The sequence below is a fragment of the Chrysemys picta genome, chromosome 2 (genome assembly GCF_011386835.1).
Source record: "Chrysemys picta bellii isolate R12L10 chromosome 2, ASM1138683v2, whole genome shotgun sequence".
Classification (NCBI taxonomy): Eukaryota; Metazoa; Chordata; order Testudines; family Emydidae; genus Chrysemys; species Chrysemys picta.
In genome coordinates, this window is record NC_088792.1 from 284,734,985 (window position 1) to 284,878,456 (window position 143,472).

The 143,472-nt window shown below is 50.8% G+C and overlaps 1 protein-coding gene and 1 long non-coding RNA gene across 2 annotated transcripts; one reads left to right on the forward strand and one right to left on the reverse strand.

The window, feature by feature from the left end:
* Positions 1-39,038: 39,038 nt before the first annotated feature.
* On the forward strand, positions 39,039-100,756 carry LOC101950592 (uncharacterized). Its single transcript, XR_508369.4, has 4 exons — positions 39,039-39,413; positions 74,275-74,357; positions 97,490-97,638; positions 98,159-100,756. It is a non-coding gene; the product is annotated as an uncharacterized LOC101950592 (long non-coding RNA).
* ARC (activity regulated cytoskeleton associated protein) lies at positions 49,730-56,303 on the reverse strand. Its single transcript, XM_005291083.4, has 3 exons — positions 52,857-56,303; positions 52,061-52,220; positions 49,730-51,502 (listed from the first exon to the last, which is right to left on the reverse strand). The coding sequence occupies exon 1, from the start codon at positions 55,770-55,772 to the stop codon at positions 54,555-54,557; it is 1,218 nt and encodes a 405-aa protein (XP_005291140.2). The 5' UTR covers positions 55,773-56,303; the 3' UTR covers positions 49,730-51,502; positions 52,061-52,220; positions 52,857-54,554.
* Positions 100,757-143,472: the final 42,716 nt, after the last annotated feature.

Here is a 143,472-nt window from a genome sequence, read left to right on the forward strand (position 1 = left end):
ACTGTGTTACTTAAATAAGTAAAAATATTCAGAATGAAAATGAGGGTAAGAAAGAGCATGCCTTGCATACATCCATCAATGTTTATCTTAAATGAACCAGGAATTGTGTCACCCACCACTGGAATGCAACCAGCTCTGGGGTGGATCACAGCACACAGCAACACTACAAAACACTTTTAGGACATGAAGTGAAGTCATTAAAGGGTCTAAGCAAACTGTACTAGGCCCCAGGAAAGCAATGGGGACAAACGTGATTGCAAACCATTGTCGTGGAAAGCACAGTATTTCTAATAAGCTTGATGCTCTGGTGTAATAAAGTTAGGACGATATTTCATATTACCTGTTAATCTTCCACCCACTTCCAATAGCTCCTTCATTATTTTCTCTGTCTGTAACCACTTTAGTTATTAGACTTATTATGAATAGTCTTTCTGCCTGGAAAGCTGCTCCTCGCTCTCCCGTTTCATAGAGAGAGTTTCTCCTCCAACGTGGTTTCCAGACACTTCGCACTGATAGTCTATAATGGTTTTGGCAGGAGAGAGAGGCTCTTTAATGATGACGCGCATGAATGACATTTCAAAGTTACTTCTCTTTATTAACAAGCAGAGATTTTTCAAATCCTCGTCAGGAGTCTGAAGGAGAATCACTCCCAGTCCTGATGAGTCTTTTTAAATGGCTTGTCCTGTCTATTTCATCCTGCACCACTGTACAGTACTAGGCTCTCTGGATGCCCCTGTGTGTAGGTTAGGGTCTCAGTCTATACAAGATTGTACGAATAGCTCTCCGACCGATGAGTTTCTTCAGGGCGGTTACAAGATGGGGAGGAAACATCTGTTAAGAACTGGTATAATGAGCTCCACAAAGAAAGCTATTCAGACTGTACACACAAGTGCCATTAGTTTACACACTCCAGGAACTATGCCATAGATTCTGGAACATCATCTACTGGCACCTGACTTCGTTTCTATCTATTTACACATAGACAGACATGCAGCGCCCTCCTGACCTGGTTTAGCAGATGGAACATGGGACTGCAAATCAGGAGTCCTTGGCCCTCAGAACTTGCTGACTGCCCAGTGTGTTGCTATGTCTAAAAAGAGCTAACACGATCTGTGGGTGTAAAAACAGGAGACTATCGAGCAAAAGAAGATAGGTGGTAATACCCCTGTATGCAGCACTGGCGAGAGCTCTGGGAATAGCTGTGTCCCATTCTGATGCCCTCACTTTTAAAAGGATAAAGATTAGGAGAGGTTCAAAGAAGAGCTACAAGAAAAGTTTCGGCTGGGAAAATGTACCTTCCAATGAGAGACGTAGCAAGTTCAGTCTGTTGAGTTTAATCAAAGAGAAGGTTAAGGGGCGATCTGATCACAGAGTGCAAGTACCTACATAGGGAAAAGATTTCTGATAGGGAGGGCCCTTTCATCTAGCAGACAAAGGCACGTCAAAATACAAGAACTGGAAGTTGAAGCCAGACAAATTCAGGTTCCCCACTTACGAAAGCATTGACGCACCGGCTTAATTGAAGTCCCATGGACTTCAGAGATAGAGGAGTCAGGGAAAGTGCTTGCAGCCAGTTTTCAGAGCCCTTGCAGTAAGAGCAGTGGTGTTAGCCACTCCCTATGTGGTAGGGTCACTTCTAGATCAGGTGGGGAATTCTCTGCTGAAATATTTTTTTCATTGGAAAACACCAATTTGTCGGAACTGAAATGGTTCGCTGAAAAGGGTCGATTTTGATGAATTTTTCAACTCCTAAAAGTTTTGAAATTGTCAAAATGTTTTGTTTCGACAGTCTCTAAAGGAAAACGTCTGGTTTTCCAGTTCAAAATGACCTTTTGTTTGGAATTTTAAGCTCATGATACTTTTTTACAAAATGGAAATGGTCAAAAATCAATAATCTTGAAATGTTAATTTGGAAAGGAAACGTTTCAATTGACCTGCCCCAATCCCCCTGCCCCAGATTTTTGGCTTGCAAAAGTGTTTGAAATTTTGACTTTTCATCCCAATTCAGGACAGGAACTCTTTTCCAATATCTCAAAAATTGTCGAGGGAAAGTTTTACCTACTCATCTCTATTTATTTCCCTTGTTCCTGATAATGAGAGTCTCTAATGCTCAGATTAAACTGTGTGTAGCTCAGTGCCCTCGCCTCCCCCCCGAACAGTATGCAGCTCTCTGTCTGTGTCATCGGCAGGACATTACTACTGTCTACTTCTCACCTGGTGTCTCTTTAAAGGGACAGTGTGACTCAGCAGTGCGGGTGATGGTAATTTGCTACAGGAGTCCAGGCACTTCGGGAAGAGCTATGGCTTCTCACTGACAGGTTTATTTCCGAGCCTCACGGCTGCTCTGCTGATTCATAGTCTGAACCAGCAAGTGAGGATACAGCTCCATGCCAGGTGCTAAAATGGCAGCCACTGTGTGGGGGTCTGATATAGGCCTTTGCAGACAAGGGCCCCCATCTTCCCTACTGAGGGGCTGCGCAGTATGGTGTGAAGAGAGCTGGCAAGTTCCCACACTGGTGGTGAGGGAAGCACGTCAAACACAGCGACGCGATGCAAAAAGCACAGGAGTACTTGTGGCACCTTAGAGACTAACAAATTTATTTGGGCATAAGCTTTCGTGGGCTGCAGCCTACTTCATCAGATGCATGCAGTGGAAAATACAGTAGGAAGATATATATATACAGAGAACATGAAACAATGGGTGTTGCCATACCAACTGTAACAAGACTAATCAATTAAGGGCGGCTATTATCAGCAGGAGAAAAAAAAATTGTAGTGATAATCAGGATGGCCCATTTCAAACAGTTGACAAGAAAGTGCGAGTAACAGTATGGGGAAAATTAGCATGGGGAAATAGTTTTTACTTTGTGTAATGACCCATCCACTCCTAGGCCTTATTCAAGCCTAATTTAATGGTGTCCATTTTGCCAATTAATTCCAGTTCAGCAGTGTCTCGCTGGAGTCTGGTTTTGAAGATGTTGTTGGAGTATGGCGACTTTTAGGTCTGTAACTAAGTGACCAGGAAGGTTGAAGTGTTCTCCGACTGGTTTTTGAATGCTATAATTCTGTTATAAGTCTGATTTGTGTCCATTTATTCTTTTGCGTGACGGTCGTCAGCTTCAGCTCAGCCGAGCTTTGAGTCCGGTGCAGTTTATCACAGCTTATTACGGAAGCCACCAGCTTGACAGCAATGTTTGACTGAACTCATTTCGGGGACGAAACACAGGGACAGCCGAGGAAATAATGTATCGTTGTCAAGCTGTCTCGCTGCTCCATTCAGGGAAGCCAGGAGGTGGAAATTCCAGCCAGACATACCCCTGAACTCTTTCTGGCAGATGTTTCATTCTCCCCCTCTTACTAGATTGCATCAGAAATGAGCCCAAGACACAAAGTTGGAAGCAGGGCAGGATCCGAGTTTCCCCAAAGCGCAGAACATTCAGCATCGGAAGTGTGGTTTGGCCCATTGTAGAGAGCCAGGGCACATGTGCCTCTCTGGTAGATATGCTTTACCCAAACACAAGCCACTGGACTCAGTGCAGGGGTATCTGGGTGAATTCCACAGCCTGTAACACACAGGAGGTCAGACTAGAGGTTCCCTTTGAACATAGGGCCTTGTTCCTTATCATCAAAGTCCTCCATGGCCTATGCCCAGGATATCTAGGACATCATTTAAAGCAATGGGACAAAGACCATGATCGACCACTACACTCCTCCAGTCCGATGGAACTCTCAGCAATAGGAGCAAAGCTTGTCTGTGCGGGAGCCAGAACGTTCTCCGTGGGGTGGTCCAAGCTTGTGGAATGAACTCCCCCAGGTGCTAAGGACCATCTCAAATCTCCCCACTTTTCGCTCCAAGTGCAAGGCACGTTTTTTTGATCCAGCCTTCTCTAAAACATATAACAACAGGTACGTTTATTAAAAAACATCAAAAACACACACCGACCAAAACAAGACACTCCGCTGCACACTTTTCTCCCTCTGGTGAGAGCACACACAATATGTGACAGATACGTGGAGTCATGTTGCTTTCGGCACTGCTGGAAAGCGCTCAGTTACCAAGGTGATGAGCGTGGTCTGAGAACTTCCACAGCATCGCATTCTGGCCTTAAATTCTATGAATCTATGGTTTCTACAATTTCATGTCCTTACCATTGGTTCAGGACCAAACACTGTCTGTTTCCTCAGGAGGATCAATTAGGGATAATCAAAAATTTTCTGTCAGAAAATTGGGTTTTGGATTCAATGATTTTTGTGTGTGGGGAAAGAGTTTGCTTTCCATGGAAAAATCTGTCCAAAACCAACACAACAATACCACCCGAAAACCAGAACGTTTTGGGGGGTTTTTTTTCCAAAACCCTCACAATGTTCAGTTTTCATCTAACAATTTTTTTTAATCAAAAGCTGAAATTTCTCATGGAAAAAAATAAATTCCAACAAGCTTTGAGCTCAGTTTGAACCTTTCTGCTGACTCTGTTATCACAGGGTTGCCAGTTCGTATTCGTGCCAATATTGCAGAAAACTTGCTTATGGGGATACCCACCGGCCCCAAATCTCCACTTTCACTAGATTTAACCCAATGCAACTTTTATCCACACTTCTGTAGGGCTCAGAAACATGGATGACTTACGCCAAACATACCAAAAGACTAAAAAGTTTTCATATCAGGTGCTTGCGTAAAATTCTTTGAATAAGATGGCAAGACTGGGTGACAAATGTGGAAGTGTTAAATCGTGTTAGTATGTCATTCATGGGAATGTTGATTAGTAAGAAAAGACACAGGTGGCTTGGACGTGTCACGCGAATGCCAGATTACAGGATCTCGAAGAGCGTGCTGTACTTTGAAGGTCTTGAAGGGTCTAGAAAGAGAGGCAGACCGCTGTGAAGACTTCAGGATGCTTGCAAAGATGATTTAGCATCCTTTGGCATCTCTGTGGATGACTGGGAAAGGAGTGCAGAAGGCCGCTCCGGTTGGCGGAGTCAGCTTGTAGAAGGAGCGAGATGTTGTGAGGCGGACTGGATCAAGCTTTGTGATGACTAGTCGCTGACGAGGAAAGAATCTGCTACTCGGATTCTGAGCATTGCTAGTGCATGGGCGTGCCCTACCTGTGAACAGGACTGTCACTCATGCATCGGACTCACTAGCCAACAAAGAACACTTTGGTGCATACACCATGCTCTGTAAAGAACATCACCCACTTTTGTGGTGTTGCTCTCAGTGATGCCAATCCAGAGAAGAATCAGGCCCCAGATTGTTGTGTGTGAATGTGTGTTGTTTGTCTGTGTGTGAATGTGTAGGCCAATTTGTATGACTGTCAGCGCCTGGGCACGTCTGTTTGCACAGGCGCACGTATGAGCGTACATGTCTGTGTTTGGGTGTGCAGGTGGGACTGTGTCTCTACGTGCAGGCTATGCGGGAGCGTGGCATTTGTGTGTGCGATTCGACTGAATTTATGGGCATGTGTGCACCTGCTGTGTGTGAGTGTGCATCCCTGTAGGAGAATGTGTGTGCAAAAGATTCATGTGCAAAATAGTGGGGACCTCTGAATTTGACTTTCTTTCATAAATTCAATGGAATTAGCAACCAGCTCACAGGGGAAAAACAGAGCAGCAAAGTGATTTGGGCTTGACAGATTAGCTCTCGAGTCTTTATGAGATCATTATTCAATGGTGCTGAAGAGAATCTCTTCTCGTTACACGTTTAATTAATTAATCTGCTGAGAAAAGAGGAGTTTAAAAAATGTGAAGTCACCCTGATGCAGTGTGTCTCTCGGCGGCATTTCTGCTGGTTTCTAGTTCACAGCATTTCTATGTGTGAACTAGAAGGCTGCCTTTGTATATTGCAAACGGCTTTATTTTGAGAGTTGCCATTAGGTTTATGGTGGGTTATATTTAAGTTTTTCTTTATGTATGCTGTCCTGTCCTTATGTTTACAGTGACATATCTTAGGCTACCTTTTTACATAAGAGCGGCCATACTGAATCAGACCAAAGGTCCATCATGCCCAGTATCCTATCTTCCAACAGTGGCCAGTGCCAGGTGCTCCAGAGGGAATGAACAGAACAGGGAATCATCAAGTGATCCATCCCCCTGTCGCTCATTCTCAGCTTCTGTCAAACAGAGGCTAGGGACACCATTCCTGCCCATCCTGGCTAATAGCCATTGATGGACCTATCCTCCATGAATTTGTCTAGTTCTTTTTTGAACCCTGTTATAGTCTTGGCCTTCACACCATCCTCTGGCAAGGAGTTCCACAGGTTGACTGTGCGTTGTGTGAAGAAATACTTCCTTTTGTTTGTTTTAAACCTGCTGCTTATTAATTTCATTTGGTGACCCATAGTTCTTGTGTTACGAGAAGGAGTAAATAACACTTCCTTATTTACTTTCTCCTCACCAGTCATGATTTTCATAGAATCATAGAACTGGAAAGGACCTCGAGAGGTCATCTAGTCCAGTTCCCTGCACTCAAGGCAAGACTAAGTATTATCTAGATCATCCCTGACAGGCGTTTGTCCAACCTGCTCTTAAAAATGATAGAGATTCCACAACCTCCCTAGGCAATTTATTCCAGTGCTTAACCATATAAATTTTATAGACCTCTATCATATCCCCCCTTAGTCGTCTCTTTTCCATCTTGAAAAGTCCTAGTCTTATTAATCTCTCCTCATACAGAAGATGTTCCATAGCTCTAATCATTTTTGTTGCTCTTTTCTGAACTGTGACAGGGCGACGACTCACCAGTGTGGCGCCTCCTGCTGGTCATCTAGGGAATTAGCTCTCCCAGTGCAGAGCGCCCTCTGCAGGCCAGTGTCTCGCCTGCTGCAGGCCTCATGTCCCTCCCGGACCCCGGTGCCCCTCTAAGTCAGGGTTCTGCCCCAGCAGCAGTAACCCCTCCATCTCTGGGTCTCCCCACCCAACCTCCTATCCCCACCTTGCCTCAGTGGCTACTTCCAGTCATCATCTAGCCCCCGCTCCCTGGGGCAGACTGCAGTCTATAAACCACTCATCATCAGCAAGGGGGGGTTGGGTCTGCTGCCTTTCCTAACCCTGGGCTGCACCTTTGCAACCCTAGTACCTGCTGGGGCCTTTACCAAGGCCTGCAGCCTGGGGTTTTGCTAGGCTGGAGCTCCCCCGCTCCCTCTGCCCTTTCCCAGCACTGCTGCACCTCAGATATCCTTTGGGCCTTTTAGCAAGGCCTTGCAGCCTGGGATTTCACTAGGCTGGAGCTCCCTAGCTCCCTCTGCCCTTCCCCAGTACTTTTCAGCCTCGGATACCCTGCTCAGCAGCCAGGTCCTTCTCTCTCCAGGGAGAGAGACACCTCCCAGCTCCTGGCCCACTGCCCTGTTATAAGGGCCAGCTGGGCCCTGATTCAGCTGGCCACATTAAGCTGCGTCTGCTTCCTTAATCAGCCTAGCTTTTCCAGTTGAGGCCCTCTCCAGGCCTGCTTTTAACCCCTGTTTACTGGAGTGGGGCAGCTACCGTGTTCTTTTTAAAATACTTTTGCCCTTTGAGATTATAGTTATGACTCCTTATTTGTCTTATGGATGTGACTAGGTGGCTGAACTGAGAGGAGAACCCCATTCGCTAGGCATGGTGCAAACACAAGATCTCTCTATGTTATTTGGTTGTGTTTTAAACTCTAACTAATGGGGTTAACTAACATAAGTTTAAATGCTACTCTAGACACTAATTGTTTGTATCGGGACAACAAATGTTGTTCCTGGTCCTGCTTGAGACTAGGTGCCGACTGACATGGGGACCCCAATGTGCCAGGCGCTGTACATCAGATAGCCAGCGGCAGCTATTACCTCAAAGATTTTACAAACTACACAGAAAAAACAGACAAACAATGTGTAACGCCGACAGACTCCGGTCATCGCCAGCTGGGATCAAACCTGGGACCTCTGGAGCTGAAGGCATGAGCTGCTACTGCATGAGTTAAAAGATGCATCTTTTTTTAACCAAGTCTGTAGCTGGCTCATCAATCGCTACCTGGTCTAGCTGCCACTAGAGGGGGACAGAGTGCCACACCAAGCAGGCCTGGGTTACAGGTGAAAAAAAAAGTATTGTTGTCTCCCTTTAGTGATGAGGAAGGGGTCACTTCTGGCATATCCCCTCAGCCCAGCAACTTCCGGGGGCTTCCCATTATGGAGCCTGTGCCTCTGGGGGTTCTTCTCCCTGGAGCAGGGCTGAACACAGCTCTCCTTCCTGGGGTGGTGCTTTGCTTCTGACAGACTCCCCCAGGCCCAGCAGGGTTCTGTCCTACCAGCCACCTTCCCTGCCCATCGCCCCTCGCTGAGCCTTTCCAGGGCAGGGCTTTCTCAGTCGCCTGACTGCAGCCTGGCCTCCGTGCTCAGCTTGGTTCTACTGATGCTTTCTGGAAATCTGTCCTTAAAAGGGCCCTCGCCTTGGAACAGAGCTGGTTGGTCCGAGGCCCCCACTGTCCATAGAGGGAACAGGCCACCCTGTAACAGTCGCCTTTCCCGTCCTCCTGGGCTGGGTCATCTGGGCTGGATCTACACAGCACACATTCTAATGCTGCATATTTGTAGGCCGGCATCATCATCCGGAGATAAGGAGGGGGAGAAGCAGTCAGCTGCATCTGCCCCCATTCCCCATCCCTAGGCCTCACAGAAGGATGGGGGAGAGGTGGGGCATGGGCCAGAGAGGGAGGGGTCAAGGGAAGATGCACATAGACCCAACCCCACCCCATAGGCGAACCCCTCAGACGCTTACGCAGCACAAGGATGTGTTGTGTCCTTCAGAGTGGAGACTCTCCAGGCTGCATAACCTCCTTTCACTGGGTGGGGGGGGGCTCTCTTTGCAGGGGCGTTACCATAGCAATGCTGACATGGAACCAGATGAGATCAGGAGCCAGCACGTGGGGAACACGGCCCCTTTGTGCCACCAGCAGATCAGAGGTCTGGATCACTAGAATCTTGGCGGAGATGCATATCTGGGCAGAGGGTCGGTGATAAGAGATCCGGTGCTGGTGAGACCCTCAAAGATGAGTGACACAACGTATCTCACATACATAACTTCAAGCCGTGGCAGCTGACAATGATTACGGCGTGTTATACGTCTGCTCTGGCTAGGGACAGCATAGATGATGGTGCAATGCAATCTATTACGCACGAGTGGCCTATCCCATCCATGATATGTGTTTGTACCCCGGTTGTTCCTGAAGGACATCAGGCACATTCCTCTAGGGAAGATTACTGCATAATCCTTTTCTCACTGTCTCACTTAAATGCTCTGTGCCTCAGTTTCCGCATCAGTAAAATGGGGATAATAAAGCCAACATCACTTGAAGGGTAGGTAGGGAAGATGACTTCATTAATGTATATAAAGTGCTTTGAGATCCTCAGGAGAAAGGGGCTACAGTAGTGCAAATTATTTTACCCGACACATGTTCTGAAGGCGCTAACCTGGTCCATGCTGTCCCATGTGCAGGTCTCCAGGCTGCTCCATGTGCTAGAAGCACGGGGTAAATCACTTGCTGTCAGGTTAAGGCTGGAGACCCTTTTTCAGCGCTGCTGTCTCTGCATTCCACACACAACCAGGCCCTCCCTAAAGCTCAAACCTTTCTCAAGCCAGACGGGGGAAAAGGCGGAGGAGGGTCGTAGCTGTGGAGACGGGGAATGTATTTCCTGCCCTAACGGTTAGAACACAACCCATTATGCCCGGCTCAGTGTGGGAATGTGGAGTGGCCACAAACCCATCCACCGTACAGAAGTAAATAAATTGGCACCAGGATCCCCTTCCTGTCTCTAGCCCCCCTCCTCCCCCCCGAAGGCGTGTGAGCATTCGCGGGTGTTTTTGTTACAGCGACGGGGGAGGGGTGGGATCGGAACGCCGTTCCCAGAAAGGAAAGGCCTGGAGGAGTAACAAATCTGAGTTCTGTGTCACGTTAGCACCCCAGCGTTTTACACGGGGCGTCTGGGCTCAGAGAGCTACTCAGGGAAAATTAGTCATAGTGGCAATTTCAGTGCGGCTCCTGCAAAGCCTCCAGGTTTCAAAAGATGGCCCCGGCCGCTAGCAATGGGCACATGAGGCCCTCCTACTCAAGAGCGATGCAAACAGGGAACTGGCAAAGGCCTAGCCAGCTCGATCCTGGACTGAGCCTGGGTGCGAATCGCGGTCTGTATCAGCACAAGAGAAACGATCATAAGCAGGGAAAGGTGCATGGGACGGTTCCAAGCTGGAGGAGACATTCACAGCCCAGCCAAGGCAGGCAATGGGGTACAGACATCCGATGTATCACTTGGAGGATGCCGGCCTCAGAGACGGTGAAGGTTTCTACTGCCGTGTTTGTTTTCGCTTGTGACAAATCTGCAGCCATCTGGGTACTTTGTGGTTGGTGCCAAGTCCCACAGTGCAGGGCCCTGGCTTTTCATTGTGTTTTACACAGAGCCACCCCCTCCATCAGGGCTCAATACATGATATTTATGATGATTAATAAATACAACAGCAGCAATAAAATGAATAGGCAAGTATCCTTATTGTTGTTCCTGGCTCGGCCAGAAAGATAGGCTCAGAGGAATTGCCAGACTGGATCTGACCTGAGGTCCATCTAGATCAGTACATTGTTTCCAGCAGCAGTCACATGCATCAGAGGAAGGTACCCTCCAGTGGGCAGTTATGGGATAACCTGTCTCCAGGGAAAGTTTCCTCCTGACTCTCAGGACTTACCGGGGGGGTTAAGTTGTGAAGCAAGGAGAGTTTCTAGCCCTTCCAAAGCTCTTCTAGAAATCTACTGGCTAGTCTCATTATCTGGATGGGCTAGCCAGAAAACAAAAGTGCCATTTCCCAAACAATTGCAAGGCTTTGTTCCACAGCGGGAGGAAACCAAGACCTTGAAGACATTTTTCATGAAAAACCAGAATAGCCAGTAGCCAGGGCATTCAGCGAGGATGGGGGAGACCCACTTTCAAGTCCCTGCACCAAATCAGGTGGCACAGCAGGGCTTGAAGCTGGGTCTCCCTGTCCCAGGTGAGTGCGTCTCTCTGAACAGAAATTCCATCCTGGACCTGAGAATCCGTCCTGTAGAAAAGAGTGGACTCGCTGGTGCACTGCCTTGTGGTGGCTGGGCATGGCATAGCAGGCTCTCCTCCTCCTCCTCCTCTGGACAGCTGCTATGGCCCTGCAGTGGTCTGTCTCTTCTCACAACTTTGCCCTCCAACCAGGTCACTTATAATCCCCCCCATTTTGGGGGTAACAGTCCTCACCAGCGAAGGATCCCATGACCACATTGTCCTTACCCCCTTCGGCCTCAGGGCTTCATGACCTCTCCATCTTCCCAGGCTCCACAGCCACTCAAGATTCACCCTTATTTCGGGGCACAGATTCCCTCTGAAGTCCTCCAACAAATCCCACATGAAAACACAAACTTCAACCTCCTCAGGCTTGAACTTTCATCCCCCTTAAGCTTTCCCTTTGCTCCGTTCCTCAGGGTGCTACACCGGAGGCACAGATCCTCCCCCTACTCGCCGGAGCTTGCGCTACCCTGGTGGCTGCTACATGTCTCTCCTGTCCTCTTGCCAGACTGCTCCACTCAGGAGAGTGTCCCATGACCAGCTCTTCCCCAGAGTTCCTCCTTGACCCTCTAAGTTTCTCCACTCTCTGCTGCCGGGCCAGGGACTGCAGAGTCCATCCCTCTCTCCCTGCAGCCCTCCCTTGTTCTGGGCTTCCTCTCTTTACAGTAAACACCCAACTCTTCCTCCAGCTGGCATCCCCTTTCACTGGGCCTGGCCTACCTTCCAGGTGCAGCCAGGTGGCCTAATTGATCGCTCCAGCTCCAGTTAACTCTTTCAGAGCCAGTATGGGGTATACACCTCATCACACTGCCCAAGAAAAGTTTTGTGGAAATGATCGTTTCGACAAAAACTTTCATTTTTGATGAATCAGCATTTTCCTGATGGAAAATGGGCGGGGGGGGGGGGGGGGCGCTAAAAAATTCCTCACTGGCTCTATTATCCATAAAACTATCTAATCCCTTGGCTAAGCTCTTGGCTTTGACACTGTCTTGTGGCAATGAGTTCCATGGAATAAGCACACATTATGTGAAAAGTTCTATTACAGAAATATCCCCTCACTGAAGTGCCGTCCAAAACCTGAGTGGGACAAGGCGTGGAACATGCTTTCAGAAGTCTTAAAAGAGCAACACTCTGATTCACAGGTGGGATAGCTCAGTGGTTTGAGCATTGGCCTGCTAAACCCAGGGCTGTGAGTTCAATCCTTGAGGGGACCACTTGGGGATCTGGGGCAAAATCAGTACTTGGTCCTGCTAGTGAAGGCAGGGGGCTAGACTCAATGACCTTTCAAGGTCCCTTCCAGTTCTAGGAGATGGGATATCTCCATTAATTTATTTTATTTTATTTATAGAAACTAGAGAACCCGAACCACCAAAAAAGAAAATTACCCTTCTGATGGTGGCATCTGACACAGATAATGAAAATGAACATGCATCGGTCCACACTGCTTTAGATCATTATCAAGTAGAACCCGTCATCAGCATGGACGCATGTCCCCTGGAATGGTGGTTGAAGCATGAAGGGACATATGAATCTTTAGCGCATCTGGCATGTAAATATCTTGCAATGCCGGCTACAACAATGCCATGAGAACGCCTGTTCTCACTTTCATGTGAACAAGAAGCGGGCAGCATTATCTCCTGCAAATGTAAACAAACTTGTTTGTCCGAGCGATGGGCTGAACAAGAAGTATCATAGAATATCAGGGTTGGAAGGGCCCTCAGGAGGTCATTTAGTCCAACCCCCTGCTCAAAGCAGGACAAGTAGGACTGAGTGGCCTTGTAGGCTCTAAAGTTTTACCTTGTTTTGTTTTTGAATGCAATTTTTGTACATAATTCTACGTTTGTAAGTTCAACTTCCATGATAAGGCGATTGCACTACAGTACTTGTATGAGGTGATTTGAAAAATACTATTTCGTTTGTTTTTTACAGTGCAAATATTTGTAATCAAAAATAAATATAAAGTGAGCCCTGCACACTTTGTATTCTGTGTTATAATTGAAATCACTATACGGTATTTGAAAATGTAGATAACATCCAAAATATTTAAATAAATGGTATTCTAGTATTATTTAACAGTGCGATTAATCACGATTAATTTCTTTGATCATGCGATTCATGGTGATTACTTTTTTTAATCGCTTGACAGCCCTAGTCAAAACAAAATATTATGACGTTTTAAAAAAATAGAAACAGGTTAGTTTCAGCTGAAACGATCTGTCAAATTCCTCCTGATTTTGTGAATAGTTTCAGAGACCCCAAACATGCATTTTTTCGTGAAAAAATTATTTGCCATTTTTTTTTGCCCAGCTCTAATCCAGCACTGGCTACTGTCCCAGAAAGAATACAGAGCTAGATGAACCATTCCTCCATTGCCAGTTAGTGACCCTGACTTAGATGAGTCACCAGTGCCTGTTCTGCTTGTGATTCAGAGTTCTCATACCTAGATCTGTGCAAAACATGTCAGCTGAGCTTACAGAGGGTTATGTGAACATTTTCTCTGAGTTTCCAGTCTGAAAGAAACTCTCAGACCAGGCAGGTTGAGTGTGGCACCACCATAATTGAAAGCTCAGACTATGGCTAATTTTTATAAATCCCTTGGTCTCTTTTTGTGCCAGTGGTGGATTTTTCAGTTCAAAATAAAATTAGCCCATAAGTGTTGAATCATGGAGAGGCAGAGGCACCCTGGATTAGGGGTCAGGCACACAAGGAGCGACTGGGGGAGGCGTTATATTTTCATAAAGCATGTTTCCAGATGTTTTGTACTTGTATGAAAGGCATAATATTGAAATATGGAAAGAGTAAAATTATCAATAATAATGCAAAACAAGAAGAGGTGTTCAATAAATGTTTCTGTTCTATATTTGGGGAAAAACAGATAATGTAGTTTCATCATATAACGGTGATAACACTTCCATTCTCACTAGCATCTCAGGAGATGATAAACAGCAGCTACTAAAGATAGACATTTTTCAGTCAGCAGGTCCAAATAACTTCTATCCAAGAGTTTCAAAAGAGCTGGCTGAGGAGTTTGCTGGATCATTAACGTTGCTATTCAATGAGTCTTGGAACACAGGGGAAGTTCCATAAGACTGGAAGAAAGCTAATATCACGCCAATAGTTAAAAGTGATAAACGGGATGATCCCGGTAATTATAAGTCTGTCAGTCTGACATCAATCCCAGGCAAAATAATGGAGCGTCTGATAAGACAGAACTCAAGTAATAAAGAATTAAAGGAGGATAATATAATTAATGTCAATCAACATGGGTTTATGGAAAATAGATCCTGTCAAATTAATTTATCTTTTTTGATGAGATTACATGTCTGGTTGATAAGGGTAATAGTGTTGGTGTACTATACTTAGACTTCTGTAAGGTGTTTGATTTGGTATTGCATAACACTTTGACAAAAAAACTAGAACAATATAAATTTAACATGGCACACATTAAATGGATTAAAAGCTGCCTCACTCGTAGGTCTCAAAATATAATTGAAAACTGTTAATGATTATTGATTGTGTGTATTTCTAGTGAGGGCCCCTCAAGGATAAGTTCTTGGCCCTATGCTATTTAACATTCTTATCAATGACTTGGAAGACAACATAAAAGCACCACTGATAAAGTTTGCAGATGGCACAAAACTGGGGGAGTGGTAAATAATGAAGAGAACAGGGCACTGATTCAGAGTGATCTGGACTGCTTGGTAAAGTGGGTGTAAACAGACAGTATGTGTTTTAATATGGCTAGATGTAAACGTGCACATCTATGAACAAAGAACTTAGGCCACACTTACTGGATGGGGACTGTATCCTGGAATGGAGAAAAAGATTTGGGGGCCGTGGTGGATAATCAGCTGAACATGAGCTCCCAGTGCAACATTGGGGACAAAAAGGTTAACACGATCCTTGGATGCATAAACAGGGGAATCTCGAATAGGAGGAATGAGGTTATTTTCCCTCTGTATTTGGCACTGGTGCAACTGCTGCTGGAATCCCGTGTCCAGTGCTGGTGCCCACAACTGAAGGAGGTTGATAAATTGCAGAGAGTTCGGAGAAGAGCCACAAGAAAACCTGCCTTATCGTGATAGTCTAACATGAAGGTGAAGACAGACAAATTCAGACGGGAAATCAGGTGTCCATTTTTAACAGTGAGGGTAATTAGCCATTGGACCAGCTTACCAAAGTTTGTTGTGGATTCTCCATCGCTGACAATTTTTAAATCCAGATTGGCTGTTTCTCTAAAAGACCTGCTCTAGGAGTTATTTTGGGGCAGTTTTCTGGCCTGTGTTACACAGGGGGTCAGACCAGATGATCACAATGTTCCCGTCTGGCCTTGGACTCTACGAATAACCTCCTCTCAGGACCAGCTGATGCACGGAGGTAGGTTAGCCCTTGGCAACTCTGCCAGCCCCCGAGCCACCTCTCCTGTGGGCGAGGCAGCACTGTCAGCACTAGGCCAGCAATAACCTCCCAGTCCGGGTCCACAGCCTTGCACTACGTCACTCTAAAAATAGCAGTGTAGACATTGCAGCTCGGGCTGGAGCTCGGTCTCTGGAGCCTTAGGGGGTGGGGTGGATTGACACTCCAACCTCCAGCCCAGGATGCAATATCAAAGCACCGTCTATCAGCTATTTTGAGAGGGCTAGTGCAAGCCCCGCTAGCCCAAGTCTGTGGACTGGGACTGGGAGGCTCCCTCCCAGATGCAGAGTAGACATGCCCTATGGCGCCCATAGCTGCAGTGTCTCCGTGCTTAGCAGTGGTGTAGCCGTCTCCTTCACGGGCACATTGGGAGTGGAAGAGCATCGCCACCGCCTCCCATTCCACCCCTCCCAGCACAGAAATCCCCCATAGTGCAGTGTGTCCAGCTGTTGTATTTGGAGACCGGCCAGTGCCCCTGTGACCTGTCACATGCTCAGCATGGTTGGACCTGGTCGGTCGTTGCACGGGAGAACCTCCTTAGAAGACTCAGATGCTCGTGACTAGGATTCAGTGGGTTCTAGCCAACCGCCACCTCCCCCCTCATAGTGTTAAAGGGGTGTCCTATTGTGGAGCTTGCTGGGCGGGGGAAGGGCTCCCAACACACCACCCCAGAGACAGCCACAGTCTGACTCTTAGCACTTCGTGTAACTGCAGACACCGGCCCCGGCCCTGGCTGTGATTGTTAAATCCCTATGTTTGCCCTCAGCGCGATGAAAATACTGCAACAGGCACCTTTGGCGCACGTCCCTTTCATACGGGATGTAAAATTAAGCCTGGAATGTTACAGCAGGCAACGATCAACAAAATCCAGCTTTATGGCTGAAAAGATCAGAAATGGCCTCGTTTGCGAGTGAGGCGTGTCCTAGCATGACCTATATCCCGGTATAATTACCGGCGTGAGATTGTGTCAAACTCAGGAACAGCTGCTCACCGGCACTGTAGTCCTGCTTTATGGCTTCTGAGCAGTCACTGAGCATATGCGTACTCCGAAGCTGTGCTATGGATAAAAAACACCCCAGCGGAAGTACGTGGGGCTGATTTGCAGTGAAATAACCCTGGGTGGAAACAGCTGAAGTGTAATAACCATTGACTAAGATACCGCTTGACTGTGAGCAGCATCTTTCCTACCAACCGCATCCCAAAGCGCTTTGGAGGGGTAAGTAACGTTGCTGCGGAGTCAAACAAAACAGGTATAAATAAAAAACTAGCAGCGAGAGAAAGTCCCTGGAAGGCACAGGCCAGCCCCAAAATGGCCGCTCAGTTTTGAAAATCCACGGTGAGCGGGGAAAGGGGAGGGGATGCACACGTGGTTCCAGGTGGCAGAGAAGGGTCTTGCGCCGGCCGTGGGGAGGTGGCATCAAGGGACAGAGTGAAGGAAGTGGATGGAGATGCGACGGGGAATGGGTCTCTCCTCCCACGACTCCCAGGCCGACACAGCTGAGCTTGCCCAGGGTTGTGGTCATTGGACGCTGGTCTAGATCAGCAGCAAATCACTTCCTCCCTGACCATGACAGGGGAAAATTTGTGACTCAGAGGGTGACTCTGCATCACAGAGCCTCTTCGGGGAGGCTGACCATTCATCCTTGCTCAGGGGTGTGCCTAACCTCCCAATTTAGCCCACGCTGGGTGATTATGCCCCCCACACTCACATCAGCAGGTTAAATTCCACCCCTTGGCATCATGAGTTCTGCTCGTCAGCACCAGTGAATGGGACGATTTGTTTGGCTTGGTGCTATCTGCAGCCAGGATCTCTGTTTACAGAAACACTGTCCGCTGATCTCCCGTTACAATGGCTGTCAGGCTGGCTGCGTGAACCGTCAGAGACAGCAGGACCGGCCCCGAGCACAAAAGACAGTCGAGGTGTAATGGACTTGTTAAAGGCAGGCTTTAAAACATGTACACACGGTGTATGAACTGGAGGGGAGGCTGTTCCTGCCCCTTCCTTCAAGGCCTCTGCTGTGGTGACCCAGAGAGTGGCAGGAACAGAGGTGTCCTTGAGATTCCAGTCTACCGTACTGGGAGGCGAAATACACAGCTTGCAACCAGCACCAGCTACTCCTCATTATTCTATGTGTTGCAGCAGCACTTAGACACTCCAGCTAAGATCTGGGCCCCGCTGGGCTCGGTGCTGTCCATGGCCCAAAGCGCTGCGTGCTAAACAAAGAAAGGAAATGCTATTCTCTTCATTTTACAGATGGGGAACAGAGGCAGAGAAATTTGCCTGAGCCTATACAGGAAGTGATTGGCACAGCTAGGAACTGAACCAAGCATCCCAGCCCAGTGCCATCGAAACCCACACACCTCCTGGGCGTGGTGTTCTGTCCCATCTAGTGGCACCAAGACCATTTAAAGAGAGAGATACAATGAGTCTGGTTTACAGCCTTAGCTACCAGCCAGTTGGCTTTTAGCTCATTTGGTAGCGGCTCATGCCCTAAGCTCCAAAGGTCCCCGGTTTGGTCCCACCGCCGATGGCCGGGGTCTGTCGGTGTTACACTATCACCATAAACCCATCCTTCTTCTACGCCGAACCTCTTCCATCCAACGATCTCAAAGCGCTTCACAAGCATTGCATAATTACGTCCCACAATACCTGTAGGAAGGGAGGAATAGATCCACTTCGTAGGTGAGATACAGGGAGGTTCTGACTTGCCCCAGGGAATGGGTTGGTCTGGGGGTTAGAGCTCAGGAACGGAATCCAAGAACTCCTGAATTCTAATGCTGGCACCCGTGTAATCCTGGCGAAATCAACCGCAGCTCCTTGGTAGCTCATGCTGCAAAATGAGGATAACAATGGGCAGTAACCTCTCACCCAGGAGTGCCACATGAGGGATAACAGGTTGATGTTTGTACAGCGTGCTGAGATTAGAAAGGCCTGTATACATGCTAAGTATCATTAGCTACTAGACTCTACCATCTCCCCTGGGAGTGCCCTACCGCACTACCGTATTTGGGACTCCCATTCTACTGACAAAGATTAAAAACACATTGAAATTGAATAAAGACAAGTGCCAAGTACTACACTTAAGAAGGCCAAATCAAATGAACAACTACGCGGTGGGCAATAACTGGCAAGGTCAAAGCGCTGCTGAATAGGATCTGGGGGTTTATAGTGGAGCACAAATTGAATAGACGTTAACAAGGTGATGCAGTTGGGAAAAAAGGCTAATCTCATGCTGGGGTACATTAAGAGGAGGGTTGTATGTAAGACACGGGAGGTCATTGTCCTGCTCTCCTTGGCACAGGTGAAGCCTTAGCTGGTGTACTGGGGGGAGGGATAGCTCAGTGGTTTGAGCATTGGCCTGCTAAACCCAGGGTTGTGAGTTCAATTCTTGAGGGGGCCATTTGGGAATCTGGGGCAAAATCAGTACTTGGTTCTGCTAGTGAAGGCAGGGGGCTGGACTCGATGACCTTTCAAGGTCCCTTCCAGTTCTAGGAGATGGGATATCTCCATTAATTAATTAATAATCAGCTTCTGGGTGCTATACTTTAGGGAAGATCTGGATAAACTGAAGAGAGAGTCCAGAGGAGAGCAACAAAATTGATAAACGGTTTAGAAAACCTGAACTATGAGGAAAGGTTAAAAACCTGGACATGTTTAGTCTTGAAAAGAAGACTGAGGGGGGACCTGATAACAAGTCTTCAAATATATTAAGGGCTCTGATTAAGAGGACGGTGATCAATTGTACTCCATGTCCACTTAAGGTAGGACAAGTAATGAGCTTAATCTGCAGCAAGGGAGATTTAGCTCAGATGTTAGGAAAACCTTTCTAACTTGAAGGGTAGTTACACTCTGGACTGGGCGTCCAAGGGAGGTTGTGGAATTCCCGTCACTGGAGGTTGTGAAGAACAAGTTGGACAAACACCTATTGGGATGGTCTAGGTTTCCTTGGTTCTGTCTGAGCACTGGGGGATGGACATGATGACCTCTCGAGGTCCCTTCCAGCCCTGCATTTCTATGATTCTATGAAAGAGAACTGTCTATGCAATAACATGAATCCTCCGCAGTTTCCATGTAGCTCCCAATGGGTCTAATCTCTGTTCCTCAGCTGATAGATCAGTTTCAGATCTGTTGGCCATTGGATCCATGTGAAGGATGCATGGCCAAGTTTGCCAAGGATTCATAGTGTTGGTGTCACAGACATAGCTACCAGGTAACTCGGGAGAATGGAAGGCCAGAAGTGCCAATGAAGCTCTTCTGCTCTGGGTCTAGGTGAGCCACAGTAACTCCATCTTGTGAACATTACCCAGCCTAGAGTGCTGACAGCCTAAAAAGCAGAATATGTAATGGTCACATAGCTGCTGTTTCGTTCATACTAACAAGGTCAAAGATAAGCAGACGAATGGGAATTTTCCTAACTGTAACTGCTTGAGGAGGGAGGGGACGGAGGGGTAGGGGGTAAAATAGACAAAGGCTTGCACAGAAACTGCTTGGAATATAAAAGGAAAAACTTGCTTGTATGTGCTGTGCTTGATTTGAGACATGCTGGTCTCCTAGTGCCTATTGAGAGATCTCGAATAAATTTGCTTTGTTTCTCCACCTCAGTGTCTTCATTGGTGCAAAGCACACCGGGCAACGGACCCTGTTGCCCCCTCAGGCCTTCTCTAGGCCGGCAACAGTTTTGGCACCCAACGTGGGGCTCGAGGCTGAAATTTAGCCTTGCCCGGATCCCTCCTGGCGGCCGACGGATTACGGTGACGACCGACGCCCAGCGCGCACCGGTGACTTCATCGGGGGCCTCGGCGGAGACATGGTTTGCTCGACCCCAGAGGGCACAACGGTGCAACGCACTTGGACAGTGGAGAACCAGCTGCGGGCGACGGTGAGGAACCGGTCCCGTGGATAGGGCGACGGTGCAGAACCAGACCCTTGGATAAGGTAGGAACAGTCCAGTGGGGACTTTACCTGTTTTGACCTGGGGACGCCCAGTGTCTCCCCAGAGTATGGGGCAGGGACAGAGTACAGCCGGCAGGGTACAGTGTACACCCTTAGAATGCATTCTGGTGAACTGGAAAGTTTTTGGATCGGACCAGTTGATTAAAAGTAAATTGAAAAGGTTCTGTACAGTTGATTGGCCTCAGTATCAGCTAGAGTGCCAAGACAGGTGGCCACCGGAAGGATCACTTCATTACAACACGATCCTTCAGTTACTTTTGTTTTGTCAGAGAACAGGTAAATGGAATGAACATCTCTATGCGTATACGTTTATGGTGTTAAGAAATAGGACTGATATTTTGCACAAGTGTCATTTGACTCCGACAGGCTCGGTAGTAACTGCTGCTAAACCTCCGAACCCTCCCACTGTTGTAATGGCAGAATCGGTGTCCCGTCCGGCTCCTCCACCCCCACAGGCTCCAGAGAGTACCCCGTCGGTGGGATTGTATCCGTTGATTACTGAGAATGTGGTAGCCGGTCCAGGAACACAGGAGCGTGCAGCCCAGATTGTGCCAGTGTATTCTCATGTTCCTTTTAACCCAGTACACCTAGCTGCTTTTAAGGCAGAGGCAGGGGAGTTCTCGATGAATCCAAGCAGGTTTATTTCAGTCTTTGAAGGGTGTCTAGCTAGCCATAAGCCTGACTGGGATGATTGCAATATACTTAAGAGAACCTTGTTGTCTGAAGTGGAGCGGAATCAGGTTATAGCTAAGACTAGGAAGGAGGCACAGAAGAGGCATGATGAGAATAGAGAGGCAAACCCTTGCCGGAGGTCGCTGTCCCCCTAGTGGACCCCCGGTGGAATCCGAATGAAGAAAGGGATTTGAGGCTGCTTAACTCCTATAAGGAACTGCTTATGCATGGCCTCCGACACTCAGCTGTCAGACATAACAATTGGGCCAAGCCCTATGAACTAATCCAGGACTCAAACGAAAGTCCAGGGGCTTTCCTGCAGCGTATTTGGGATACCATCAGGCAAACTACTAGTGCAAACCCAGACGATCAGGCAACTGAGGCAATTATAAAAGGTATCTTCACCAGCCGTGCGGCCCCTGATATTAAAAGGAAACTGCAGAAAAAGGAGGATTTAATGGGAATGTCTATGGCTCAGATTTTGGAGACTGCAAATAGGGCTTATACCCTTAGAGAGGGAGAAGGAAAAAGAACAGAACGAGTTAACTGGGAAAATATAGCTAGCAAGCTCAGTCATGCTAGGCATATCCAAGGACATTGTTCACAGCTAAGACTTGGCTGACAACCAAGAGAAAGGGGGGCCTGAATGTGCCCAAGCAACTGTGAGATCTGCAAAATACTGCCAGGCACAATGAGGACAACAGAAGGGTTAAAAGCAGTTTTGCTGGACAGTGTTGGCCCAGGGATTTAAAAATTCCCCCACTCTGTTCGGCCAGGCTCTGGCCAGAGACTTGGAGGAGTGGGACAATGAGGACAAAGCCCTCCTCCTGCAGTACGTAGATGATTTGCTAATTGCTGCTGTGGGTCTAATCCCTTGTCTCAAAGCCACTGTGAGTCTCCTGAACTTTATTGGACTCCGAGGATACAGGGTAGCTCGAAGTAAAGCTGGAATTGCACTCCCTGAAGTTCAGTATCTGGGATTTCACATCAGGCAGGGACAAAGAAGACTCTCAAATGACAGAAAGGAGGCTATCTGCCAAGTTCCTATCCCTAGCAACCATAACCGGCTTAGAGCACTTTTGGGCATGGCAGGTTTTTGCAGAATATGGATCCCAGAGTTTGGACTGTGGGCTAAACCTCTGTATGAATGTGTTAAGGGAGCGGATCATGACCCCTTTCATTGGTCCCCAGAAGCGGACAGGGCATTTAAAATCTTGAAAAGGAAGCTGATGGAAGCCCCAGCCCTGGGTCTGCCAGATCTCTCTAAGCCATTCCAACTGTATGTACATGAAAGGAAAGGGATAGCCCTGGGAGTGCTTACTCAGCTATTAGGTGCCTGGAAACGTCCCGTAGCCTACTTTTCTAAGCAACTGGATCAAGTTGCAAAGGGATGGCCAGCCTGTTTGAGGGCGGTCGCAGCTACTGCTCTAGTGCTTGGGGAAGCTGAAAAACTGACACTGGGAGGAACTGTGCAAGTGTATATTCCCCATATGGTCCAAGCCCTGCTGGATACTAAGGGTGGTCTTTGGCTCACCCAGGCTCGGGTTGCTCGGTACCAGGCAAAACTGTTAGAGAATCCTGAAGTTACCCTGCAGATCTGTCCCTCCCTTAATCCAGCTACACTGCTACCAGAGACAGAAAAGCAGGAACATGACTGTCTGGAAATCATAGATGTCCAATACTCTAGCCGCCCAGATCTAAAAGATCCACCACTCCCAAATGCTGACTTGGAATGGTATACTGATGGCAGTAGTGCTGTTGTGGATGGGCGAAGGAGGGCTGGTTATGCTGTTGTGTCTCTCCATGATACCGTGGAAGCTGACAGTTTACTTGCTGGGACATCTGCCCAACTTGCTGAACTAGTGGCCCTGACTCGTGCACTCGAGCTGGCAAAAGACAAACGGGTTAATATCTTTACTGACTCAAAGTATGCTTTTGGGGTATTGCATGCTCACGCTGGTCTGTGGAAGCAAAGGGGAATGCTAACAGCCCAAGGTTCTCCGGTTAAGCATGGGTCTCAAATTCTCCAGCTGTTAGAAGCGGTACGACTCCCCTCAGCAGTAGCAGTGGTACATTGCAAAGCCCATCAAAGGGAAGATCAAGATGTAACCAAGGGCAATGCCAGAGCAGACAGGGAAGCCAAGCGCGCTGCTACCCTGAGATCACCAACTGAGGAGAATGCCCAAATGCATGCCCTCATCCCATCAGTGGGTGAGCTTGCAGCCCCTCAGTACTCCCATGAGGACAGAAACCTGGCTGACAGGCTCGGTCTCCAGGAAAAGGAGGGATGGCTTTATTCCACAGAGGGAAAAATCCTCCTGTCCAAGGGCCTGATCCAACCAGTGTTGCAGAAACTGCATCAAACCACCCACGCAGGCAGAGAGGCTCTTACCCAGCTTATGAATAAATATTTTCTAACCTCTGGACTTAAACCCCTAGCATCACAGGTACAGGCTGAATGTTTAATCTGCCAAAAGAATAACCTCGACCAGGAGTAGGAGTGCCACCAGCCACCCTGGAACCTACCCCAGGCCCAGGATTGGTGTGGCAAATAGACTTTACTGAGTTTCCCGGGACCCAAGGGTACAGGTACCTCTTCGTCTTGGTGGATCGATTCAGTGGATGGCCTGAGGCCTTCCCATGTCGTAACAACACTGCCAAAACAGTGGCTCTTAAGTTTGTCAAGGAAATCATTCCTCACTTCGGCCTCCCCCAGTGGATGGAATCTGATAACGGAACACACTTCACATCTCAAATTGTTCAAAAGATGTCAAGTGCTCTGCAAATCCCCTGGAAGCTCCACACACCCTGGCGACCACAAGCCAGTGGAGTAGTGGAACGCACAAATCAGACACTCAAGCGACACCTCTCAAAGGTCTGTCAGGAGGCCTCTCTTAGGTGGCCTGATGCTTTGCCCCTTGTGTTACTCCGCATTCGTGCTCTCCCCAAGGGCAGGATAGGGCTTAGTCCCTTCGAGATTATGTTTGGAAGGGCATGGCCTCTGAACGGTACACCGGTTCTGGCAGGGGAGTGGGAGATGGGGTGTGGTTTCTTGTCTCAGTACATGTGCTCTCTGTCTGCTGTTCTTTCTTCTCTTCACAGGTACACCAAAGATTCACAGCCTCTTCTGCTGGATGCCCCGGTCCACTCCTTGCAGCCAGGCGATTCTGTACTCGTGCGGACCTGGAAGGACGAACCTCTCCAAGAGAAGTGGAAGGGACCCCACACCGTCCTGCTTGTTTCCCATACAGCGGCAAAGGTCGAAGGACACAAGAACTGGATTCATCACTCTCGACTGAAAGCAGTGCCCATTCCTAAACAGTGGACTGTCCAGCCTGCAGAGAAGACTGCCAGTGACGATTTGGAACTGAAGCTGTTATTCAAAAGACAGTAAGGGTCACTGGGAATGCCTGGTGATCTCTCTGAACAGCCACAGCACACTCCCCGCGAAAAAACCTTGAGTATTGGTTTCGCATAAGTTCTGAGCTGTATCAGCTTCGACTGCTGGCTTTGCAAAACCGCCAGGCCCTAGATTATGCGTTAGCTTCACGGGGCGGGGTCTGTGCCCTTATTGGAGAAGAATGTTGTACCTATGTCCCAGAGTTTTCACAGGATATTAACAAGCATATCTTGTCAGCCGAACAGGCCTTGAATCAGTGGAAGGCCCAGGAAGGGGAACCCACTATTTTTGATTCCCTTTGGGGTTGGTTACCTAGTCTAGGAGGACTAGGGGGAGGCATTGTTCGCATCTTGCTCACAGATGTTTTGTCCTTTTCCTTTTGCTCGCTTGCTGTAAAGTGCTCATACGTAAGATTTGTACCTCCCATACCCCAGAAGTTCCCTTATACCCTCTCATTGATAATCCTGATTGCTTGGAGCTTAATCGCATTTTGTCTTTAGAGTATGAGAAAACTCTGACAGAGGTTTGTTGAGTGTTCTCAAAGGAGGGATTGTTGGTGTCACTAGACATAGCTACCAGGTAACTCGGGAGAATGGAAGGCCAGAAGTGCCGATGAAGCTCTTCTGCTCTGGGTCTAGGTGAGCCACAATAACTCCATCTTGTGAACATTACCCAGCCTAGAGTGCTGACAGCCTAAAAAGCAGAATATGTAATGGTCACATAGCTGCTGTTTCGTTCATACTAACAAGGTCAAAGATAAGCAGACGAATGGGAATTTTCCTAACTGTAACTGCTTGAGGAGTGAGGGGACGGAGGGGAGGGGGTAAAATAGACAAAGGCTTGCACAGAAAGTGCTTGGAATATAAAAGGAAAAACTTGCTTGTATGTGCTGTGCTTGATTTGAGACATGCTGGTCTCCTAGTGCCTATTGAGAGATCTCGAATAAATTTGTTTTGTTTCTCCACCTCAGTGTCTTCATTGGTGCAAAGCACACCGGGCAACGGACCCTGTTGCCCCCTCAGGCCTTCTCTAGGCCGGCAACCAAAGCCACGTTTTTCTCCAGTGGCCTATATGCTGGCAAGGAAAGAACCCACTTTCTCGAGGGGATACTGGAGAAACATTGCACATTCTAAGTGCCTTTCTGACATCATCGTTACCGAGGGCCCAGTTATGACCTATGGCAATCCCCAAAACAATACAAAGCAACTGGGGCATACTAGTGAATCTAGCCCATAGAAAATGTTCAGTGACCAGATGACTTGATTTGAGCTGGTTAATTTTTGAGACCACAAATTGTTGATGGTATTTTGCATGAGTTAATCCAGCTACCGCCTCGGCCATGACCTCACTGCCTTGATTCAATTAATTAAATCACAGCCTCCTATCTTGACCTGGATGGCGTGCGAGAGAGATCCATCACCCTTCTCTGAGATTGTCCCATCTGTAATTTGGATGTTTCAAGAACAAAGAAAGAACTTTTGCATGGTCCTTAAAGGAATCATACATAGGATTTGCATTTTGCCCAGCAAATCCTAGACCCATCATGATTCAGCCAAGCTCTGTGGCTGAGGCTTAAGTAGAAGGAGAAGTGATTCTTCCCCAAGTGGCTTCATAATGCCCTCCTGTGCCCCCTGTCATTTCTATTCTTCCCCTCCTCTTACTCTTTTCCTTTTCTTCCGTGTGTCTTTACAAGCTACTAGTTAACTCTACGAAGCCCATATCAGCGGCTGAACTGAAGACAACATGGGGCAGTCTCTGTCCACTGTCGGGCTCTATCTGTTGCATATTGACCGCTGAGTTATAATCCACATTCAGCATAATCGCAGCATCTCATTCCGCTAGAATATTAGCGGGTCGGCTAGATGATCAAAGAGCTAGACATTTCCAATTGATACCAGGTATTCAGCAGGGGAATTATGGATGATACCTCTCAAGACCAGCTGATGCAAGGGAACATAGAGGCATATGGGACACTGTGAATGGCAGCTCAGCCCACTTTGTAAGGAAAATCAAGCTTCTCCGTAAAGAGTTCTCCCACCATCCAATGAAGACAGATGATCCTTGTTGGGGATTCAATACTCAGAAGAATCGGAATAACATTCTGCCAGGGACACGCAGATAGGACGCTTTGCTGCCTTCCCAGAACCAAGAGATGAGATGTCATTCTGAGACTGAATAGGCTTTTGAAGTCGGTGAGAAAGGTTCCATTGGTGATGGCTCATATTGGCAATGACGACACTGCGTTGCAGGATCTCTCACAGAGAGCAGATGATTTCTGGGAACTCAGACGCATGCTGAAGAAGAAGAATGTCCATGTGATCTTTTCGGAGATCCTTCCTGGTCCCTGAGCAAAGGAAGATGAAAGATTCTGGAAGTGAACCACTGTCCAAGTCAGTGAGGTAGGTTGTAGGGGTTTGGTTTTGTGGAAGATCGGTCCATCTTCAATGGGGAGAGGGGGCTGTAGAGTCTGGATGGCCTCCACCTCAGGAGAATGGGAACAATTTTCTCAGGGACAAGCTGGCTAAAATAGACAGGAGGACATCAAACTAACAAGGGGGGAGCAAGAAGAGGGAAGATCTGAGGACTCAGCACAAAATTGAGATGTTGAGTGTAGAATTAATCAAATAATCAGAGGACATAATGAGAAGACATTCTTTAATTGCCAGTGCTAGGAGCCTCAGCAACAAAAAAGATAAATTGGAATTGCTCATTTATGAGCATACATTTGATCCTGTGAGCGTTACTGAAATCCAATAGTATTGACTGCATACCAGGAATGTTAAAATCAATGGTTATAACTTATTTAGAAACTCTATGACCCTAACACTTTGCAGGGTTCCTTTGGAATTGTGGTGTATCCTGGAGTCAGCACAGAATTCTTGCAGGGGAAAAGATGAATGTATGTACAGATCGGTGACTTTCCGATGCAGAGATGATAGAAACTCACTTTGAATGGGGGGTGGGTTAATGGGAGAGCGGGGTGGGTGCTCTCGGCCTGGGGAGTGACGGGAGCTGAGACTCAGCAGGGGGGAGTGGGTGAGCCCCGAAATGACTGGGGCTCGGGAGAGAGAACATCTCCCCGGTGTGTGGGGCCCAGGCCAGAGAGTGGAAGGACCTTGCCCCGGGCTGTGGGGTGCGAGTGAGGTGGATCTCAGCTAAGGTGCATGGAGGGAGCTGCAGGGTCTGGGCCTGGGAGATGGGGGAGACGTGCCATGGTCAGTGGAACCCATGCTCTTTACAGGGCCTGCTATGGTGGGACCCCAGGAAAGCAGGAAATGTGAGGATTTGGGCTGGTAGCAACTCAGCCACACGGCCAGAGAAGCACTCAGGGCTTATCAAAGCTCCACTGGTTCAGCTTAACCTGCATTCAGCTTCCCTCAGTGCTAATGAGACACAGCAGCGGCGTCGGAGTGGGGAGTTCTCTGCAGCGCAGCAGCATGAGCTGGGGGACTCAGCCTGGAGCCCCCCGGAGCTCAGGATTTTGCCGACACAAGGCCAGGCCAGCCATGGACCTGCTGGAAGGAGGAGCTCCAGCTGCTCACAGACCTGGCCATGCAGGGGGGTGACACTGGCAGGAAAGCAGAACTGTTACGTAACTTTTCTTCAAGCCTCAGAACCGTCCTAAGGGCCCTGGGCAACTGCTGCTCCCCAAAGCCAAACCAAGCGGTGGCGCGACATGGATTTTTCACTGGAGACCAATCCAAAGGGGAGGGAACAGACCCCGGTGTTACAGCCTGATGCACACTGGCTGCTACTTGCAATCTTGGAGACTGTGCGCTTTCTCCCCGGCTGCCCCTGGCTCTTGGGAGGAGCTCCACATGAACGCCTGCACATCTAACTCACTGGCTTCCTTCAAAATCCTCCTTACAACTCTCCTCTGCCGTGATGGCCACCATAAACTTAACAGCCAGGCTGCTGATGTCCTGAGACCACGGCCTATCATGCTGACTGCTTTCGTCGCACTGTTTCCTTGTCCTCCCCAGTATGTCTGCATCCTTCTGTTGTTGCTCGTCTTATATGTCGATTGGAAGCTCTGTGGGGCAATGTAACGGGGCGGTTACCCCGCTCCAGCCCTGAAGGGGTTAAAACCAGCCCTGGGAAAGGGCTGCTCTGGGGAGACAATAGGGTAGGCTGATTGGGGAAGCAGCCGCATCTGGGGCCACGCCCCAATCAGGCCACAGCTGGCCCTATAAAAGGGCTGTGAGGCAGGTGCTGAGGGAGAGTCTCTCTCTGGAGAGGAGGACTGGGCTACCCGGGAGCTGAGCAGGGTACCTGAGGCTGAGCAGGGCTGGGGAAGGGCAGGGGAGCTGGGGAGCTCCAGCCTGGCAACTCCCAAGGCTGAGGCCTTGGTGAAGGCCCAAAGCAGGTACTGGGGTTGCAGAGGTGCAGCCCGGGGATAGGCAAAGGCAGCAGGTCTAACCCTCCCCTTGTCAGTGATGAGTGGTTTACAGACAGCAGTTTGCCCAGGGAGCGGGGGCTAGATGATGACTGGCAGTAGCCACTGAGGCGAGGTGGGGATAGAGGGTTGGAGGTTCCCCTGGAAGGGGAGACCCAGAGATTGTGAGGGTACTGCAGGGGGCAGAACCCCGAGGGAAGGGGCACCAGAGGGACAGGGGGGCCTGAGGCAAGCGGGACATCGGCCTGCAGAGGGCGCTCCAGAGCTGGAAAGCTAATTCCCAGGATGACCAGCAGGAGGCGCCGCGACGGTGAGTCCTCACATCGCTCCAGGCAGGGACTGTCTTTTTGGTCTGTGTTTGTACAGCACCTAGCGCCCTGGGCTGTGATTGGGGCTCCTATGCACTGTACACAAACAATAAATAATCGCAACTAGTATTAGCTCTCACAGGATTGGAACAGAATCGTTTTAAGTGAAGGAAAATGTAAGGTTCAAGTAGGGGAAAAAATAACCCTGAAAATTGTTACTAATTTTTCTCTGAAATGTGACAGAGTTAGTAAAGCTACAATAATAATTCAGTGCTCCCACAATCAAACCCCAGCCAGCCAATTTCCCTTGCGCCGCATGCACAAGCCGCCAGCTGGGAGAATGTTCTGGGAACTGCTAGGCAACTTATTAGCCCCCTAAGCATCTATTTCCAAACTTCTCTCTCCGGAATGGAACAGAATGTACCATTGCGGTTGGCATTGATCTCATTCGCATATTTACATATTGACTCTCTCTCTGCTTGAAAAACGCCTCATCCTGGAGACTTCCGGGGCCTGATTCTGATCTACCTCACATTAGCTTTACGCCGGTGTAACCCCGTTGAAGTCAATGTCGTTACTCCTGCTTTACACCATTCTAAACGAGATCAGAACTGGCTTCCAAATGTGCATGAATTTCAGGGCTTCTTGGTAAGGGGAATAAAGCCTTTTGGTTCGAGGTGAAGTGCCCTTCAGTTGCGTGCTTGGACAAGGGACTAAACTCAGCCACGGGTAATTTCTCTGCTGGAGCTGGGTTTATGCAGGGACGTATCCAAATGTGTAATCAGCTCCTCGAGAGATCACCAGTGTGTGGGAAGATGGCCTGACCATGGTGAAACTGGGTATAAACAACCCAAACCAACATCATAACGGTCTGGAGGTTGAAGGAGAGGAAAGCTAGACCCCGTTCTGACTTAACTTGGGAATTCACTGACTCCCGTCCATCGCCATAGTATCTGGGCTCCAATTACTCTGCGATGTTCTCAGAGTTCGGGCATCAGCAACTGCATGCTGGAAGAAATGATCTGTTTTGTGAAGGAACAACTCAGTGAAACAAGTCTACCGCTCGGACCGCAGGTTGGGAACTTGCTGCTTTATTCAACTGCACCACAACAGATGGAGGTTGGGGGCAAATAATCTCCCACTAACTAAAACAGGTTGGAAGGAAGGAGGTAGAGCATGGCTCCATGCCAGAATACCCTGGGTAGCCTCATTAACACTGTCATGACCACTTTACTATAATATACAAATAAGCATTCTTCCTTGCTTCCAAATCCCTGTATCCCATACTGAAAATTGTTCCTAGGAAATCAGAGATGTTGGTAGAAAAGCTGAACCACCAACAACAAAACCACCTATGGCAGGTGTGACGTTAAAGGACCCAGATGCATGCTAATGACCGAGAAACCCCCATGTCTCTTGGTCACCAGCGGGGCTTAGAAAACAGCCAAGAGTATTACCATCTGATGGGCCCATTTATGGCTTACGTTCAAAAGAGTTTGGTGGGGCTGAGTCCAGTGAAAAGGCATCACAAAAACTCACCTCAACTGCTAGCCTCAGCAGAGATGCCATAGAGTGGTAGTGCCCAAACATTTTCTGTTGTGACCCCCTTACCCATAATGGAACCTGTCTACGTGCCCCCCACCCCCGAACTGTTGTCGGGAGCTGCGGCTGGGAGCAGGGCCAGGAGCCGGGACTCACAGTTGGGGGCCAGGGCCTGCAGTCAGGGACTCGGGGCCAGGAACTGAGGCCAGGAGCCAAGGCTAGGGCTAGGAGCTGAGGCCAGGAATGGGGCCGGGAGCTGGGGTTGGAGCCAAAGCTTGGAGCGGTGCCGTGGGTGGGGCCGGAGCAGAGCTGGAGGCAGGACCGGAGTGAAGTTGGAAGCAAAGCAGGGCTCCTTCCCTGTCTCCCATGAGGCCACGCCCCACAGTTTGTGGAGCACTGCCATAGACTGAACAGGCCTTGGAGACTCAACGGTCCTCTATCCTTTAGGTTGGTCCAGCCAATTAAGGACTGGGATGGTACTTTTGTGATTAGCGGTACTACCCAGTGGCCCCAAACACGATCTGGATCCCATTTTGCTAGGTGCTGTGCAAACGCAGAGTTAGTCCCTGCCCTGAAGATCAGTCACAATAGACAAGACAGAAAAGGGAAACGGAGGCACAGAGCCGTGAAGTGATTTGCCCAATGCCACCCCACCAGTCAGTGGCAGAGCTGGGAATAAAGGTGCCCAATTCATTTCCCTATCTAGTACCCTTGATCCCACTCAATGCTAGGGAGAGATACATGCGGTTGTCTGTGCCGTGGATAAGTGCTGGCGTTTAGAGCCCAGAGATGCCTATCTAGCACCTTCCCCCACCACTACAATTTTGCAGTGTGTTTTAAGGATGAAGCAACTCAATAGAGAAGCCTGGTCCTATTGCCCACCAATGTCAATAGCCCTTGGATGAAGTCACCTGTGGCGATTGGTGCTGCTTTGGCGCCCCCTACTGGAAGATGCCCTGTCTAGACAGACCCAAAGGTGCTGCCCCTGCAGGGCTCCTTCCGTTGATGTTAAGTTCTCGCGTGTTTCCCAAGTAGGGGAATACCCCTCGGGAAGGGCTGCCTGCAGCCCGCGCTCTTCCCTTCACTCTCTGCCCAGGGACTCACTCAGATCTTCCCAGTCATTAGCTGCATGGAACTGGTGCGGTCTGTTCTTCCTTTGTAGCTTTAGCAAGCTCCGTCTGTCCCGGGGAGGGGAACCAGAGACCTGTCACTGTTTAACAATGGACCGCTGGTTCTGTCAAAAAAAAGGGGGGGGGAGAGGACTGGGGGTGCCACATACAAGCTGGGTAATAGAATATTGACGGATGCCCTGACACAGCCTCATAAGGCCATTAATCACTCCCATTGTCCGCTTTGATTTATTCTTAAGGAGCGCGGCGAGGAGAGACTAGCTGGAGAGGGAATGCGTTCAGTTCTGCACGTGTCAGGCGTGTGGGACGGGAACGGGCAGTGGACCGGGGTGGAAGGAAATATACAAATCAAAGCCCCCCCTGCAACAAAGAACACCTCTGAGACAAAACAGGGGAGGGGCCCCGACCCTGCGATGCTGCTGAGCAAGATTTTACCAGCTTGCTGCCAAACGCTATCTAGGAGAGCGGGGCGGTTTTCAAGGGACAAAGATACTATTTTTAAACCGTCCTGCACGGCTGTAACACTGGGGATTTGCCCAGTTTTCCGCCATGAGGAGAGCGGCCTAGTCCCTAGAGGACAAAGGTAAAGTTCCTCTCTGCACCTGTGTCGTTTGTTACAGGAGGGCTGTAGAAAAGGGAGCGATTACTTCATGTATTGCAGTAGCATGCAGACACCCCAACAGTGATAGGGCCCCCAGGCTGGACACACACACACAGATAAATAAGTAAGGGTGGGGCAGTGACTTGCTCCAGGGCATGAAGCAACTGAGCTAGGAAGAGACCCCAGGTCTGCTGAATCCCAGGCTAGTGCCCTATCCACTGGATCAGAGGTTTTCAAAATGTGGGGGCTCCAGGAGGTCGTTGGGGATGCAAGGACCTGCCGAGGCCAGGAGGAGGCTCTGCGTGGGTGGTCTCGACTGCTAGGACCTCTCCCCCCAATGCTGCAGCAGTCACACATCAGCAGTTCCACTCCTCTGCTGGGGGGGGGCAGGCAGAGGCTGTGTGAGCAAGGCTGACCCCCGGGAATACTGACCCCTCTTCTGGACAAAGCCCCCTCTGGACCCTGTTCGTTCAGCACAGCCCCAGGGCACAGACCCCATCCGCTTCCCACCTCCGGACAGAGCCTGCACAGGGGAAGCAGACAGGGCTGCGCTGAAGGGCCGGCGGCGGGTAAGGGGCTGTGTCCAGCTGTCACTCCTCTCCTGACCCTGGTCCATCAGCGCAGCCCTGTTCACTTGCCCTGTGGTGGGGGGGGGGGGACGAGGGGCAGGGAACTGGGTCCTGGCAGCTGAGACCACCCGACCACAGGGAGTGGAAGACTTTCTCAACTGCCACATGAGGTCCCCTCCTCATCTCTCTAGGTACCAGGCATCCCTCACCCCAGTCCCCAGGGGTACAGGTATCCCTTGCCCACTGCCCCAGATCCCCAGGGTCACAGGGCATACCCTCCCTCCCATTTCCAGCGCCAATGGGTACAGGGCATCTCCTCTCCCCACCTTGGGCACCCCTCCCTCTGTCCCAATGTGTACAGGGCACCCCCTCCCCGAACTCCTGTTTCTTAGAAAGAGGGGTGCACACATGGGACATGAAACTCCAAAGCGGCGACTCCACACAAAAAGTTTGGGCACTTCTGCGTTAGCTCATTCTGCCTCCCTGTAACGCTGCCGTTGTGTATGTCTAGAGATAGCCATCTCCAGAGCTCACCACTGCATGAGGCCAGGGCACGGTGCATTGACCCAAGCTGCTATTCAATGCTAGCCACGCGGGAGAGCCACACGGGAGGTTGTCCCTTCGTGGCTGTAACGGGGGCAAATCCCCAGCGCAGCCAGGGCCTTCCCAGAACGACAGGATGCCAGCTCTGACCCAACCGGAACGGCCCGCTCTGATTGCGATTTGCCTTCCTCTGAGCTGGTGTGAGACAGCTGACAGGGCAGGGGGGCAAAGACCTCCCCCCTCTGCTGGGACCAGCCAGCTTCCTCGTGGTTACTCATCTCTGCACCCAGCACCCCACAAAGGAAATAGCCTGAGCTCCAGCCACGCTTCCTTTCCCCAGCCGCCTCGGCTTCATGCCCCAGGTGCCAGGGTCAGGGAACGCCCCGGTAGCCAGAAATTCTACCCAGTGGCACACAAGAGCTGTAGGGAGATATCACTTCAGGGGGTGTGACAGCTTGTGCTGTGGGCTCGCGTAGGGACACATCACCCAGGCTTATTGCAGGCAGCCATTGGCTACCATGCTTGTACTCCAGCCTTAATCAGGGCCCAGACCGGGCCCAAACTCACTCTGCCGGGTTCAGAAGGAAAACACATTAGCCACAGGAAACAAAGCAAATATCAAAGTCCCACGCCAGGGCTGCCTGTCCCAGGGACTCTGGAGTCCAGGAGTCATTGGATAGATCCTTCAGTCAGTCTCTGGGTATGTCTACACGATTCGAAACCCACGGCTGGCCTGAGCTTGTTGACTTGGGCTTGGGTGGAGGAGCTGTCTAACTGCAATTGTGAACTTCCTGCATCAGGCTGGGGTCCGGGCTCCAGGACCCTGTGAGATAGGAGGGTCCCAGGGCTCGGGCTACAGCCCAAGCCTGAATGGCTACATGCAATTAAAAATCCCCCCAGCTGGAGCCCCACGAGCAAAGTCAGCAGGCCCGGGCCAGCCGCGGGTGTCTAACTGCAGTGTAGACATGTGGCCTGAATATCCCATGGCCTCATGCAGGCTTTTCTTCTAGATCCGTGCTCCAGCCCTAAAAAAGATCTGCTGGGATGCACGCCCGGTACTTTCAGTGAGCGATAGCAGTAGAAGCCCGGGAACTACAGTCACATCATTTCAGCTCACAAAGAGAGCCAGAATGGCCGTTCTGGAGCACTCTGGCCTGACGTGAGCCCTGCTCTGAATAGACCCTAGGCCCAGCCAGGCCTTCGTTCAAGGAGCTAGCCCAAGAGGTCCTCCCCAGTCAGTCACTGCTGAGCTGGGCTTTCCCCTTTGTAACTGCTCCCATAGGCGCCGACTCCGTGGGCGCTCCGGGGCGGGAGCACCCATGGAAAAAAAAGAGTGGGTGCTCAGCACCCACTGGTGGGCCCCACCCATCAGCTCCTCTCCTCCCCTCCAGTTCCTCCTGCCCGCTGTGGAGCAGCTGTCCCAAGACGGGCAGGAGGCGCTGGGGGGAGGCGGAGGAGTGGGGGCAGGAAGAGGCGGAGCAAGGGTGGGGCACTTGGGGGAGAGGGCAGAACGGGGTGGGAAGAGGTGGGGTGGGGGAACAGCAGGGGCAGGAAGAGATGGGGTGGGGGTGGGCACTTGGGGGAGAGGGCAGAACGGGGCGGGAAGAGGTGGGGTGGGGGAACAGCAGGGGCAGGAAGAGATGGGGTGGGGGTGGGACCTTGGGGGAAGGGGTGGAGTGGGGGCAGGATCTGGGGTGGAGCGGGTGTCAGGCTCCTCCAGGCATGACAACTGTTCCAGGTGTAGCAGTTTGAGTCCCCAGGCTCTCATTAACCCCTTCTTTGTCAGTGTGGGGGTCTATCTATCCCACCCCCGGGCCTGAGACGAAGCCTCGAAAGACTCCACTTGCCTTTGATGGGCTTTGGGTCCGGCTTGTAGTGTGGGCCATGATCTGCGAGTCAGTCCCACCTCCAGGTTCTCTCACGCTGTTGCTTGTTCTTAAAGCTGCTGTGGATAGGTTTCCACCATTGCAGGGAAATGTTTAAATCACCCTCCATCCGCCCCCTCCTCCCCCCTCCACAACGGCAGCCCCAAACAACGCCAACCTGTTTTCACTGGAATTCTTTGAAAAAAATCATGAAAGGGTTTGTGTCAAGATCTGGGTCTTTAAAGTTGGTTATTGAAGAGAACCTCATTTGGGGTCTGAATGACCAGCCAACATCCCTGCAAAATGCCATCCTGCCTCTTGCAAACTGTCGGCATAAGGAACATCCAACATCTCTGGCAGGGGCCCAGCGGAGGTCTACGTGAATGGGCTGGCTTGGCGCCAGTCCTCTTTTAGACGCGGGTGTGCACATCACAAAGCCACCGATGGTCAAAGCTGCCAACTTTGCAGGCAGCCTCAGCAGAAAAGCCAAGGACAAGAGGCCTGACCCAGAGCCTTCTGAACTCAGTGGGAGTCTTTCCAATGACATCAGTGGGCTTTGCATCGGAAGCTTAACGTGCCTGGACCTGTTTCCCTTTTCATCCCTGGAGCGTGTCGCTGGAGGTCAGGGTTGAGGCCCATTGGCAGGTCAGTAGATGAAGCTTGCATCCCACTGCCTGTGACATACCCATTCGACAGCTAGACAGAGGACTCTAATCCCATGCTAATCTCAGAGTTACAAACACCAGAGTTAGGAACTGACTGATCAACCACATACCTCATTTGGATCTGGAAGTGTGCAATCAGGCAACAGCAGAGACAAAAAAACCAAAAAACCCACAAATACAATACAGTGCTGTGTTAAATGTAAACTACTACAAAAAGGGAAAGTTTAAAAAAAAAAAGATTTGACAAGCGAAGGAAACTGTTTCTGTGGCTGTTTCATTTAAATTAAGAGGCATTTTTCTTCTGCAGGGTAAAGTTTCAGAGCTGCATTAAGTCAAGGCTGAGTTGTAAACTTTTGAAAGAACAACCAAAGAACCCCAAATTGTTTTGTTCAGCGTTACGAACAACCTCCATTCCCGAGGTGGTTGTCACTCTGCCGTTCTACCCTGGATCAGTGAGACTCAGACTGAGGCGTGAGCCGCCAGTGGCTCGTTAGTGTGTCGCCGACAGCTCTTTGCAGCACACGATATTAAAACAGAGTGTGATTTCATTATTAACCGATCGAAGTTATTAACCAATCAGGATGCTTTTACTATGTTATTAACCAATCGTAGTTGATAAAATATTAATACTTGGTCAGTCATTTTGTTGTAAGAATTATATATATATATATACTAAATATCTCCCCTGTTGTACTGTTTAAATATGAATCTATAGTTCTAGAGTAAATGAAACAATGAATTCCCACAACTCTTTGGGGTAATGCTGATCTTCTAATTTGGCTCCTGAACCACTGAGGTCTGAGTATCACTGCGATAGCTGTATCACATGTTGGTATTAGACCAGTGCTAATAGGAATAGGGAAGCAATCCTTTTCCCGCTCCCCATGTCTCCGTCAGACGGCAAATTGGCTTTTTAGGGGTTAAAGATTCAGCATTCTAGCCTTAAAAATAAACTTGGGCCTGTTTTTGTTGGTTATGGGAAAGATTTTTTTAAAAAAATCTTAGATCTCGGGTTTATTTTCTCTCTCCCTTTCTTATGTGGCCTGAGCACCTAATTCCTGAGAAGTCAAAAGAATAGACATTCTCATCTTGCGATACCAAGGAAGCAGTCTCCCTAGCAACAGAAGCTATGGAGGCACTTGGATCTGATTAACTCCCCATCCCATTCAGGTGCCTTTCACTCCCTGTGGTGCCCTGGTTGAGGAATTAGCTGCCCTACATTTTGCTGTCAGCGCCCTGGGGGTCAGAGTTGCTTTTCAGTGAATCCTCAAGCTCACCTCTACTAGAAACCATCCAGCTGGCATGCAATCTCCTCATTCAAACTCCAGCGAATGAGAAATCTGCTTTGGAGCTGGAGTAAGGGCTCCCGCTGACAGCCCCGGAGATCAACGTCCTTGACTTATGCACAGAACAGGTGCAGCCCGGGCAGCAGCAATGCAAGCTTCCCATAGGCTGCCCCACCGATGGGCCTCCACCCTGACCTTCACCCTCGTAAGACCAGCTCTAGCCAGCGAGCAGTTCGGTTTGCAGGGACAGAACTCAGACCCTCTTGTTCTAATAGCCAAGGCTACTAAGCTGAGCTCCTGGAAAATCTCCTCTAGCTGGTGGCAGTATTGGCCATATGACACACAGTATACCGACCATGATTCCAGATCCAGCAAAGGGCTAGTGTGTATGAGCACTGCTGCCAGCTCAATACAGTAGAGTAGTGGGGTGAGGTAGTTAGTGGATAGCTTGATATCTCAGGACCAGGGCCGACGAGAGGGGGGGAAGCCGGTACAAATTACCGGGGCCTGGCGGTCCGGAAGGGGGCCCGGGGCCCAGCTTCTCCCCCCTCTCGTTGGCCCTGTTTAGCCGGTCTGCCCTTGCTGGGGGGCCTGAAAAAATTCCGGAAGGGAGCCCGGGGGCCCAGCTTCCCCGACTTCCGCCCCCCTCTCGTCGGCCCGCCCTTGCTGGGGGGCCTGAAAAAAAAAAATTCACCGGGGCCCGAACCCACTCTCGGTGGCCCTGCTCAGGACTCTATTTGTGATCAACCTTTGGTAGTGAGAGAAGCTTTGAGACAGGGGAGAAAACATCAGGCATCTTCGTAAAACAAATACAGAGCCTTCAGAAATCCATATCACCCCCCACCCCCACTCAGTACACAGTCTTCTTTGTTTCAATCTGCCCTCCATGTCTGGCAAACCCTCCACGCACTTGTCTTTCCTACCACTTAGGCTTCGTCTATATCCCCGTTCTCTCCCCAACTCCTGTTCCTCATCTGGGACTGTACCCCTCTCTCCCCACTTCCCACACACTCATCGGTGCCGGAGCGAGAGAGCCTTCTCCTCTGCACCTGCAACAACCTCTTGGTATCTTTCAAGCCCGTAGACTCCCCAGCTCCACTTCAAATGTCAGATTCAAATTTTCTTCCTCGTATAGACAGTGCATTTGAATTTCTCCCTCCCTCTGCTTGTTATTTGGCCATATGCTAACTAGCTTCTGTGAGCCAGTCGCCATGAAGGGTGGTGCCCAGAGATGAGTGACTTCTGGCTCAGCACCTCACCTTGGCCCGGAGCCACAGAAGCAACCCGCCCACAGAATAACTTTGCTTCCTCGCCGGACCCCACTGACAAAATCAAAGTTGTAGGGGAAGATTTTCAAAAGTCTCTAGTCATATTGGGTGCCTCCAACCTGAGAGGTCTTTAAAGGGCCTTCACCCCTTTCACGCTGGACACCCCAGAAATGGATACACTCTAAACCACTAGTTTTCTTTGCAAAGGTTGGCCTGGTTGTGTAGCAGTTGCAAATCCCTTTTATTCTTATAATGTCTGTACCACGGGAAAGCCATCAGCTGCATTTCCATCTTGCATCAATCATTAAACCATGTTTAATAACTACCAAAAGGAGGTGGATAAGTGAAACTAAGACTCAGAGCATTGTTTCTTTATTGAGATGTGAGGGGAGGAGGGAGTGTTGCCCAGATCCAAGGAGAATCTAATGCCCTTTTTATAGCAAAGGCAATATTAATATCGTATACGAATGTGAATGTTCAGGATGGGAATCTCTGCAGACAGCAGCCCAACAGGCGCCGTAATAACCTACGTCTCGTTTCCATAGAGACTTGGACCGTTTTCGCCAGCAGCAAAATCATGATTGACACCGAACACCTTCTGAGAGGTAGAACCCCGGTGTCATAGAAACCGGGCTATGAATGTGCAGTAAAGCTTCTCGCCGCAGGGTGTTGTTTTTCTTTCCCTAAGTCAATTGCATGCCAGCGAAAGACGTGCTGGATCGACAGCTCTGGAGACGGAGGGCCCGTCTTTATTCCACCAAACAGGTACAGCGCAGGCAAGCGGCCCGTCCTCGCTGGGATGATGGGAGAGGGGGGCGAGTGGGTGGGGAGACAGAGATGCCTGATTGCTTTTGCTGAACAGAATTGCGTGGGGAAATCCAGATTATGTGCTGACTGCACAGTGCGTGGGTGGTTCTGGAGGGCTCTTCCGTGTAAACAGGCAAAGATGGTCTCCTCATACCACACTGGAGTGGCTGGTTTGCTTTCATTTCCAGTGTAAATTGGATGGTGCGTGGGAAGGGGGCATGGGATTGTTCCATCTCTAGGTTGACAGTTCACCCAGCAAATGAGTCAGACCTGAGAATCCAAACTCCCCCGTGAGAGGGGCTGTGTGGGAGTGGGAGTTGCTGCATTGGATCTGCACGGGCCCGCTCATGATTTAGATCCAAAGTCCTGAGGGAACCATTTCCGGATCCAGATTAGGGTAAGGGGAGGAAGAAGGGGGGAAACAAAATCCATAAGGTGCCTCTTCCTGGTGGTTCTCTCTCCTGGCCCCCACATCAAACCAGCTCTCCCTCCCTCTGCCCATGTTGCTGCCCCTCACCCGCCAGCCCTCCCACCCCACCGGTCACCCTTGACTTCCAGCAGGGGTCTTCATTCTTTTCCCTCTGATGGGGGCAGGAAGGGAAGGAGGAGAAGGGGGGGGGGGAATGCCACATAGTCTCACTGGGCCTTTCAGAGGGTTGATAGGTAAAGGCCACCCCTTCCCCACCCCCAGAACGTTCAGTATTGTCCTCCACTCCCCACAGCAAAGCCTGCTCCAGCCATCGCACTGAGCTACAGGCCTCAGGCGCCCTACTCTGTGGTTCTCATGGGGGGCACCGCCCCGCAGAGGGCTGGTGAGGGAAGGACCCTTCTGATCCCTCCCCCAACAGGCTGGGAGGATGGAGAGGAGGAACAAGGGTCACTGCCCCCAGAAGAAAGGGATGGTGAGGGGAGCAGAGAGGCTTGGCTGTGAAGAAGGTTAAATGTGGGACTGGGTAAGAAGGAAGGTACCTGGGAAGGGTGGGGCTGGGGGGTCAGAGGGAGGAGAGGCAGTTGGCCGGGGTGACATGGACCTGGGTGGGGATGAGAAGGCCTAGGAGGAGGCATACCTGGGTGCTCAGGACAATGGGAAAGATGCTGGGAAGAGCCCAGGCTGCCATGTTGGCACTTCACCCCACCGGGACCCTTTCCCCTGCATGTCCAGCCAGCTCTGGTGGCCGGTGCAGGATGGGGGCCGGGGCACAGGTAACTGCTGCCCATCCCGTGCACAGAGGCGCACTAGCAGGAAGCTGCATCCACACTTAGGAAATTGCAGTTGTGACCGTCCCCCCCCACCCCGCTTTGTGCCCTGGTGCAAGGCAGAGCCATTACCTGGCCTTTAGACAACACTCTCCAGCTCTGTCCAGGCACAAATTCCCTCCTGCTTCCCCTACCGCCCCATATATCTACCTAAGCCCTTGGTTCTTATTGGGTACATCCACACTGTGTTCTAAACCTGGCTTTACAATTGCTGGACCTGGTCTCATGACCTGGGTGACGTGTCCATACTACACTGTGCCGCCCTTCTGACTCGCGTCTGTGGCTTGAGCTGCGTCCACAAATGACAGGCTTGGACCCGAGTCTCAGTGGTACGTGGGCTCTGATCCACCCTGCTAGCAGGGTGACAGTATGCGGGTCCGGAGTGCTTGCTGTCCTGACTCAGTCTGATTTGTGTGTGGACGGAAGGAGGGCCGTGGGCTCAAACCTGAGTCAGAGACTGGACTTAGTCTGCAGTATAGACATGTCCGTTGTCTCCGGCATCCTCTTGTGGCTTCCTGGTCTGCCCCCACCCCATGTAGCTTCCTTTGCCTCCAGCAGCCTCTGGCTTTTACGTTCACTGAGGGGCTGCCCCATTAAGTCACTGGGTTTGGGATCAGGCCGCAAGCTTTCTTTCCTTCCTACTTCTAAAATGACCAGGTAATGAACTGAACTCAACACCACATGCGTTCAAATCCCCGCCCCGGTGACTCATCCCGCCAAGGCAGACTTAGTGAATTAACTCTTAGGCATGGGCATCGTGATGACCAAGCCCTTTAAATTGCACCTTATATCTAAGCTGCAGCTACATGGATACAAAAGATCCCACAGCACATTTCAAAAGAGCATCATTAAGCCCCTTCCAACCTTTCCCACTGATTGCCATGTCCTATTTGGTTGTGACCCTCCACTCCAGAGGTGGCTGCATTTCAGTGGGGCGCCGTGTGTATAGTTTGTGTGGGATATAAAGGTCCTGTGTTACTGGGAATTGACAGGCCACAGTGTGGCTGGTTTGGATCCCCTCAAGAAGCGATAGGAGCAGGCACTGAATAGAGCATAGTCAGTCATGCAAGCAATGGGCTCCTGTGGGTACCACGGTAACTCTCTGTATAGACCTCATTGTGACATTGTGCTCCATAATGTTTTATGGAAATATGCTTATAAATGTGAATATGATGTAACTGGGATATGCTTCATGCAAAAGGTCTCTTGTAAGGTATCATTACAAACCTTATAATCTACTGAATATATTCATCCTATTTGTATGAATGGATCATTGTTGTATCTGAAAGTAGGAATATGAAGTATAACTCTGAGGTCCTATTGTAATTATGCAAAGTGTGGGCCATTAATGGTGGTTTAGAATCTTGATGGCTCCCCTTGACTAGGACAATTGGTTGTAAATGGCTCTGTTTACTTGTAAGCCTTCCTTTGTACCTGTGTACCAGCCAGTGGGTAATGAAGTCTTACAGTGACACGTGACCATGTCACATGATACTGGAATCCATTTTAAACCTGGTGCTTTTCCATTTAGAAGGAGGGGTGGGAACCCAGAGAGACAAAAGATTCCCGCCTTGTGCCAAATATATAAAAGGGGGTGGAAAAGAACAAAGGAGCTTCCAGTCATGAGAAAACCCCTAGTTTCCATCAAAGATGTCTGCTGGAACTGACAAGGACTGTACCGGGGAAAGGACTGGGCCCAGACTAGGAAGGAGTCTAGCTGTGAAAGAAACTTATTGGAACATCTCTGAGGGTGAGATTTTACCTGTAATTAGTTTCTTAATGTATTAGGGTTAGACTTGTGTGTTTTTGCGTTATTTTGCTTGGTGACCTACTTTGTTCTGTCCGTTATTACTTGGAACCACTTAAATCCTACTTTTTATACTTAATAAAATCACTTTTGTTAGTGATTAATACTGGGGCGGGGGAGGCAAACAGCTGTGCATATCTCTCTATCAGTGTTATAGAGGGTGGACAATTTATGAGTTTACCCTGTATAAGCTTTATACAGAGTAAAACGGATTTATTCGGGGTTTGGATCCCATTGGGAACTGGGTGTCTGGGTGCTGGAGATAGGTGACCCGATGAGCAGTTTTTGGTTAAGGTCTGCATCTTTGGGGGCATGGACCAGACCTGAGTCTGTGTTGCAGCAGGCTAGTGTGTCTGGCTCAACAAGACAGGGCTCTGGGGTCCCAGGCTGGCAGGGAAAATGGGCTAAGAGGTAAATTCAGCACATCAGGTGACAGTCCCAAGGGGGTCTTTGTGACCGAACCCGTCACACTCATTGTAACTGTCACATTATCTGAGCACCTCACAAACATGAGCAGACCTTATCCTCACAACACTCCTGGGTGGTAGGGAAGTATTAGCTCCCTCGTACTGATGATTAGCAGAGACACAAGGTAGATTAAATGACTTGCACAAGATCATAAGGGAAATGGGGGCAGAGCATGGCAAGGGAGCAGACCTGGGGCTTGGGAGACAAAGGTTATGTTCCCTACTGTGCCCCACAACTTCCCACTGACTATGTGACCTTGGGCAAATAATCCAGTTGCTCTATACCTCAGTTTCCCAACTGTAACATGTGGGGAATTTCCCATTTGTAATGTGAGGCTAATGCGTTTTGTGAGGCTCAGAGCTGTAAAGGTTTGAGGTGTTCAGATAAGATAGCCTGACATCAGCACCCTAGATAACTATGAATGGAACCCAACTTTCCTGGGTTCCAGCCCAGTGCCCCAACCCTTCTCACCCTCAGTTCTTACATACAACACAGCACCCTACAATGTTACACCTCTTCTTCCCAAGAGACACCAACTAGGGGTGTCCCACTCCATGCAATATACCCAATTCCTCCGACACCTGTTGCACAAAGCTCCTCCCAAAAGCCAAGACGCTGTCTCCTAAGCGATGACTGGTTGTGTGTCGGAAACAACCATTGTTGGGTTTTTATTGCTTGGATTATTTGCTATTGCTCGACAAGCTCACACAAGGTGTCCCCGCATCCCACGAGAGGGCAGCTGTTTGGTGGGTGCGGGTTGCTGCGTCCCAGAGCTGCACGCGGCGCCGGATGCCAGAATGCAGCTCTCAGGTGGAGGCAACAGAATAGTTCTTTTTCAATTCAAAGTTTGCCAGGGTTAATTCGAGGGATGTTTTAACTCCCCAGGCCCTAGATGTGATCCGCTGAAATAGAGTCCGGTAACGGACGAATCTGAGGAAATGCTAATGAAGGGCAGGGGGTGTGGGACTTGAGAGCGTGGGGAGGTAGCGGCGTGGCTGCTGGGTGCTACCAGGTGGACGGGGGAGCTGGCTGTAATTGTGCTGGGCAGTGGATAAGGGGGATGCTATCATGCAGGCTGTGGGTGCCAGATAGGAGGGTGTCACTGGTGGGGGGTGCTGGGTGCCGCCGCCCTGGGGAAGGTGCCGCCCCAGGATGGCATGGAGCTGACAGAGTGCTGCGAGCAGGGGGTGCTGCGGGAACCAGGAAGCTGAGTGGAGGGGGATGAAATCACCCCAGGATTCCTGCCTCTGTTGTGGAGATGAGATAGCTCAGGAGGGTGGAGTCCGCGGGCAGAGGGAGAGCTAGGAGCAGCTCATGCCATCCTGGAAACTCACTTTAGTGTTGCCTTTGGCTCCCTTAGTGCCCAGCCATGCCAGGCCATCTTGCAAAGGTGGAGGGTCCCAGAAGGTCCCAGAGCTCGGGCTCCAGCCCGAGCTCGGATGTCTAGACAGCAGTTTTTAGCCCCGCAGCCTGAGCCCTGTGAACGTGAGTTTGCTGGCCCAGACCAGCTGTGAGGTTTTTATCGCTTCGTAGATGTACCCACAGAGTACGTGGTTCACTAGGGAGTGTGTATGGGACACCCCTAAAGACTGGCGGCCGTAGGTAATACAGCGTGCAAAATGGGGAAAGCACTCCGGGCAATGAATTCCCAGGAGGGAACAACAGCACCAATGTTTTAGCTCCAGAACCAGGGACAGTAAATGCCTCTGATGCTGATTCAGTCTCTAATAGAGCTCTGGGGGGTTTATGAGAGAGGATTTTAACAGGAGCTGCTCTGGGTGTGTAGGGAGGAGAGATGTTGCCCTCTAGTGGCTGGGCCCATGGGGAAGCTAAGGGACCTACATCAGTAGTAGCCCTAGGAGGTCGCCTCTGCTCATGTTACTGCCTGTGTAGTTTTTGGCTCTGGAGGACCATGGTTCTAGTCCCAGCTCCCCAGCAGTGGGTGTGACTTATACTGAAGAGCATTTGTCTGTTGTCTGCAGTCCATGGATGCATTATGCTCAACTGAAGAAGTCTAGCAGCCTTCCCTCTCAAATGACCGTGCAGGGAGGGCCAGGGGTTAACAAGGAGCTCCGTGGCACCACAAAAGTTGTGAGGCACAGTCAGTGCGAGTGAATTGGGCGCCTGTTTGCTGAGAGCTTTGGAAAAGTTGGAAGATATTTGGAATCCCACCATGCCGGGTGGGTGAGAAAATACAAATCTTCCCTCTCCCCGTTGTTATTTTGTATCGTACCCCTCCCCTTATCCATCTCCTCTGTAAACTAACCAATCCCGAGCCAGTCAGCAGCCTCTCCTCGTAGAGAAGCCTCTCCAGGTTTCTACCCACCCCTCTTTGCACCCCCTCTATTTCTGCTATGGGATAGGGTGGCCAGAAATGAGCACAGTATCTCCAGGGAGGGTGAGCCATTGATCCCATGTTATTAGTGGCTGTCAAAACCATCTCGTGGGCTTTCAAACTTTACTATAGAAATAAAGAGTTTGTTGCATATTTAAACTGAAGGCCCAGTCATATTGTGAGGCCCTGTCCCAGGGCTGGGTGTTTTGGGTTAGGACCTGAGAGCTCCTCTCCTGCCCTAGTGTCACCCAGCACTCTCCCTATGGAGGGGCAGACGAGGCGTCTTATCTCATCTGGTGGGCCCTGATTGGCTACTGCTTCCTGCCAGCCCCTCTAGCCACTGGAGGACCAAGCCTTGTTGGTTCTGACAGTATCAGACCCTGAGCGACTTCTCTAGGCAGCGCTCAGTGGTCTAAACTCACTGCCTCTCTTTTCCAGCTGACACTCTCCCTTCAGGTAGGGATGTCAGGGATCAGAGAAAGCCTGGCATACCCTATCACAGTGACTTACAGGTTGAAGAGGATAGAAGTCACACCAACATAGACTGCCTCTAGATGCCTGCTGAATTTGGGCTGGTATCACAATGCAAGGCAGGGTCAGAGTTAAGGGCACAATTTTAACTTTGGCATGGTGTTTAAACTGGTAGCCTCACTCCACCGCTGTCTACTGAGTGGAATTGGAACTGTTCAGCTATGTGTCAGAGGCCCTCTACTGCTAAGCACTGAAGGAGTGCTTTGAGCTCAGATGGTAGGAAGCCTCTTTTCAGCAAAAGAGAATCTGAGTTCTACCCCCACAGGGGCCATGACATTTTGCTTTGTCAGAGTATGCAGCCTACACACTCTATGCCTGCCTGTAGCATCCCCTGGAACGGACGTGGGACAATATCATCTCCAGTGATCATAGCAGCTAGCAGGCTATTAAGGCAGTAGTTATGGCCGCATCATATTGACATGGTAAGTGGAGCTGTTATAGCCTGTTGTGTCAGTAAAGTAGGTTTCATTGCCTTCCTAATTACTCATTGACATACCACAGTATAATGGATCCGGAGAGCAGTTACTTTCTGTGTGCACCAACGCCTGACTTTCACAAGAGTCAATCAGTATGATTGACAAGATTGACCAGTCCAATTTCTTTGTTTAAAAAACAAACAAAGCAAACTAACAAAAAAACAAACAAACAAAGAAAAAAAACCCAATGACACAGAGATTTAAAAAAATACCACGCAAAAATATTCCAATAGGGACACCCAGATTGGAAGGTCCCTTCCATTGTGTTCTCTCCGGTGTCCTGGCCAGTCAAAACCCAGGGATGCAAAACAGTCTTTAAACAAACCTGTAATAATGCTTGTTTTCTGCTCTCTAACGGCCTGATCCAAAACACCATTGCGGTCAGTTGAAAGATTCCCATTGACTCCAATGGGCTTTGGATCGGGCCCCAAGAAACTTCAGGAAGGGGCCTGTCTTAGTTTGGTCAAGGGTTTCAGGTTGGTTCTATGCTGATTGGACTTAATCCATTCCCAGCTTGTGAACATCCCTGGAGACTCCTTAATGGCTGAGCTTGGAGCTGTAATAAGGCATTTCTTCACTAAATGGAGGTTTAAGCCCCGTGGCTCCCCGGGGACCTGTGGGCTGCCCCAGCAGAAAGTAGGTAGACCACAATTATTTGGCTGCAGTTGGATTAAAATCCAGACGGGACTGACACAAAATTGAAAACCTTGCTAATCTATAAAGCCCTCCGTGCTCCAGGCAACCTCCACAGCAAAATCCGTCTCTTCCCATCTTCAGTGAGCTAGCGTCTGCCCTCTCTCCATCCCATTACATGATCCAGTCACCAGTGATGCAAGAACCTTCTCCTCGGTCGCTTCTGCCACCTAGCCCAGCCTTTCTTATGTCTTCATCTCACTGACACCCCAGGTATTTTTCAGTTCAGATCAGAAAACACCACTCCTCCGCATACCTTATATTTTCTCTCCAGGAGCTATTATTTATTGAACTTTATGGGGAATAGATTTTTTAAAATATTTTATTTTAACCCTCGCTAGCGTCACTTTGTCCCCCTCTACTGGATGAGTTGGTTACTGTCTCTTGCTTAACGGGGCTGCTCCTTTTGCTCAGACTGGGAACACTCGTGAACACTTGTGAACCCTCGTGCTTTTAATTACAGCAGTCCAGGGTTCATTCCTTGCAGATGGCCCACTCCAGAGCATCATTACATTGGGTGCTATATCACACCGTGTTCCAAAGCAATCTTATGGTTGGATTTGCTGACTGAATTCCTATTGCTAAAAGTCCTAGCGCTAATGGTCCCACTGGAACCAAAACATGACATCTATTTCACCCCGGTGGTGCTGAGAATTGGACATAGAAGGGGATGCCCAGCTTTCACTGATCTAGACTGGTTCAGTAATGATCATAAATGGGTATCGTCTGATGACTGGGAAATGGATTCAGTCCAGTTCAGTGTCCTCCCAAACCAATGCAGTTACCACTAAGGTAAGCTTTCTGTATGGCAGCCAAGGCAGACAGACAAGGACTGAGAAGGTGTAACATCAACAGACCCCGGTCGGCGGCGGGCAGAATCGAACCGGGGACGTCTGGAGCTTAGGGCATGAGCCTCTACAGCATGAGCTAAAAGCCAACCACTTGGTAGCTAAGGCTGTAGGGCAGACTCATTGTATCTCTCTCTTTAAGTGGTCTTGGTGCTACTAGATGGGACAGAACACCACCCCCAGAAGGTGTGTGGGTTAGATAGGGCTTGTCTACACTGGCACTTTACAGCGCTGCAACTTTCTCGCTCGGGGGTGTGAAAAAACACCAGCATCCAGGATGGATCCCGGATCGGCAGGGTTAAAGGGAAATATGTACTTTAAAATAGCATTTTGTTCCTGCAGACATGCCGGCGGGATTTTAGGGGATGAAATAATTTCTTGCGGGTGAGCCAATGCAACTTTTCTCAGGCTGGCGTGTACCTAGTTCTGCAGGGAATGAGGCAGGTAAAGAACAGAGAGCAACTTGAGCACAGCAAGTTTCAGCGCTGTGACGTGCTAGTGTAGACAGTGCACCAGCGCTGGGAGCTATTCCCCTCGTGGAGGTGGGGTTTTTTAGAGCACTGGGAGAACTCTCTCCCAGCACTCGGCCGCGACCACACAAGCCACGTTAAAGCCCTGCTGTGGCAGGGCTTTAATGTTGCCAGTGTAGACTAGCCCCCAGGCACAGAGGCTGAACTAACCCTCACCCTCTAGGTCAGGTTTGAAGTGCAAGAGCAGTGCAGAATCTTGTGCCGTGCTATAGAGAAAGAGTGATCTCCAACTCGGTCGGTCCAACACATTTCAACAGCCCTAAGTTCACTTCACCTACTGAGCTAGATTCTCTGCCCTGGAGAGCTAAAGCCGTGGAAAATATCCATGGTGGAGAGAGATTTCCCAGCTGGAAAGGGCCAGCATGATGGCTTTCCACTTCTCCTCCTCGCTGCTCCTGACATAGGGCACTTGGTGGGCGTGGCTTGCGTGCTCTGGCTATTCTGAGCTGCTGATCCCCGCTGGGTGGTTGAGCGTAGTTAGAGCAGCTCGGAGGCTGCTGTAACTTGCCTCTGATTGGGCCCAGAATTGGGGAAGCACAAAGGTGACTGTAACCAGACATATGCCTCCCCACCCTAGATGGCGCTGCAGCACTCTGCCTCAGTTTCTCTTTCTCCCAGCACCCCTTCAATTGACTCCACCAATCCAGAGTCCTTAGAAACATCCCTCTTTTGGGTCTAATTTAGTTATATAAAATTCACAACACTCGGTCCTGGGGCTTCTCCCCAGAGAGGCTCCAAGACCACTTTTCCCCCCGAGTCAATCCAGGCCTTCCCACTGAGGCTTCCCTTGCTTTCGGTAGGCCACTCCCAGCCCTGCCTGGCTGGAGTCATTTGGGTCCTGAAGTCCAAGGCTTTTCTGCAAACTTCCTCTCCCTGCAGCATGCAGGAGCTTTCAGCTCTCTGCACCTTCACGCTCCTGCACCCCTCTTCCTCCAGCTCTTTATAGAGAGGCTGTTAACGAGGCACACATTGACAGGACCTGTTCCCTCTTAAAGGGCCAGGCCACCCTGTAACAGTGACTTAAAGCCATCTTTGTCCTGCACCTCAGACCCATGAAGAGCGCAATTTGATCATAACAAAGACCTGCTCCCCCCTCCCCCCCTTTCAGTTAAGTAGATTGCCTACTGCATCCAGGGTGGATCCAGGATCCGCAGGGTTAAAGGGAAATATGTACTTTAAAATAGCATTTTGTTCCTGCAGATATGACGGCGGGATTTTAGGGGGTTAAATCATTTCTTCCAGGTGAGCCAATGCAACTTTTCTCAGGCTGGCGTGTACCTAGCTCTGCAGGGAACGAGGCAGGTAAAGAACAGAGAGCAAGAAGCAGAATAGTGTAAGCAGATGTTTCAGCGTTTTATTAAATAAATCTACAAAAGGCTCTTTTCTAAGAACAGACTTTGCTACAATGGCAAACAGAATGGGGTGTTGTTCTACTGACAGATTCTAACCACTGACACCGTTTGGGGGAGTCAGGAACTCCAAGGTGACACATGAGGAATAAACGAGCAGATACAGTCAGAATTAGGTCAAGTTATTTCACCGTGCACAGACCTTTGGCTTCCAACCTAATACAGTGAATACAGTGGCCTGTAATGGCTCCATACAGTCACCTTTTATACAATACCGTATGAATTAATAAGTTCTCTAGTAAAAATAAACCTATGGAACAGCTTTGTCAGAGATAAAATGTAAAATTGCCTAAGAAAATGATACAGTGGTAGAATTCTGTCTAGGTTCCACAGACACAACACACACCAACTCACACACGTCAGTCTGCCCTGGGACAGAAATACTATCAGTCCTTTCACGAAGAGCTGATTATATGAACCAGGGTGCTACAAGTAAAGCTCCCATCTGCTAGGAGCAACCAGTGAAATAAAACCAGTACCAGAGATTCAATTCTGCATACTCCAAAAGGTCAGGTGAAAAATATCCCAGAGCCAAAAGGTGCCATGGCTCGGTTGGCTTCATGTATTTAACGAAGTGAGAATAAATGTTCAGGAAAAGAAAATGCCAAAAGACAAGGCCAGTGGATATTGGGGGTCCCTGAAAAAGCCTTCGTAGTGATCACTGCAAAACAGAAAGGATTTTTACCCCGGTGGTCTAACTAGCCTCCAGTTTCCTGTGGCATCCACATAATCTGGTCCCCGGGCATTTTTGCTGACTGATCATTGGAGTATGCATCAGATATCATCAGTTCAGTCAAAATGTAACAAAATGCTGCAGAATTTGGTTATTGGGATTGATTTGGTTGCTCAGCGCACACACACACACACACATGGGACGGGTGGATTTGGAAGAAATAAGAACCGACCCGACCCTTCAGCCAACACATGAACCAAAACTTTCTTGAAGTTCAAAAAAGTTGGGTCAATTTTCATTCACATGATTGTTTTTCACACACCATTACACTTCCTGGTTCTGGGCGGAAAGAAAAGCACCAAAGTAGCACAAGAAGCCCAGTTCTTGCGGTAATTCTGGCCCATCCAGAAGCAGGAAGTGCCTATTATCTCACAAGAGGGTCTGTGCTCGTGAGCTGACTGGCCCAGTTGTGCAGACTCACGTTGTTCAGACAAGCATCTGGCTTCCAGGACGCTTTTCTGAACCTCCAAAGCTATTGAGGTTTGACCACGGCTACCTGCATGAAATGAAACTATCGGCAGTCAGATCCAATGAGTTAAAACGTTAACAACCAGGAGGGTTCGCGGCCCGCTTGGATCTGACACTTTCGGCAAATTGAATCAGAGCGGGATTTTAGTTCACAACCAAGGATTGAGTCTTTCCTCCAGCCCCCATCAGCCTCCAAATTCCTGGGTGCAGTTACGCTCAGTAACAGCACAACTCCAGCGTCCCTGCTGTCCCCAAAGTCCAAGGACCGGCTTGTTCCTTCATGCCCACTTCCATCCAGAGCTTGCTCTATTCCGCTTGGCCCAGCTCCCTCTTCGTCTCTTCATCGCTGTGTCTTTAAAGCCGCTCTTTCATCCCATCACCTCTTTCTCTGGCATGAGGCTCTTCTGGGAGCTCTGAGCTCTCCCGTTCTTCCCACTGGAAACAGCGGCTCCCAGCCACATGGAACAGTCTCAGCAACAGTAGCACCAATCCCTAAAAGCAACAACAAGCAGGATTAAGTGGAGGGTGCAGGATGGAGCAGGGGCTGGAGGGCAGGGGGGAGGGAATACTTTCAGGGCTAGGCCACCAGGGTGGAGCCCGGGCTCTAGGACCCTGCAGGCTGGGAGTGTCCCAGAGCTCGGGCTTCAACCCCAGTTAGGGTGACCAGACAGCAAGTGTGAAAAATCGGGACGGGGTGGGGAGTAATAGGAGCCCATATAAAAAAAAGCTCCAAATATCGGGACTGTCCCTATACAATCGGGACATCTGGTCACCCTAACCCCAGTCTGGACATCTACACAGCCCCGCAGCCCCAGTTGACTAGCTCCGGCCAGCCGTGGGTTTTTCTTTTCTGTGTAGACATACCCCGGGTGGCCTGGGTCAGACCCCGATGGCTGCTTGGTGGCCTGAATGTCATAAGCAGAAGACAAGGCTGTGATGCCCACTCCCCCTATCAGGAATCAACTCCTCTGGGTGGTGCATGCAATGGCACCGCGCACCCTTCAGGGGGCACTTGGCATCAGACCCTTTAGGAGGCTGGGCACTAATTACCTGGTCTGGGTGTTTTCCTCGGGACTGCAGATGAGGCCCACGGTGGCTTTGAATGCTGACATCCGCTCCCCCTTGCTGAACCCTTGGAATTCAAGCCTCTTTTCTTCTGTGCTAGGAGCCGTGTGAAGTGAATTCTTCAGAGGAGAGTCTGAGTGAGTCACTGGAACAAAGATAATACCCGTGAGCCGCAGGGACAGATACTACTTTGTACTGACACTCTGTCATCCATTCCCACACATCCCAGCTCGCTCGTGTAAAGATCCCCCTTCTGCGCTGACACGCAGTCAAAGCCAAGCAAAGGTGTCTCCGCAGCAAGGAAAGAACGCTTGCTCTCTGTCCCAGACATGGGTAAAGTCCCCAGTGCTGAGACTCAACTCATACTGTGCAGGTTACCTTCCCCGGGACTTGAACTTGGAAACTCTTAGTCTAGTAGCTTATTCAGCTGTGCCAAAGAGGGAGCTGATAGGTTGTGTAGCTAGCGGGAGGGGTAATTATCTCTGTTTTAAATGTCCCACCCCTCCCCTCAGGACATTATCCCACAGTTCAATGCACTTAATTTCCCTTTGCTCCATCTGCTCCCATTACTCCGAGCTATTATACCCCCTTGGGCCATGCTAAGCAATCTTCATCCCTCTCGCTGGCGTTACACGCTTCAGCGGCGCACCTACGTTTAGGGACCAAGGTCAGTCTTGGTGCAACGCCCCTGACTTCGGTGTTATGGGCCCCCGGGGCTGAGTTAGCGCCTATGACACCTGCCTTAACACTTGCTAATTGCAAAGTGGGGAAGTTGTCTTACCTTCAGCCTCTGGGAAGGTGTCGCACCCAAAGGCTTTCAGAGCCACCTGGGCAGCTGCGGAGTCCCAGGGAAATTCTAGCTACTCCTTGTAGTTTCTCTTTTCCTCTCACGTGCTGGTGCTGCCTGTTAAATCAGGTGATGAATGCTATGCAGTTGCTGAAGTGCAGCTGTGGGTGGTGTGGGGCTCTGTTGCTGGCACACCCCCAGTAAAGCCTTCCTCAGTATGTTAGGTGGGGCCTGAAGAGCAAGAAGGTCCAAATGTCCTGTCTCAAAATCCCATCTTCAGGCTTGAGTCAAAGTGCTGCCAGCTCTGGTCTTTGATATTTAACGTGGAAAAGTAGCACCGAGCCCAATTCCAGCTCCATCTAGTACCAGTTTGCAGAACGAAGGGGCTGGTTTAGAAAGTCCATCGGTTTTAGACACAGTTCTGCCATCAGACTCCTCAGACCTAGGACATCAGACCTTCCAAAAGCAACGTGTGTGTAGATCTGCCATCCAGGAGTCTTCTTTGCAAGCAGGGTCTGGGACCCAACACATATACCACCTCTTAACTTTGTTTCTGCTTTCCTGTAGCAAAGTCCCACAGAAACAGACTGATGATGTCCTACTGTCCTGGCATCTCCAATGGAGGGGCCTTGCTTTGCTGCTTGGGGGATATTTGCTCAGAGTGTGTTTGTTTGATATAAAAAAAATAGGAATTTACCCCTGTACAACGTTGGTGCCTTGTCTGATTGCCCCACCTCACATCGCCCAAAGTAGAAAGATCTCTGGCTTATCCCCATTAATCTGCCTGGTCCTGAATCTCAGATAGAGAAGACTAATGCAGCAAGGAACAAAGGTTTAGTTGCGCCCAGTCTAGTGGTGAAACAGCACGTGCTGAATTGCCACCTGGAGGGATGGTGGGGGAGTGAGTTTGGGCTTCCCTCCCCATGGTAGCAGCAGACATGGGATGAAATTTCCCTTGTTGCTGCAACGGCCTGTTGGCATGGGTCACCCACGGGGAGAGAAGGAGCTGGGAACGGAAGAGAACCACTGGGAGGAAAAATGAGAGCAGGTGCCGGGTGAGATACAATGGCAGGTGGTAAAATTGATCAGACCCCTTCAAGTTGCCATTTGCCGCAGTTCTAGGCTCACTTTGAAACCATTATGAACTTTAAAAAAGTTTCCTCCCTGAAGCTTTGGTGGGAGGTTGCGAGGGAAGCAGAAGCCAGTGGCTTCCTCTTGGGCTGGACAAAGCCCCGTCAGGAAGGCAGAGATGGGCAAGAGTCAAAACAAGGATGTTCCACTGAGGAAGGGGACCCCTCTCCAGAGGATACGAGACTGGTGGGTAGGTGGGAACTCTTGGTCAATAGCTGCACCTGTTTGAAGTCCTTGAAAGGCGCCAGCATAGGGTGGCTGCCTCTGCAGGGGGGAACTGTCTAGCTTCCTGCCGGGAGTATCATAAAACTGTCCACCCCACAGTGGTTAAAATAGTATCCTCAGACTTGCCCCCACCCCCGTCACATGACTTGGGTGAGGCAGGCAGCTACGTTCTCACGTGGCCCATCCGTAAACAAAGTTCATTCCTCTGCCGAGGGCCATTGGACTGAGTCCAGCCATGACTGGTCACAGCCAGAACCTCTCACTAAGGAGAAGCTTCCTAAATCAGCCCCCTCCACACCTTTGTATAATACAGGCCAATCCCGTACTTGTACTAGCTCATATCACTGTAGCTGGTGGGGTAGGGGGCTCGGGTTGCGTCTCATCGCTGGCAATGGGACTAGCTGTGGTTGAAGGTGGCAAGCTATCAACCGAGTCCCCTGGCTGATGCTCTGGGGTTCTCTGCGGGGTCGGCTCTTCTGACTGGTCGAAGTCACTTAGGACTTCCTTTCCCCTCTGGATCAACTGCTCTAAGGTCTTGGGCAAGGGGTGACTCAGGAAGCGCTTGAATTTGGGCCGGAGGGTGCCTACCACATACTGGATAATTTCCTCCTCCTCTGCATCAGTGTAGAGTGTCTGATACAGGTCTCTCTTACGCCAGAGGAACTCGTCCAGGGGTTCCCCCTGCTTCTGGGGTAGATCCAGCTCCCGTTTGATGGCATCTCTGGTCAAAGTGCCCTCGCTATACTGCAGGAACTCCTTCTTGAACTCCACCCAGTTCTTGACCGAGTCCTGCTTGTATTCCCACCACTTTTTAGCTGGGCCGTTCATGTGGTTTTGGATCTGAGAGAGCCAGTACTCCTCAGTCCCTCCCACCTGCTTCAAATATTCCTCTAAGTGGCTCAAGAACTCCCGGGGGTCCTCAAAGATCTGGGTCTCCACCGGGGAGGCCGGAGTGTCCTCCGGGGCAGTGATCCACTGGTAGGAGTCGTGGGGCTGGGGCATGCTAGTTATCTCTCCGGGAGAGGGAGTCAGTGCATACATCTGGCTCATGTCAAGGGCGTAATCGTAAATCTCCCCGTCATTGCCCCTGCTCTCCGGGCCGCCCACCCCGACGGAGACAGTTTGTCTGGCATGGTCCGCGGGGCCATATTTGCCCCCCATAGACTCCAACCGGTCTGCCCATTTCTCCAGGCGGAAGAACACCTCCCTCCAGACATTCATCTCCCTCTTAACCCACCTCTCCAGGTGGGCAATGGTCTCCTGGCATCTGGCCAGGCAGGCCTTGATGGACTTTTTCCACCTCTGGTTGTCCGTGGATGGGACATGGTCCTCCAGGTTATTCTCTAGCTTCCCCACTGATTTCTGCAAGCCTTTCAGCTCCCGCTCCACCTGCTTGGACACCTCCGTGAGGAGGTGCCGGTGGGTCCTCCTGACATGCTCCAGCATCTCAGCCCTGCACTTCCCTATCTGCAGGATCACGTTGGGCTTATTGGCTACTCCACGGTGCCCCTGGAAGGTGTGGACGCTCCCATTGGTGATGCTATCCAGCTGCATGGTACCTGTGGCGTGAACAGGCTAAACCAAGCAGCAATGCAACAGAGCTAGCGATAAAGCCCTAGTGGTTACCCGGGGCTTTTAATTTAGTAACACTCCCGCCCTGCTTTTAAATCCTCTCCCGAAAGGCACACACCGCCCTCTCTTGCCTCCCCAAGGATGTCTCACACAAACACAACCGAGTCAGATATCACCCCAAGGAGAGCTGTCCAGTCCCCTTTGCAGCCAGCAGGAGTCGGTGGCAAATTCGTTCAGGCCGTTCCCAGCGCGCTGGTCCCACGTGCCTCGGGTGACGCCGTCACGGCGGTGAGCGTCTGGGAAAGAGAAGGCGTCCCGGCCTGGGATCTCCGGTGTCTGCTGCTCCTCGTCCGGAGTGCGGGATCTTGATCGGCTGAGAGTTCCCTCTGCACAAACACACACACAGCTAGAAGCTGCTTGCTAAGATCCGAGCGATTTCCAATCTGCTGTTAACTTCGAGTGCCAAGTGCCGGTGAAAGCGAGAAAGAGCTCCTTCGCTTCCCTGTCGGAACTGCTACTGTCTCCGGCATTCCCTTGTACTTATACCTCGCCCAGCTCCACATGTAGGCGGCACCCTGCCTCTTCCTCCACTCGCAGCTCCGCGCTCATTGGAGGAGAGCGGGCCCGATGGCTGTGGCAACACAAATCTTGGCAGCCCTCCCTCTGCTTCCCGCCCCCTCGCGCACACCCCCAGCCTCAACGCTGAGAAGCGCTTGAAAGGTTCTGGAGACAGTTGGATGGATGGATGAGTAATCCCACCTTCTGCCTTTCAACTCCCAGAAAGCACTTATTCATCCCTCAACTATTTACTCAGCAAGGTCATCATTAGCATGCTTCCCCCAGCGGCGCTCACAGAGGGGGGAAACGCATATGAATTCAGTGTGTCACACCAAGCCAGCCGCCCACAGTCCCCCGCACACCCCCTGCTCACACACACACACACACACACAGGCAATTGTTGGAAATTGTGATAATTCAGCAGAAAGGAGAAAGGGGAGGGAGTGGAGTGGCCGGAGCCACTGGGATTCAAATGAAAACACTCTGGAATTTCTAACGCTCTGGTAGGTGGGAGTTGTTCCAGTCATTTAATGACACCAGGCCAGCTGCTATCTTGGGGATGGTTGTGATGGAGGGAGGGAAGGGAGAGGAGGGGGGGAAATCTCAACTAGGTTTTCCACCAAATTAAATCCGCCCATCCAAAGTGCGTTCCTTACTAAGCTTGAATCAGATGCTTTAATTGTTCTGCCAGCCCACAGACGCAGATGAAGCTGCATTTGTTCTTGGCAAGGCAGGAAAGCCAACCATAAAAGGAGACCGGGGCCTTATATAACCGACGGATGAAGGATTCCCTTCCAGAGAGAGTTCCCTTCCGGAAGAGCCGTCATACGGATGGGGGGAGTGGTGGGATGGGTGCGTGTGTCTCCTCGTTCCAAGGAGGAGGGAGTTGTCCTGGGTCGCTTACTCAGAGGGGTCGCAGTGTTATGTAATGAGGTGGCTCATACCGGTCCCCAGGGGATGTCTCCCCCCTACACTCCGGGCAGCATGCCAGCCATGCCAAGGCAGTGTCCGCACCAGGCTATTTGCCAAGCGTCTCCTAGCGTCACAAGGGCTGGTTCAGCTCTGACGCTGGCAGGGAGAGCGGGAGCCTGAGCGTGGACAGGATGCCAGCAGTTGCCAGCATTTTAATGACCCCCTGCTCAGAGGAGAGCCAGCTGGTACGGTGGTTCAAAGGCTGGTGGCCTCTGTCGCTCCCACGGGAGCCGGAGTGGCAGTGCGTAGACCAAGCCATAGTGGCTGAGATCAAGCCGCACAACTCCCAGCTGGTGCTTGACGCACCCTCCTCTGCTGGCATGTTGTGATGTGACATGCCATGGACCTAGGGTGCTTCTCTTCCTCCCTTGGTCCCCTAGTAGCAGGTATCCAGCTGTCAGAATCACCTGCTGCCCTGTGGGTCCCTCCGGCCACAGGACCGATATCCCAGGGATCCTGTCTTAAACCTCCCTGGCTGATAAGCATCTAGTCTCAAGGATTTCATGGAGTCGTAGACGTTAGAGAAGGAAAAGGACAATCCCGCATGGGCAGCACCGGGTCGTTCCCTAGAGGAATGGCTTAGGTGTTCTATCCAGCCCATGTCCCATGTAGTGAGTTAGGTGAGTGCATCAGATTACGAACCCAGTTTTCAAGGGTCTTGCTTTGCATGCCCCGTCACCAGGGGTGCGCACGTCACTTGGGGAACTGCTTGCACAACTGCCGCAACAGAGTACACACTTTGCACACCTACCTGGACACAGGCCCCTGTGCAACGCTTCTCCCCCATCTTCCACCGCACGCACGCACGCACACACACACACCCCTAGCTCCATCCGGCTGTGTCCCGCCGAACACTGGAGTTACACCAGCGATGAATTCGGCCCACGATGTAAAGAGCGACTCGTGTCTCACTCCACACACAAACCCCACGCCCAAAGCCCGAGTCGCCGGGAGGTTGGGCTGGGCCCGGATGGTGCTTTCGATTCAGTTTGTCTGATTCCAGCTCTGCTTTCTGCAATGCGCTGGTTCCCTCCCGAGCTGTTTGGCTTTCTGGGGGCTGGGAAGGGGGGGTTCCTTCTGGGCTTCCTAGGGAATGTCTGGCTGGTGGAAAATACCATGACAACTGTTTTCCTGGTATTGCTAATTAAAGGAAGGTGAGTAGGCAGCAAGGAAAGAAGGAGGGGAGCCGGAAGCAAAGGGAGGGAGAAAGAGAACTGGCACAGACATGGAGGAATGGGGACAGTGGGAGAGACAGACAGACCCAGCCAGAGGGTCGCTGCGACCATAGAGAGGGACAAACAGGAAGAGCGGGGCCAGGAGGGTCACAGGGAAAGGAGACTCTGCGGCCTAGTTTTTATGATTGCCACTGTTTATCGCTGGCCACCATGGTGCTCTGCACTGAGCTAGACACATGGTGCCCTCGTGCACAGGCTGATCGGAAGGGGACACGAGCCAGAGAGAGGATGACAAGCTGGAGAGCAGAACAGAAGGGGAGATGAAAGGCTCTTTCTCACCCTGTCACCGGTGGAGCAGAACCAGCTCTAGCAAGCAGAGGAGACACTGGGCAAAGGGAGAAAGGAAAACCAGGGCGGGCAATGAGCAGCCGGCTCCCATACTGCTGAGAGAGGAGAGGGGAGCAGAAAGAAAGAAAGAAAGAGGGAGGGAGGGAAAGCAAGCTAAATAGAAAGAACAGAATTCATCTCTCACTGACACTGGTGTCAACTGGGGTTTATTCCCCTGTGTGAGATCAGAATCAAGCACAAAACATCCGAAGAGGGGGGAAAAGGGCTAATTAGACTGACCCCAAGGCGTGTGCACTCTGGGAGAGAGAGCACTGAAAACCCACACCGACCATCAAAAGGACAATGGGCCGGCCTGATCCCCGGAGCAGGTCGTCATTCTCCAGTGGAGTCCCCTCAGGGCTGAGTTTGAGCCTGTACCTTTAAGAGTGTGGGCTCCCCCCAGAACTCTGGGCTCCCCAGAGCTCAGTAGCCCCCCCAGTGCACTGGCTGCTACAGGAGGAACAAGAGGCTGTGGGGAAGAGTTCCCCTGGCCACCTGCGGTGGGGTGCTACAGCTCCCTTCATGTGCTAGGGATGTGCGGAGATGCTGCCCCCGGTGCCACACGAGATGTTTCCCCTAGGGCATCAGTGGCAGTTGTTGACCAAAAGGAAAAACACCTATCACAATGAGTTTGTGTGGGTCCTGTAGTTACCATAAAGGGAGGCTGAATGGCCAATGGAAATAACTTGGGCTTGGCACTCCTGGTTTGAATCCCAGTTGCACCGCTAGCTCTCTGTGACCCTGGGGAGAAATGTCCTCCCTGCCTCAGTTTACTCATCCACAAGACAGATGCTGTGTGCTAGGCTGCAGGAGAGCAGCTCAAATCAAGGTGCTAAAGGAAAGCACTGAGGCTGCGTAGTGAGGTGCCCAGCTGAGAACAGGTAGAAGGTGCTGCATTTGCAGTATCTGCATTGCCTAGAGCCTTACTGTGAAGACTAGCAGCGTGATCTAGTCTGGAGCAGAGCTGGCCCCACCACATCAGTTTCTGGTCAACTCGACTGCAATCACACTGCGGGATTACAGCTTGAGCTGACATCTGGAGTTAGCTCTGATCTAGCTAGCTCAGGTTCCAGAGCTGCAAAGGCGGGGCAGCGTGAACTTCTGCACAGGCTGTGCAAACCTGTCCACAATCCTGGGGAATTATTCATGAGGCTAGCCTGTGATTCACAGATTCCAAGGCCAGCGGGACCTTTGTGGTCATCTAGCCTGACCTCCTGCATAGCACAGGGCAGAGAACTGCTCCAAATCAATTCCTAGTGCATACTGCTTAGATAAACAGCCAGGCTTCATTTAAAAATTGTCAGTAATGGAGACTCCACCACAATCTTTGGTAAATTGTTCCAGCGGTTAACTACACATACTGTTAAAAGTTTCTGCCTTATCTCCAGTCTGAATTTGGCCTGCTTCAAGTTCCAGCCATTGGATAGAGTTAGATCTTCCTCTGCTAGACTGAAGAGCCAGTTATCAAATATTTGTTCCCATTGGAAGTCCAGATAGACTGTGATCAAGTCACCCCTTAACCTCTTGAGTCTGTCTATAAAACATGCTTTCTAATCCTTTAGTCATTCTTGTGGCTTTTCTCTGAACCTCTCCAATTTATCAGCATCCTCCTTCAGGAGGGAGGAAAATTGTTCTTCTTAACCTCTCGGGATAGGACAAGAAGCAATGGGTTTAAATTACAGCAAGGGCGGTTTAGGTTGGACATCAGGAAAAACTTCCTGTCAGAGTGGTTAAGCACTGGAATAAATTGCCTAGGGAGGTTGTGGAATCTCCATCATTGGGGATTTTTAAGAGCAGGTTAGGCACCTATCAGGGATGGTCTAGATCAGGGGTAGGCAACCTTTCAGAAGTGGTGTGCCGAGTCTTCATTTATTCACTCTAATGTAAGATTTCGTGTGCCGGTAATACATTTTAACGTTTTTAGAAGGTCTCTTTCTATAATATATAACTAAACTATTGTATGTAAAGTAAACAAGGTTTCAAAATGTTTAAGAAGCGTCATTTAAAATTAAATTAAAATGCTGATCTTACGCCACCAGCCTGCTCAGCTCGCTGCCAGCCTGGGGTTCTGTTCACCTAGGCCGGCAGCGGGCTGAGCAGGGCCTATGACCGGGACCCCAGACCGGGGGGGGAGGGGGGGGGAGTGTTTCAGGGGTCAGGGCAGAGGGCTGGGGGAGGCGGTTCAGGGCAGAAGGCTGGGTGTGGGGGGGGTTCAAGGGTCAGGGCAGAGGGCTGTGGGGGTGCAGGACAGAAGACTGGGTGTGTGTTGGGGTGGGGGAGTTCAGGGCAGAGGGCTGGGGGTGTGTTGGGGTGGGGGAGTTCAGGGCAGAGGGCTGGGGGCATGGGGGGTGCAGGGCAGAAGGCTAAGTGTGTGGCGGGGTTCAGGGCAGAGGGATGGGGCTGTGGGGGTGCAGGGCAGAAGGCTGGGTGTGTGTTGGGGTGGGGGGGTTCAGGGCAGAGGGCTGGGGGTGTGGGAGGTGCAGGGCAGAAGTCTGGGTGTGTGTTGGGGTGTGGGGGGTTCAGGGCATAGGGCTGGGGGCATGGGGGGTGCAGGGCAGAAGGCTGGGTGTGTCAGGGGGTTCAGGGCAGAGGGATGGGGCTGTGGGGGTGCAGGGCAGAGGGATGGGTGTGTGTTGGGGTGGGGGGATTCAGGGCAGAGGGGTGGGGGGTTCAGGGCAGAGGGCTGGGGTGTGTGGGGGTGCAGGGCAGAAGGCTGGGTGTGTGGGGGGTTCAGGGCAGAGGGATGGGGCTGTGGGGGTGCAGAGCAGAGGGATGGGTGTGTGTTGGGGTGGGGGGATTCAAGGCAGAGGGGTGGGGGTTCAGGGCAGAGAGCTGGGGTGTGTGGGGGTGCAGGGCAGAAGGCTGGGTGTGGGGGGGGTTCAGGGAAGAGGGCTGAGGGGGGTGCAGGGCAGAAGGCTGGGGTGGTCGGCTCGTGGGGGTGCTCCCAGCCCCCTGCCCTGAGCAGCTCATGGCAGGGGGCTGGAAGGGATATGCCCTGTTCCACCCCCTTCCCCCAGGCTGCGTCCCCTACAGAGATGTGTGCACGCTGCCGCTCTTCCCCCTCCCCCTTGCTAGGGCCATCAGCTGATTGGCGCAGGACGGAGAGGGGGAGGGGAAGGAAAGCACCACGCTGGGGGAAGAAGCTGGGGAGGGGGGAAGCTTGGCTGCTGCAGAACCAAGCTTCTGCCTCCTGCCCCCGCAGGGGAGAGCGGTGGGCGGGGGGAGGGGGGGGGCTGAGTGGGGCTGGGGGCCGGGACCGCGGCAGGGAGCTGCGTGCCACTCAGAATCGGGTCACGTGCCGTAGGTTGCCGACCCCTGGTCTAGATAATACTTAGTCCTGCCTTGAGTGCAGGGGACTGGACTAGATGACCTCTCGAGGTCCCTTCCAGTTCTATGATTCTATGATTCAATTGCAGCCACCCAAACTGGGCAGAGGATTCAAGTAGCCGTTCCACCAGTGCCAAATTCAGGGGTAGAATAACTTCTCTGCTCCTCCTCGAGCTTCCCCTGTTTATGCCGCCCAGGATGGCATTAGCCTTCTGGTCACAGCACCACACTGGGCACTCGTGTTCAGCTAATTATCCACTACAACCCTCAAAGCTTTTTCCGAGTCACTGCTTCCCCGTCCCCTGTCCTGTAAGTATGGCCTACATTCTTTGTTCTTAGATGTATACATTAGCCATAGTATAACACATATTATTTGCTTGTGCCCTGCTTACCAAGTGATTCAGATTGCTCAGTGACCTGTCCTCTTCTTTATTTACCACTTGGCCACACCCCAAGGCTCCGGTAAAGTCACAAGACAGTTGTTTTCTTCTAACACTGAACAAGGAACTTTACTGGAATAAAGAAAACAGTGGGTTTGTCTTCACTGCAACGGTTCGCTCGAGCGACGCCTCTCCGCCTAGCCTTGCAAAACACTGGAGCTGCCCAGCGGGACTAGATTAGCAGTTGGTGAGTTGTGCTAACTCCAGCTGGAGCTGCATCACCACGGCATTACTGGCTGGAGTGTCAACCACACCAGATCTTCGGCCTTCCCACCGCCTGGATGGGCCAGAGAGCTGGAATTTAAAGCACCACTTAACTCAAGTGAGAGATGTTTGTGCATGAATGGGTGCCCTTTTAGGGGCCACATTGGGGTTATAGCTTGAGCTGACAAACCCACCGCATTATCCGTAAACTGCCCAGCCTTTCTCCCTCCTCACTGCAGAGGTCAGCCTAGATTAGAGGCTTCCCCAGCCTCAACCCACCAGCCCTCCTGCTATAGATTTAAGTGTGCGCCCTCTTAGCTCTGCATGCGGCAGAAAGTCGGCCGGTCGGTTGTTTTTTCTGGAAGCAACGTCTGCAGGAAGGGTGGTCGGAAGGAGAGACAGAGATGTGTAAAAAAAAAAATAACAATAATAATACATTTAGAGTACAGTCGAGCGCTCTAGTCATCCGTCTCCAGGCCGGGAACATTCCATTCCATTCAAACCGCACTCAGAACGCACAACATACCAATCACAACACAATTCACGTCAGCGCCTGCACTGTTCTTGCCGCCTCAAAGTGGGCATCCACTGTACTTCTTTGTCGAAACCCCCTCATTTTGTGGCGGCGGGGAGCTCGCAAGTGGGGGACATCAGAGGGTAAGTGCTTTATTGGTATTAATTATTATTATTATTGCTAATAGCTGGGAGCAGGGAAGCCTGCGAGTTCTTCCCATTTTTCCCCCCCAACTAGCACTTCCTTTTGGAGCCAGATAAATCTTGTTCCAGCATTAAAAAAAACAAAAAATTCAGAGCGGCCTTTATTTTCTAATGCAATGTTTTTTGGTTTTGTTTCCTTGGTGGGCGGGGAAAATATTAACAAGCGATTGATTATGCTGCTCTTACCATTGTGTCCCCGCAGCGTCAAACCAGCAGAGGCTTAATCAAGGAAACAAACTCACGCTCTTTATTATTTTTGCTGTTCTTTTTGCCTTTCCAATCTGAACGGTGCCCTTGGCTGTTCTGACACTGATGGGATTAATGCGATTATAGGGACGTAGCTAAATTGGCCTGGTATATTTGTCACGTATCGAGCTGATTAGCTGAAGGGGTACACGTCTGTTGCTAGAAAAGTAACCAAGCCACATTCGGATCTTGTTTACATTGGTGAAAATCTGGACTAATGCCAGTGAAGTCATGGGTGTAGCGGGGCGTGGAATCCGGCCCCCATTGATTAGCTGGGGTTATTTTTAAGTGTGTACTCCTCTTCCTTTTAGCATTGAATTGTCTATCCACTGTTTCTGACTTATGTCAGTTTTAACACCTCTTCAGCAGTAAATCTTAAAATGATGGGGAGGAGGCATTCTGGTTTGATTTCCAGCCACCCCAGGGCCTGGTTTCCATCAATGGGTGAGATTACTGACTGCATCCGCAGAGTTCTCATCAGTCGCTATTGTGCAGTGTTGCTAACCTGAGCCCGAACCAGCTTTGCATCAAAGTCATCCAGGGACACAATAATCATCCAGGTTCTTGAGGGCTAATGAAAAGTGGCACTTTCACGTTGGCACCTACGTTCGAACGGAGAAATAAACGGCCCACGTGGTGTCCCTGATGCCTGCACCGGGATCACGGCATTCCTATGTGGAAGGGGTGGTCTCGGCACCCTTCCCACTGTCCCAGCACCGGCAGGGAGCCCCTGGTGGGTCTGGGGGTCTCTTGTGGGGCTGGAGTGGGCTGGGGCCTGGATGTTGTCCCCCCGACGTGTTGATATATCAGCAGAATCCCCTGGTACTAGGGAATCCTCTTTACAGAAGCCAGGAGATGCCTTGTCAGCAAGGGTAAGGAGTGGACATCCGGGCAGGTAGGCCCAGAATCAAGGGAGGCCCCAGAGAGATATCATCCAAGAGCTGCAGGATCTGGGGGTCAACCCCTTGCTCGTTCCATGGGGCGGAGGATAGGCCAATGCTGGGGCAGGAGTTTAACCCCCACCAGCGCCTGTCTCCAAGGAACAGTCTGGGAGAGTCCCATGAGAGGAGCTCCATCCACATCTCCAGCATGACCTGCGCACTAGCTAGCCCAGGGAAAAGAGGGCTTGACTGGGACACTGCGCTATGCTGATCCGTGATGGTCTTTTATAGCCTGGGTGGCTGCTGCAGCCTGGCATGGCTACTCAGGGCAGGGGCGGCTCTAGCTTTTTTGCCGCCCCAAGCACGGCAGTCAGGCTGCCTTCGGCGGCATGCCTGCGGGAAGTCCCCGGTCCCGCGGATTCGGCGGCATGTCTGTGGGAGGTACGCCGGTCCCGCGGCTTCGGCGTACCCACTGCCGAATTGCCGCTGAATCCGCGAGACCGGCGGACCTCCCGCAGACATGCCGCCGAAGTCAGCCTGACTGCCGCCCTCGCAGGGACTGGCACACCGCCCCCCGGGGCTTGCCGCCCCACACGCGCTTGGAGTGCTGGTGCTTGGAGCTGCCGCCAACTCAGGGGCACTGGCCTGCACAGAGCCACAGCAGGATCAGGGTCATGTACAGGCGAACTTACAGCCACCTGCACTCTGCACACTGCGTAGCTGCGGTGGTCTGTAACTGGTCTGGATAATACCCCAGTCCTATTCATCCAGCAATGTGGGGTTGCTTGACTTTGGCTTTGGAAGCTCCTAGGTTACTAGAAAAGTTTTCCTGAACACTGTTGGAGATATCAGTGTTGCCAGACTTCACTTGTCTTGTGATGGTCGATGTTTTTTCTTAAAGCACCAGCCCCTGGAGTCATGTGATGACACGAGAATCTCAGCTTACACTAAAAAAAAAAAAGTAAGACTCTGGCCCTTCGTGACTGGGGAGAAAAGCTGGAACGTGGAAACCTTAATGGTTAAAAAAGAACAGACGGCGAATAAAAATAGCCCAACCTTTCTGATTTTTACGGTAATGTCATGAATTTGGGAGTCTGAGTTTTGAACACTACAAGATTGAAATCCCCGGTAACCATAATCACCAGAACACTCCTACCAATAGAGCCTGCCTTTGAACTGTGAGAGACGGGGATCAATTTGCTCTTTCGCTTACACTCTCTCACGTCAGGCTTAAATGTGAGGCCTCAGTCAGTGCCTGTAGCATATTAGAAAACTCGCGGTCTGACCCTCAGCCAGTGTGCGCTGAGGTTAACGGAGCTACACCAGCTGACAATCTGGCCACTGGTTCTTGTCTCTGATTTCCAGCTGTGGCCTTTACATTTTGCTGTGCACCCCTCTTTGCCAGGAGACCCAGGTTCAGTGAAAAGGGGGACAAGGGGAAATAAGAGCTTCCCAGGGTAATAATAATAACAACAATACCCAGCTCTTGCTCAGCAGATCTCAAAACACTTCACCGGGAGGTCAGTATTACTACTGGCCCCATTGTACAGAAGGAAAAATGGAGGCACTGGCCCAAGAGCTAAGACTAGAACCGGCCCTAAGGCCCAGCCTAGGGAGCTCCCCACTCCGCTAATTAAATGGGCTGCATTAATTTACCAAGCCTCTTGTGTTGGCTAAACCTTCATTCCAGCCCACCAGGCTGCATTCCGACCGGTATCAATCCCCCGCCAACTGCCTTCACTGCAGCACAGACTAGCCCACGGCGGGTGCTGAGGTTTGTTTATTTCCCCTGTTTTGCTTTCTGCTGCCTCTCTGCACAGACTAACCCACAGCGTGATTGCTTCCTTCTCTGATCAGTGCTGCTCCTGGCTTTCATCCACTAACCTGCTCCAGCCAGTGGGAGGTTCGGCTTGATTAAATGCATGCAGCCACCTTCTGTTTGCTGAGGCTAGCAGTTGAGTAGCTGGTTCCAGGGTGCTCTGGGGAACCCGTGCCATGGCTGATGGAGAGGAAGGGAAAGGTTACTTCCTGTGGTCAGGAGGCCTGATTCTGAGCTTTCTTAGCCTGGTTTTACACCAGTGTAACTCCACTGACTTCCGTGATGTTACTTTTGGACTTATCGCACTGTAAATGAGAGGCGAATCTGGCCTGGTTAAGAGCAGGAAGGTGACTGGGGGGGGGGACAAGAGAAAGCAGAAGGCAGCGACAGCTCTGGGTCAGGAGACTGATAGGTGAGGTTGAGATCTAATGTGGGCAGCGGCTTCTCCCACATCTGCCTACTGTGGGGTTCTGGCACCAGCGCCTGAAACACCTGGTGCTGGCCTCCATCAGAGACAGGATACAAAGTGGATGGACTATGGTCTGATCTAGTCTGGCAATTCTGGAAGGCAGGAAAAATGCAATTAAAAACCCTCTTGACTTGTAATTACCTGTGTGATGGGTTAGATCACAGAAACCCTCTGGGAGCTGCCACCCAATGTGCCAAGACTACTTCTACCCCTGCTTTCCGTGCCAGCTCAGGACTCCAGCACCCTGTCTTGCTGAGCCAGACACTCCCGTCTGGCTCCAGACACAGATCCAGGGTCTGAATGACTTGCTCCAAAGCTGCAAGTTTACCTGAAAACAGCTCACAGAAGTGTGCTTGTCTTTAGCACTCAGATGCCCAACTCCCAATGGGGTCCAAACCCAAATAAATCCGTTTTACCCTGTATAAAGCTTATACAGGGTAAACTCATAAATTGTTCACCCTCTATAACACTGATAGAGAGATATGCACAGCTGTTTGCTCTGAGTTAATTAATAAGTAAAAAGTGATTTTATTAAATACAGACAGTAGGATTTAAGTGGTTCCAAGTAGTAACAGACAGAACAAAGTCACCGAGCAAAATAAAATAAAATGCTCAAATCTATGTCTAATCAAACTGAATACAGATAATCTCACCCTCAGAGATGCTTCAGTAAGCTTTTTCTCAGACTGGACACCTTCCAGGCCTGGGCACAATTCTTTCCCCTGGTACAGCTCTTGTTCCAGCTTAGGTGGTAGCTAGGGGATTCTTCATGATGGCTCCTCTCCCCTTTGTTCTCTTCCACCCCTTTATATATCTTTTGCATAAGGCAGGAATCCTTTGTCCCTCTCTGGGTTCCCACCCTTCCTTTTCAATGGAAAGACACCAGGTTAAAGATGGATTCCAGTTCAGGTGACATGATCACATGTCACTGCAAGACTTCATTGCCCACTTGCCAGCACACACATATACAGGAAGACTTACAGGTAAATACAGCCATCTGCAGACAATGGGAGTCATCAAGATTCCAAACCACCATTAATGGCCCACACTTTACATAATTACAATAGGCCCTTAGAGTTATATTTCATATTTCTAGTTTTAGATCCAAGAGTGGTACATTTATACAAAGAGGATGATCACACTCAGTAGATTATAAGCTTTGTAATGATACCTTACAAGAGACCTTTTGCATGAAGCAAATTCCAGTTACATTATATTCACTCATTAGCATATTTTTATAAAACCATATAGTCTGCGACGTCACAACCTAATTTTACAGATCTGTCTTATAATTTTGCAAGCCTGGAGGTGGCAATAATTGGACCCCTTGTTGGTGCGATGTGACACCCTGTGACATTTCTCTTGTGTGTGTATACCATATAGGCAGCAGCTTTGTGCCTAATAATTGATTCAGTCAGAGAGACTCACATGCAGGGAGAACAAACTTCCAGTGGTATGGTCAGTTTCTAAAAAAACCTGCATCTCAACTAACAGCAAAGCGTGTCTCCAAGATCTAACGGCCTATACGTTCAGTTAAACTTGTAAAATCACCTGTAACTCTTTTCAGCTTGGAAAAGAGATGACTATGGGGGGATATGATAGAGGTCTATAAAATCATGACTGGTGTGGAGAAAGTAAATAGGGAAGTGTTATTTACTCCTTCTCAGAACACAAGAACTAAGGGCCAACAAATGAAATTAATAGGCAGCAGGTTTAAAACAAACAAAAAGAAGTATTTCTTCACACAACGCACAGTCAACCTGTGGAACTCTTTGCCACAGGATGTTGTGAAGGCCAAGACTAGAACAAGGTTCAAAAAAGAACTAGATAAATTCATGGAGAATAGGTCCATCAATGGCTATTAGCCAGGATGGGCAGGAATGGTGTCCCTAGCCTCTGTTTGCCAGAAACTGGGAATGGGCGACAGGGGATGGATCACTTGATGGTTACCTGTTCTGTTCATTCCCTCTGGAGCACCTGGCATTGGCCACTGTCCGCAGACAGGATACTGGGCTAGATGGACCTTTGGTCTGACCCAGTCTGGCCATTCTTATGTTTTTAACAGAACCATCTGGTTGCTTTTAATAATATTACAACTGGCAGAGACCAGAGACTGTATAGGTCCTGACTCCTCACTCACCCGTAGGGGTGGGAACGTCTCAGGTAATGGCTGCTACACATTTAATAATGACAAAGAATTCCTAAAGATCGTGTATATTTGGCAGGGGTTCTGTGCATGGGAAATTCACCCTGCCCCTGCTACAAACCTTTAGCCTCCAGTGTGTCAGGACCGGGGTGTGGGTGGTCAGACCTAATGGTTGGAGCCACAGCAGTCAGGAACCAGAAGTCAGAGCCAAGAGCCAGGAAGCGAGCAGGGGAACAGGCAGGAACGGACTAGAGGAGGGCAACAACGAGGCTAGGAAAAAGTCAGGCATCGGAGCCTCACTTCAGCCATGCAGGCTGTCCTACCGCAAGCCAATCTGCCTCGAGGCTCGTCCTCAGGCGTGGCTGACAGGGCTCGATCCTGACCCAAAGCCGCTAAACTCCTTTCACCAGCACTAAATTCACCAAGGGCCAGATTGTGAATGTGTGTATGTGCAAGGGGAGGGGGGAAAGCAAGCTCCCCCCCCCTTCTCCTCCATTGCCTGCTCTCCCCAAAGGGGGTTATGCGTCCCTGAAGCACAGCGCCTCCTGCTGGGCCCGCCGGGGTAGTGCAGCGCTGCACCATGGCCAGTGAGAGGCAGCCTTCACAATGCCATACAATTCAACAGCTCGCTCCTGAACCCAGCCAGGGGCTGAGGGAGAGCCTTGCTCCGAGGAAATGCCCACACCAGGGGCTGTGCGTGTGGAGGGGGTGTGAGCCGCGCTCCTCCGAACGATAGACTTGTAGGTAAGAGAGAATGAGTCAGCCTGGGGGCAGGTCCCTGCTGCACCGCAACTGCCCTGCGTGACCCCGAGCAGATCATTGGATCTCTCTGGGCTTCATCTGGGAAGTGGGGATAACCAGGCCTCCCTTTGCCTGTTGGCTGCTTGGGGCAGGTGTGGACAGCTATGGGTCCATACAGCACCTGCGAGGCCCTGATCTCAGCGCTACCAGGACCCAAATAATTCCAGAGGCATCAGGTCTTCGGCAAGGATCTTTTGCTGCTCACGGGTGTCTTCCTCCATTTCACCCAGAATAGCCTGTGTCACCACTTGACCTTACAAAGCAAAGGTGCCTCGGGGGGAGGATATCTGGGTTTCCCACCCCACCTCCCTTTTTTCTGTCATGTTTTCCCCAGCACCTGCTTCGAACGCCCTGGAGAACCAAGTTGGTCTGGTCTGTATCTGCTCCCTGCCTTAGCGAGGCTCAAAGCCGGGGAGAGACTGAGAGGCAGGAGGGGGAGCGAGAGGATGACAGGGAAGGGGGGAGCGAGGCGTGGGAGGGGTAGACGCGTGGGCTGAGCGTGTGTGACAGGTGTAGAGAGAGCCATCTCCTTGACTCCCAGACTCCTGTACATGCTGTCATTCCATGCAAACACCCCCACCTCCACATGCTTCCCCTGCTCTGGAAAGCAGTGAGACACCCTGAGACAGTCAGAGGTGAGAGGAGGAATGCCTCAGAGCCATGGGGAGAGGGGGCGGAGATGCCATCGTGCTGTGTAGCCACCTCCCGCTGGACACTGCTGAGAAATCAGAGCCCCTGGCCTGGGTGGACCATGCTCCCCCTGCCCCGACAGACAGCTGGCCGGTCTCTGTCACGCTTGGCAACACCCGTCATGCCCAGAAAGTCTCCTCGAATTGAACGGAGAGCGATAGGGATGGGAACAGCATGAGAAGGGGAGATTCTGAGACATCCTAACAGCAAGCTGAGGTCGTTACGTACCCCCAGGGGAAAGCATATACCAGCCCCACACCCAGGACTCGGGCCAGCCTGAACCCGCTGTTGTCTGGGCTGTGTCACTTCCCTCCACTCTGCCTCTTGGTCTGTAGCTCAGAGCCCCGGCCAGCCAGGTACTCAGTATCCCCAATCCCTAGCAAATCACCAGGGGCGGAAGACCCCGGGCACCCTGCCGGCGCCTCCCAGTGCTGTAAATTCGTAAGCTCCTGAGGGCGGGGGTCTTGGCATTGTGGGCAGCCCATCCTTAGTGAAGAGGGCAGCCCCACTGACATCATTAATAACTCACGCGAGGACGGGTTTGCAGGATCATGTCTACACAGCACCTTAAGACTATAACAGGGTTCAAAAAGCACTAGATAGATTCATGGAGGATGAATGCCTATTAGCCAGGATGGGCAGGGATGGTGTCCCTAGCCCAGGGGTACGCAACCTATGGCACGCATGCCGAAGGCGGCACGCGAGCTGATTTTCAGTGGCACTGGGTTCTGGCCACCTGTCCAGGGGGGCTCTGCATTTTAATTTAATTTTAAATGAAGCTTCTTAAACATTTTAAAAACCTTATTTACTTTACATACTACAATAGTTTAGTTCTATATTATAGACTTATAGAAAGAGACCTTCTAAAAACGTTAACGTGTATGACTGGCACGTGAAGCAGGCTCAGTGCCTTCGCTGGAGTGTGGCGCTCACTGGGGTTAAGGGCAGTTCATTCAGCGCTGCCGGACTGGCTGGCGCCGGGTGCCCTGTGACATGGGCGGAGGGCTAACCCAACCAGGGTCTGACGGAGACACTGGTGCGACATTCATTGCCAAGGTGCCAGTGCTGTGTGCGGTACGAGATTGAGAGCTCTGGATAGATGGACTGGAGCTCCCCCGGAGATCAGGCATCTCCCCCTTTCTCTCAGCCTCAGCATGTTCCCCGACCTCCATGTATCAGGAAACCACCATCCACTGCCCCCTCTCCACACAAACACACCCACCAGCTCTGGATTTGTTTCCCTTCCGCCAATGGCGCCAAATCCTCCTCCCTAAACCTGCCTAGGCGGGCTGGCAGGGGGCAGAGTGCTAGGGTGGGTCACAGTACAGGGCGCTGGGGCCTGTCCCGGCGCAGAGAGCGGGGGCATGCCACAGGATGCTGCAGCGTGCCCTGAGTCAGGGTACCGGGGTTGTGCCAAGGTGCAGGATGCAAGGGCATGCCAAGGTGCAGAATGTTGGGGCATACCATGGCTTTGGCTGCTAGGGTATCCCAAGGCAGGGGGGAGGGATAGCTCAGTGGTTTGCGCATTGGCTTGCTAAACCTGGGGTTGTGGGTTCAATCCTTAAGGGGGCCATTTATGGTTCAGGGGCAAAAATCTGTCTGGGGCTTGGTCCTGCTTTGAGCAGGGGGGTTGGACTAGATGACCTCTTGAGGTCCCTTTCAACCCTGATATTCTGTGCTGGGGTGTACCATGGTACCAGATGTTGGACTGAGCTTCAGCTCAATGCACTGGAACCTGTCACAGTACAGGATCCCCCACAGGCTGTAGCCAGGGTCACATTCAGACTTGATTCAAGAGAGTGAAACTCCCTCGACAGTCAGCAGCACTACCCCTGCCAACACCAGCTCTCAATCTGCTTCAAACCATGACAAAGTGCCTCTTTTTCTCCATATTTGGGGCATCCGGTGCACAGCACAGACTTTGTTCCCTTTTTCTTCCCTCTCTTTTCTCGCCAATATGTTTGCACGTTGCCTGTGCCGTTTAGAGCAGCTAAAATTATCTCACCGAAGCATCTCCGTTGTCTTCCTTTGTTGTTCTTTTCTTTCTAGCTCTTTCCCGCTGGGCAGCTGGAGCCTGTCCCGGTACTTTAAAGAAAAACAATCATGCAACTCAGTTAGGTCTTTAGGAACATAGAAGGAGAGGATGATATGATGAAACCAAAAACACCCAAAGCGTTTTGCGCAGCCTTCAATCACACGATGCGTCCTGCCCACTTGAGCCTAGTGGACAACCTTTACTAAGTGCTTCAGAAGAAGGTCTCCTTGCTACCCCATCAGCCCCCCAAAATCCCTGCTAATCTGCAGTGGAAGGAAAAATTCTCCCCTGCATCTAATCTGGCAGCTGCTGCATCCCTGTGCATGACAGCATGAATCACCATTGTAAAGTAACAGAATCCATTTATACATCGAGCTACTGTTAGTGTCCAAGCAATTATCCTCGTTATTCTTTAATCCTGATCCCTATTGTGACGCTGGCAGACCAGGTGCCAGCTCATGCCAAGGCCCCCTAGGCCTCACGGAACAGTGACAAATGCACAGCTGGAAACCAGCCCGGTTCCCCTGTGTGTTAGCATTGTTCAACTAGGTGTTACATTGATCAGAATAGGTACAGTGTTTAGAGCTGATGAAATGCTTGGAGGATGTTGCCTGCCTTGATCTCACTTACAGCTTCTATAGCCCACAGTATAAAGTTATGTAGAGCATTTGCGTTTTAAAGCTCTTTTGAAATTGTGTAATTCACCAGACAGGAAAGCTGCATTCATCAATGTAAGTGCTGGTCTTGAAGGCCCATTGAACGCAAATGAGTCATTGTGAAACATCAAAGGACAACGATTTCACTGATTTCCTACCCCGCCCCACCACACCCAGGGCCGGCTCCAGCATTTCTGCCGCCCCAAGCAAAAAAAAAAAAAAGCCGCGATCGGCGGCGGCAGTTCAGCGGCAGGTCCTTCGCTCCTAGAGGGAGTGAGGGACCTGCCGCCCCTCTCCCGTGGCCGCCCCAAGCACCTGCTTGTTAAGCTGGTGCCTGGAGCCGGCCCTGACCACACCCAGGAAGAGGAGACAGGTGCAAACACTTGTCTCATCAGTTTGATCTCTGGGGGAAAGGAATGAAAATCCCTGACCAGAAGGAGCTGTGTTACTACGCTGCTTGGAATTTGGGGATGGCAACGTTTCTAAGCATAAGCAAGGGATCCCCAAGGTGCTTAGCTCGAGTTAGTGCTAAAGGACGTATTGGGTATGTCAATTAATAACCCGTGCTGGCCCATGCCAGCTGACTCAGGCATGCGGGGGTCTGGCTGTGGGGCTCCTTCATTGCAGGGTGGACTTCCAAGCCCGGGGTCTGGGACCCTGCGAGGTGGAAGGGTCCCAGAGCTCGGGTTGCAGCCTGAACCCAGAAGTCTACCCAGCAATGAAACATTCTTGTGAACCCAAGTCAGCTGGCACGGGCCAACCGCGGGTGTCTGATTGCAGTGCAGACACACCCACAGAACTTGCATATTACAACAGCTTCCATCACCTTCTGGAACCTAAGACTGTCACTCATTCACACGACGCAGGAGAGCCGTGCTGCCCACTTGATCCTAGTGGACAAAGCTGCGTGTGTGTGTTTACCTGTTTAAACTCGTAAATAACTCTCATTTCTTTTTCTTAGTTAATACATCTTCAATTAGTTTATTGTAAGATTGGCTACAAGCGTTGTCCTTGGTGAGAGATCCGAGATACAATTGACCTGGGGTAAGTGACTGGTCCTTTGGGACGGGGCATAACCTGAATATTGTTGTGAATTTTGGTGTAAGGGGCCATCTATCACAAAGGCAGGCTGGCCCGGGTGACAAGCTAGCCTGGGTGATCGGCATTCCCAAGGGGACTGTCTGTGACTCCATATTAAGGCTGATATAGCACCTGAGGAGTTCACACTTGGTGCTTGGTTGGTGAAATCTAAGTGCAGAACTCACAACCCGTTTGGGGTTTGTGCCCTGGGTTATAACAGTCTGTCCTGAGGCCGGGATTCACATTTGTGAGCCACTCCAGACAGTTTGACACCTATCACTGTGGATTCTGTCAATACTATTTTATTCCTCTTCTTTAGTATGTATGATTTTCTGGCATCTCCTTGAATGTCTGCAGCTTTGTATAGACCTGGCGTTTGGGGGCATTGGTGGAGGTGGTGGAGTCTCCTTCCTTGGAGGTTTTTAAGGCCCGGCTTGACAAAGCCCTGGCTGGGATGATTTAGCTGGGAATTGGTCCTGCTTTGAGCAGGGGGTTGGACTAGATGACCTCTTGAGGTCCCTTCCAACTCTGACATTCTATGATTCTATGATTGCAAAACTAGGCAGAGTTTGGGAATGTTTTACTTCCCTTCCCTGCTCTGCCTCTTCCCTGGCAAGGGACATGTGCGTTGCTTATACCAAATGACATGCTGCCTGGCTTTTTTTTCCATTAGATTGTTTTTCTTTCACACAAATACTCACCTCTCTGCTGCTTTTATTCACACTCTCTCCTCAGACATTTTGTTCTCTTCCAACCCTTTGCACGGTTGGTTGCCCTCATTCTTCAGAAACGTGTGCTTAAGGGAAAGCTCCTAAATCCATATTTAGGAATTTCGGTGGGAGCCACTCTTTTGAAAATGAGGCCACGCGTAGGCTTCAGAGCCTAAAACTAGAATCATATTTTTGACCATCTGAAGCTGGGTAAAGAGACAAAATACCAATATTATACTTATCATGGGAACCGTATGGTGCATTGTGGGTTTAGTAAGGCAGCAAGACATTCTGGGATGTTACTGGATTTGGGAAAGGACTGTTGGACTAGTCTACTAAGTTTCACTAGAGGTTCGTAGAATACAGTACCTTTCTTAAAGAAAGTGCATCCGGGGCTGTTCATAAATATATTTGGAAAGGAAGATGATGTCTGTCTGTATCTGTACGAGTTTTTTCATGAAGTTGATGGATTTCCACTCCATACGGCTAAATGCAGTGCCTTGCATAATGAAAGGTTTCAGAGTAGCAGCCGTGTTAGTCTGTATCCGCAAAAAGAACAGGAGTACTTGTGGCACTCTATATGCATCCGAAGAAGTGGGCTGTAGCCCACGAAAGCTTATGCTCTAATAAATTTGTTAGTCTCTAAGGTGCCACAAGTACTCCTGTTCTTTTTGCGGATACAGACTAACACGGCTGCTACTCTGAAACCATAAATATATTCTTTCTTTAACATTTTTAACTGCCATGAAAGATCTGGTCTGCCAGCGAAGTTCTCCATCTACCAAAACCTAAGATTTTTGCTGTGTCTGTTGCGTGTTTTGGAGGCAAATAATAGCTTGTATCATTTCTTGAGCAGTCTACTTTTGTTAATCTGTTCACGTCGGTGTCTGAAGCATGGGGCGGCAAGGAACTCTCCTGCTGGGCAACCTTTATAAAAGCTTCAGTCTCTTTCCTGAAGCAGGAGTTCAGTGTCCTTAAGCAGATCAACTTGAGAAAAGAAAAGAAAAGAAAAGAAAAGAAAAGAAAAGAGCCGCAGCAGAATGGAGAGAATCACTAAAACACTTTCCCAAGTAAATGAAAGGCCCACTGAGTGGAATGAGACAGAAAAATTCCAGAGACCTAGAAAAAGGGCTTGTGTATCTGTTTTCTTTGACATTTGGGAACAAAGTTGGTGCGTAGGAAAGGTGTCAGAACTATGTTGCTGCCCTGTGTTTCTTTACAGTACTATCACGAGGGGGAGTTTGGTGTCCATGGCCTATGGAGTCCCCAGCCTCTCTGCTCAGGCTGTCAGCAATCGCACCAAATGTTAAGAGCTGGATTCAGGCCGCCACTAGCAGCGCATAACAGCAATAACTTTATCAAAGCTACTAGGGCAGAGGTTTCCAACCTTTTTAAGCACAAGATTACTTTTTGAATTTAAGTGCAACCCAGGAGCCACCCTTCCCCGTCCGCGAGGCCCCACCCCACTCACTCCATCCCCCCTCCCTCTGTCACTGGCTCTCCCGCACCCTCACTCACTTTCACCAGGCTGGGGCAGGGGGTTGGGGTGCTGGAGGAAATGTGGTCTATGGGCTGAGGCCGAGGGGTTTGGAGTGTGGGAGTGGGCTCCAGGCTGAGCCTGGGGCAGGGGGTTGGGGTGCACGAGAGGGTGAGGGGTTCATGCTCTGGGAGGCAGTTTGGGTGCATAAGGGGGCTCTGGGTTGGGGCAGGGAGTTGGAGTGCAGGAGAGGGTTCGGGGTGTGGGCTCTGGAAGGGGGCCTAGGGCTGGGGCAAGGGGTTGGGGTGCAGGAGTGGATTTGGGGTGCTGGCTCCGGGAGGATGCTCAGGGGTGGGGCAGGGTGTTGGAAGGGGCTAAGGGTGCGGGCGTCCGCCAGGCGGTGCTTACCTCAGTCGGCAGCGCAGCGGTGCTAAGGCAGGCTCCCTGCTTGCCCCGGTCCACGCCGCTCCCAGAAGTGGCCAGCATGTCCCTGTGGCCCCTGGGGTGGGGCATGTGGCTCCGAGCACTGTCCCTCCCTGCAGGCACCGCCCCTGCAGCTCCCATTGGCTGCAGTTACCCATTCCCAGCCAATGGGAGCTGCGAGGGCGGTACCCGCAGGCAGGAGCAGCGCACAGAGACCCCCTGTTCCCCTCTCCCACAGGGACGTGTTGCTGGCCACTTCCATGAGCTGCATCGCCAGCTTTTTAGGGGCCGGATACCGTGATCGACTGGCAAAGGCTCCACAATCGACCAGTCAATCACGATCTACCGGTTGGTGACCACTGTACTAGGGTGAGCAGATGTCCCAATTTTATAGGGACAGTCCTGATATTTGGGGCTTTGTCTTATATAGGCACTTATTCCCCCCCACCCCCTTCCCAATTTTTCACACTTGCTGTCTGGTCACCCTAAAAGCTACTAACTTCTGACCAATGCTGCTATTCCTGAAGGTAGATGGCACTCTTTATATTAACCGTCTCCACACGTACAGTTCTAACAGCTCTCCTGTAACACCAAGCCAAGGCACACACCCGATGGCAATGACCTACTACAGCCACTACGATGCCGGATTGGAGCCAATGATTAGCTCTCAGCAAAATTTGTTAGCAGAAACTTTTTTTCCCCCCGGTGAGAAACACAGATTTGGCAACACCAGCATGTTTTATGAATTCATGTTGCTATTGCCCATTTGCTCATTTGGGGGAACAAAAATCCAAAAAACACTTACATTTTTTCATCTCAAACAACTTTTAGTTTCAAAATGTCCTTGAGTTTTTAAAAATTCAAAAAATGAAAGCACATTTTGATATTGTCAAAACAAAATATTTCATTCGACCCAAAAATGAATTCCCCCCCCCCCGCCACTTTTCAATTGGCCAAAATATTTTTTTAAAAAGGCCGACCTGAAATGATTTTTTGTTTTGACTTTTCAAAATTGCCAGTGAACAGAAAACTCTGTTACTCACTGAGCTCTCCAATGATCTAGTCAAAGACAACATAACCCTTTGCCAAAACCTGAGCTATCCGTCACCTCTTTTTATACCGAATGAGGAATGAAAGAGCTGTGTTTTGTCTGATTGTCAGTTTGGAATAAAATATTTCAAGAGACCTCAAAGACTAATAACGTAAATCAGTCTGGGGATAATTCATCTGTCGACATAGGCTGGGTTTCTCTGTCTCCTCTTGGATGGGATAAAGTCCAGGTTCCAAGTTCGCTAGGAAGGAACCTAATTTAGTCCATTTAATTGGCATTGATGTTGTATTCCCATCGTCTTCATAATCTCATTACAAAGCCCTTTCAGCTGGCAGCTGGCGTGTTTTAATATTTTAAAGATCAAACTGCAGAGGGATCCAGGCTTTGAAATCTCTGATTTAGATACAGCGTGTCATTTCTCCTTGCGTGTGTTTCTCTGCCAACTGGCTTAACGTTTCTTTTCTCAACCACTCACAGCGTCTGATACCATTTATGGATGGTAGCACGCCATCCCTTTAAGCGGGAGACTTGTATCCGATTTATCCATATCCTTGTGCAGGCATTTGCACCAAGGCAACATGGGTTCAAAACGGCATCACCATTCCCATCTGGTAATGTTTTAGCCCTATCTCGGACCGGTATAAATAGGACCCTATGAAATTCACAGCCGTGAAAAACATGTCACAAACCATGAAATCTGGTCTCCCCTGTAAAATCTGGTCTTTTGTGTACTTTTATCCTATAGCAGCATTTCTCAAACTGGGGGTCCCAACCCAAAAAGGGGTCATAAGGGTATTGTATTGTCACCCTTACTTTTGCACTGCCGCAGCGCAGAAGTAAGGGGGAACGGTATTGGGGATTTGTCACTTTTGGGGGAGAGTCATCATGGGCTTGACATGTTTATATTTTGCCAATTTTAAATACATATTCATGCTTGGTTACAGCACTGTGAAATTTAAGATTTAAATATGTGAAACTGTGAAATTCAACATTTTTAAAATGCGATGACTGTGACATTTATGAAAACAGGCCGTGAATTTGGTAGGGCCATGGGTGGCACAAGGTGCGAGGCAACGCTGAACCTCCTATGCCTGTGATCGGAGCCAGTTACCCTGTGCTACCCCCAGCAGAGGGTCAGGGGCTATGTCCAAAGATCCCCGGTATGGTGCTGTCCGGGGGTGCCTTTGCCAGCCAGCGCCCTCTGATGGCTGTGCATGGTGTTGTGGCAACTCTCCCCTTTCCTGCACCCCTCCAAGAGTCATTTGGCCCGGTGCCGGCTGGCATCCTCTTATGACTCCAGCCCAAGCTGTTCATAATCTCTCCTCTTCTGGGACAATAGAGTCTGATAGACCAGCAGTCTAGTCAGGGCCGGCTCTAGGATTTTTGCCACCCCAAGCAGAAACAATTTGGGCTGCCCTCCTCCCATTTTTTTCTTACCCCACCCCGGCCCCGCCTCAGCTCCGCCCCTTCCCCAAATACCCAGCCCTGCCTCCTCCCCCCAGGCTTTCAAGCCTAAGAGGGAGTGGGAGAAGCGGCGCGCGCGCCGTGGCCACTCGGAGTCTCCCTCTCCCTCCCAGGTTTGAGAGCCTGGGAGGGAGGGGGAGCAGCGGCGCGCGAATCAGCTGTTTTGCGTGCCGTGGTGCGTGAGCGGCAGCAGCGGAGGTGAGCTAGGGCGGCCGGGGCACATTTTTAGGGGCGGCATTCTGGCGCCGGCCATGCCGCCCCTTAAAATGTGCCGCCCCAAGCACCAGCTTGTTTTGCTGGTGCCTAGAGCCGGCCCTGAGTCTAGTGACCCTAGCGAAGGGTCAATAACCTCAGGCCCCGTAGAGCCCTGACTCCTTTGCTCCAATGGGTTTTACCATCCTTTGCTGGGAATGGTAGGAGAACTCAGGCCCACCCACGCTGCGTTCCAGTCCCTCCGTCTCTCTGGCAGCAGCTTTTCTCTTCTGATCTGCAGCCCTCTTATCCTCAGATGTCGCCGTCCCAGGGATTAGCCACAGATGAGGAAACAGCTAGCCTCCTGTTAAACCCTTAATAGCCTGCCTGTTAACCCCTTAGGGTATGTCTACACTGCGGCTAGGAGCGTGCCTCCCAGCCCAGGCAGACAGACACATGCTAACTCCACTCCAGCTAGCATGCTGAAAATAGCAGTGTGGGTGTTGCAGCTTGGGCTACCACACAAGCTTGGACCCAGGAGTCTGGGGGGCTTGATCTCAGGTGGCTAGCCAGCACCGCTGCCCATGCCACAACGTTCACACCACTACTTTTAGCTTGTTAGCTCAAGTCATGCTAGTGCTTCTCTGTCTACCTGGGCTGGAAGGCTTGCTCCCAGCTGCTGTGTAGACGTACCCTTAGTGGCCATGGTAGGATGGGGTGGATGCCCCATCACAGGTGCATTTACAGAAGAACATCCCCTGTCTTTTATGTTTCTCTCATTTGGAGCCCCGTTTGAATGTACAGCTGGGTGACATTGTACAACTGAAATATTTTTCGGCAAAAAAGGCAGATTCTACGACACCGACACATTTCACAAATTCGTGTCGATTTCACCAAATAGTTTCGGTTAGAAAAAGAATGGAAGAAAAACTCTGAACAATTGAAATGTTTTGTTTTCACATTTTAAAAACAGAATGTTTCCATTTGTCAATTTGTTCATAACTTTTCATTTTGAAATGTTCTTTAATTTTTTTTTTAATGTAAAACATCAGCAAAGCTCAACGTCAAAACAAAGTGCCTTGGTTTGGGGCAAATCAAATTTAATTTGACCTGAAATTATTTTGTTACTTGGCAATCAGCTGAAAATTACAAATACATTCATTTTTGGTTTGACCCAAAACATTTTTATTTTATTTTATAGAATTGCAAGTAAACTGTAAAAAAGTACTTGCACGGCTCTATTTGTATGTCACTCAATACACTTGTCTTTTCAAATTTACTATGTGAGAGGATTTAAAGAACTATATCCTTCAACATCTTTTCTGTGAAATTAAATGCCAAACAGAAGAGGGACACACTGCATTTTCCTACAGTCCATTTAATATTCATTCGCTCGTTTAACCTAGAGGCTTGTCCATCCCTTATTTCATACCCACTTGTTTTGAGTTGACAGCGGCATGCACGGTCTCTAGATCTCTTCTCCAGATCCAACAGAAAGAAAGAAAGATGAAGCAATGGGTAGGGCTGGTAGAAATGCTGTATACTTCCTGCCTTCTCTGGCACAGAAGTCCTGTCCTTGCACATCACACGGAGGAATGCAGCAGGCTTAGCGACTGGGGAGTCCTAGGAATTAATACTAGCAAAACACACACCACATGGGAGGACTGTGGGGTAGGGCAGCTGCTTAGGGAGATCCAGAGAGTGATGGGGTAACATTAAGCAAGGAAAACTGTAAGAGGATCTCAGGGCAACTGTTCTATCAAGCAGGCTGTGGACTAGTCTCCCAAGGGAAGGATGTATCCTGTCGCTTTAAGAGCCTGATAAAAAGCCCACTGGGGTCAATGTAAAGACTCCCATTGAGTTCAACGGGCTTCGGGTCAGGCCGTAAGCCATGTACAGCTGAATCTGGGGAAAAGTGTAGAGATTGTGGCGAGGGGGCAGCCCGCCATGCCAAGAAGGGTGGCCAAGATGGGCTCTGATAGGTCTTGTCGCTTCTCTAATTTGGATGTTCCCTGTTGCCCAGGCGCGGGTGAAAGCAGCACCGAGTTCTCTGGCTCGTTCTCTGCCTCAGACCGAGCTGCCGGGGAATCTAGTGCTCGTCGATGTGTGAGATTCATAACACAGGCATGAGCCAGGCACAGCGTGGGCGGCCTCTCCCCCACACAGCTCTTCTCAAAGCACTTCAGTCCTCAGCCACAGCGCTGCCCTGGTATTCCACGGCCCAGCTCCCCTGCAACTGTGCCCGCGCTCTCCAGCCCTGGCTGGGTACTCACTGCCTTTCTGCTCCTGGCCGCCCCGCCAGGTCTGCCAGCCCACCTCCGTCCTGGCCTGCAGCCCCTCCCCCAGCTCTGCCAGCCCACCTCCGTCCTGGCCTGCAGCCCCTCCCCCAGCTCTGCCAGCCCACCTTCGTCCTGGCCTGCAGCCCCTCCCCTAGCTCTGCCAGTCCACCTCCGTCCTGGACTGCAGCCCCTCCCCCAGCTCTGACAGCCCACCTCCTTCCTGGCCTGCAGCCCCTCCCCCAGCTCTGCCAGTCCACCTCCGTCCTGGCCTGCAGCCCCTCCCTAGCTCTGCCAGCCCACCTCCGTCCTGGCCTGCAGCCCCTCCCTAGCTCTGCCAGCCCACCTCCGTCCTGGCCTGCAGCCCCTCCCCCAGCTCTGCCAGTCCACCTCCTTCCTGGCCTGCAGCCCCTCCCCCAGCTCTGCCAGCCCACCTCCGTCCTGCCCTGCAGCCCCTCCCCCAGCTCTGCCAGCCCACCTCCGTCCTGCCCTGCAGCCCCTCCCCCAGCTCTGCCAGCCCACCTCCGTCCTGCCCTGCAGCCCCTCCCCCAGCTCTGCCAGCCCACCTCCGTCCTGGACTGCAGCCCCTCCCCCAGCTCTGCCAGCCCACCTCCGTCCTGGCCCGCAGCCCCTCCTCCAGCTCTGCCAGCCCACCTTCGTCCTGGCCCGCAGCCCCTCCCCCAGCTCTGCCAGTCCACCTCCTTCCTGCCCTGCAGCCCCTCCCCCAGCTCTGCCAGCCCACCTCCGTCCTGCCCTGCAGCCCCTCCCCCAGCTCTGCCAGCCCACCTCCGTCCTGCCCTGCAGCCCCTCCCCCAGCTCTGCCAGCCCACCTCCGTCCTGGCCCGCAGCCCCTCCCCCAGCTCTGCCAGCCCACCTCCGTCCTGGCCCGCAGCCCCTCCCCCAGCTCTGCCAGCCCACCTTCGTCCTGGCCCGCAGCCCCTCCCCCAGCTCTGCCAGTCCACCTCCGTCCTGGACTGCAGCCCCTCCCCCAGCTCTGCCAGCCCACCTTCGTCCTGGCCTGCAGCCCCTCCCCTAGCTCTGCCAGCCCACCTCCGTCCTGCCCTGCAGCCCCTCCCCCAGCTCTGCCAGCCCACCTTCGTCCTGGCCTGCAGCCCCTCCCCTAGCTCTGCCAGCCCACCTCCGTCCTGCCCTGCACCCCCTCCCCCAGCTCTGCCAGCCCACCTCCGTCCTGCCCTGCAGCCCCTCCCCTAGCTCTGCCAGCCCACCTCCGTCCTGGCCCGCAGCCCCTCCCCCAGCTCTGCCAGCCCACCTCCGTCCTGGCCCGCAGCCCCTCCCCCAGCTCTGCCAGTCCACCTCCGTCCTGGCCCGCAGCCCCTCCCCCAGCTCTGCCAGCCCACCTCCGTCCTGCCCTGCAGCCCCTCCCCCAGCTCTGCCAGCCCACCTCCGTCCTGCCCTGCAGCCCCTCCCCCAGCTCTGCCAGCCCACCTCCGTCCTGGCCCGCAGCCCCTCCCCCAGCTCTGCCAGCCCACCTCCGTCCTGCCCTGCAGCCCCTCCCCCAGCTCTGCCAGCCCACCTTCGTCCTGGCCCGCAGCCCCTCCCCCAGCTCTGCCAGTCCACCTCCTTCCTGCCCTGCAGCCCCTCCCCCAGCTCTGCCAGCCCACCTCCGTCCTGCCCTGCAGCCCCTCCCCCAGCTCTGCCAGCCCACCTTCGTCCTGGCCCGCAGCCCCCTCCCCAGCTCTGCCAGCCCACCTCCGTCCTGGCCCGCAGCCCCTCCCCCAGCTCTGCAGCCCACCTCCGTCCTGGCCTGCAGCCCCTCCCCCAGCTCTGCCAGCCCACCTTCGTCCTGGCCCGCAGCCCCCCCCCAGCTCTGCCAGCCCACCTCCGTCCTGGCCTGCAGCCCCCTACTATCCCAGCCCTGGGCTCTCCCACCCCAGCTCTACCAACCCACCTCCATCCTGGACTGCAGCCCCTCCCCCAGCTCTGCCAGCCAACCTCCGTCCTGGCCTGCAGCCCCCCTGCTATCCCAGCTCTGCTCCCCACCAGCTCTGCCAATGCACCTCAGTCCTGACCTGCATCCCTGGACTTTCTCTCCCCCTCCCTCCAGCTATTCCAGCCCTGGGCTTCCCTTCCTCCAGCTCTGCCAATCCCCCTCCGTCATGAGGACACCTCTCTGCTACTCCAGCCCAGGGGTCCCCCACAGCTCTGCGAACGCCCCTCAGTCCTGATCTGCAGCCCCCCTTGCTATTCCACAGGGCTTTGAGGGCTACTGATGAAAAGGTCCTTATAAGAGCTAGAGATTCGATAACAAGAGACAGTTCTCCGCTCCCCCCCCTGCTCTTCTCTGAACCCTCTCCAATCAACATCCTTCTTGAATTGTGGGCACCAGAACTGGACACAGGATTCCAGCAGCGCTCGCACCAGCGCCAAATACAGAGATAAAATAACCTCTCTGCTCCTACTGGAGATTCCCCTGTTTATGCATCCCAGGATCACATTAGCTCACACTGGGAGTTCCTGTTCACCTGATTATCCATCACAACCTCCAAATCTTTCTCAGATGCCCTGGGAAGCAGGGACGAGACCCCTCTCCTGTACGTATGGCCGACATCCTTTGTCCCCAGAGGTATTTTACATTTAGCTGTATTAAAACCCATATTGCTTGCTTGCACCCATTGTACCGAGTGATCCAGATTGCTCTGAATCACAGACTCACAGACTTTAAGGCCAGAAGGGCCATTATGATCATCTAGTCTGACCTCCTGTGTGGCACAGGCCAGAGAACCTCACCCACCCACTCCTGCAACAGGCTCTTAACGTCTGGCTGAGTTACCGTCAGCTCTTGATTTAAAGACTTCAAGTGCCAGAGACGCCACCATTCAAACCAGCAAATGACCCGTGCCCCATGCTGCAGAGGACGGTGAACCTCCCACCACGGTCTCTACCAATCTGACCTGGGGAAAAATTGCTTCCCATCCCCAAATATGGGGATCAGTTAGTTCAAATAGGATTTAATTCAAAGAAGTCCTATGGCCTGGGCGATGCAGGAGGTCAGACTAGATGAGAGGAGCGGTCCCTTTTGGCCTTGAAATCTGTGAATCAATGAAAATCTGGCCCCACTTGCAATCAGAAGAGTTGCAATCCATCCCTAGGTGACATGCCCAAGGTCATCCAGCAAGTCTGTGGCAGAGACAAAACCCTAGCCTGCATTTCCTAACAACAATTGGCCTCGTTCATTATCAATGGAGTTAAGCCATATAAATAGGCAAACTATATTTAGAAATGCACTGGGGCACTTGTTCTATTGCAGATGAGATTCGGTGCCTTTCATCTAGGTTCCTAAGGTAAATTCAGCCCAGGACAACAGTTGCTGACCACTGTCTCGCTATTAGAGCTGTGCGAATATCTGATTTTTTGGTTCAGTGGCATACCGGAAACAGTTAAAAAAAATAATTTGGGGGTGAATGAAACATTTCTTGAGTTGTTTTACCTTTTTTAAAATTAAAATGGAACTGAAATTTAAAATGAAAAGTCATTTGGAATAAAAAAATAGAGACATTTCCCTTTTCCCGGAACTTATTTTGTTTGCTTATTTTCCACTGAAACAATTCGGCGATTTTGACACAAATTTGCAAAGTGTCTGGCTCACTCACAGGAGGCAGGCCCCCAAAACTCATGTGACTGGCTTAAAAATGATGAGATTTTAAAATGATAAATACAGGGCTTTTTATTTGCTTTTGGTTTCTGAATGTTTGGCTTGCATTCGGATCCCATTTTCAAGCTTTCCTCTGCACGTACAAGGGTAAGAAACGTACTTTCCTTCACACACACACCCATGAAAGTTGAGATTCATGTTAAATCTCTCGATTCCAGCAGCTGGGACTTTAAGAGAAACACCAGCTATTGTGAAACTCCCAGTAAAATCCCAAGAGATGCAACGGGGGTTGAGGGGAGGGAGATTTAAAAAAAACCCTAAGGCAGATATGAATGGAATAAATTGTCCACAATTAATATTTTGGCCAGCTCTGATCATTACTAAATGACAGCCAAGCCGTATGTAATATTGGAGTGCTGGAGAACTTTCTGACGCCTGGCCCCAAAAAATCATGGGCTGGGTTTAAAAATGATGAGATTTTTAAAAGATAATAATTGTGGGGCTCTTTTCATTTCACCCTGACACAGGGAACTCCTTGAGTCGTTTTTACTCAGTGCGTCTGCCTCAGATATTTTCACACCAGCCTTCTTATGTGGGTGATTCTCTGCTCTAGTTTCCAAGCCGAAGAAGTTTGTACAAATTGGCGGAGGAGGGCTCGGCATCTCAGCAGGAGGAGAGAGAAAAAAATCAGGAGGAGGCATGGAATGGGCTTTTGAAAGTTATAAAATTAGCATAGAAAACGGCAGCAGCTTTTCTTAACTCCCAGCGAGCGAAAGGCACTGCCGTTGCCTGGAGATTCGGGAGCTTCCCCATTAATGATCTTGATGGGTGGCCAGAAATGTATTCGATTCTCTCCAGCATGAGGCGGGGTGGTTTTTCAGTTAAGGCAGCGGATGCAAGGGGCTCAGAGAGAGAAGGGTTAAATTCCCAGCTCTGCTACTGTCGCCTTGTATGACCTTGGGCATGTCACTTAAGCCCAGATTTTTAAAGGTATTAAGCCGTTGCTGAGCTCAGCGTTGCAATGCTGAAATACCTTTAAAAATCTGGGTCTTTGTACCTGGTCTGAAGTCAGGTAGAGTCTAGCCATTGACTTCCAGGGATCCTGCCTCATGGTGGTAATGTCTCTGGGCTTCAGTCCCCTCTCTGCAAAACGGTGGTGTCAAAGATCCTTCCTTCCACCCAGACTCACTCCATCTAGCTAGGACCCTAGTGCAGTGGGGCCCTGATCCTGGCACCCAGGAAACAACGTAATACAAATGCTCATATTCAAATCAGCGCTGTAGGATGGGTCGCACCTCGCACGGCTCCATGCAGGGGGAACTCTGCCGGCTGCATTAACTCCACAGGGATTTTCAATGGAGCTTTTCAGATCTCTTGTCCCATGTCAGCACTGCCTGGAGCAATCGGCAGGCTGCACCTTCGGGAGGAGGCCCTGCTGAGGATCTGATATTAGGTCTCAGTCCTCACCATCAAATAGCCTGGCTGAGACTGAGCGAAACGGACCCTCTTGGTTCAATGTGTGGCAGCTTCTCTCCCCGCCCCCCGGGCCCTTTGGAGACGTGGCTGGCTAAGGAATGAAATCCAGGAAAGCTTCTTGCCAAGCCTGTAAATAGTCTTGCCTTGGTGGGTAACAGAGGGAGGCAGGGACACACACGGAGCAGGAGGTCTGGGGGAGCACAGAGGAGACCTCCCAATGGGTTGGCTTACAGGGGCACAGGATCTGAAGTTCTACGGGGCTGATTCACCAATCTGCGTCCTCCAGCGATCGATACTGAACCAGAGTGACTAGCAGGGAATCCGGCTGGAGGAATCCCCGGCGTGCCGTGCAGGGTGCGAGCCAGCGAGGTGCCGGGCTCTCTCAGCTCTAGTTGATTTCAGAGGGAGCTGAGGGTGGTCGGCACTTTGTGGGAGCCACACAACTGCTGGCAGGATGGGGACTGCAGTTAGGCGGGTGAGGGGCTCCCTTCCCCATCCTGCTTTTCTTGCCACACATAGTTCCTCGTGGAGGGCAGGGAGTAGTGGGGGGCCCAGGACGGCAGAGAGAGGCTGGTGGAGGTCTTGGCCTCCAGTCAGAAAAGGGCTTCCTTTAAGACACAGGTAGCGGAGGCTGGGTCACAAGACAGTCATCCTGCCACATATGCTTCCTGACGCCCCACTTCCTCCATCCCTGGCTGAGAGCTCCAGCAAATAGTGGAGCAGCGCCGAGGGGCACCAGCAGAGTTTGGGGTCCGACAGCAACAGGTGCTGCTTGTGTAATCCACACACCGCCTGGGGGTGGCGCTCTGACCCATTTAGTGGCACCGAGACCACTTAGAGAGAGAGAGATGAATGAGTCTGCTCTCCAGCCTCAGCTAAGGGCCATAGGGCTTCTAGCTCATGCAGTAAGCTCCTGACGTCCCAGGTTCAATCCCGGCCGCTGATGACCAGGGTCTGTCAGTGTTACACTCGTGCACACAGTAAATCAATCTCTGCCCTGAGACGCTTACAAGCTAAGCAGGCAAGACAGACAAAGGACAAGTTATCACCTGCACTTAACGGGCAGGGAAGAAGGAGAACATGACTGGCCCAGGGGTCACACACATGAGGTGGGTAGTAGACCTGGGTATTGAACCCAGCTCTCCTGTAGCCGACTGTCTTATAAGGTACAGCCACATCCCTCCTCACCACAGCGTGTCCTCGTGACACCTTCTGAGGCAGGGCAGCATGCTCAGCGTCCCATTGCACGCAGGAACTGAGGCACAAAGTGGCTAAGGGATTTGCCCAAGACCCCAGAGGGCACCTGTGGCAGAATAGGGGATTGAACCCAGCATTCCCAAGTCCTAGGCTAAGGCTCTAACCACTAGACCATCCTCCCCAAGAAGTGGTGCCTACTCCCCCCACCACCACCTTTGGAGGCTCTTTAACCCCAGACGCAGGCTGACTCCAGAAACTCCCTTAGGCTCTGCACGCTAGCAGGGTCCCCGGCCCTTCCTCGCCTCCCCTTCTGCTGCGATTCTCCCCCTGGCTCTCTCAGGCTGGCTCCTCCTGGCAGGTGGGCGTTGTCAGGCTGGTGCTGGCGGGCAAGCCAAGGCGAGTGGGCGGGCAGCACAGAGCGCTCAGGAAATGTGCTACTAGTTATTTCTGTTCCCCGCCGGGGGCAGGAGGGGGATTGCACGGCTCCTCGGGGGGAGCACGACTCACCAGCCGTGTCCACCCACTGCCAGCAGCCGCCGTCACTGGCAGAGATGGGCAGGAGAGGGGCATTTTAAGCTAAAACTACTGCGAGGTCCCTGAGTCAGCTCTCTGCTCCCACGCAGCTCTCCCTGCCTCCCGTAACTCCTGTCGCCAGACCTTTGCACACCGAGCCAAGCCAGACCCCCAGGAGTCATTCCCATCCCCCCCAGTGGTGCTCCTGCCTCGCAGGCCCTATCAGGGAAGGATTTGAGGGAGACAAAGGGCAAACTGACTCCTATTCCCTCCCCGGCCCACGAGCACGTGGGAACTGGGTCCCACCCCCTGGCAGAACAGGGGTGATTCCCACTGATTTCAAGAGGAGTCGTCCCTCGTGTCCTGCAGGGGGTGAGGCAGGCTCCGTCTAATGAGCCTTCTGACTGGTTGGGATCCAGGACCTTGTCCCACTCTGCACCCTGCTGCCAGTGGCAGTGTGGAAGTGGCCTCCAGTTCCCTTGGAAGGGTGAGATCTTTGAAAGAATAGGGCCACGTCCTTGCACACCCTCCTGCCCGGCAGCCTCCCTTCCCAGTGGGCCTGTCCTTGCACATGGTCCGTTCAAGAGAGCGGAGTTATGCAAATTGCCTCTTGCCTAGCAGCTGTGATCCTGGCTCCACCCCTCCCTGAGCCGGGACGGCCGCACCTCCTTGGCCTCTGCCAAGGGGGCAACACAGCGAGGGGATGCTGCCACACCACTGACATTCCCCTCGACACATCTCATTCCCTGCCCCGTGAACCGCTATGGCTTCTCTCAAATTTTGCTCATCTCTGAATCAATCTAAGTGGTTAAGAAAAACACTTCTTCACATGACATTTAATTAACTTGTGGAACTCACCGCTTCAGGGTGTCATAAAAGAAAATAAGAGGCAGGTCTACATTTAAAACACTGCATCTGTAGCACTTTAATGAAACCGCTCTACACTGACGGGCAAGAGCTTTCCCATCAGTGTAGTTAATCCACCTCCGTGACGAGCAGTAGCTATGTTGATGGGAGAAGATCTCCCACTAACATAGCGCTGTTTACCCTGGTGTCCAGGTCAGTATAACTACGTTGCTCAGGGGTGCGGATTGTGCACACCCCTGAGCGATGTAATTATGCCAAAGTAATTCTGTAGTGTAGACATGCCCTAATATAGTCAGGTCCAAGGAAAGGATTGGACTGCTACAGGAATTAATGAAGAAAAAAGAGCAGTAATTGTTTAAAAGGGAGATGGCAAACACAAGGTGAGCTTAATATATTTTGCAGCACACATGACACATGGATCCTGCTGAATCTCACCGGTCATTCCAAATAAGTTAGTTTTTAGCCCTCATGATTGCAAAAAACCCCTTAAAACCATGAACTGAGTCTAATCAATGTCTGATGTCTGCCTGAGTCTGCAGAGAGCCTGAAACAATGGCTCTGGGAAGTGTGAACTTTCCTGCCACCCAGTAATGTCATGGCAGTTATTCAATCTCAAGCCTAATGGTGACACTTTAAATATCAATGATCAGTATTGCGATGGGGTGGGAATCAAGTGAAGTCCATGGGCGCGGGAGAAGGAAGTGTAGAGGGGAGAAAGGAGGATGGGGAAAGAACAGGAATAAAGGTGATGTGCCTCCAGGGCAGCATATTTTCACACTGACTCTGACAATAAGGTACTGGACACATAGTGATAACTAAAATCTTCTGGGCTAGATCCACCAAAGAACTTAGGCAGCTAACTCCAACATTTGGGCATCACAGACATCCTTAAAACTCAGCCACTGCCTAGCTCTGGAGGCATCTTAAATCCATCGGGGACTGAGTTTCCACTGTTACAGTCCCTACCGCACCTACATTTCTGATGGTGAGCACACCTGGTCCAGTAGCCATTCTTAGCACACACACACAAAAAGACAAGTACCCTCTCTGAGTCCAGTGGTTAGCACATTCCCCTACGATGTAGAAAATCTGGGTTCAAGTACCCATTTGCCTTATGGGGAAAATGGAATTTAAACCTGGATTCTCCACCTCTCAGGTGAGTGATAGAACCGCTAGACCATGCAGTTCTCCTCACTTGCTCTCTGGCCCAGTGTATATTTCATTAGTTATACCCAAGGAATAGCTTCACCAGGAGAAACTGAGCCAGGCCAGGCTAGCCTGATGGTTATGGCACTCACCTAAGAGACTGGAGTTCAAGGTGCCTAAAAGTACTTTTATGGACCTAGCCTTTGTTACTCCATAAAAGTTGTAATAGATCTCTCTTCTGCCATCCATCTCCACCCTCTGACAAACAGAGGCTAGGGACACCATTCCTTACCCATCCTGGCTAATAACCATTAATGGACTTATCCTCCATGAATTTATCCAGTTCTCTTTTAAACCCTGTTATAGTCCTAGCCTTCACCCCGCCTCCCACCCTTGACCTTTGTGCAAACCTTCCGTTGCAGTGGGACAGGAAGGATGGCTTGGTGGACAGGATGCTGGTTTGTGACTGGAGAGGGCTGCGGCTGGGATAAAAGGAGTGAGAGCAGCTGAGGGAGTAACTGACCACAGGTGTGGCCAGCTTGATTAGGGCCCAGATCGCCCTGACAGGAGGGCTGGGGGCCAGGAGTTGGTAGAGTCTCACTCCAGCCCTGGAATGAGAAGGACCTGGCTGCCTGGGAGCAAGGTGCCTGAAGTGAAGCGAAGCAAAGCAGGGCTGGGGAAAGGATCTGGGGCACTCCAGCCTAGTAACTCCCCAGGCTGAGGCCTACAGAGGTGCTGGGGTTGCAGAGATGCAGCCCAAGGATAGGCAGAGGCAACTGGTCCAACCCCCTTGCCAATGATGAGTGGCCATGACAGATTGCAGTTTGCCCCAGTGAGCGGGGGCTAGATGATGACTGGCAGTAGCCACTGAGGCAAGGTGGGGATAGAGGGTTGGGGGCAGGGCCGGCTCTAGGATTTTTTGCTGGCCCAACCTGCAGAAAGGGGAGGTTGCTTCCTTACCTCACAGGGGTGTTATGATGATAAAATCCATGAATGATGGCAAGGTGCTATGATAAGGAGGGGGTGCAGGTGAATACATCATCCTAAATGTTTCCCCCAGCCCGTAATGAAACATGGAATGTGACCCTCTCCACAGAACACCTTTGACAGCCTTCTTAAAATGATGCTTGTTGCTGCTAAAATGGCACAGAATCATAGAACTGGGCTGGAAGGGACCTTGAGAGGCCATCAAGTCTAGCCCCTGTGCTGAGGCAGGACCAAGGAAACCTACATAAGCCCCAACAGGGGTTGTCCAACCTGTTCTTAAAAACCCCAATGACGGGGATTCCACAACCTCCCTTGGACGCCTGTTCCAGAGCTTAACTACCCTGAGAGTTAGAAAGTTTTCCCTAATATCTAACCTCAATCTTCCTTGCTGCAGATTAAGCCCATCACTTCTTGTCCTACCTTCAGTGGCCATGGAGAACCATTGATCAGTGTCCTCTTTATAACAGCCCTTAACATATTTGAAGACTGTTATTGGGTACCCCCCAAGGCTTCTTTTCTTGAGACTAAACATGCCCAGTTTGTGTAAATGTTCCTCACTGGTCAGGTTCCTAAACCGTTGAACTTTTTTGTTGTTTGTTTTGTTTGTTTGTTTTGCTTGTTGCTCTCCTCTGGACTCTCTCCAAGTTGTTCACATCTTTCCTAAAGCGTGGGGCCCAAAACTGGCACCGACTCCATCTGAGGCCTCACCAGTGCCAAATGGAGAGGGACAATGACCACCCATGTCTTACATATGACACTCCTGTTAATACACCCCATTATGATATTAGCCTTTTTCGCAACTGCACCATACCGGTGACTCATATTTAATTTCTGATCCACTATAACCCTCGGCTCCTTTTCAGCAGTACTCTTACGTAGTGCATCATGCACCATTGTATAGTTGTGCATTTGATTTTTCCTCCCTAAATGAAGTATTTTGCACTTGTCTCCATTGAATTCCATCCTGTTGACTTCACATTGAGATGCACAGAATCATAGAACATCAGGGTTGGAAGGGACCTCAGGACGTCATCTAGTCCAACCCCCTGCTCAAAGCAGGACCAGTTCCCAACTAAATCATCCCAGCCAGGGCTTTGTCAAGCCAGGCCTTAAAAACCTCTAAGATGGAGATTCCACCACCTCCCTAGGGAACCCATTCCAGTGCTTCACCACCTTCCTAATGAAAAAGTTTTTCCTAATATCCAACCTAAACCTTCTCCACTGCAACTTGAGACCATTGCTCCTTATTCTGTTATCTGCCACCACTGAACAGCCTAGATCCATCCTCTTTGGAATCCCCTTTCAGATAGTTGAAAGCAGCTATCAAATCCCCCCTCATTCTTCTCTTCTGCAGACTAAACAATCCCAGTTCCCTCAGCCTCTCCTCATAAGTCATGTGCTCCACCCCCCTAATCATTTTTGTTGCCCTCTGCTGGACTCTCTCCAATTTTTCCACATCCTTATTGTAGTGTGGGGCCCAAAACTGGACACAGTACTCCAGGTGAGGCCTCACCAATGCTGAATAGAGGGGAATGATCACGTTCCTCGATCTGCTGGCAATGCCCCTACTTATACAGCCCAAAATGCCGTTAGCCTTCTTGGCAACAAGGGCACACTGCTGACTCATATCCAGCTTCTCGTCCACTGTAACCCCTAGGTCCTTTTCTGCAGAACTGCTGCTTAGCCAGTCGGTCCCCAGTCTGTAGCAGTGCATGGGATTCTTCCTTCCTAAGTGCAGGACTCTGCACTTGTCCTTGTTGAATCTCATCAGATTTCTTTTGGCCCAATCCTCTAATTTGTCTAGGTCCCTCTGTATCCTATCCCTACCCTCCAGCGTATCTACCACGCCTCCCAGTTTAGTGTCATCTGCAAACTTGGTGAGGGTGCAGGCCACGCCATCCTCCAGATCATTAATGAAGATGTTGAACAAAACCGGCCCCAGGACCGACCCTTGGGGCACTCCGCTTGAAACCGGCTGCCAACTAGACATGGAGCCATTGATCGCTGTTGTGATGCATGTTGTGATGTCGGTAGACTGGAGGTCCTTTCAGGAATTAGCCATACAGTGCATTGAACTTTGATGTGGTTCCTAGCTCTACAGTCATTCAATCCAGCTAGGGTTTGACTCATGTATATGCTAGTCTTTGATGCACAGATGGGGGATAGAGAGATTGTAATTGTGCCTGCTGGCAGCATACCACAGGTATCCTGGGGGCTTAAGGAGAGAAGAATTTATTTGCATAATTCCCTCCAGCTATTTTCTTCAGATGCTGGCCCCCTTATATGACCACCCATGGGACTAGCAAAAATCAGTTGCCTATGGCAGCAAAGCATGTTCTTTAAGCAAAGGTTAGACAAGATTCACCCAGCAGTGCCTTGGGGACGCTAGGCAGCGTGGCATGAGACGAGGGGTTGCCTGGAGAATATGGCCTTCTGTTCATGATTCAGCTAGGCTGGCGCCAGCCTTGTGCTTCTGTGTTTTCATGGGCAATGCGGCTGTTCCCCGTGGTTGCAGAAGTTTTAGAAAAACAAATGAAAAGGGACTTGAGAGGTGCATGAGTAATAAGAACGGCATCTGCAGAGACACGTGCCAGGAGAACACAAACAACCAGCCTGAACACTCATAATATGCTTTTCATCTCCCCAGTTAACCCTCCCAACGCCCCACGAGGCAGACGATCTCAGCCTCGCTGTTACAGATGGGGAAACTGAGGCACAGAGCCTTGCCCAACGTCACCCAGTTGGCCTAGTGCCTAGGAGACTCTAAAATGATGGAATTGATGCTTTCTTCCGGCTGCTAGAGGTGTGAGTTACACCAGCTGAGCCTCCCTTACGCTCAGAGGGACAAATTCAGAGCTGATCCTAAGGGAGTCTCCATGTGTGTAATCTACGTGCTGATGGGGCTGGGAGGATTCCATCATTGGAGGCTCCCTAATGAATGTAACCCAAGGGGCTCAATAGCAGAGCCAGGAAGAGAAGCCGGGTGTTCGTGATCCCCGCAGTTCCATGCGTCCACCGTCAGATCCCCACCAGTCTTCAGCCTCGCCTGCCTTAATCAACCCCCGGCCTCCCATTGATACCAGGAAACCAGTAGTGGCTGGATAGTTAGATGGGGCCCTTCCTTAGCCGCTTTTTAACCAGTTTGAAAGTGCTCCTCAGCTCTCTGCTGTAGCTGCCAGGGGAACCACCCACCACAGGAGTCAAGTGGCACTCAAGCGAAGTCAAGGTGGCAGGAGTACCGGAACATGCTGTTTCCTAGGAAGCGGGGCAGATGAACGACCCAGCTGCACAGAGCTGGCTTTGGGCTCCATCCACCAGCTTCCTCCACCTCCAAGGAGAGCTGCACATCCTCCGGAAAGGAACAAACCCGCCAGAGAAGGGCAGCAATCTGTGCCGAGCGCCGCGGAGCTGGGACGCACAGATGGTGTCTGCGGTAGCAGCGGAAGTTTAGCCGGGGCTCGGCGCGTGACGTATTCTTGCCGATCAAGTGACAGATGACAAGTGCCGAGCGCCTGGGAGCTGGCAGTGAAATGATTGTGAGCCAGCCTCCCTTGACACAGATAACTATTAGCTTGTCAGAAACGCCCTTAGTGCTGCGAAGGTCCAGGCCTCCAAGAGCAGGGCCGTTTCCTTGGGCACGTCGTTGGTGTGTGAGCGTGCCCTATGATGCACGGAAGAACAACTCCTGACCACAGCTGAACGGCGAGGGCATGTGGACTACAAATCGCTATTCCTGAGGGCTGGAGGAAGGAGACAAGCAATTACAATCTATTGGAGAGTCTTTCGGCGGCAAAACCTTGCAGCAACACACAAAGAACATATGACAGCTCCAAGGTGATAGATAGCTTGGGGTGGATTTGCTGCGGCTGTGAGGTTCCTCGGAGGGCCTTGGATTTCCCTGCTATATACGGGACCAGATTCCAGTTACCCTAGTGTAAAACGGGAGTATCTCCATTCAGTTCAGTATAGTTACTCCAGACTTACCAGCACTGCGGTGATCTCCGATTTTGGTGCTGTTCAGCAGGTTGGTAGTGAGCAGGACTGGTTGTCTCCAGGGATCTCCTCCATGTCAGCCATACAAACACTGCATTGGAAAGTAGCTACCGATCCGTCTGCCTACGCTGTTACCCGGTGCTCAACACCATGGAACCCAGCGCCCTCCGAAATTATGAATGTAACCAAGACCCCCTCAGTCCTCCTCTAGTGGTCTCGAGGCAGTGACTGAAAATCAGAGCTGTTTGGTGGCCCCTGTGTGCAATGCGCTGCTGAGACTCAGTGGAGTTCCTGCGGGGCAGATGTCCGTATCACAGAAAACAGCCTCACGTTTGGCACAAGGCCCAGATACTCAAAGGGATTGAGATGCCTAATTCTCATTGGAATCAATGGGAGTTAGACACCTGAGGAGCTGGGGCTAATTGACAGCCCTGGTAGGAATCTTAGCAGACAGCTTAAGTACTGAATGGGCACATTCTATTCTGGTTCTTATACTGCACCCATCACTGTGGTATTTGGGCTCCCTGGATTCATTTGGACAACCTTTTCACAGCACTTGGTGCCCCCTCCAGGCCAGAGGGGGAGGCACATTCATGGGACAGTGTGGGAGAGGCTTGTGCTCCGGGGCGCTGGAACAATTTGCATGGGGGGGGGGCTGAAAGCCATAGAACCAGACTTTAAACCCCGTATGCGTTGGAAACCACTTCAAGCCAGGGGGTGCGACAGCACCTCCAGCACCCCTAGTTTCAGCGCCTAGGTTTGTGCTGCCCATCGACCGACCCTGTGGATAGAGGACTTCACTTGTCAGGATTGACAAGCTGACATCTTTCACCAGCACTAAATTCACTTCCCCCCTAAAAATATATGTAAACGGCACAGTAAATTTTCTTTGTCCTCTAAAACCTGGTGGGGAAAGATGTAGAAAATACACTTAATCTAGGGCTAGATGTCCAGCTGGACAGAAGCTGATATTACCTAAGGAGATTTATTAGCTAGCAGTCCCTGATACCCAGGACTTTACAAACTATCTGGCTGGTCCTGTCCTGGGGAACTTTCTAAGGGGTGACTTTCACACTGGGGGAAACTTTCAGTCATTCCAGCGCTAGACTGGGCCACATAGATCTCCAGCTGCCGTGAATCAGTGTCGTTCTGCGGAGTGGGTCTGGCCCTCTGACCTGAACCCCTTTGCATCATGGATCTTTAAAAAAAAAACATTAGCAAGCAAGGCAAGAAACAGAATCATGGGTCAAAGCTGAAGTCAGGGGTAGCTTTGGTGGAGTACAGATGTCAGGATTTAGGCCCAAACACACAGTGCCTTTTCTGCTAACATATATGCCTAGCTCCCTGCCTCATGGATTATTAGCGGAGATTCCATCCAGGACCCTGAGTGCTAAAAATGTAGAGGACTACCACCTGAGATAAAACAGCTCATTAATTGCTGGCTATAGTAGACTTATCTTAGGTGCATCAGCCACTGGATGGGGACAAAGATCCTTGGGGATTTTGTAGAAAGGAAGTATAGAATATCAGGGTTGGAAGGGAACCTCAAGAGGTCACCTAGTCCAACCCCCTGCTCAGAGAAGGGCCTATCCCCAGACAGATTTTTATCCCCATTACCTAAATGTTCCCCTCAAGGATTGAACTTACAACCCTGGGTTTAGCAGGCCAATGCTCAAACCTGTATGAGATGTGGCTTACTCTCCTCTGGAAGGTGGTGCTAGAAAGCAGGGACATCACGCCTGCCTGAGATCTGCATCTGAACTGAGTTTTCTATCAGAAAAAGGATCCCAGAAAATTGGGAGTGGACCACATCCACCCTGACTGAATTGGCCTTGTCAACATTGGTTCTCCACTTGTAAGGTAACTCCCTTCTCTTCATGTGTCAGTATATTTTTGCCTCTATCTGTAATTTTCACTCCATGCATCTGAAGAACTGGGTTTTTTACCCATGAAAGCTTATGTGCTGATAAATCTGTTAGTCTTTAAGGTGCTACTGGACTCCTTGTTGTTTTTGTAATGTATGGAGATATACCTATCTCATAGAGCTGGAAGGGACCCTGAAAGGTCATTGAGTCCAGCCCCCTGCCTTCACTAGCAGGACCAAGTACTGATTTTGCCCCAGATCCCTAAGTGGTCCCCTCCAGGATTGAACTCACAACCCTTGGTTTAGCAGGCCAATGCTCAAACCACTGATCTATCCCTCCCCCCACGTGGACATAGATTAACACAGCTACCACTCTGATACTTGATGGTCTGTTTGTAACTTCTGAGTAAAGCTGCTGTCCGTCTGGAAACACCTTGACTGAGGTGTCAGAGTGCTGCTGTGAAATGTAATTTGCCAGACTGGCTCTAACCAGGCTCTCTCCTCCTGATTTCCTAGAAAGATCTTTCGCCACCAGCTGGTAATGAAGCTAACATCCCCACCTGTCTTGAGGCTGTTGGATTGCTGCTTGATTTTCAACGGCGCTTGCCCAGTGCACAGAGGGAGAATAGGTGACCGATGGTACCGTACCACCAACACAAAGAAGAGGAGCTGGATGGAGGCTGGAAGTTCCATTTCGTGATGGGTTTCGAGATTTTGAAATTTGGTTTCGTTGCAGTTCAGAGCGAAAAGTGAAAATTTCAAAATTCTCTGTCAAGAGAAATTTAACCCACTTCCACCACCACACCTTCTTTTCAGGTTGATCAAATGGTTCATTTCAATTTTGACTTTTTTAAAATGTGGGAATACACCGTAGAATACAAAATAAAAAAAAAAGAATCAAAAAGTTGTTTCTAAGTGAAAAATCAAAAGGAGACAGCTCAGCCTTGTCAGGATGTTTGTCTCCCCTCCTCCTCCCCTGCCAGTGCTGGCTAGGCCGCTGCATTAGACCCATCAGAGCTAGCGCCAGAGCAGTCTACGTTCAGCAGATGGCCCTTGTGGTAGGCAGAGGTAGCTCCTTTGGAGTCTGATGCAATTAGTATCCCCGTCACAGGCCAGTGCTGCCATCAGCCTCCCCCAGCTATCGCACCAGGCGCCACCGTTTAAAGTGATTTGAGGTTCGGGGCTTCGTCGGGGCTCTTTCAAATGATTAGGAACCAGAGACTGACCCAGACTTCCCCAAGGGCAGGCCGTTCGGATCCTGGGTTCCAGCTGGGGCCACATCTGTTTGGAAGTCCTTCCTCGTATTCATCCTAAATGTTGCTGTGTTCAATGTCCACCCTGGAGCTCCAGTTCCACCCCGTAACTGCCCAGGAGGACTCAAAACTGGAGCAGAGAGGTGGATGGCTCAGGCCTGAGCCCCATTCCGGTCTCCCTGTGCCTGTGGGTGCATCAGGAAGCACCTGCATTCTCCCAGCTCTGAGTTCCCACAGATGGAGGGAATCCCCAGCTGGCACACAGCCAGCACAGATGATTGCTACCAGCCGCCCCTGGGCACTGGGAGGGCATTGTGAAGGGGAAGTGGGCATGAGCGCCGGCAATCCCTTGCAGGCAAACAGCCCCTTGAGAACAGAACTCCTAGGTACCTTCAGGATTAGGGAGCTGTAAATGACTCCCAGTTTTAGCTGCCTACAGCACCTGTAGGACAGGGCTAAGGAATAAGGCCAGAGGCTTTCAAGGAGACCAGACGTCAAACTCCCAACCTTTTCCCCCGTGGTATTTCCCCTACGTTAGCGACGTTAATGGAGGAAGAGCCTGGAATACTGCAGCAGGTGTGCAGCCACAGAAGAATGATTAGAGGCCGGCCCTGAAGTCTAAATGAATGCTCCTTTATTATTTATCCTCTTAGCTTTCCAGCTGGTGTCCTATAGGACCCCGGGATCAATGAGACAGAGATATTATCGAGGAAGCCAGGGGACCCTGAACCACATATGTCTCTCTAATTGTTCAGCAGGGACTTTTTACCTGAAAGCTTAAAGGACACCAAGGGAGAAATCTGTTAGCTAATGGGAAAACTCAGCATCGGGGGCTGGGCCAGGGCTACGCATTTATGTGTAAATGGGAGGTATTTATTCTACCAGCCTGCAGCCTCCTGCCCTGATGAAGGATTATACGTACTTCACCGCAGAACAGCCACTTGCGGCAGAAGTCTGTTTTCAGAACGATTTTTTTCCCCGTCTGTGGCCTTGTTTGTTTTGTTGGTTAAATGAGACTGGTAAGGAATGCTATGTTGTGCATACTGGTTAATTATTGTAGGGTCCTTCAGGGGGGAGCGCTGCTGGGACCTACTTTTTTGGCCTGACCTGAACTGGACCCAAGCTCACCTGACCAGTTCCAAGCCCGAGAGGCTCCAGTTGTTTCGCCAGCTGACCCAACCCAGACCCAGCGCCTCTACTTGGGTCTGGGTTGGGTTGCAGTATGTCAGGGTATGTCTACACTGCAGCTGGGAACATGCCACCTGGCTAGACAGGCTCATGCTAGGACACTGAACATTGGCGCACAGGTAGAGCGCGAGAAAGCCACCTGAGTGCACGCCCGCCCTACCCTGGCTCCAAGCTTGGGTGTCTAGCCTGACCCTCCGTCGGTGGCGCAGTGTTCACGCAGCTATTTTTCGTGTGTTGGGGAGGCACGAGCTAGTGCACGTCTGTCTACCCGGGCTGGGAGCCTCGTTCACTCGCAAACACTGAGCTGCTCCTGCTGGGTTGTTATTGTAGGGTTGCTCGTGAGTGTTGCGCTGCTGGAATTGAGCTTTATTGGTATTTCAAATGTAATTTTTTTCTTTAAAAAAAAACCAACACTCCAGGGATCTCTTTGGAAGCAAACCGAATGGAAGCACTTTGCAAACAGCTAGTTTTATTTTGGTGTCGTTCCCCCCCTCCACCCTCCACCCCCAACCCTGATAGCGTTTCGTAAATACGGTAAATAGCCACATAAGAAAATGCCAAGAGAGACAACACACATAGCGGAGAGACGGGGAATGTTTTCCAGGCTCCCTAGTGCTGTGCACCATAAAACATGTGATTCGGTGTCAATTCTCGTGCACACAAGTCACTTTTGGGAGGTCACATCCCTTTCCTGTGACTCAGTCTCCCCATCTATAAAATGGGGATAACAATATCTACCGGTCTCACAAGGGTGCTGTAAATGGATTAAGACTCATTCTCTATAGAGCACCGGAGCCCGTGAAGTGGAAGGTACTAACTATTCTTCTTATTACAGCTGGTTAGTCATTTTCCAATGGAACGTTTTTACACTGGAAAAACACCCTTTCGTGGGATTTCAATGCAATTTCATTTAGCAACTCCTCACACACACAGCGTTTGGACGCCCGCTGAACAGAATGTTTCCACTTTTCATTTCAAAGGGACCTTTAATTAGAAAATAAAAATCTTTTTAATTTTTTTTTCAAAAGTCAAAATCAGAAAAAAAGGTTGTGTTATCAAAATGAAGCATCCAGTTGACCCAAAGAGAAATTTTTGAAAAAAATTGACCCCAAATGAAATTTTTGAAAATGTTTTTATTTTGCTGCCAATTGTGCAATGTTTGGTTTTCATTCCGATTCAGAAGAAACACAAATTTCAAAATGTCAGAATTTCTGAGGGAATGGAAATGTTGAGGTTTGACCATCTCTAATTATTGCTGATGATTAATACTACTTCTTATTCATCAGTCTTGGCACTTTCAGCTTCTGCAGTCAATAACAAGTGCCAGGAGAGGGCTTTTCTGATGGTGATATCAATCTGACTGGGAAATACAATGGACCAGAAATCTCATGAGAAGGCCTGTTCTCTTGAGATTAACTGCCTGTTTTTGCAGATCCAGGAAGTTTGGAGAACATTACTAATTTGCAGGCATTTACCCAGAGCTTGAAGGCCAACACTAAGAAAATTAGCCTCTGATTTTGCATCCCTTAATGTTTGGTTGCCCAGCCAGAGACACCAAGATGTCTGAAGTTGGCCTGAAACCATTAGGGCCCCTCTCCACTATAGCTTAAACTGTGTCAGCAACACACAGCCTTGTCTGGTGAATTTGGGGCAGCCTCATTCTAATGTGGTTTCACGTTTGTAGTGTGGCCAAGGAAAACATTGTCATGAGCTGTAACCACATTCCCTAACACGGCTCTCCAACTGTGTTGCCCTCGGCACACTACAAGCAAAGAAAAAGGGAATGTTTCCATTGCAGAGTTGACTCAAGTGACTGGCACCTGGGTTTGAGCACTTGTGTTAGCTTAGCCCAGCTCACATCAGCCACACTGTGAAGCCCTGCTCGAGTTACTCGGTCCTCACTGGTCCTGCAATACCTTGTGTGTGTGGCTAGGGCTTCTGGGGGCGTAGTCCACAGTTCTTCATGCTGCTGGAAGCTGAGACGCTCTATCATTCTTTCCTGATAAATTGTGGAACGACTTGTCTGTCCTTCCAGGCACTCAGTGGGGAATTGTGGGAAGGAACTGGAGGACTGTCAGCATTTAAGTAGTTTAGCTTGTGTCCTTAGTGCAAAGTGGGCAGGTTTCAGCCTGAGTGAAAGAGGAAACTGGGCTGTAGCCCACACCCCGGCGGGGCCAGGTAACCTGGGATGAAAGCACTCCTTGAATTGGGTGAGAGGGTTGCGTGTGTGGACAGGGGTTAGGGTAAGAGCCCAGGCTAACTCTGGAATGAAGACAGGCCCACATGTAAGAACACTGACACTCCAAATTGTGCCAGATAGCCACGCACTGTAGGGCCAGATCCTCAGCTGGTGTGAATTGCTGTAGTTCCCTGGAAGTCAAAGGAGCTCTGTTGATTTACACTGGCTGAGGACCCCCGGGCTACGGCATCCTGGTTCCTTAGGGGATGGCTACATTGCAGTTAAACACCCGTGGCTAGCCTGTGCCAGCTGACTCGGGCGGGGCAAGAAGGGCTGTTTAATTGCAGTGTAGACGCAGAACTGCAGCCAGAGCTGTGGGACCCTCCCAGCTCACAGGGTTTTAGACCCCGGGCTCCAGCCCGAGCATCTACACTGCAATTAAATAGCCCCTTAGCCTGAGCCCTGTGACCCCGAGTCAGCTGGTACGGGCCAGCCACGGGGGTCTCACTGCAATGTAGGTCTACCCTCAGTTTCACTTGGCACTGGTCACTGTGTGTATGCAGCATTGGAGAAGAGAACAAAGAGCTGAATGGACCAAACAGGACAAGTTGCCAAGGTTCAATTGTCTGGAGCTCTGCTGTTGTTCGGTTAAGCAGTGACAATCGCTTAGCCAAAGGGAACGGCCTGTGGGATTGTCCCCCGCCACTCCAATACAGTTTGTGCCGCTTGTTTTAAGGAGAGAGGCGCTAGATCCAGACCCAATCTGCCTCCGAGTTCAAGGGAGCTCAGAGACAAAGCTTAGGTTGGGGTCGCTACCGTGACCCAGGGCCAGCCACAGGGATTAGGTCCAGATCTAAGGTGTCCCCAGGGTTCAGGGGTGGGTGCATTCCATTTCAGGTGATAGAACAGAACATGCAGCTCTTCTCAAATCCAGTGGCGCCACCTAATGGGGAAATGGCAAGGGACCCAGTTTCTCTGAAGCAAAATCCTTCCCTGTCTTCCCACCAGGTTGCTAGGTGACATGGGGGTGTAAAGAAAAGGGCCCTGATATAATCCTCTCCTTCCCGTTGTGACTGTCCCCTCGTCAACCCTGCCCCTTTTCCCCAGTGCTGAAGCCACCCGCAAAAATGCAAACCCCACCACTTTGGTAATGGGACGAATCAACCAAACAGCAAATCCCTCTAGTTCCCGTTCAGATCCTTTCTTTACAAGCACTGACGAGCCAGACTGTTTCCGTGATCACTCGGCTGCTTGCAGTTGGTCTGGACTGAAAAAATAAAAAATGCACGAGAGCTTCTGATGAGGGGAACTGTGTGCAGGTCCGACGAGCTGGAGCAGCCAGCTGCTAGGTGCAGATCTGTATTTAAACTCCCAACCACTCCTCCCCCGTCAGAAAAAAACAGAGCACTCTGGGTCCGATTCTCCTCTCCCACATTTAGCACCAGGGTCACCCCACTGATCTCAATGCACATGTTCACTCACTCATTGGCACCGGTGAGAGTGACACCGGATCCTGTGACTCCCAGGGAAAAGGAGTGTGATTGGTGAAATCACAGATTACCCAGTTGCACAGTGATTTGCCAGGTTTTCAGCCTTACCCATCTCCTAGAACTGCTCGTAATACTAAACAACAACCGCGGGCAGAAGTGAATTTCAAATCCTCTCCCAGGCCCAGGGGGTTAGTTCCTCATCTGACTGTAAAGATTTCCCATCGCCTACTGCTGTTTCTTCATGACAGTCTAACTCACGAGAGGCTCGGGAGTGCGATCAGGTTGGAGGAGTGGTATCTAGTGGTTAGAGCAAAGGGTTCGGCAGCTGTAGTCCTTGCTTGGAGTCCAGGCTCGGACGCTGATCCCTGTATGTTTTTGGCCACGCCACTTTGGGTACGTCTACACCATAATTGGAGGTTTGACTGCAGCTCGGATAGGCCGGCCTGAGCTAGATTTAAGCTAGCTAGCGTGGCTAAAGATGGCAGTGAAGACATGCCAGGGTAGATCCTGGCGTGGGCTCGGAATGGGAGTACATCCCCCAGGCTCCTGGCCGGTGTGTACAGCCCTTACTGCCAGCGCTTCCCGGCCAGATTACAGCTGGAACGGGTATGCCTACCCGAGCTCCAATCACAGTGTAGACAGCCCCTTAGCTGCTCTGTGCCTCAGTTTCCCTCACTGGGAAATAATACTCCTCAGCCTCCCGGGGATGTTCATTCACTAATGTTGGCAGAGTGCTTTCAGATCCTCCAGTGGAAAGGGAAATAGGTGGGAGCCTTAGCAGGGAGCCGGGCATGACACCAAAGTGCTAAGGCTACTGCTTTCAGGGACAGCAGCTTCTGCTTTATCGCCGCGCTTCCCTCGTTTGAATGCAGGAGAGGGCAGCCCGTGAAAAAGACTGTGCAGGTTCATGCCTCGAGAAGCGATTGCCGTAAGGGCCAAGGGGGGAAACCTGCTATCAAGCAGGCTCAGTCCATTAATTCCCAGTGAGGTGTTCAGCTCTGCTGGTAACGCCTTCTCGGCAGCAACGCCTAGTGTTCCACGGACTGCTGTGAGCTCAGGGTATGGCCTCCTTGAGTGCATTTCTTTTCCATGAGTCTAGCACCAAGCTGAAGACGTCCTCTCTGGAGGGGTATCACGGTTGTAATAGACACGAGTCCAAGGTGCAGAGTTTGGAGCCAGAGCCAAATGTCCCCAGTGTGTGGGGGTGTTTGAGATTGGAGGGGGGTAGGTTTGGTTCTTTCTAGAGAGAAGGGCCAGGGACATGGCGTGGACCTCATCAGGGTATGAGCATTTCCCAAACACTCAGGGTGGGTGTTCATATCTAGATGTTACTTTGGGGCTCCTTTCTCATCATGTTGTGAGCACCAGTGGTTCAATCAGTGACATATAGACTGATAAGAAAATGATCTCTGTAACATACGGACTGGGCGTCTTGATGAGCGATGGTGCCCTCTACTGGCTGGGCTCCCAGGGAGGGTCTGGGACCTACTAACACAAGCTAGGGGTGTTTATACTGTACGCTAAGCCCAGCCCCCCTGCATTGTAAGCCTGGGTTTATCATTGCTGGGCTGGGTCTCACGGCCAACATGTAACGCCAACAGACCACAGTCGTCAGCAGGATTGAACATGGGATCTGTGAAGCTCAGTGTATGTGCCTCTACTTCACGAGCTAAATGCCACTTGGCTCTTAGCTAAGGCTGTAGCAGACTCATCAATCTCTAGCTAAGCTGGGCGTCACTAGAGAGGGACATAGACTCATAGACTTTAAGGTCAGAAGGGACCATTATGATCTTCTAGTCTGACCCCCTGCACAACGCAGGCCACAGAATCTCACCCACCCACTCCTGTAACCCTGACCTATGTCTGAGCTGTTGAAGTCCTCAACTTGTGGTTTAAAGACTTCGAGGTGCAGAGAATCCTCCAGCAAGTGACGCATGCCCCACGCTGCGGAGGAAGGCGAAAAACCCCCAGGGCCTCTGCCAATCTGCCCTGGGGGAAAATTCCTTCCTGACCCCAAATATGGCGATCAGCTAAACCCTGAGCATGTGGGCAAGACTCACCAGCCAGACACCCAGGAAATAATTCTCTGTAGTAACTCAGATGTCACCCCATCTAACATCCCATCACAAGCCATTGGGCATATTTACCGCTAATAGTCAAAGATCAATTAATTGCCAAAATTAGGCTATCCCATCATACCATCCCCTCCATAAACTTAACAAGCTTAGTCTTGAAGCCAGTTAGGTTTCTTGCCCCCACTGCTCCCCTTGGAAGGCTGTTCCAGAACTTCACTCCTCTGATGGTTAGAAACCTTCATCTCATTTCAAGTCTGTACTTCCTGATGTCCAGTTTATATCCATTTGTTCTTGTGTCCACATTGGTACTGAGCTTAAATAATTCCTCTCCCTCCCTGGTATTTATTCCTCTGATATATTTAAAGAGAGCAATCATATCTCCCCTCAGCCTTCTTTTGGTTAGGCTAAACAAGCCAAGCTCTTTGAGTCTCCTTTCATAAGACAGGTTTTCCATTCCTCAGATCATCCTAGTAGCTCTTCTCTGTACCTGTTCCAGTTTGAATTCATCCTTCATGGGAGACCAGAACTGCACACAATATTCCAGAGCGCCACACCAAGCAAGCATAGGTTACATACTTCCCCTAGCTGAGGAAGCACCTCCCAAGCTTCGGATACTTCCCGTCTGATATCCCAGATAAGCCCCTGGTTCTAAGGCCAGTAAAGCCCATTCGTTGGCAGGCAGCATTGAATCTCGGATCTCTGAAGCTGAGTGTATGAGCCTCTACTGCATGAGCTAAACACCAGCCTTCTAGGCTACGCTTCAGAGGTCCCAGATTCGATCCTGCCCGCCAACAACTGGGGTCTGTCAGTCCATATTACACTACACAGACCTTCTGACTCAGGTCTGTGGCTTGAGCTGCATCCACACTGCAAAATGACAGGGCTTGGACCCAAGTCCCAGCAGGACTCAGGATCTGACCACCAGCCTCCTAAGACCCAGGCCCTGCGTGTTTGCTGACCTGAGTCGGACTCATTTGTGCATGGACGGAAGTGGGGCTTGGACTCAAACCTGAGTCAGGGCCCGAGCTTAGTGTGCAGTGTAGACGTACCTGCAGTTAGTTTGGCAGGTTCATCCTTTAGCTCAAGATAGTTACTAAACTGCTCAAGATAGTTAAGACCAGAGCAGACTGTGAAGAACTTCAAAAAGATCTCACAAAACTAAGCAATTGGGCAACAAAATGGCAAATGAAATGTAATGTGGATAAATGTAAAGTAATACACATTGGAAAAAATAACCCCAACTATACATACAATATGATGGGGGCTAATTTAGCTACAACGAATCAGGAAAAAGATCTTGGAGTCATCGTGGATAGTTCTCTGAAGACATCCACGCAGTGTGCAACGGCAGTCAAAAAAGCAAACAGGATGTTAGGAATCATTAAAAAGGGGATAGAGAATAAGACGGAGAATATATTATTGCCCTTATATAAATCGATGGTACTCCCACATCTCGAACACTGCGTACTGATGTGGTCTCCTCATCTCAAAAAAGATATACTGGCCTTAGAAAAGGTTCAGAGAAGGACAACTAAAATGATTAGGGGTTTGGAACGGGTCCCATATGAGGAGAGATTAAAGAGGCTAGGACTTTTCAGCTTGGAAAAGAGGAGACTAAGGGGGGATATGATCGAGGTATATAAAATCATGAGTGATGTGGAGAAAGTAGATAAGGAAAAGTTATTTACTTATTCCCATAATACAAGAACTAGGGGCCACCAAATGAAATTAATGGGCAGCAGGTTTAAAATAAATAAAAGGAAGTTCTTCTTCACACAGCGCACAGTCAACTTGTGGAACCCCTTGCCTGAGGAGGTTGTGAAGGCTAGGACTATAACAGCGTTTAAAAGAAAACTGGATAAATTCCTGGAGGTTAAGTCCATTAATGGCTATTAACCAGAATGGGTAAGGAATGGTGTCCCTAGCCTCTGTTTGTCAGAGGATGGAGATGGATGGCAGGAGAGAGATCACTTGATCATTACCTGTTAGGTTCACTCTCTCTGGGGCACCTGGCATTGGCCACTGTCGGAAGACAGGATACTGGGATAGATGGACCTTTGGTCTAACCCAGTACGGCCATTCTTATGTTCTTATGTTCAAGTGACACAGGCCCGTGGCTGCAGAGCGGAAGCACCAGACTTCAAGTCCCTGCCACCATAGGGACAGAGGGTGGATCCATCGCATGGGATTACATTGCAAGACCACTCGAAAACTAAATCCCTGGGGAATGTAATGCTCTCCTTACTGAGAGGCGCTCCAAGCAGGAGCAATCACACCAGGGCAGCAGCAGCTGCCTGTAGGTTTCCAGGTGGCACTGAAGACGCTGCTTAACACCTTCAGCTCTAAAGGCCGCATTGCATGGTCCCTCCACTTGAACCTCTCCTCCCCCATAATCCCTGGCCATGGGGCTCTGGTGCTATGGAGGCCTTGGACGGGCCATCCACATGGGGGTGAATGTCACCCGTCCCTCATGTCAGTGCTTGAGAGCCATTTCCCCTGGTGGTTTCACACAGAATGACATCCGGGCAGGTCTCTCTCCGGCTGTAATTACTGACATTAGTCACTGGAGGGAGGGATTATTGGAGTTACTTGTCTCCCCATCCCTTCCTGGGTAACAGACTCCCACACAGCAGTACTCCAGTGGCCTTATGCCAGGGCTTTGGCCTGACTCCGGCCTCCGGGGTCCTTCCAACCCTTATATCAGGAGGCTTTCCTGCCTTGGTGGCTGGCAGGGAAAACCAGGCTGCCCCTCTATTCTGGGTTCCAATCCAGGGATGCTGAAGCAAGCAGCTTAGCTCTACTCCCTCCCTAGGCCAATTCCTCCCTCAGCCTGTCTCAGTCTAGGCCCTTTTCCCCAGGCCATCCCCGGGCTCACCCCTCCACAGACTCTTCCCCCGTCCCAGGCTCTGCGGAGTTTTCTCCAGCTCCTGTACCGAGCCACCTCCCCCAGCACTTTCTCATTGGGAGCCCAGGCCCTGGTTCTCTCCACCGCCTTTGTATCCGCCACCAAGCTCCTCCCCGGCTGGATCTCATCCTAAACTGGGCCTGCTCTGCCCTGTGGATACCGGCAGGTGCCACATTGAGCTCTCCAGCTCCCCTTAATCCTGTCAGTACCAGTGTGGGGCAGTGGAGCTGGAATACTTTTAATAGTGGGGGTGCTGAAAGCCAGCCCCCTTACCCCAGTCCACCTCTCCCCCTGCCCGCAGAGCTGGGAGCAGAGCCATGTCTCTGGGAGGGGGGACCCAGACAGGGGTAAAGGGGATGAGGCTGTGGCCACAGCTGGGGCCGGCAGCTGGGACCCTGGGCTGGCAGTGGAGTGGCTGCCAGGACCCCAGGCACAGGGCTGGCAGCAGAGCCCCATGTAAAACCTGGGGGTGCTGCAACACCCCCTCGCCCCGAGTTCCCGCATCCATGGTGTGGGGTTTATGCCCCCCTCACAACTTGGCTCAAGGCTTTCCTTCCCTTCCTAACCTGATTCTTCAAGAACTGGGGAAACCTTCCAGCTTCATCAGATTCAAAGCGGTTGGCACTTGTATAGTGACTTAAATCCAAGGATCTCAAAGCATGTCACAGACACTGAGTTGAGTCCCCTGTTAGCTGGGGAAATATTATCTCAAAGTTGCAGATGGGGCAGCTGAGGCAGAGAGTGATTTAAAAGCCTTATGTTTAGAGGTACTGAGGACCCCTGGCTCACGCTGATGTCACTCTTAATCACTCTCTGCCTCGGTTTCCCCTTCTGTAATGTGGGGATGCTACTCCCCTACCTCATAGGGTTATTGAGTAAAACAAGTGTGACATTGGGCAAGTCACTTAGCCTGTGCTTCAGTTCCCCATCCATACAATGGGGCTGAAAGCATTTCTTCACCTCCCAGGGATGTTGTTGGGATAAATACATTAAACATTGTGAGGAGCTCAGCTACTGCAGAGCATATAAGTACCCAGGACACATAGCATCACAGTCCTCTTGTCAGCACGGGAGTAGCACAAAAGTCAACTTCCCAGCCCCACAGCTGTAGACAGATTTTAAACTTCAGGATACTCCGATCCTAGCTAATGCAAGTGGTTGGAAACGACTAACACAGGAAAAACCCCAGACAGTTCAAGCAGTAATTGCTTTTCAAGGAGAGAAGTTTGCCTGATGGTTGTGTGTGTGGGCCACTTTGCCACCTGTGGACTGACCTGCCTGAGGGTAGATTGATAGGTTCACCTGCAAGAGCCAGACCACTGGTGCAAGAGAAAAAGAAACACGCCAGAAAACTCAGTGTGGAGTTTACAGAAGCATTAACTCCCCAAACCACACGAGCCTAACTTGCACATTTGAATCTGTTACATAAAATAAAGAGGGAAACTTTAAATTTCCTCTGCTGAATACTTCAGATACTGTGCCACATAGTACAATTGCAAAACAATTTTAAACTCGCCTTAAAATACATAAATCACCTTCAGGCATTGCATTTTCCCCCCCAAGAGCCAACATTTTCCCTTTCCAAAACACAGCAATCTTGTCGTTTTCGGTGTAATTATCTAACACACACAGCTCATTGCCACCTCTTAAATACACAAAATAGTGTGTATTCCACAGTACCAAATCAAATGCATATCATTTTTCTCGTCTATAATTGCTTTAAGTACCGAGGCAGTTGTCATGGTTATGAGGCTTATGTTACATTACTCTTTAGCTTAAAGGTTTTAATGGAGAGAGTTGGAAAAAATGACTCCAGCCCGTAAATGCAAACGTTTAACATCTTAACTTTGAACCGCATACTGAAAGATCAGAGAGAAACACTGGGTCTCTATCTCAGTTACACCGAAGTGGCTTCACGCTGCCGGGGCCTCTTCAGCCGGTATGGAGCTGGCCTGAGGACCCTCTTCCCAGCCAGGGACATATTGGAGGTGCAGAGGGGAGAGCCCGGCATCACTCCAGAATATGGAGAGCATAATGGAGACTGAAAAGCCACTTTAACAACACTACCTGCCTGGAGCACAGGAGTGCGTGTGCGTGTGTGTGTGTGTGTGTGTTGAGAACGGGGCCATTGGCCTTTATTTCTCCTTCTCAACACCATCCTCTCTCAGTGTCAGGGCCTGATCCAGAAGAAACTCGGCTGAGCATCACACGCCCCACTCTGAGCAGTCCTGCTGACGCCCGTGGGACTACTCATTCAGTAGTAGGCATTGCACCCAATACTCAGTGCTACCAAGAGCCCATAGCCCTCATTTTTCCATAGCCCCCTGGGATGTTCCCCTGGTGTTATCTGGACCAGTGATCTGCTAGGTCACTCCAATCCTCGACTCTGGGAGCCAGTCTTATCCTGCTCTGCTGTGAGAACCCCCACTCCTGGGCTGTTCACACACAGCCTCTGGCATGTCAGCTGCTCCCAGCTACGTGAGTGAGCACTCTTGGCCAGCCGTTGGTTGGATTGTGCAACCAAATGACACTAGCCAATATCTCCGGTCCCAGACACAGCTCTAGGAACCGCTGTCTTGCAGTGTCCAGTTATCCCCCCTGGATGCTGCAAGCTTATATGAGTTCTTAACAAAGAAATTGATACGTACCAGGCTTGTTATCCCAAGGGGAGTCTCTGACATGCTTCAAACCAAACACACTGCTTCAGGTAGAATAAACAAACAGATTTATTAACTACAAAGATAGATTTTAAGTGATTATAAGTCAAAGCACAACAAGTCAGATTTGGTCAAATGAAATAAAAGCAAAACACATTTGAAGCTGATCTTAACACTTTCAGTGCCCTTACAAACTGAGATGCTTCTCACCATAGGCTGGCTGGTTGTTCTTCAGCCAGGCTCTCCCCTTTGATCAGCGCTTCAGTTGCTTGGTGAGGATGTCTGTAGATGGAGGTGGAAGGGAGAGGAAGAACATGGCAAATGTCTCTCCCTTTTATCATGTCCTTTCTTTCCTCTTGGCTTTGCCCCCACCCCCATACACACACACACTTCAGGGTCAGGTAAGCATTACCTCACTGTAGTCCAAGGGAAGTGGGGTGACTCACTCGAGAGTCCAACAGATCCTTTGTTGCTGCCTAGGCCAGTGTCCTTTGTTCCTGTGAGGCTGGGCTGGGTTTGTCCCATACATGCCCTGATGAGGTGTGAACTGCCTCTCTGCTCCTGGAGCGTTTTTCCTGGGCTTGTTTTAAGCCATGAGGACACATTTTCAGCCTCATAACTCTATACATGACATTGCAACCTATACCATCACTATAACAACAATGCTCAGTGCATCATGAGCCTTCCGAAGACACCTGCCATGACAAACTTTGCATTGGATACCACACAATCATATTATAAAGATGAACATGGGGGTGCAGGGTGCTCCCCTGAGATACAGAGTCTCACGCGCCTACTTTACCTCCTTTTATCAGCCTTCATTACCATATGGCTATATGCTCTCCAGTGCAAACCATGGGTGCACAATCTAGCCTTTAACTTTCAACATCCTTGGGGCTGTAACCTGTCTGTCACTTGTCTGGAAAGCACCATGCACCCCTATGGAAGGATGGTCCAGTGGTTAGGACACTAGTCTGGGCCTTGGAAAACCCAGGACCACTTCCCTGCTCTGCCACAGCCTTCCTGAGTGACCTTGAGCAAATCACTTACCCTCTACGGCAGGGGTGGGCAAACGTTTTGGCCCGAGGGCCACATTGGGGTTGCAAAACTGTATGGAGGGCCGGGTAGGGAAGGCTGTGCATATCTGTGCATATCAGCATATCTGGCAGCCGTGCCACCTGGCCAGAGCTAGCCACGCTGCCGCTCTGCTCCACAGGAGCTCGCAGCCCCGCTGCCCAGAGCGCAGCCCGCATGGCGGCGTGGCTGCGGGGGAGAGGGAACAGCAGGGGAGGGGCTGGGGTCTAGCCTCCCCAGCTGGGAGCTCCAGGGCCAGGCAGGACAGTCCCGCAGGCCGTAGTTTGCCCACCTCTGCTCTATGGGCCTGGATCGCACTGCCCTCCCTGCAGGAGTCCTGTGAGGATAAACACATGATAATCTGGGAGATGCGCCAATGAGATGGGAGCCACATATGTACCTTAGCTAGGCAAATAAACCCGGCACATACAATAACAATGCTAATACCCCCGCCTCTCAGCATGCAATCGATTTGACAGGGCTCACGCAGAGGCATAAAACGGATTCTCAGATGTTTTGGCTGTTAATTGGAGTTGATTTGAAGCTGAGTTTGGCAGGAATCTTGAGGGGTTTGCTCGTCCTGAAAGGAAGGAGAGAGAGAAACACGCACACACACACACACACACACACACACACACACACACACACACACACACACACCACATCTTGAAATCTGGCCAGGAGGGTGTCAGAGGACAGGTCTCCTCTGCTTTTACACAGTGACCCACGGTTCACCTGCGCCCTGCTGTGGAAGCGAAGGGAGGCAGCAGTGTCTGATCTATTGCATTCGTCCCGGCTTTCAACTGGGTTCCTCTAACACGTTGGCAGGAGAGCAAACAGCAAGGGATGTTTCTTGTCATAGGTCCTCTGTCACTGCTAGCTGCCATTTTCAAGGAGAACAGTCTGGCCAACCCCAAATATTTTAAAAAATCACTAGTTAGCCCCTCCCCCCACCAAAAAAAAACTCATGAGAGTGTCTTAAAGATCACAAAGTTTAAAAACAAACAGATTATGGGTTCCTTTCCTTTGCCTTCTAGTTTCTGGTGTCTTTAGGCTGCAATCAGGGTATATTTTCAAGCATCTGTGAGGGCTAGAAACTTGCTTATTTAAAAAGAACTGGAAAAAAAAAATCCGGGAGTCACACCTAACCACATGACTCCAGGAGCTGGGGCTTTAAGTAAAACAAATATCATGAGAGTTGGCAAACGCCGGAGCCCGGGCAGAGGCAGCACTGGAAGGAGCCGGTCTCATCAGCTGTTGGAAGGATTGGGACCAAGACCATGAATCCTGGCAGTGGAGAGGCTTATGCCAGGCGAGGTAGAAGATGTGACAATGAATTCTGGCAGGGGGGCTGCTGGGCTAGAAGGTCTACACAGTGCGTGGGGAGCTGTGTGAAGCTACCTAGAGAGAATTTGCCAGCAAAGAGCTTGCAGGAGGGGAGGGTGAGGAACACCACACACTCAGGGCTGAGACATTCAGGTTTATTAATTCATACCTTGTGTTTTGCGGTACCTATAAAAGCAATGAATGACAGATGTGTCGGAAAAGATATCGATCAATTACTTCTCCTGGGGTGTAGTCAGCGCACAATGGATTTCTCCTACGAGTCCCCAACTCTGCCCTTGTACTCTAGCATTTATACCTTTCTACCTTATCTGACCATCATAACCGGCACCTAATGCATGCATAGGCATCAGTTTGCAGAACTTTGCTCTCCGTGCTATTTTCACGTTATCATGTCACCTGACTCCATGTCGGGAGGTTCCTTTTTTTCCCCAATACAGGGACTTTTTTCACATTACATTATGTGTATGAAGAGGGTCCTGATTAACTTCCTCTTATCTCCGTCCTTCAGCACAGTACAAAACACCTTTATCCTACATAGCTATAAGCATCATTTAAGCAAGTCCGCCAGAGGCAACACTCATGTCAAGCAAAGATTAGGCCAAGTCCGTCAGCTTAGCATAAATATTACCCTAGCCTGTAAACATGACCCACACGTGTGATATTTCCAACAGGCAGATGGAAGATAGGAAGTTCTTTGTGGCAAGGACCATCTTTTGGTTCTGTGTTTGTACAGCGCCTAGCGGAACGGGGTCATGGTCCATGACAGGGGCTCTGGAGAGACACCAGACTAGAAATCGTAGTAAGAAGAACTGTAGGGGAAAGTGAGAGCTCGGCAGATTGGTGATTCTCATGGGAGAACCAGCTGACACGGCTCAGTTCTTCACTGAACATCAGTCTTTGTTATGGCTTTCTTGGCGGGTCAAAAATAATAAAGCGTTTGCCAGGCACAAGTTTGAACCAAACCAACAGGTTTCATTTCATTCACAGTTTTTCTCCCCTTTCCCTTCTCTCCTCCCCTCCTTTTTCAGAAGTTAAAAAAAGAGGAAAACTCCCCAAAGACAAAGTGAAAATGTCCCTTTTGGCAAATATTTTTGAAGAAAACCAACATTAAAAAAAAAAATTCTTGTTTCCTTTGAAAATCCATTTTCCATCCAAAAGCAAAACATCCAATGAAATGTTTTTGGCTCGCTCCCGTTGGGATTAAGGACAGAGATTCAAACCCAGGGCCACACAGCACAGATCAGGAGAAAGAAGCAGTGGTTGCACACCAAACCCAGACTGCAATAGGGCTGTTGGTGAGATCCAATATTGCTAGAGAAATGCAGCAAAATCAGAACTATTCAGGCCACACAGTACTCCCAGCAGGATAAAGGGGGGCCCAGAATAGCACATCGTTTTATGTGCCAGTTGGAATCCAGAGCCCCTATGGATACATCTACCCTGGGATAACGAACTCACGGCACTGAATCTCAGAGCCTGTCTCGGCTCACAGGGCTCGGGCTGCAGGACTACCGAGAGCCACGTAGACATTTGGACTCAGGCTGCAGCCCGGGGTCTGAGACCCTCCCTCTTTATGGGGTCTCAGAACCTGGGCTCCGGCCCTAGCCTGAATGTAATTCTATAGCCCTGCGAGCCCCAAGTCAGCTGACCCAGGCCAGCTGTGGCTGGGCCATGGGTCTTTTACTGCAATGTAGACAAACCTTATTACTCCGGCCCTGCCAAAAGCATGGTCCATTTTTGTCAATTTCATGGTCGTAGCATTTTAAAAATCTTGACTTTCCTGGTTTCGGATATTTAAATCTTACATGTCACGGTGTTTTGCCAAAACATGGCTATGTATTTTAAAACTGCAAAATATAACCATATAAAGAGCCCTTAAGACTCAGCATTTCTCAATCTGGGGGTCCCAACCCAAAAAGGGGGTCGCGAGGCTATTGTAGGGGGTCAAGGTATTGCCACCCTTATTTCTGCGCTGCCTTCAGAGCTGGGTGGCCGGAGAGCAGCGGCTGCCGGCCAGGTGCCCAGCTCAGAAGGCAGTGCTGTTGCCAGCACAGAAGTAAAAAGTGGCATACTTTTATCTTATCGGGTACTTTTATACTGTGAGGTAAAAGTACATAAAAGACCAGATTTCATGGGGGAGACCAGATTTCATAGTCCATGGTGCGTTTTTCACAGCCATGAATTTGGTAGGGCCCTACTTATTACATCAGTCCCTGAAACAATTCCCGCCGAGTAAGCTGGAATCTCCCATTCTGGCACCGCTCCCTCCAGGACGAGATGGGATATAACTCCACAGTCTGGCCCTTTCAAGGATCTGTGTCTTATTGCGCTACCAATCAACAGGGCCTGCCTACTGGGCGCCTGCCAGCATTGAAGCTAAGGGTACGTCTATACCTACCTGCTGGTTCGACGGCAAGCAATCGATCTTCTGGGATCGATTTATCGCGTCTTGTCTAGACGCGCGCGTCTTGTCTAGACACGATAAATCTATCCCGGAAGTGCTCGCCATTGACGCCGGTAATCCTGCTCCACGAGAGGAGTACGTGGAGTCGACGGGGGAGCCTGCCTGCCGCGTGTGGACCCGCGTTAAGTACCTTTAAGTTCGAACTAAGATACTTCGACTTCAGCTACGTTATTCATGTAGCTGAAGTTGCGTATCTTAGTTCAAACTGGGGGCTTAGTGTGGACCAGCCCTAAGTGTGCCAGACTGAATGCCGCTTCCTTTTCTGGCCCTTGGCCCCGGTCCCTCTTTGGTTCCAATTGCGAAGTGGAGAAGCCAATTCCAAATCCAGCCCCCCTCTCCACAAAGCCCCAGCTCTGCCATTGAGCCTGGGATCCAAACCTCCTGACATGATCGAAACCCTGGTCAAATGGCCCTACGGAGCCCCTGGGAAGGAAAGGAGCTGCTTTCCCCCATGCTCTGCTCTTAGCCCGTCAGCCTAACACAGCATCTCCTCCCATTCTTCTCCCTTCCCCGCAGGCTTCTGCCAGCACTTCGCCTTCTTCTACCTCTGCTGAAAAAGTCCTCCAGCTCCAGAATGACTGGGGTCCAGCTTTCACGAGCCTCATCCCTGGTGGAGGTGGAAAGGGAGAGAAAGGAACTTGTAAACAGACGATGACAATGTTACTCCCCCTCTCTCTTCCAGCTGCTCCCTCTCCCGAAGCCTGCAAACTGATGAGTCACTGAGCCACTTGGCTTATGGATGATAAACCTGGCTCTCTACCTGCAGAGCCAGCATTGAGCTCTGCCAACCTGCCATCCTCTGCCATGACCGTGGCTAGCGTAACTCCAACAAGCTCGCCCAGACAGCGAGCGGGCCTTGCGGACTCACAGCGGGGTCTGATCCTGGGGTTGGTGCCCAGCTCAGGACCCAAGGAGGGTGGGGAAGAAGGTGCTTTCACATCACTTTTGTGATTCCCCAATTCCACCCTGCCTCACGGCACGGGGAAGGTTGGCCAGAACCCTCAGGGGTCTACCCCCTTTGGGGAGTGTGCCACCACTCTGGGCACTGCAGCAACAGTCCCCACTCCCCAGTGGGAATGACCGGAAGGCATGAGAGGAAGATTGCCTGATTTCGCTCCTTACCCCTTGCATACTCATCTGCAGGGAGGGAGATACACTCAGCCACCTCTGGGGTGGGATGTGGCAGGTGTTTAACAGCCCACAGGAATGCTATGCAGCTGAGCCGGTCAGGAGATACCGACAAAACATTGTATCCGAGTGAAGCAACAAGAAGATTTTAGCCATTCTGAATCACAGCCAGGGCCTGATCCAGCAAGGTACCAAGCACCCTCTGCTCCCCCGGACATCCCTGGGGTTAGCAGGCATCACCCTGGCAGATGGCCCTGCGATGGGTGATACAGAAAAAATGTATATACATATACCTGGAAGGGGCTTTGGAAGGTCATAGAGTCCAGTCCCCTGCCTTCATTAGCAGGACCAAGTACTGCTCCTGAGAGGTGCGTGTGTGTGTTTTTTTTTCTTCTCCCCAGATCTCTAAATGGCTCCCTCAAGGACTGAGCTCTCAACCCTGGGTTTAACAGGCCAATGCGCAAACCACTGAGCTATCCCTCCCCCACATAGTAGAAGAGAGCAGCGTCCCCCTCCTTACAGCTGACCACACCAGAACTGTCAGACTAGCTGCAGATTTCTCAGGGGTTAGCTGGGATTGGAGCTTGGCGATAGTCCAGACAAGGTGCGGGTTCAAACGGTGGATGGGAAATCATTTTGCTGCTTAAACACCCTGTTCTCTGTTTGCCGAGACTGCTCCCTGCCCAGCTCCCCTAGATGAATGCGGGGGCTTACTTCCATAGTGCACTCCGAGCTCTCTCAGTGGAAGTAACAGAGCCCAGGGATAATTGCAGGACTTAGCTCAGGTATGCAGCCAGGCAGCTGGTAGCCTGCGATTATTTAAAACATTCCCCTGACTGGCCAACTTTCTAATGGGAACATTTGCACCAGTCTAGGCTGGCTGTCCTAAGCATTCAAATTAATCAACGTTGCAAGGCCATCAGCACGTCTAGTCTAGTCTAGTCTAGTCTAGATGTAGGTTCTTAACCCATGCTTATCATTGTACTATCTGAGTCAGGGGTGCCAGAATGGGGGGGGGCAGGGGACCATGCCCCCCCCTTTTACTGGCTATAAGGGTGAGCGATGGGGAGAGGGGGCGAAGAGGAGCGAGCAGGGGGTGGGGTCATGGGGAGAAGAGGCAGCATGGGAGCGGGACCTCGGGGGGAAGGGGCAATGTAGGGTTGGGGTCTTGGGGGGAAGGGGCCATGCAGGGGCGGAGGGTCAGGGAGAAGGGGTGGTGTAGTTATGGGTGTGGGGATTGGGGAGGGAGAGGCAGTGCAGGAGGGTGCCTCAGGGGAAGGGGCAGCACGTGGGCAGGACCACGGTTCGGGCACCGGTGCCCTCCCCCCACACTTTTAGGGACCTTCTGCCAGTCCTGATCTGAGCACCTTGCAAGCCACCCAGGCCTGTGTCTTGTCATGGGGCGGGGTGAGGCAGAGAGGGTCGGTTAAGCCTGGCAGTGCAAGAACCCTGCCAAGCCTCAACTCCTGGTGAATGTGTTTCCCTGCCTTGGTAAAGTCCCTAGGGATCTGGGCCAAGTCCTCATTGGATATTCATTAGCCTAGCTCCACAACCCCAGCTGAGGACTGGGCCTACAGTGTTTGGGGAGAATGCTGCTGGAAACCAAGCCGTATGGCACTGCACGGCTACCCTTGCTCCATGGTGGTTGTGGATGATGTTTCATGCACACAGGGTGTTGCCTGATCCAATTGGGTGGCCTGTTATTCACACTCCACACTTCGGGAAGCTCAGCAACATCATCTCAACTTCAGCTCACTACCGTCATCCCTGATCATGGGAAGAGTCATAGAATCATAGAATCTCAGGGTTGGAAGGGACCTCAGGAGGTCATCTAGTCCAATCCCCTGCTCAAAGCAGGACCAATCCCCAACTAAATCATCCCAGCCAGGGCTTTGTCAAGCCAGGCCTTAAAAACCTCTAAGGATGGAGATTCCACCACCTCCCTAGGGAACCCATTCCAGTGCTTCACCACCCTCCTAGTCAAGGCCGGCTCCAGGCACCAGCTTGTCAAGCAGGTGCTTGGGGCGGCCGCTCTGGAGGGGGGCGGCACGTCCAGGTATTCGGCGGACGGTCCCTCACTCCTCCTTGGAGCAAAGGACCTCCCGCTGAATTGCCGCCGCAGATCGCGATCGTGTTGGCGGCTTTTTATTTTTTTATTTTTTTGGTTGCTTGGGGCGGCCAAAACCCTGGAGCCAGCCCTGCTCCTAGTGAAAAAGTTTTTCCTAATATCCAACCTAAACCTCCCCCACTGAAACTTGAGACCACTACTCCTTGTTCTGTCATCTGGTACCACTGAGAACAGTCTAGATCCATCCTCTTTGGAACCCCCTTTCAGGTACACCTCTACCTCAATATAACGCTGTCCTCGGGAGCCAAAAAATCTTACCGTGTTATAGGTGAAACCGCATTATATCGAACTTGCTTTGATCCGCCGGAATGCACAGCCCCACCCCCGCCCCCAGAGCATTGCTTTATTGCGTTATATCCGAATTTGTGTTATATCAGGTCGTGTTATATCGGGGTAGAGGTGTAGCTGAAAGCAGCTATCAAATCTCCCCTCATTCTTCTCTTCTGGAGACTAAACAATCCCAGTTCCCTCAGCCTCTCCTCATAAGTCATGTGCTTCAGCCCCCTAATCATTTTTGTTGCCCTCCGCTGGACTCTTTCCAATTTTTCCACATCCTTCTTGTAGTGTGGGGCCCAACCCTGGACACAGTACTCCAGATGAGGCCTCACCAATGTAGAATAGAGGGGAATGATCACGTCTCTCGATTTGCTGGCAAGGCCCCTACTTATACAGCCCAAAATGGCAACAAGGGCACACTGTGAGAGAAGAGACATGGAAGGCTGGGGCTCCCCCACCCCTCCAAACTTTCTCTTTCCCAGCTTCCTTTCTGTCTCCATCAGATCCATTTGCATCAAGGAACAAATCAGAGAAACGTAGGGCTGGAAGAGAGCTCCAGAGCACATGTAGTTCAGCCCCCTGTACTAAGGCAGGACCAAATAAATCTAGACCATCCCTGACAGGTGTTTGTCCAAACTGGTCTTAAAAAACTCCAATGACAAGGATTCCACAACCTCCCTAAGGACCCTGTTGCAGCCAGTGCTTAACTATCCCCATAGTTAGAAAGCTTTAACTTGTATCTAACCTTAATCTGCCAGGACCCGGCACACTGATGCAGAGCTCTTCTACTGACTCACCCTCCCGCCCACCCAGGTGGGGCCTATTATCTCCAAGCCAGCTTTATAAAAGGATTTGAGCATCTTTCTCAGGCTGAGGGAATTAGAGGCAGGGAAAACCCTAAGAACAGCATCTCCAGTCAGGCCCTTACAATCCCCAACCACTTCTGAAAATCCTGGCCAAAACCTCCATCTACCAAACCAATGAATCCTATGAGTCATTCTATTGCCAAGCCAGGTCAGGGGGATGGTAATGGCCTCTAGGTGGAGCTCCTGTCAAGTGTGACATTCTTCACCCTGCAGGTGAGCGCCTCCCAGAAAGGTGTAAAATTCTTTCCTGCCTTAGGCCTGATCTACACAGCTATGTCAGTTGGGGGGGATTTTTTAGTGACATGTCAGGATTAGTCTGCACTGGAAACTCACCCCGACGTAGCTACTGCAGTGACCTGGCAAGGCCAGGCTATGCTAACTGAGAGGCGAGGCAGAGGAAAAACAAGACAAAAGGAATCCCGTTAAAAATTTAGAACTTGATCATTGCACCAGGAGCTCGAATAAGATAGAAAGTTCCCAAGTACTTACTACTTGTCATACTAAACGATCGGTTACCAACACGTAAACCTTGGCAAGCCTGTACACGCTACTCTTCCTCACTCTGTGTGCAGTTAATACCAAAGGCACTGTTATCAACAAGAACAAAAGAGATTACTCAACAATACACCGTGTCACTTCAGAGAAGCATCGACTTTTCCATTCCCTGGCTGTAAATCCAGCTCTGCTCTTGCTGCCCTCTTCTTTGATTTTCTCCAGCTTGAAAGTGCTGCTTAGATTAGCTACACCTCTTTTCACCCAGTTTATCCCCAAGTGGGGTTCCTTTGCCGAGTGGGCCCTTATTTGTCCATTAGGCACCTTTGAACTATGTTCCATCAAGAGCTGTTCAAACAGGCATTCTCTCTGTTCGGCTACTTTAGGTCCTTTGTGGATGGGCGTCTCGCTTTCTGTTTTCAGGATCCGTTTTCATCTAACACGGCTTTTTGATCAGTTCCCTTTTTCACCAATTATATTTCCTGGCAGTTTTCCCCCTTGATACCCTCTCTCCAGTCCATCTGTAGATTTGATTTCCTTCTCCTTCCCTTCTCTCATAGTGCCAGCTCACACTCCCAGTGCTATTTCGTCTGCTTTTCCTGGCCTGAAACCCTTCCCCCTTTCCTTCTTTCCTCCTTCTTCTTTCCCAGGCCCCTACTTCATTCTCTTGTTCTTTATTTTATCACCTCACCTCCTACCCAGCCTCCGGTTCATTCACTAGCTCGGCATCTAGCTTCTTCTCCTTCCCTTCTCCTCCTCTCGCAGCTTTTTCCAACTGTCCCCTTTGGGTGGATTCAGAGCCCCCTGCCCAGCACTGGCTGCCCTCTCACTGGCCGTCTCTCTCCCCGGGACGTGCTCTGGGCTGCTGCCCCACATGGTAGTGCCAGGGGCAGGGTTACTCAGAGGTGTGAAAAATCCACGTCCTTGAGAGCCGTAGCTATGCCGACCTAACCCCCGATCAGGGGCAGCGGAGCCTTCCCAAAAGTGGGGGGGCCAGGAGCCAATGGTCCCCACCCCCTCTGTGGCTCCACCCCTACCCCTTCCTTCCTTCCTTCTGAGCCCTGCCCTTGGCCATGCTGGAAACTAGAGTGGCCAGAAGCCACAGACCCTCCACCTGCCCGGGGTGGGGGAGCCCCGGCCCTTGTCCCTGCCCCACGGGCCCCCTGCTGCCCAGGTCAGGAGCATCCACGGCTCCCCACAGTTGCCCACGGGCTCCAGCTGGGGTGCCACAGCCCGGCCATGGTAAGAGCCGCGAAGGCAGCTGTGGGGAGCTGTGGACCCTCCACCTGCCCTGGGTGGGGGGGGCGCATGGAGTGGGGACACGGGCTGGGGCTGCACTGCCCCTCCCACACACACACTCTGGGCAGGGGGAGGGTCTGCGGCATGGCGTCCCACCTCTGCCCAGGCTCCCTAGCCAGCATCCAGCTGCTGGCCTGGCTGGGGATGTGGGACCTTGCGGGGAGAGGAGAGGCAGGGCCCTGGTGAAAAGTGGAGGGGCCAGGCCCCCTATTCCGGCTCCCCTGCACCCCATGTAGACAGTGCTAGGAAACGGGAGAATTCTTCCCTTGACGTAGCTGCTGCCTCTAGGGGAGGTGGATTAAGTACAGCAACGGGAGAACTCCTGCAGCAAGCGCTATGCGGACGTCCTGCCGTGGCGCACCTGCGGCGTTTCTAGTGAAGGCGTGGCCTCAGCAAACAGCAATGACATCACATCCACGCTAACCCTCCCCCACCTGATTACACACTCACTGCAAATGACATCAGCACCAGGAGCCACTTCTGTCCCTGATAGCAATGCCTCTGAGGGCCTAGCAAAGGGAAGATCCAGGATGTCAGGGTAGGGTTGCAACGCATGCTTTCCCAGGGCGGCGGGGGCAGCCATTTAGACTGCTCAGGCCCCGTGGGCTACAAATGACCACACTGACCATTACGTCTGGAAATGAATTTTTGACACCCCTAAAGAAATGATCAATATGAGCAGTGATGGATTCAGCTGATTTACTTGGGGATCGGATGATTTAGTTGGAGATTGGTCCTGCTTTGAGCAGGGGGTTGGACTAGATGACCTCCTGAGGTCCCTTCCAACCCTGAGATTCTATGATTCTATGATTCTAACCCTAACCCTAGCCTAGGTGCTCAGATACCACCATGATGAGAACCTATATACAATAGAACAGCAATCCAGTCTCAGACTAGTTTCTTTTCCTGAAACAGGACAAATTCTCATATTGCCACACTGTGAAGCGACCAATTTTATTGAAGGGGCTAAAGCCGTCCAGAACTTAAAGGTGGATCCGTTCCTAGCTTATTCCACGTCAGGGCTGGGGGCAGAGTCCCAAGTTCCACTTGCCTGCCAACGTCACTAGAACAAACAATCTCACCCAAACGCAATATGGCACGACGAAGCTGGGGGTTCGACTGGCATTTTTCTCCCTGTGATAGAACCTTAAAGGTTGCTTATCAAGTTAATGACACATCTGGGCAAAGATCCTTCAAAAAAAGAACTAGATAAGTTTATGGAGGATAGGTCCATCGATGACTATTAGCCAGGGTGGGCAGGGATGGTGTCCCTAGCCTCTGTTTGCCAGAAGCTGGGAATGGGCGACAGGGGGTGGATCACTTGATAATTATCTGTTCTATTCGTTCCCTCTGGGGCACCTGGCATTGGCCACTGTCGGAAGACAGGACACTGGGCTAGATGGACCATTGGTCTGACCCAGTATGGCCGTTCTTATGTTCTTATCCTTCTGCAGCTTAACTTATTGAATTGGAGAAATAGCGGTGGGGAAATTATATGGCAAAAGAAAAAGACCTCCCTCCATGAAACAGCTCTGATATCTACATTCATAGCCATAAATCTGTGAACAAAAGTGCATATGCAAGGCATTTTGTCAATAGCAGACAAGTTCCTTTTCTTTGGAGGAACACAATATAAAGTCTACTGGCTGTGAGTCTTTGTATTGTTTTCCACTGTTCGCATGTAAACTAATTGGAACAATCACTTGCTTCCCTGAGAGTAAATCACAGCCCACACTTGGTGTGGGTGGCCAGATGAAAAGTAGGCCATGGTATACAAGATTTCGGGTAGTGACTGACAAGTATTTCCCTCCCTTCTTTCATCAGGCCTGTTGCATGCGGTTAGAACTCTGCCTGTCTAATTAAACCCTGTGAGTTAGGCCTGGTCTACGTTACAAAGTTCGGTTGACCTAAGTCCGCTTGCGACAACCTAACTGTGCATGTGTTTACACCAATATTTGTCTCCTGGCAATGTAAGTGCCCCGTTCCAGTGACCCAGTAACACCACCTCCCTGAGCGATGTGGAGAGACCACTTAGGTCAATGCAGTGGGAGCATAAATAATGCATGACCTGTGTCAATCTTAACAGTCCTCCAGCAGCTGTCCCACAATTCCCCTGTCCCCGTGTCAGTGAGCGCTCTGTTCACAATGTGGAACTCAGAGACCCAGAGGTCACAGAAACCGGAACACTGCCCCCCTCTCCCTATAGGGTTGCCACCTTTCTAATTGCTGGTATCTGGACCCCTGAGGCCCCGCCCCCTGGCCCACCTCTTCCCCCAAGGCTCTGTCCTGCTCCACCTCTTGCCATGAGACCCCGCCCCACCCATGTCTTCCCCAAGGCCACGCCCCTTCTCTGCTTCTTGCCCAAAGCCCCACCCTCATTGTGCATTCCTCCTCCCCCCACCCCACATTGCTCACTGAACCCTCTCAAGGAGCCTACCTGCAAGTAGGCTGAGCAGGGACTGACATGGGTTAATGACCCGGCACCTCCCCCTGTCCCACTGTAACTGGACTTTTGATTCAGGTGCCATTTAGGATTGTCAGGTCCCCTTTTCAAATGGACTTTCCGGTTGAAAACCAGGCACTTGGCAACCCTAAATGGCACCCAGACACAGAAGCCAAAAACCGGACTGTCTGGGAGAAACCCAGATGGGTGGCAACCGTACCGCCCCATTTAAAACCTCAACGTGTTTTGGAAATGCCTTTTCCTGACTGCCCACCTTGGTGAGCAAACCTAGCAGCTCACCTTTGTTGTATTCATCTGACCATGCGCACAGAGAGCTTCTAGACCCCTCCTGCCTGGAGCAGGCAAGACGCCTGGGATCTTCTCTGCCTGTGGGGAGAAGTTAGGGTGAGCAGATGTCCCAATTTTATAAGGACAGTCCCAGTATTTGAGGCTTTGTCTTATATACGCGCCTATTACCCCCCAACTCCCTGTCCCGATTTTTCACACTTGCTACGTGGTTAGCCTAGGAGAAGAGTCTGTGTAAGCCCAGTTATGCAACAGCTGTAGAAACATCGACATCTACCAGCAGATCATAGGTGCCGACTCCGTGGGTGCTCTGGGGCTGGAGCACCCACGGGGAAAAATTGGTGGGTGCTTAGCACCCACTGGCAGCTCTCTGCCCCGTCCCACCCGCCCCAGCTCACCTCTGCTCCGCCTCCTCCTCTTCCCCTGAGCACACCGTGTTCTCCCTTCTTCCCCCTCCCTCCTAGCCTTTGCCGCCGCGAAACAGCTGTTTCGCGGCACAAGCGCCGGGAGCCAGGGGGAGGAGGGGGAACGCGGCGCGCTTGGGGGAAGAGGCTGGGCCAGGGCGGGGATTTGGGGATGGGTCCAATAGGGGCAGGGAGGGGGCAGAGTTGGAGAGGGGACTTTGGGGAAGGGTTGGAATGGGGGCAGGGCAGGGGTGGAGTTGGGGCAGGACCGGGGGCGGCGCAAGCACCCACCGGCACCGGGAAACGTTGGCGCCTATGCAGCAGATTGCATGGGGGATGCTGGCAAAGAGGCACGGCAGGGATCAGCAGCACTGCCGCATGAAAGAGAAGGCGCTACACCAGGCATACCTGAAGGTGCGGGAAGACAACAAGACATATGGGTGCATGCCAGACTTGACAGGGACCCCACAAGCAGCCCACAGACCACTGTGGACACTTTGCGGGAATCCGAGCTCCCTGCTGTAAACAGCGATGTGATGCGACGTGGCCAGGGACTCAACCCATGCCATGAGTGAGGAGCTGTTTGCAACTTCTTCGGAGACAAGCCAGTCCCACCAGGTAAGCACAGATCAACCTGCTGATGAAGGGGAAAGGAGCTTGGGGAAGGGAGCTTGGGGAAGCTTGTCGAAGATTTATTCCTTACCGTAATTTTTCCCCTTTTTGTGCCCCCAGAATTCATCTCCCTCACTCTTTCCCCTCCATCCCATCTGCAGCTTAGGCGAACATTGACTTTAGATTAATTACTCCGCTGGTGTCATGTTAGAAAACACAGCGTTAGGAAATACATTCTAAAAAATAGGACTGGAGTCCAATTATACAACCTGCAGCCGATCAGTGGCCTGTGCTTGGGTAGAAATAGGAGACGCAGAGGCAGAGGGAGCGTCTGCTTTTCTAGTCTTTGGTTTGTCGGGCGAGGCAGCGAGAGTCATGGGGAGGATGGCAGGTAGCCAATCTGCAGCTGCTAGCAGCAAATATCTCCAATGGCCGGTGATGGGACACTGGATGGGAAGGGCTCTGAGTTACTCCAGGGAATTCTTTCCCGGGTGTCTGGCTGGTGGGTCTCGCCCACATGCTCAGGGTCTAACTGGGAAGGAATTTTCCCCCGGGTTAGATTAGTGGAGACCCTGGGGGGGGGATTCGCCTTTCTCTGCAGCATGGGGCATGGGTCACTTGCAGGTTTAAACTAGTGTAAATGGTGGATTCTCTGTAACTTGAAGTCTATAAACCAGGATTTGAGGACGTCAGTAACTCAGCCAGAGGTTAGGGGTCTATTCCAGGAATGGGTGGGTGAGGTTCTCTGGCCTGGGATGTGCAGGAGGTCAGACTCGATCAGTGGTTTTCAAACTTTTTTTCTGGGGCCCCAGTTGAAGAAAATTGTTGATGCCCATGACCCAACGGAGCTGCCCACAGCTCTTCCTATTACCGTCACAAATCTGAGCCTTGAGCTCATACGGAGCTGGGTTGAGAACGGCATCGCAACTCATTGACCCCCTCAAGGAATGATGCATGAGGACACCCATCCGTCAATGTGCATGGGTCTGTCGCAGACCACATGGGATTTGACTGCTAGGTGCAAGAGTAAACAGAGCTGATCGTTGAGGAGACAATCAGGGTCAGGGCCGGGTAAAGGAATGCCAGGATGACAGCCGTAGCTCTGCCAGGGGGCAGCACAGGCTCTGTGACCCCTGGGACTCGTGCTGACCTCTGCACAGGGGTAGATTTCACCCCCTGCCTATATCCGTACAACCTTCTAGATGAATCAACTCCAATTGCATCCCTGGCATGTTTTGCATTGTTCCCCTCCCCTCACCCACTCAATATAATATTCCAGTGAAGGAGTTTCCTGGTGGAAAAAGTCCAACTTGTCGGCTCAAGCACAAGAGTGCAAATAAAGGGTTCACTCTTACTCCCAGTGAAGTCAATGGGAGCTTTGCCAGCAGCAAACAGGGGTAGGATCACACCAAAGAGGAGAGATGCCTCCACTCCGGCTGGGTTCTCCCGTCCTTCCTCACATCACACACCCAGGTGGCCACAGCAGGAAGGGAAACGCGGGGAGCTCCGATGATGTTGCAGAGCAAGGCTGGATGGAGGGCGGGAGCACGGGGGGATAATGGGAAGCAAGGGAGTTTCCACAATGCTGCAGGGCAAGGCTGGGGAGCAGAAATGGGGCTGGTATAGACGGGAGCAGGTACGAACACATCCTCGTATTAACCCTTATTCCTCTCTGATTGCATCTCCTATAAACTTACTCTGGATCCGTTACATTTCTCCTTTGGGGGGAGGGGTGGTTTGTTCAGGATGACACTCATTTCCCTGCCCCCCTTTAGGCATTGATTTGAGGGGCTGCCTCTCCCCACCCCTCGCTAATGCAAAATAAGGCAGGGCAGAGCTCTTTGGGGCCCTACGTACAGCCACACTCTTTGGCCCAGATCCACAAAGGTATTTAGGCTCCTCACTTTCATTGAAATCAACGAAACACCTTTGGGCGTAAATACCTTTGTGGGTCGGGGCCTTTGTGCCCGTGGATTTCTGAATGCTAGCGGGTAGATGCACGCCTCCCTGGGTGGGTAACGGGTATGTGTGACGAAGTGGGACTGTTCTTAATGTTTCCTCTGAATACTGTGTGGGTGCCTCAGTTTCCCTTATGCATTTCTTAAGTCTCCAGTGTGCATAAATGGCTGACACTCTGTCTCCTGGCAACAAATGGCCAGGGCCCTTCCCCCCTGCAAGGGGATAGCTAAAGGTGAACAAAGAGATCAGATAATCTCCTGTCCCGGGCAAGAGACAAAGGCCAGAAAGGAGGGGCTGGAGGGGGTTTCAGTTTGGAGCTGGCTGGGGACGGGAAGTGAGGGCAGATGGGGTTGTCTGGCTCGCTGGGCCCCAGAATGGACCCGGCTGAGAGGTCCCGTTCTCTGTACCTACAAGCTCTGTTTTAGACCATGTTCCTGTCATCTAATAAACCTCTGTTTTACTGGCTGGCTAAGAGTCACGGCTGACTGCGAAGTGGGGGTGCAGGACCCTCTGGCTTCCCCAGGACCCCGCCTGGGCGGACTCGCAGTGGGAAGCGCACGGAGGGGCATATGTTAAATGCTCCAAGGTCAAACCCAGGAAGGTGAAGCTGTGTGAGCTTCTTGCCCTGAAGACAGTCTGCTCCGAGGGAGAGGAGGCTCCCCAAAGTCCTGACTGGCTTTGTGGGGAGCAGTTCCAGAGCATCGCTCGGGGACTCCGTGACAGTATGTCTATGCTGAAGCTGGAGGCATCATTTCCAGCAGATGCACACGCACTAGTTCTAGTCAAGCTGGCATGCTAGGAATAGCCGTGTCGCTCTGGCGGTGCGGGCAGCGGGGGGGGGGGGGGTGTTAGCTGCCCCCAGTATGATCCCATCCGAGACCGGACGCGTTCGGAGCAGCTAGCCAGGCCTACCTCCCGGGCCACTGCAGCGACACTTCCGTTTCGCTAGCGCAGGTCTGTCTGCTTGAGCTGGTAATGACCCCGTCCAGGTGTGGTGTAGAAATACCCTACGAGCCTGATCCTCAGCTGGCATCAATCAGCATAGTCAATGGAGCGACTCCAGTTTACACCAGCTGACGATCTGTCCCTGTGGCTTTCCAAGAGGGGGTCTCAAACCACTCTGAAATGCTGACAGGGCCTAGATGTCTGTGGCCTCTCCTCGTTGTTGCAGGTTTGATGGCCTGGCTGGTAAGTGGCCAAGGGTGTAGAAAGACCTGATGTACCCATCTGCACCTTTATGGCTTCGATTCCCCGACCTGCTCCGGTCTGCTGAGCCCAGATCCAGCCCAGCAGCACGTACGACTATAAAGCCATTCAAAACAAGAGTTCATTACCGAGCGGGGAGCTTTTAGGATTTATAGATAATAATGCTTTCAATGAAACGGTAACAGCCTAGCCAGCTGCGGCCTCTGCCACTCACTCTGGAGTCTGTGCTCTGACTTCTCCTCTCCTCCTCGCTCCCTCACGGCCTACTCTGTCCCTTTGACTTCCATGGGACCCATCCCGGTGGCCTCTCTCTGCTTGGGCGAGTCATTTACCCGCCATGCTGGGCCCCTACTCCCCCATCCCGGAGGAGGGGGACAGTTTGTACCTGTTGCCAGCGCTTACCTACCCCAGGGGCGTGGTGAGGGCTTGTCAATTCATGTTTAATTGCTTTTTATATATAATATTAATAAAATTAACACAATCCCCAAACTGGGCATGCACCTAACCTGAGTAACCTCCTGGGCCCTGCTGCTCTTACCCATCCCTGTGCCTGCTGTTTGCTGGCCCCCCTCGTCGTTAGCCAGCCAAACCTCCAGCATCAGGATACGCTAACACAGCCCCGTGGACCTCTTTGGAGCAGGAGCAGGGCCTTACCTTCTAAGCCAGCTGCGAAGTTCCTGGCCCACTTCTGGACACTATCAAATGATGCAGAACTGTCCTGTTTACGAAGCACATTGGGCTCAGCAGAGGGGTGATTTCACACTGATAAGGCAGGGGCCCCAATCAAGATCCAAGTCCCTTTGTGCTACAGGCTCTATGGACAAAGGTTTCTAACCATCAGAGGAGTGATGTTCTGGCACAGCTTCCACAGGGGAGCAGTGGGAACAAAACACCTAAGTGTCTTCAGGACCAAGCTTGATAAGTGTCTGGAGGGGATGGTACGATGAGGTTGCCTACAATGCCATGTAGCCGAGCTGCAACTGCTAGCAGCAAATATCTCCATGGCTGGTGATGGGACACTAGATGGGGAGGGCTCTGAGTTGCTCCAGAGAATTCTTTCCCAGGTGTCTGGCTCGTGGGTCTTGCCCACATGCTCAGGGTCTAACTGATCACCATATTTGGGGTTGGGAAGGCATTTTGCCCCTGGTCAGATTGGCAGAGAGCCTGGAGGGTTTTCACCTTCCTCTGCAGCATGGGGCACGGGTCACTCTCAGGTTTAAACTAGTGTAAATGGTGGATTCTCTGTCAATTGAAGTCTTTAAACCAGGATTTGAGGATCTCAGTAACTCAGCCGGAGGCTAGGGGTTTATTGCAGGAGTGGGTGGGTGGCAAGGCCGGATTAACTCTCCTGTGGGCCCGGGGCTATTAGAGTTTGTGGGGCCCCTGAATACAAGTCTTTTTCCTGGGAGGGAGTTTGGTGCAGGAGGGGGATGGGGCAGGGGATTGGGCTATAGGAGGGAGTGCAGGGCCGGGGAGGGAATTTGGGTGCAGGAGGGGGATGGGGCAGGGGATTGGGGTGTAGGAGGGGGTGCAGGGCCAGGGAGGGAATTTGGGTGCAGGAGGGGGTTCTGATCTGGGGCAGGGGGGTGGGGTGGAGGAGAGGGTGCGAGGCATAGGCTCCGGTTGGGAGGTGCTTCCCAGAAACAGCTCCTGGCCAGTGGTGCTGCAGGGATCAGGCTGCCTGCCTGTCATAGCCCCACGCCGCTCCCACGTCTCTGCATGCCCCTTGTGGAGAGGGGGGCAGTGGGTCTCCGTATGCTGCCCGCACCCGCAAGCACTGCCCCTGTAGCTCCCATTGCGGGAACGGTGCTGGGGGCGGGGGCAGCGCGTGGAGCCGCTCCCCCCCTCCCTGCCAAGGGCCGCAGAGACGTGCCAGCAGCCAGCCGCTTCCGGGAGCGGCGTGGGGCTGGCGTAGGCAGGCAGCCTGCCTGGCGCCCCTCTTAGCGGCCCAGAGATCGCTGCCTGTGATTCATTTTTGCGGGGCTCCCCTTGAGCCGGGCCCCTGGGCTGCAGCCCCTAAAGGCCCTGCCTTAATCCGGCCCTGGTGGGTGGGTGAGGGTCTGTGGTCTGTAACGTGCAGGAGGCCGGACTAAATGATCACGATGGGCCCATCTGATCTTAAAACCTATGAACCTATGAGGCACCTCAGAAGACACCTGCCCTGAACAGCTTCCAAGCCATAGATCCAGGGTGTTGGAAAATGTCTCTGAGTGAGTGGGAGAGCTGGCTGTGAGATGAGGAGGAAGCGTAGCATTTGTGTGGCTCAGACCCATAAGCAGATAAAGTTTGCCACGTCTCAAAATTATTTGGAAGCCAAACTGATCAATATTCCAGGCTGTTAGCAGTTCATTTCCACATTCACCACACAGCCCCTAATAAATCGTCGGGTCAACAAGCATGATATGAAAGCTTCAGAAAATATGATAGCAAGTCAGTAGTGTATGGAGAAGACTTTTTAAAATAACACCGCATCGCCCCAGTTTTTCAGCCAGCTCCTCGGTATGTGCATAATTTAGAAAGTTGTGGTCCTCGGAGATAAAATTCCAAATAGATTTATGGAGTGGTCTCCGAGGTAGTTAGAGAGATGGAATCTGAGTTTTAAAGGCAGTTGTGTGTATAGATGGGTAGATGTGTTTTCCACCCAGATTGAGCAATGTACCACACACACACAATACTGGAGGGGGGGGAAAGTATATTCTCAGTTCACAGACAAATGAGCTAACCTGAGAACCTCATTTGAGAAGGTGCGAGCTGGTTCATTTGCATGTTAATATTCACATAAGCGAAACAGACAACTTAAGTCAGTTTCATAAGGCAATTGCAGAACAAATGAAATAAACCCAGCTGTCTGGAGGATGTGGTTTATTGTTTATATCGCTGGCAGAGTGGTTTATTGTTTGGGGCTTTATAGCCTTAACTCAGTCTGCTGGCTTATGTTCTATGATGAAGACCTGAAAATCAAATTCGTACTGAACCTGTGCGGGGAAATGATGAGAAGGCAGGCACCAGTTTTTTAAAACGGTGCAAGGCACGACTGACTTAGCTTTGCAGTATTGCTGGGTTATAATTTAGGCTGGTTGTCCAGTCTGAGCCAATAAGGATACAAAACACCTTTGTTTTGCAGAGTAAATTTCCTGCATATGCAACCTAAAACTTTAGAGGGCTCCATAGTGATGGGGGAAACTGGGCAAGAGAGAAAAGAGATCATAGAATCATAGAAGATTAGGGGCGGAAGAGACCTCAGGAGGTCATCTAGTCCAACCCCCTGCTCAAAGCAGGACCAACCCCAACTAAATCATCCCAGCCAGGGCTTTGTCAAGCTGGGCCTTAAAAACCTCTAAGAAAGGAGATTCCACCACCTCCCTAGGTAACCCATTCCAGTGCTTCACCACCCTCCTAGTGAAAAAGTTTTTCCTAATATCCAACCTAAACTTCCCCCACTGCAACTTGAGACCATTCCTCCTTGTTCTGTCATCCGCCACCACTGAGAACAGCCTAGCTCCATCCTCTTTGGAACCCCCCTTCAGGTAGCTGAAGGTTGCTATCAAATCCCCCCCTCATTCTTCTCTTCTGCAGACTAAATAACCCCAGTTCCCTCAGCCTCTCCTCCTAAGTCATGTGCCCCACCCCCCAATCATTTTTGTTGCCCTCCGCTGGACTCTCTCCAATTTGTCCACATCCCTTCTGTAGTAGAGGGACCAAAACTGGACGCAATACTCCAGATGTGACCTCACCAGTGCCGAATAGAGGGGAATAATCACTTCCCTCGATCTGCTGGCAATGCTCCTACTAATACAGCCCAATATGCCGTTGGCCTTCTTGGCAACAAGGGCACATTGTTGACTCATATCCAGCTTCTCATCCACTGTAATCCCGAGGTCCTTTTCTGCAGAACTGCTGCTTAGCCAGTCGGTCCCCAGCCTGTAATAGTGCATGGGATTCTTCCGTCCTAAGTGCAGGACTCTGCACTTGTCCTTGTTGAACCTCATCAGATTTCTTTTGGCCCAATCCTCCAATTTGTCTAGGTCACTCTGGACCCTATCCCTACCCTCCAGCGTATCTACCTCTCCTCCCAGTTTAGTGTCATCTGTGAACTTGCTGAGGGTGCAATTAATCCCATCATCCAGATCATTGATAAAGATGTGTCAGACCGTTTCAATACAACATAAACAGGAGACACTTTGATCAAGATAATAAAGGAAGAGGTTTCAATCAGAACTAAGTATCAGCTGCCCTTAATGATTTTAACAGTAAAATCAAAATAGAATATTTGAATTATTACCCTATTTATATTACGACACATCATTAGCAGTAGCGCAGTGTTATGAATAACTTGCCAACCAATAATACAAATAGTAGAAAAATGAAAAAAGCAACATGAAATGTCAAATTTCTAATGCAAAATTCTGAAAGGTTCCTAAACCAATTGTTCCACGGGAATTTTAGTCTATGTCGACACATTTTTCGAAATGGTTCGATTTCAATGAAAAAGGCATTTTCCCGTCGAAAATACGTTTTGATAACAATTGTCTGGGCAGCTCTATGAGACAGGGCGGCTGTTCCAGACGGCAGGAACATCAGAGGAGACTTTGGCATAAGCAATGGTAGGATGGGTGAAGGAACATGCTGGATGATGTAGCAGGGAGGCCCCTCCTGGAGCACAACCCCCCAGTGGCAAGGCAAGGCATGACTGGTGTGCATGCCTCAGTTTCCCCTTTCTTCCACCCATTGAAGGAACTTCGTATCCGATTGTCCGATACAAAGCCTGCCTCTGGGCATACTTTATTCTCACATACCAGTGCAGTAATTCCCCAAAAGCCTTTCAATAAAACAGTCTCACCATTTCCACAATAAACATAAACACACAGTGGGCTTTTCCTATTCCCTGCTCCGGGGACATCACCGCCAAGTCACCCACCTGAGCGTCAACCGCAGCACTCCGCTCCCAGCTCCTTTGTCCTCGCTCTAGGCCCTGCTCTGCAGCATCCCTGCCTGCAAGTGGCCAGTCTTCCCGCCACTCTTCGCTCAGGTCTTTGCCCCGAGGGCTAACCTCCTTGGGGTGTTCCACTCCTCCTACCCCTGCTCAGAAGGAGCCAGCCGCCTGCAACAACCCTCTTCATTCTGGATCTTCCCCTTTTTCCAGATTGGCCAAGCGAAGCTACGCCCAGCCCAGGGGTCTCCAGCTTTGCTCAGTTCTCACCAGCAGTTCCAGGTCTTCTCTTAACTTAGCTCACTCTACTGGGTCTCAGGCAGCTCTCACCTGCCCTTCCTGTACCCAACTCCTCTCCAGGACTCATCTAGTGTCCCCATCTTGAGGGCCCTGGTGCTCTTTCTTAAGCCCAGTTGGCCAGTGTCCTTCACAGAAGGAATGGACATGGGAGTAGATGGAAAGAACTGGCAGGCGGAAGGGCTCATAAAACAAAGCGGGCTGCTCGGAGCCGGACAGGGGGCCAGTGGAGTTATTCGAGGGCGGGGACGATGATGTCACGCTCCGTCTGCAGGAGGAAGTGGGCTGCAGTTCCCGTGCTGGGTTCTGCAGAGGTGGGATCTGCAGCGGGGAAGGCCAGAGAGGGAGATGCAATAACCGGGGATTTAGGAGAGATGGCATCAGAGTGTTTGCATACAGCGGCACCAGGCAATCGGAAGGTCTGGTGATGAGAGCGGCATGTATATACATAGTGAGATGAGCTGTGGCAGAAGTGGAGACCAGCTGAGTTACAGATCTAAGACGTGGAAGAAGGAGTATTACAGGTCAGGGATAATGCCAATATTAATACCTTACATACAGTCATGTAGCATCTTTCGTCCTCCAAACAGCATGTCAAGCGAATATCCAGGAATTGCGTCACTCATGATTGAAATGCAGCCTCTGGGAGTGGCCTGCAGCAGCTATTTAACATCCCAATACTACCCAGCCTAGGACAGCAGGTGAAGAGGAATACGAGCCTTTGTCTAGCTGAAATTGCAGTCAGCAAAATGTACATATCTAGGTTTGAAGTTAGCCTGGAGCAAGGGTTAAGACTTCTGTTCAATGAAAAATGCCACAGGACCTGTAATGACCACAAGGGTTAAGTACTTTTGGTATTAAATCTCATCTAGAAGACAGCACCCCCTAACGATGTGATGGAGAATTGCTTTGGAGTAGAGGGTCATCCATTGAATTCCCATACAATATATGTTTTTCTTGGAGGTCTCCGATCCAAGTATTGACTAGTCCTAATTCTATTACTTTGGGCTGTGATCCTACCAGGCCTTACATACAAACTACTACAGCTACAGGTACCATGGAAAGGATACAGCTTAGAGTTCATTCCCTCTAAAGCACCTGGCATTAGCCACTGTCAAAGACAGGACACTGGGCTAGATGGACCTTTGGTCTGATCCAGTGTGGCCGTTCTTATGTTCTGATGTATGTAAGGGAGGACATCTCACCAATTTGCAGACCTGGCAAACAGGCCAAGTCCTTATACAACAGCTCAAGAAGCTTGGGGAATAGATGCAGGAAGGCATGAGAGGGACCAAGGGGGTTTATTTTATTTTATTTTTGGTTGCACAGTAGGTTCCCCTACAATCATTGGAAACATGGATGGAAGTCCCAGACTAAGTCACAAGTCAGATGAGTATGATGATCATAGTGTCGTTCCTTTGTGGCGATTTGATCACATCACATGAAACCTTCTCACCAATAGGCACAATTTGGCATTATATCTAGTTGAAGCCCCATGATTTTTTTTTTGAAAATTTTCATTTTATTTTTCAATCATTTCATATTATTTTATTTTATCCTTCCCCCTGGGAGGGTGGGAGTCCCTCGGGGTGGAGGGGCGGGTCCTGCCCCGTGGTAGGTGAGAGGCCCTGGTGCGGGAGTTGGTCCTGCCCTGGGCGGGGTTGGAGAACGAGCTCACCCCGCACTCACCCTGCAGAGGCAGCTCCCATCCTGCAGGGCTGGGTGAGGCTACCTGCTCTGGGCATTGTGACTTGGTGGATGGGGTCCCAGCACCACTCACTCAGATTTGGCCATCATAATGGAGGGGTGGCCAGGCCAAATCTGAGTGGCACCGAAACCCTGTGTTCCAGGTTGCAAAGCCTGTAACAGGGGGCTGGGCCAGGCCCCCTGGGCCAGGAGCTGCAGGACCCGCTGCTGTAGGGTGATTTTTTTTTTCCGTTTTATGTCATTTTAGACAATCTTACTCATTTTATTTTGTGTTATTTCACAATTGCAAAAAAACCATGAGGCTCTATCAACAGCTGTATAGCTGAGATGCATTCCTGGAGTACAGCAGCAGGGGGTGCTGCAGGTTAGGAATGAGGTGTATTAGCAGAACTGGTGCATGAAAGACTATCCTGGTCCATAATAAGCCACAATCAGTGCTGTCAATCCTTCATTTTAAAGATGGATGGGGGAACGGACATGTTGCAACATGGACTCTAACCTGCTACCTTTGGTGCCTTCAGAATCGGCATGGCCGACGCTGAGAAACAAACACACATTGCGGATCTTTCTGGCTCTGTGCCACTCATTCATCACGAAACACAAACTCACGAACGATGGTTACAGGTGCCATCGCAAATCCAAATCGCAGCCCATGAATCTGTGGAGGGCAGAATTCAGAGCAAGCTTTGGTCTGAGTTTCCAAGCAAGCCAGAAATCTAGGTTTGGAGTGATCCCAGGGGCAGCTGAGTGAGCTTGGGATGTGGCCGTTCAAGACGCCTGAGGTTAGAGCCAGTCAAAATCTTCTCACTAAAAAGCAATTTTGACCCCCAAATGGTTCTATGGTGAAAACACAACATTTCATAGAAAAAAAATATTTTGGATGACATTTTTGCAGGTTTTTGTCAGCTGAGAACCAAACGCGTTTGGGTAAAAGGTCTGCGTGTTTCACTTTTCAAAGACTGGAGAATTCTGCCACAGATTTGTGACTTTTGAAAACCGACCTTTCTTTCAAGTTGAGGTTTTTCAGCAAAAACAAACAAAAGGTTTGGGGGAAAGTCTGAGGAAAACAAAAGAAAACAAGTGCTCAGCATTTCTCACCAAAAATAATCTGTATTTTTCTACCAACTCAGCCTGAGCTCCAGCCTTTGACCGAGCTCAGCGGCCTTTCAAATGAGTTTTCACCTGAATTTGCAGCAAGCCTGCATCTGGCTTTCCACTGAGGCTGAGCCTCGCTTTCAGAGCGAGGCTGGGCCCTGAGTTCTGAAGCCCTAGTTACAGCATGACCCTGGATGGTGACTTCTGGCATTACCCTTGAGGTGCATTTTGATACGGACCCTGAGGCTGAATTTGAATGCAAGCTTAGGCTGGGCCTGGTTCCCTCTGAAGCCCAGTGAATCCTGGCTACTTTGGTCACGCGTCCCTTACAGAGTAGAGGGTTTGTTCAAATTCCAAAGCAAACCATGGGAGACTGAAGCAACGGGGGACCTTCTCCGTGAACTGCTGTGAACCGCCACTGAGTTCTAAGTGCCTCTGGTCCCTTCCTACTGAGTCAGGTTTGTGCCACCTCCCTCCGACCTGGCAAATCTTGATACAGTCTAAGCTGAGAACACGTCAGGGGGAATAAATAAATAAATCAGTCAAATAAGCCCACTGAAGTACCTGTGAATGCACCCAGGGGCTTGTCTGTGCTTCTTAGGATTGTAGATGGGCTGGGAAGACCAGCTTTTCCGAACACCGCTGCCCATAATTGTTTTTGCTTTGTATTTGTAATCACTGCTGGTAACTCCAAGCCTGACAGTTTATTTATAACGTACTCCACCTAATGCCCCCCATGAAATGAAACACCCCCCTGGGGCTTTCCTATTTTCCTTCCTGCATTTATTTGCCATCTCACGTTTAGTGCCTTTCTACTTCTCAACAGGTTTATAATAACTTTGTTCTGCCTCACTACTTTCATTGCTCTCGTCCCCAGGTTATTTACCAAGCAGAGGGACGGCTGCAGAAAGGGCAAACGGATGATGGAATTTAGAGCTCCGACGAGTTTATAAGAAATGTACACATGCGCACATGCACCAACCCAGCAGGAAGGAGAAAGAGGTGATGAGGGTATGCCAGTTAACAGCTGGACTTTGTCTAAACAGATAAGAACGGCCACACTGGGTCAGACCAAAGGTCCATCTAGCCCAGTGTCCTGTCTCTGACAGTGGTCAATGCCAGCTCTTTCAGAGGGAATGAACAGAACAGGTAATCATCAAGTGATCCATCCCCTGTCGCCCATCCCCAGATAAGACAATCAGGGTACATTCAGGTACAGTGTATCCACCATTCTGGGCATGTCCAGATGGACCTTTGGTCTGACCCAGTATGGCCATTCGTATGTTCTAACTCATCTCTCATACCATCCCTATTCCCAGGACATACAGACAGGATGCATCAGCTTGTCATGCCAATGAAATGTACAGATAAGATAGTCCTCTAGTGCTGTGTATTATTTCAGGTGCATCTGAGTAGGACATTTCCATTAGCAAACTTAACATGTCCAGATGGAATTCATATGCCACCCAACATTACAGGGGCAGCATATCTCTCTTGTCGCCAACTGTTCTCATTACTTCTGGGTAGAGGAACAAAACATTCCCACTGCACGCACTCACAGCAGACCTGCCATGTCACTGAATGTTGCAGGAACCGTCAGGTAGTCTGTTCCATAAGGCCAATGAAGGTAGAAGACATTCATTCTATCGCTCTGCATTCCAGGAACGTTCCATCGTTATTACACGGCTGCTTTTCATCAGCAGACACTTCATAATCTTCAGATGATCACAATGGTCCCCTCTGGCCTTGGAATCTATGAATGTACTCGCCTTGCCTGTGAGGTAGGGCAGGGTTCTTAGTCTCTTTTTGCAGCTGGTGACCTGAAGTACAGAAGAGCTCATTGACTTGCCCACCATCTGTGAGAGAGCAGGGACTTGATTCTAGCTCTCGTAAGTCCTTGGGTAGTACCTGCACCACTGAACCATTCTCTATGACAGGGGCTGCTGGTGACTGCAGGTCTGGTGAGGTAGGGACTGGATGCGAACAGAGCTTTGGGTACACAGAATTACCCCTTGGCACTCAAACTGAACTATTTCTAGAGTATAAAACTTCAGATAACTTTTTTTCTCCAGCTCGGCACTTGTGGGCTCCAGCCAGGATTAGGAACAAAAGAGGCAACGTAGCATTAGGTGATCCGCCTCTTCTTTCATATGGCAAGCCAAGGGACTCGCAGTGTTCAGGTAACCACGGCCACACTAGTGAGCCAGCAAATAGCTTTGCAAGTGTCTCAGTGTACGTCTGAGATGCCACCTGCAAACAATCAAAGCAGGCACTGCCGTACAATGTGGGCCATAGTTTGTGACTGGTGTCCAGCGTCACATTGTGCTTTGTCTCTCATCTTCTGGAGGTGTAAGAGATGCCGCGCGATCTTCTGAAGTGGTTCTAAGTACAGGGTTGCCAACCTGGTATTTAAAAATACTGGACAGACCTCAGGTGTCCCCAATCTTGACTTGAACCTCTGGGGACAAGTCCCTTTCCCAGCACCCCCATGCTGCCGAGAACCTAGGGCCTGCAGCCACTGCAACTCCTCTGGAGGATCTGCATGGGCACCAGGAGCTGCGTTGGAGGCTGCAATTGTTGGTCTTTGCCTGCTGCAGCGCTGTGCACTCTGCTGGGGAAGTTGGCAGAGAGTCTACGAGTGGGAAGGCTACTGTACGGGGAGACTTTGGCAAACCTGTAAAGTGCCTGAAACCACTAGGGCTTATTGTTAAAGGCGGCCTAGTCAGCAAGCTGTAAATTGGCCATTCAGCAATCTCAGCTTGACCAAGGCAGGAGGGGGGGAGAGTTCTGGGTGCCTCAGAAAGGGCAGCTTGACCCCGCGTCCTTCCTGATAAGAATTGTGTTGAAGTTGCTGATACACACATTTGAAAAGAGCAGGATGTGCCCCAGGAATGTCTATTGGGGTCTCAAGGCTGCAAACCCTGGAAAAACCCACACCTGGTTAATCAATAATCAGAAGGAGCCTCTTGCTTGCCCATTGGAACTGCTTGCTTAACAAGTTTTCTTTAAGGGGCCTGTCATTCTATTACTAATGTATAAATAAGCGGAAAAAGCTTGAGATAGTTGGACTCGTTTGGGGACTCTTCTGGACTCTCCCTCTGGATACATCTTGCGGTCTCCACCGGCAGACGGAAGATTTGGCCACCGGAAGCCTGCCGCTGTGTCACTTGAGCGCCACACTCAGCTGTGGTAATGATCAAGGGTTGGGGGTGTTTTATTAATCTTGTTGCGGACATGTGTAAGCGCTTGAGACTAAGTAAAGTTTAGCTTTAAGTGAAAGCACTCTCGTGTTGTCCTGTTTGTGCCAGCCATCTATCAGTCGGACGGCCGTATCTCCCCTGTTTTTTTTCCTGACACCACCTCGCACAGAGTAAAAGTTACCAAGAGCTTTGAGTTGAAAGAACCCCGGGTAACAGCTACAACCAGGGAGTACTGACCCCCCCTGCCAGACAGAGCCCCTTCAGCGCAGCTCCAGGGCACACAGCCCCATCCACTTGCCCTGCCAGACAGAGTCTGTGCAGGGAAACCAGACAGGGTCGCCCTCAAGGGCTGGAGTCAGTAGTGGGCATGGTGGAGGGGGTGTAACATCTCAAGTAGGGGATTGCTCGTTGGAGCAATGCCATCAGCGATGGAGGCTTGTTCAAAATATCGCCTTGGGCATTACGTGAGGTGGACAAGTCTAGCGAGAAGCCTGGAAATGATGGCGAATACAGGCAGTGAAGATGCAGGGCAGTAGCTGCAGTTAGCTATCTGAGTTGAGGGAAGTCATTGAGAAAGACTCAACGTCTCGGACCGCATAGCACAAAGCCAGTACTGTTAGACCAGGAAAAGGTTTGCGTTACTGTGCCTCCCTCTCATCCCAGTGGGACAAGGCATTCTCTGGGGCGTTCGTTCGTTCACTTGAAGTCTTCACTGAACACTGACAAGTACAGAGGTGGAACCCGTCTGGCTCACCTGGGTATTAGTATTGTTAAAATAGGGATTTGAGTTATAAAAATATGTTTAGACTTTATTGAATGACTTTAAGTTGCTGCCTGCATTAATCTCACTTAGAATGTCTGTAGCCGATGTTATAAGGTAATATGCAAGTATTTTCTCTGTAACTGTACAGCATCAGATAGCAGAGAAGCATTAATACTAATCTCCACCAGGAGGTCTTATCTCTTGGCCAACCAAGAAGGCCCATCAACACCAGACTAACTATTGTGGAACAGCAGAGGACAAAAGACTGTGTTGATTGCTTTCCCCACACCGCCATCCGCATGAAGAGGAGGTGCAAGTGAATTCCTCCCATCAGGTGAACTAGCAGCTCAGAGAATGGGAATGGGATCCACCTCCCTAACAAGAAACTGTATCTCTGCACTGCTTGGACTCTTGAGGGCAAAGTTTGCAAGGCATAAGGAAGAGATCACCAGTGTTTAGCCTGGGTTAGCCCTAAGGGACATATAAAGCTTGCTTATTACAGAACCTTCTATTACCTTTTGAAATTTAAGACTATAGCTCATTTGTGTATATAGATGCTCCCCGGGTTGCGCAAACCCGACTTACGGAAATCCAGACTTACGGAAAAAGTTCTGTAAGTTCCGTAAGCGCCTTTTTTTTGCATAATTGTCGGAGATACATTCCTGACTTATGCAAAATTTGATTTACGCAAGGCATTCCAGAATGGAACGCTTGCGTAAGTTGGGGAGCTTCTGTATATATTTACCTGTTTTAACCTTGTAAATAACTCTCTTACTTCCTTTTCCTAGTTAATATACTATATAAAGATTTATTACAGAATTGGCTACAAGCATTGTGTTTGGTGTGAGATCTAAGGTGCAACTGACTTGGAGTAAGCAACTGGCCCTTTGGGACTGTGAGTAACCTGAATTTTGTTGTGATTTTTGGTGTAAGGGACCATCTAGCACAAAGGCAAGCTTAACTGGGTTGTGAGATGGATCAGTGTATCCAAGGGGACTGTCTGTAACTCCATGTTAAGGCTGTTATAGTGCTTAAGGAGTTTACATCTGATAATTGGTTGGTGGAATCGAAGTATAGAACTCACAACCAATTTGGGGTTTGTGCCCTGGTGCTTAAGAGTATGGCCTGAGGTTGGTGCTCATGCCCTTGAGCTACTGACGGGCAGCTTGGCAATGCCCTTTAGTGGCTGTTCCACAGAGAGGCTCTTAAGGCTCTTTCCCCACTCTGGCACTTCGAGTGCAGAAGGTGGGGGCCCGCAAGCACTCCAAAAAATAATACTGGCCACTCCAGGCTTGTATTAAACTCCCCAGGTTACAGCTTTTCTCTGACCTTGGCTTGGTAGATGCTGCCACCACCCAAGTGCAGAACCTTTTGAGAGCCCAGGAAGGCGCACTTGGGAATTCCTTCCTGCGGGGTACCCTCAAGCCCTTTCAACTCCCACCCCCTCCGGGGAAGAGCTGAGAAAGGAAGAAAAAAGGAAATCAGCTGTTGCCACCAGCTAATTAAACAACACATGCACAAATCTTTTAAGACACAAAAATCCAATTCTGTTCTTAAAAAACGCAAATTTTATTAAAAAAAGAAAGAAAGAAAATACATCTGGGCACTCAGGCTATTGCTAGATTTTAAAAAAGCAACTACAAGGATTAAGCACCAAGAATAGCTTTCTTGAGGTCTAGCGTAAAGGTTACAAGCAAAACAAAAGCACCTGGGGTTAGCACAGAGGAGTCCACAAGCCTTAAAGAAATAAAAAGAGATCAACCTAATCGCATCTTCCTGGACATTCCCTGATCTACTTACATATCTGGGGTTTCAAATGAGTAATTTCTAGGTATGATACTGAGGATTTTTCATACCTGGTCCCAAACTTCTCACAGCATAGCTGCTGCCCTGTCCGCCTCTCCCTGGGAGAACAACAACAGGCAGACAAAAGGGGAGTCTTTTCTCAATTTTAAAAAGTTCTAGCCTTTCCGTTGGCTCTTTTGGCCAGGTGCCCATTCAATTCTTTTACCTATGCATAGCAGTGAGACTTTTTAACCCTTTACAGGTAAAGCAAGTAGAGAACAGCTACTAAGAGGGATTTTATA

What these genes read in the sequence shown, in the direction of transcription:
- ARC (XM_005291083.4), bottom strand. Translation starts at nt 55,772, where the DNA reads ATGCAGCTGGATAGCATCACCAATGGGAGCGTCCACACCTTCCAGGGG.